Raw genomic sequence first — 141,110 nt, forward strand, 5'->3', positions numbered from 1 at the left:
GGTGTGAACATTTTACTCCCCCAGAGCCACATGAAGCATTGCCATTTTCGTGGGGCGTCCAGAAGGGGCAGCAGGAAACCAAACACAGCAACGTAGTCTATAAGCTACGACGGATTTCCCAGCTAGAACCCGGGACATTGTGCCTGAAGGTACAGACACAAGTCACGGCAGGCAAGCAGCAGGGCACTGAGATGCCAATGAAATCCTGCAAAGATCCGTCTTGGGAGAAATGTCCGGGTTCCCTCCGAGATATGGCCACACTCTCCTCAGACCCTGCTGCTAAGCCTCCTTCCAAGAATGACAGAAGAATATGCTCAGGACCCTGCACCTGCCTGCAGGAGGGAACTTTGTGGCTATAAATACATCACCCACTTCATGGGGGCACGGCGGGGCAGGGGGAGTGGAGAGGTTCCAAAAGCACAATCACCCTCATGAACTCGTGAAGTAAGTTTCATTCATAAACATTTACATCCAGCAAAAGATTTCAAAACAGACTTTCTTTACATCAAGCATTCCCACAGAGGGAAGGGAAGCCGTGAGAAATTCCTCTACTGGTAGCCAAACGTTTTCCCTCACAACAGGAAATGATGCTCTAACACGTGATGGTTGGGGGGTTATAACATCTGCAGATGTTTTCTGTAGAAGTGTTGTCGCATGAAAAGTTCTCATGTAGCAAACAGAAAGAACATTCAACATTTAAAAACATGTAACAATGTTTGTACACCATAGAGTTGTGCATACACGTGTGTGTGTGTGTGTATGCATGTCTGTGTTTGTGTGTGTCTGTGCTTTACAGAACAGAAATGTGTATTTCTTCTTCTACTTAAAGGCATCAGAAAGACTGAGGTTTCTTAACATTGAGGTGTGCCAGATGCTTTGCATACCTCATGTTCTCGTTTCATCCTCACCACAAGCCCGGGAGGTATGGACTATTACTGTTACCATTTTATACTGAGGAAATGAGGTCCCTGGGGGTTAAACCTGAGGTCACACCAGCAGCAAAGGACAGAGTCAGCCTGACTCCTCCAAAACCCATGTTCTTCCCACTATATGGCTTCACCTTCTCAAGGTCCATCAAATACTTGTACCCTTTCCTGTACACATATGTAAACGTTCCTGCTGGAGTAATTTTTATAGTTCATGGGAAAATGCTGCCAGGAGAGCTGAAGAGGAACAGAAGGAGATTTTTGAAAGCTACAGAAAGGATAGAGTTCCAACACGTATTTAGGCATTTCCAGAAGGTACAGCGCAAGAGTACAGTCTCAGCATTAATTAGCATCTCATGCATATGGGGTAAGGTGTCCTTCTATATCGTATTTAGGAGATATTCAGTTGCATCCCAAGCACAAACTATAGCTCATCTGCGTCCTACTGTTTTTGTCCACAATTTCCTCCACCTGTCAGACGACAGTCTCAGTTTCAGTGGTGGTGGTGTGGTCTTCCGGGCGCCTGGGTTGCATCTCATCTTTGAAAGCTCTGGTCAGAACCACTTTTAAAGACTCCTTGAACCGCTTCTTCCTGCTGCTGCCCACGAAGAAGTAAATAAAAGGGTTGGCGCTGCTACTGATTGTAGAGAAGAGAAGAGAAATGTGGTGCAAGTTCCTGAACGTCGACCAATACTCATAATAGAGCAGGTAGAGGAGCCTCATGGGCATGGCGAAGATGAAGAATATGATGATGGTGACCGAGATGACAAGGTACAGCTTCGAGGAATGGGACGCCCATGCATTCTTCCGAATCTTCACTACCAAGATGGTGCTGGATGCCACCATAAGTGGAGTGAAGACCAGGAAGCTCAGAATGGCTATGAAGATGATCACCGCCCTGCAGTCACTTCGGGAGTGAGTCTGTCCTTCACTGTCAATGCACATGACGTATTCCATGGTGGTCACTAAGCAGGAAAGTGCCCACAGGAGGGCACAGACGAATGCTGACTGGTGCTTGGGGCGATGGCAGCGGTACCAGATGGGGTACAGGACGGACAGGCACCTCTCCACACTGATGGCTGTCAGCAGATACAGACCCGTGTTGTAGCCAAAGAGAAATGTCACCGACAATGTGACAATTGTGTAGTAATAGCCGGAAGAGAGCTCGTAATCTAAAGCATAGTCGACAGACAGAATAAAGATGCAAAAGAGTAAGGAGATGTCCGCAATAGACAAGTGGGTGATGTAGACGGTGAAGGGGTTTCTTCTCATCCGGAAGCAGAGGAACCAGAGGAGAATTCCATTCTCAACAAAGCCCAGTGGGGAGATGCTCATGATCACCCAGTGCACGATGGGAATTTCCCGACGCGGGTCTGCTACTGAGGTGTTCCCGCTGGTTGAGGCGTTCGAGGACTCCTCAGCAACAAATGATGTCCTGTTTGCCTCATCCATGAGGGGACCTCAGCCTGGGCTCTTCAGGTATTCTTCTGTAAATAAGTTTAAGAAAAAATCAAGGTTGATGAATTGCAGTAAAAGGGAGACTTCAGCTACGGATTATAACCTTCAAGTTATACAAAAAGTGTTTATTAGACTGTACAATTCTCTTTCCAACGAAGATAAAATTAGACATTTCACTGAGAGGGAACTGATTTAATAATCTTTTTTGATCCCCCCGATAGCCTTTGATTCTGTATTACTACTTGCTTGTGGTTCAGCACCAAAGGGGATCCGCCAAAACAAGAGGATCAAATTCCTGGTGTCCATATCTGGTCTGCCCGAGCTTTCTGAATGGTGTTTTGAAAACCATCTCATCTTCTGGGCCTTCATCTCCTGGTCTGAGAGACCAGGTTCATCACATTAAAATGGGATGACAAAATACATCTTTGGGCAATGCTGTTGTTGTCACTTTTTAATGCATAAAGTGCCATAAATGATGGGTGATTGAGAGGGTACCAGTATTTTCAAAAAAGTGTGAACAATTAGAAGGTATGTGTTTTATGTGGTTCAATAGGGTACCAATATTCAATATGGGAAAAGTATGTTCAATAGGGTACCAATATTTTCAAAAGTGTGAACAATTAGAAGGTATGTGTTTTACGTGGTCTCAATATCTGTGACGAAGCTGTGCACCTATTCAGACCAGGTATGCCCTGCAAACCATCCCTGGGGAACAGATGGTGCGTTTCAACAAGATGTATTCATATCCTCGTGCTCCATAGTCCAGACCATGTGGCAAAACACTACTGACAGATACCAAACAAAGCACTAACCCAAAACCAATAAAAATGCTAAATATTTGAGACTGCAAAGCAAAGATTATCAGCAACTTTCCCTCACACTTTAGGAATTGCTAAATAAACATATGCACGGCTCCCACCCTCTTCCTATTATATAACAAATATACTTAAGCCACTTCCACCACTGGGGAATGGAAAAGGGAGGTGCCCACAGAGGTCATCTCCTTTGTTCCAACTCATGACGTCCTTGGTTTTTTTTTTTTTTTTTTTTTGGTGGTGGTAAAACATTGTTCTTTGCTTTTGGTCCTTCCAAAACAGGGTCCTATATGTGCAAAATAATTAACCTCTAGAAAGTTAATTTGTAGATAGATGCCTTTTCTGAAAGCGCTCACGTGAGGCAGAACCGTACATAGACGTGATATTGTGTGAGCAGGTGGGCTGGTGAAAAGGCTAGTTTCCTCTCCGGTGTTTGATCCAGGAGCCCACAGAGGTCCCTGGCTGCATGGTCCTGAGACCCCTCTCCCCACTAACCCTTCCCTCAGCTGTTCTGATGACATCCTGGAAATTATTTTTACTGGAGCAGATTCTCCTTTTGTTTCATAATTAGATAAGATATAGACCCCAGTACCCTTAGGAGCCAAACACAAGGACCGAAATTCACAATTCCATGGCATGGCTGACCAAAGAGCTGCTGTACAGACCAGGCTTTATTTGAAGTTTGTAGGTAAGATAGCCATAGTCCCCAAGTTCATCCACCAAATATTTTTCAGTGCCAACTTCAGGCCAGGCACTGTTTCAGGCACTGGGCTACAGCCATGAATGAAACAGACAAAGCATCAACCTCTTGGAGTTTATATTCCAGTGGGGAGGCAGTCAATAACCAATAACTAATAACGACAGCAACAAACAAATAGATGTCAGATCGTAATAAGCACCACAGAGAAAAGTAAAGCACAGAGCACGGCGCAGACCAGAGTGTGGTTTTGGAGACAGTGAGACATGGTTGGATTCTGGATGCAATTTGAATTGCTAACAGGTGAGATATGAGTTATTGAAGGAAAAGGGAAGAGTTTGTAGCCACTTGCTGAATGGATAACGTGCAGGGGGAGCAGTTTGGGAGGGGCCATACGGAGCTTGGGAAGCTCATGCAACAGCCAAACAGAGCTGTCTCAGAGCATGTCGGGAGCTGGAGTGTGGGAGCAGAGGTAGGCTGTGTGCAAACAGGTGAAATGTTACTCAGCCATAAAAAGGAACGAAACGGTGCCATTTGCAGAGATGTGGATGGACCTAGAGACAGTCTTACAGAGTGAAGTAAGTCAGAAAGAGAAAAACAAATATCGTATAATATCGCTTATATGTGGAATCTAGAAAAATGGTACAGGTGACCTTATTTGCGAAGGAGAAATAGAGACACAGATGTAGAGAACAAAAGTATGGGTACCAAGGGGGGAGGGGGGTGGGATGAACTGGGAGATTGGGATTGACATGTATACACTACTATGTATAAAATAGATAACTAATGAGAACCTACTGTATAGCACAGGGAACTCGATGCTCTGTGGTGACCTAAATGGGAAGGAAATCCAAAAAAGAGGGGATATACATATAAGTATAGCTGATTCACTTTGCTGTACAGCAGAAACTAACACAACATTGTAAAGCAACTATACTCCAATAAAAATGTTACAAATAAATAAAGATCATCATGCACAGACACACACACACACAAACGAGGTGAAACGTAAAATCATGAGGCTAGATGAGATAATCTATGAAATATGGGTCATTAAAAAGGAGAAGAAGTCCAAGGACTGAGCCTTGGAGCATTTCAAAGTTTAGAGCTTGGGGGAATGAAGAGAAGGAAGCAAAAGTAACTGAGAAGCTAGGAGCATAATTTATTCATGGGAACAGGAGGGAAGGCAGAGTATGTGGTTTAAGATGCAGCCAGGTGGGTCGAGTGAAGAGGGAGTGTTACAAGTTGGAAGAAGTTCTCTTCTGAATGTGCAGTATCTCTTTTTTCAGCAAAGTCAGGAGCAAGGTCATCCGCTAAGAGTGAGGAGATGTTAAGGGTTTAAGGAGAGAGGGCAAGAAGTGAAGTAATTAGGTGAAAGAGGGAAAGGACTGGGTAAATATACAAAGAGCAAGATTTCCGGGCAAACCTTAGAGCTTGCCTGGATTAGTGCTCATGAATTTAAAGAGAGATGATTGGCATGATGTGTGCTTTTCTCCAGCTGGCTCAGCTGTCCAGGTGTGAGTGTGCAGAAAGAGGAGAGATGGATTTAACCAGGATTGGGGTACTACCAGGCTGGTGCAATGGAAAGTGGGGGACACATTATAGCACATAGAAAGTGGGGGACACACTACAGCACATAGACTACAGAATTCAATAGGGTTAGGAGAAAAGTGAGGCCAGGAGAGAGGTGACAGAGGGTGAACAGGAAATAGGAGCCCTTGACTGTAGATCCCAGCAGTGTCAGAGAACTAACTGCTGAAGTCCAAGTACTAAAGGTAGAGAACTGGAAAATAGGAGGTGGAGGTTGAACAGTCAGATGCTTGAAGCTGAGATTGCAGTGGTGTGGTTTGGGGGTTACTGGTATTGATAAATGTAGCACATGACCATGGGAATGAATGGCTGAGGGAGAGTGGAGGACAAGATCCTTTGAGGTGAGATCAGGACCTGGAGCCAGGGTGTTGGAAGAATTGTCTACATGGACATTGAAATCACTGGGAAATAGGCTAGAATACAGGAATATCATTAGAAAAAACTGGCTGTGAGCCAGGTGCTAAATCCTTAAGGAATTTGGAAGAGCGGCCCAGAGGTCTGTAGACAGTCACAGCAAGGAGGGTGGTAAGTAACATAGGTGGATGGTATGCACTTTAGAGCTGGGTGTTTTGTTGGTGGTGGTGGTGATGGTGTTTCTGGGGGAGAGAAGAAGCAAACAGAAAAACCTGAAACACAAAAATGGTAGAGGGTATGAAGGGTCTAGATCAGTGTTGTCCAACAGAAATGTAATGTGAGCCATGTGTGTAATTTAAGGTTTTCTGCGAGCCACACACAAAAACGTAAAAAGAAACATGTGAAATGAATTTTAATAGCATATTTTATTTAATCCAATGTGTTCAAAATATCATTTCAATGTGTAATCGATATAAAAAATATTAATGAGCTACTTTAGCTTCTTTTTTTCACAGTAAGCCTTCAAAATGCAGTGTGTATTTTATTCTCATAGAGCATCATGCTTCAGACCAGCAACACTTCACATGTGCACTGGCCACACATGGCCAGTGGCTACCATATTGGATGGCGCAGATCTAGGGCCATCACAAAACCAAAATAGCTTACATGAGGGAGTAAAATGTTTTCATCTTTTAATAACAAACCTAAATCAAAGAATAGAAATGTAAAATCAGGACCTAATAAGAATATTTAAGAAAAGGTACAAGAACATCTTTCTGACTCAGTTCACAGTCTGGAATCCCTCACAGACCACAGCATCATTCAGCTTTTAGTTTCTCATTATATGCAAGAGAGCTCTCGTGTGCTCCTCAAAAAAATCAGTCAGGAATTAATACACAGAAATCTCTTGCATTCTTATACACTAATGATGAAAAATCTGAAAGAGAAATTAAGGAAACACTCCCATTTACCACTGCAAGAAAAAGAATAAAATACCTAGGAATAAACCTACCTAAGGAGACAAAAGACCTGTATGCAGAAAACTATAAGACACTGATGAAAGAAATTAAAGACAATACAAACAGATGGAGAGATATACCATGTTCATGGATTGGAAGAATCAACATTGTGAAAATGATTATACTACCCAAAGCAATCTACAGATTCAACACAATCCCTATCAAACTACCAATGGCATTTTTCACAGAACTAGAACAAAAAATTTCACAATTTGTATGGAAACACAAAAGACCCCGAATAGCCAAAGCAATCTTGAGAAAGAAAAACGGAGCTGAAGGAATCAGGCTCCTGGACTTCAGACTATACTACAAAGCTACAGTAATCAAGACAGTATGGTACGGGCACAAAAACAGAAATATAGATCAATGGAACAGGATAGAAAGCCCAGAGATAAACCCATGTACATATGGTCACCTTATCTTTGATAAAGGAGGCAAGAGTATACAATGGAGAAAAGACAGCCTCTTCAATAAGTGGTGCTGGGAAAACTGGACAGCTACATGTAAAAACGAAATTAGAACACTCCCTAACACCATACACAAAAATAAACTCAAAATGGATTAAAGACCTAAATGTAAGGCCAGACACTATAAAACTCTTAGAGGAAAACATAGGCAGAACACTCCAACATCAATCACAGCAAGATCCTTTTTGACCCACCTCCTAGAGGAATGGAAATAAAAACAAAAATAAACAAATGGGACTTAATGAAACTTAAAAGCTTTTGCACAGCAAAGGAAACCATAAACAAGATGAAAAGGCAACCCCGGAATGGGGGAAAATATTTGCAAATGAAACAACTGACAAAGGATTAATTTCCAAAATATACAAGCAGTTCATGCAGCTCAATATCAAAAAAAACAAACAAGCCAATCCAAAAATGGGCAGAATACCTAAACAGACATTTCTCCAAAGAAGATATACAGATTGCCAAAAAACACATGAAAGAATGCTCAACATCACTAATCATTAGAGAAATGCAAATCAAAACTACAATGAGGTGTCACCTCACACCGGTCAGAATGGCCATCATCAAAGAATCTACAAACAATAAATGCTGGAGAGGGTGTGGAGAAAAGGGAACTCTCTTGCACTGTTGGTGGGAATGTAAATTGATACAGCCACTATGGAGAACAGGATGGAGGTTCCTTAAAAAACTAAAAGTAGAACTACCATATGACCCAGCAATCCCACTACTGGGCATATACCTGAGTAAACCATAATTCAAAAAGAGTCATGTACCACAATGTTCATTGCAGCACTATTTACAATACCCAGGACATGGAAGCAACCTAAGTGTCCATCGACAGATGAATGGATAAAGAAGATGGGGCACATATATACAATGGAATATTACTCAGCCATAAAAAGAAACGAAATTGAGTTATTTGTAGTGAGGTGGATGGACCTAGAGTCTGTCATACAGAGTGAAGTAAGTCAGAAAGAGAAAAACAAATACCATATGCTAACACATATATATAGAATCTTAAAAAAAGAGAGAGAGAGAGAGAGAAGGTTCTGATGAACCTAGGGGCAGGACAAGAATAAAGACGCAGACATAGAGAATGGACTTGAGGACACGGGGAGGGGGAAGGGTAAGCTGGGACGAAGTGAGAGAGTGGCATGGACTTATATATACTACCAAATGTAAAATAGGTAGCTAGTGGGAAGCAGCCGCATAGCACAGGGAGATCAGCTCGGTGCTTTGTGACCACCTAGAGGGGTGGGATAGGGAGGGTGGGAGGGAGACGCAGGAGGGAGGGGATATGGGGATATATGTATACATATCACTGATTCACTTTCTTATACAGCAGAAACTAATACAACATTGTAAAGCAATTATACTCCAATAAAGATGTTAAAAAATAAATAAATAAAATGCACTCACATTAAATATAAAAAGAAAATCAGTTAGAAAAGGTGTTTCAACACGTAAGACCAAATTGTATTTTTCTATTATAGTCAAACTCAAGTAACCAAATTCTCTTTCTAAAGAGAGATCATCTTGTTTCCGTTGTTTAACCAACATGTATGTTTCAGTCACTGCACTAGGAGTTAAGGATACAGAAAGAAATAAGACACAGTCATCTGCACAGTTTTACAGGGGAGGCAGACAGAACTAAATCTAATTCAGTATGGGAAATGGAATAAAGGAGACTGACCCCATCAGAGCAAACACGCACCAGGAAGCCTTGTCTCAGAGTTTCAAGGCGGGCTTCACAGGGCTGGGCCTTGAAGGGTCAGTAGGAATTTGTTAGCTGAGGAAGGAAAAGAAAGGCATTTTAAGAAAAAAAAAACAGATGGACAAAGGCATGGAGGCAGGAGGGCACAGAATGTTGGTTGTGGAGTTTGAGGAGACTGGTGGACCCAAGGTGGAGGTATGACTTAACAAGAAATAAACAACTAGACTGAAGCATGAAGGCCTGGCTATGATGCTTCTTTAAATATCAGGCTTATTTTATAGGTTATGCTTATCCAACATTAGTGCTTAAAAATTATATGGGGGGGCTTCCCTGGTGGCGCAGTGGTTGAGAGTCTGCCTGCCAATGCAGGGAACACGGGTTTGAGCCCTGGTCTGGGAGGATCCCACATGCCGCGGAGCAATTAGGCCCATGAGCCACAACTACTGAGCCTGTGCGTCTGGAGCCTGTGCTCCGCAACGAGAGAGGCCGTGATAGTGAGAGGCCCGCGCACCGCGATGAAGAGTGGCCCCTGCTTGCCACAACTAGAGAAAGCCCTCGCACAGAAATGAAGACCCAACACAGTCAAGAATAAATAAATAAATTAATTAATTTAAAAAATATATTATATGGGGTTGCTTATTAAAAATGCAAATTCCAGGGCCCCACTGTTTCAGGAAGCCTGGGGTGGGACCCTGGAATCTAAACTTTCATAACCCAGGGCATTCTGATGCAGATGGGTCCTGGGCCATGATTTGAAAATCACTACCCTACTGTATAGCACAGGGAACTCTACTTAATACTCTGCAATGACCTATATGGGAATAGAATCTGAAAAAGAGTGGAGGTATATATATATATATAACTGATTCACTTTGCTGTACAGCAGAAACTAAGACAACATTGTAAATCAACTATACTCCAATAAAAATTAATTTAAAAAAAAAAAGAAAAATACTACCTTTTGTACTAGGGAGCCATTAAAGTTTCAGTGCAGGGCTGGGATGTGACCTGAACCGTGCTTTAGAAAGGCTACCCTGGTCATAGTCTACAGGCTGAATGGAAGGGAATGGTGGATGAATCAAAGAAACCAGTAGGGGGTTGTTGAAGTAGTCCCAGTGAGAAATCAGAACTAGGATAATGACTGAAGGAAAGAACGGATTCCAGAGACATTTCAGAGAAGACTGGTAAGGCCCCAGTGACCATGAAGGGGAAGAGGAATGGAGGAATCAGTGGACTGAGCTTCCCGTCTGAGGGGGCTGTGCAGACAACTCCTGTTGACTGAGATCAGGAGAGCAGGAGGGGCAGCGGCTGGGAGAACAAAGAATTAGGTTCGTTGTGTGTTGAGAATGAAGCATCAGGAGGACACGCATAAGGGTGGATTCCAGGTGTGCTAGCCTGTGTGTTCTCTGCTCCCAAGGGCCTACATCTTTCAATAAGCATAACTTCACAAAACAAAGAATAATCGACACACGAGATCTTTAGAACATTATTCATTACTGTGCATTTGCCTGATTATAAATTTCAAATGTAGTATGTATATGCATAACTGATTCACTTTGCTGTACACCTGAAACTAACACAACACTGTAAATCAACTATACTCCAACAAATATTTTTTAAAATATAAGTAAAAAAATAAATTTCAAATGCACAAGTCACCTAAGATCACACGCTCCTCTTCTATTCCCATGTCTCTGGCCTGGGCTCCTGGGATCAGTCTCCTCATTTCCTGTTCTTGCTCCCTGCACCAATCTATCCTTCCCAGACCCTCACATTGCCATTCCTTCCTTTTCTAATACTCCCTCCACCACTCTGGTGTTACTCATTAATTACCTCTATAGCCATGACATTCCTCCTAATAGAGTTAAAATTATATCTTCTCCCATTAAACTGCAAACTCTTCCAAGGCAAAACTTTATTATTCACGTCTGAATCTCTAGGACTTGACATAGCCATTCAATAAATACATACTGAATTATTCCAAGAGATAAAGGCCATCACCATGGCCCTGAGAATGCACCCTGGTTACCCATGAAAGAAAACCGCCATCCTGAGCCCAGGCCATCACATGTGTCTTGATCATGATGTGGTTGGAAAGCAAATAAAAATCCCATTGAAACTAACTCTCATTAAAAACTAACAATAAAAAAAAAAAAAAAAAACAAAAAAAAAAACAAAAAAAAAAAAACCAAAAACTAACAACTCTGGGGACTTCCCTGGTGGTGCAGTGGTTAAGACTCCACACTCCCAATGCAGGGGGCCTGGGTTCAAGCCCTGGTCAGGGAACTAGATCCCACGTGCCGCAGCTAAGAGTTCTCATGCCTCAACTAAGGAGCCAGCCTGCCGCAACTAAGACCTGGCTCAACCAAATAAATAAATAAATATTAAAAAAAACCAAACTAACAATAACCCTCCAAATTGATTTGTTATAGCGTGGTTTTATTTAAATGAACACATTGCTAAAAGTTACATTCCCAGTCTTACCAGACCAAACTGAATTTCAGTCCCTCAGGTGAAATAGCGGATGGCAAGAAGTGCCTTGAACGCAGCTGGTCCTACCTGCTCACCACCCCCAGACCCTTTCCTTCCTCCAGGCTCCTAGGTCATTTTGCATACTATTCATCTCCATTGGTGGATGACTAAGATGTTTGAGGTCGGGAAGGGTAAGGAGAGTGGAAGGGTGAGTGCTGCTAGCTGAAAAGACCGTCTAGCTCAGAAAGCAGTGAAGATGAGGGGAAGCAATTGCACTGCAGGATTAACTGCTATGGGTAACCTGTCTCCCTGTCAACCCAGTTCTGGTACCATGGGCTCTCTGTCCAGGCACACACAGCATCTTCTTTGTGCAGGTCTCTTTCTAGGTAGCAATCATCTTTGCAGTGATGCATGTTTATCCAACCGTGACTGTCCCAGATGGAAGGAGAGTATCCTAACAGCACTCTGTGTCCCTGACGTGGTTGGTAACACAGCAACACAGCAGTAGAAACCCCACTATGTAGGAAATGGCATCATTCCGGGAAGCACTATCGGCAGCATCAGAGAAGCGTCTTCCCAGCCTCTCTTCCCTACAAGTCCTAGGGAGACAGCAGTAAGGTGGAGCGTGAGAATGCCATTGCCTAGGACTTCAGGGTTCAAGGCATCTTCCCTCTGTGTTAGCTTTGGATCCTTCAATCAGCTTGGGAGGCTGTTAAGTATGAAGGAAAAATATCGCCTGCCTTATCAGTAAACAAAGCATGTTGCAGCCATCAAGTCATCACATCACAGCCACCCTGATGGTGAGCCCTGAGGGAACTCAGGATGGAGGCAAGATGCTCCCCCCACACCCCCACCCACCCCTCCCCCACCCACCCCAACCCCGCCACCAAGCAGCCAAACCCAAAATGATGCACCCTGAGGAGACTCCGGATGAGAAAGCACAGGATACTGGCCTCAGATAGCTGAGGTGCGTATGAAAGGAAAGATTTCAGTGAGCTCAGAGAGACTGTGAGATACACACATTCTCAACTAATTTGAGGGTTCTTACTCTGAGCTCTTCCCACTCTGCCCTGGGGCTGAATCCTCTTTTTAAGACCTTACCTTTTATAGCCTCTCTGTTATAAATCTAATCTAATCTGCCTCTAATCCTTCCTACTTAAGGAGTTGAAGGCATCACATTTCCTAATGTTACAGGATTTTTTTTTCCTCCAAAGACTCATCTAATTTCTGATTATGACTTTGCCAACTTAGGACTGAAATCACTGTGTTGTCTCCACATTCAAAGTCCACTGTGAAGTAAAGTAGCCGCCAGTACTGTTTAAATGGCCCCCCAGTACCCAAGGGCTCACCCCAACAGGCTCATTTTATAGTCTGTTTAATCTTTATTTATTTATTTATTTATTATTTATTCATTTTTGGCTGCGTTGGGTCTTTGTTGCTGCGCATAGGCTTTCTCTAGTTGCAGCAAGGGGGGCTCTCTTCATGGCATTGAGTGGGCTTCTTATTGCAGTGGCTTCTCTAGCTGCGGAGCACGGGCTGTAGGTACACAGGCTTCAGTAGTTGTGGCACGCGGGCTCAGTAGTTGTGGCTCGCGGGCTCTAGAGCGCAGGCTCAGTAGTTGTGGCGCACGGGCTTAGTTGCTCCACAGCATGTAGGATCTTCCTGGACCAGGGATCGAACCCGTGTCCCCTGCATTGGCAGGTGGATTCTTAACCACCGCACCACCAGGGAAGTCCTATAGTCTGTTTAATCTTAAAACAAAATGAGGGATTTAACTTTTATCATTGCCTTTTTTTTCTAATTATAAAACAATATTTGTGTTCATTGAAGAAAATTTGAAAAATTCAGTAGGAAAAATAAATCACATAAAACCACTACTCAAAATTAACCTGATCTAACATTTTGGGTTGTTTCTTTTTAGTCTTTTTTTCTCCGTCTCACACACATTCTCTTTTAAAACTGAGATTGCTTTTTTTTTTTTTTTTTTGAGATTGCATTTTATAATCTGCTTTGGTTGCCTGCTTTCTTTTTCGCTCAATATCATACTGTAAACATTTTCTCTGTCAGCCTTTACTTTAAAAAACATGACTTTAATCATCGTTATTTGGATGTACCATAATTTATTTTTAATAATCCTCTAGGGCTTCCCTGGTGGCACAGTGGTTGAGAATCTGCCTGCCAATGCAGGAGACACGGGTTCGAGCCCTGGTCTGGGAGTATCCCACATGCCGCGGAGCAACTGAGCCCGTGAGCCACAACTACTGAGCATGCGCGTCTAGAGCCTGTGCTCAGCAACAGGAGAGGCTGCGATAGTGAGAGGCCCGCGCACCGCGATGAAGAGTGGCCCCCACTCGTCGCAACTAGAGAAAGCCCTTGCACAGAAACGAAGACCCAACACAGCCAAAAATAAATATAAATAAATAAATAAATTTAAAAAAAAAAAAAGAGAAAAACTTAAAAAAAAAATAATAATAATCCTCTAACTTTGGACATACCAGTTTCTTCTGATGTTTCACTATTATTTTTTCAAAATAACAAAACACTGTAATGAACTCTCTTGGATGCAAATTTTGTGCACATCTTTCATCATCTTCCTAGGACATATTTCTAAAAGTGGAATTGCTGGATCAAAGGGTATAAATAATTTTCAAGATTTTAAAACATTTTAACAAGTTGTCTTCCAAAAACGGTATCAATTATACTGACATCACGGTATGAGAATTCTTTTTTTCACAGCATATATACTTTTTTGTCCCCATAACATCTTCGTTTTAAAAAATTCCCAACTTTGATAGGTGATTAAAAAGGTATTTTGATTTAATTTGCATTTATTTGATCTCTCATGAGTTTGAATATTTTTCATGATAACAGTCATTTGAATTTCTTCTTCGACATTATTTTTTCATTTCTTTTACTGAGTTGCAAGAATTCTTCGTAAATATAATACTTTGTCAAATATGTTGGAAATTCTTTTCCCCAGAAACTGGGGTATTTGATAGAAGATGTAAGAGGATACAGCTTGGAGTTTTCATAAACACACTTCCTGACTGTTACAAGTCTGCCTGTCCTCTGTTGATAATTGAGGTTTAGAAGTTGAAGGAATCACGCAGATACTGCAAACCACTCTTTATTTTACATGTGAGGAAGCTAGCTCATAACTAGCTCGAGATTACATATTTAGTTAGCAGCCGAGCCAGAACCAGAGCCTAGATTGCCCAGGTCCAAGTGGGCACTATTTCTCCTCCCCACTCCAGTCTTTTGTCAACAGTTCATCTATGTGTGAAGTTCACTCACCCATGCATGTGGCTAGTAGAACTTTGGGGACATTTAACAATGGCCTTAATGTCACCAGAAGTGATTACCACAATCAATTTGACTGTTAGTAAAGATTTTTATTAAAAGCCTCAAGGACTGGACTCTTTGTTTATTAAAGAATGCTATTATTTATTAGAAGATGGATGTTTATTTATTAAAGCACCATCTCATCTACCCAGTGCCAAACACTGAACAACAATAAAAACAGACAGGGATGAGTTGCTTTCAGTTTCTTCTCGTCCGACTTTCTTCTGCAAAGTGGAGTGACCACTTTGGTGATAGTAGTCGTCACCACTATCAACAAACACCTCTATTAGAAAACAATAAAAGTGAGACGGTCCAGACAGCAGCATCACGCTTTTAGACAAGTTCCCCAAAAGGGAGTAAGATGTAATCTCGTTCCCGCATCCCTGCCCACACACAATACACAGTGTGTTATGAGATTCTACTCCATCTCCTCGCTGTGGTCTCAGAGACGACACCATTGCCTAGGCACGCTTTCTCCCCTCTGGCTCTCCTGTCTCTTTGTAGCTTCTTCTCTGTCTCCTCTCCTGGGTCTGTTCTCACCCTCCCTTTGGGCCACCAGGCTCCATTCCTGGCCCTCCTCCCGTCTCACCCTCCCTGGGTGGCTTCATCCAATCCCCTCATTTCAACTGTTACCACATACTAATGAAATCCAAATCTACAGTTCTAAGTCAGACAGCTCTCCGGAATATCAGACCCTATAACTAATAGCCCTGGGTATCTCTTACTGGGCCTCTCGTAACAGCACACCAACCTCAGCTGATCCAAAACAGAAATCAGACCTTCCCTGCTGTTCCGTACTTCCTCTGGTATTTTTAGTCTGCCAAGCCAAAAAACTGGATGTTCTACCAGGCACTACTCATCTCGTATGTCCCTGCACCAGTCCCTAGAATCAGCCATTTCTCCAAGGAGCCCTGGTTCCTTTGAGTAGAGATGAGTATATAGAAGCCAAGATCTGGATGTGGGGTGTACCCGTTGCTATTGAGGCATCACCGCTCCCAGGCCCTCTCAGGGGACAGAGCTAAGGAGTATATGTATATAAATATATATGTACAGGCACACATATATGCACTGACATCCATATTTCCATAACTTTCTACATATGTATTGATTACCAATGACTTCACACCAATATCTCCAATTTTGCTCCAGCATCACTGAGTTCAGTTTAGTGTTCTTCCTCTCCGTATTCGTAATTCCCATCTCTGATGGTAAGAAACCTGACTCCCATTGTCCGCAAGGCATTTACCTGTTTGATCAATCCACGAATAGGGAAACCATCTCCTCTGTCCGCCGCCGCCCGTCCTCCACCCCCACCCGGATGCCCTCTTCATTCTGTTGATGCCCTTTCACCTCATGCCGCTGTCTCCTGCCCTGGGACACACTCCACACCCAGCAGAAGCTCTGAACTTGGCTCCAGGTCCCCTCCCCCGCCACGCAGATGCCCTCCTTGTCCTGCCTTGTCGCTGCTACCTCTCTCGCCCCAGCTGGGCTGCTCAGGCTCCTGCACCTCATGCAAGCCCCAGGCTGTGAGAGAGGGTGTACTTAGCGCCCACCTCCCTCCCCGCAAACATCAAAAGAACTGTAGGCAGTAAGGCATCTGAATGCAAAAGAGATGTTTGAAAGAAGAGGTTGGACATTGTTCAAACTACATTGCAGGGTGACTGTCTATTCTGCCTGTACTTAGCCTGCTTTGCCTCGGAGCCATGCTTTCACTCAAACTGACCATAGATGTGAGTCCTAAACAAAGCAGCTTAGCCCCTCTGAACCTCAGGTCCTTCACATAGTTGGCACATAGTTTACTGTATTTCTGGAAGCCTGGGGTGTAAAAAAAGCTAGAGACTGAAGAGCATTTTGCCAATACGAGTCTCATGGAAACGCCAAACTGAGATCATAAATCAACAAGCAGGGAAAACAAGAATGGTGGTTTCCATAGATGTTTAAGGATGTGGGCTGGCGGGTCTACTCCAAATTGCTACCTGCATTTACTTCTCAATGAAAGTGAGAGGAATAGATGAGCAGCGAAGGTGATACAAAAGCAAGAAGAAGGAAAGAAGGCAGAGTTGTGGGGAGTTTCAGCTTTAACGAGGTATAAGGCAGAGTCTTAAGTGCTCTATGTATAGGCTTGCTGAAGTTTTCTCTAAAGATCTAAGAAGCAGGCATCCTCTTCCACATTCCCATTCAGTTGCCCACAGTGCTCCCATGATCCTGAATTCTCAGTCTACCACGTCAGTCTTAAAAGGAAGGAAGGAAAGAAGGAAGGAAGGAGGGAGGGGGAAAGGAAAGGAAAAGAAAGGAAAGGAAAGGAAAGGAAAGGAAAGGAAAGGAAAAGAAAGGAAAGGAAAGGAAAGGAAAGGAAAGGAAAAGAAAGGAAAGGAAAGGAAAGGAAAGGAGAGAAAAGCCAACCAAATGAGTGTCCAGCGTAGGCCATCTGAAACCTTGTATGTTCCTAGGCAACAAAAAGGAGAGGCCTGACCCTAGGCTGGACCTTCCAGGTGTGCAGCTCCAGAGGAAAAGGCAAATTCTCCCCTCTGTGTGTGTGCAGTAACCTGGACAAACAGAAACCCATCTGTGAGATGGAATTTCCATGGCAGGTATGGGATCTGATGGGAATGTGCCGGCAGGAACATCTGTCCTGATATTAAACGCCTCATTCCCAGCTTCCTAACCCTTGAGCCAACTGCACAGAGAAGCAGGAACTCCTTGCTCCCTTTCCAAGTGTACAGCAGGATCGACTTAGACCACTCGTCTCAGAAGTGGGGGGACTGGGGGTAACTTTCTCTCCTGGGGGACGTTTGGCATCTTGATGGTCCCCCTGAGAGGAGAAGCCTACTGGCATCTAGTGGGCCGAGGCCAGCGGTGCTACTAAACATCCTACAGGGCACAGAAGAGCTTCCCACAGCAAAGAATTTCTGGCCTCACGTGTCGCGGTGCCAAGGCTGAGGCAGCTAGAGGCAGGCTTGCTTCACTCTCTCACTGCTGCCTACATAGCGATCGGACAAAATCCCGCACGTTCTCTCCCCAGTTTCCCCTCCCCACCTTGCCTGGGAAATATTGCCAAGATACTCACATCAAAGAGCAGGAGATTCTTTTCAACGCAACCTCGCCGCCTGTGGGCCGCACACCTGTCTTTAGAAGCCACAGAAACCAATACTAATGCTGGTGCCCCCTGAGGAAAGGCAGAGGAACATCAATCCAGCCACCAGCCAAGAGATTTCCCCGGAGGAATCAAATGCACTAACAATCCCTTCATACCCCAACCCCTTTATCGTTTATCACATCCCATTAAACAACCTTGAGCACCTCCAAGTCCACCATCAGATTCGTGAATGGATCCTAAGACTCTGGTCCCCTGTCACGAGTCAAAAAGAAAAAGTTAACACAGAAGTTTCAACCCCGAAGTTGAAAAACGACGTCTGGAGACAGCTAACGCAGCAAAGAAGCAAATTTTCCAAAACAAAGGCAGGAGGAGACAGGTTTTTGCCAACAAACACCAAACATCTAACACACTATGAAAACAACCAGCACAGAAAGAGTGGCCCGGGCAATAGCTTTTTGAAGAGGGAAAATCTTACTCTGGTTGTCAAGGGTAGCTACACCATTAGAAACTGGGGTGCAGACTCACTAGGTCCACTTGCTCGGGGAGAGTCAGAGGTGGCAGCAGGAAGGCTGGTCATTCGCATCCTGGGGCACTGCTGTCCCACCAGCCTGCAGGGTCTCCGGTCCCAGCATGTCCTCCAAGGATGGCTGCAGCCTCCCTTCTCCGAAGAAATCAGAGCTGCTCTCCCACTGCTGAAAATATTTGAGAAGTGCAAAGCAGATGGTCCCACGCTTATCAGCAGAAGCTGTGCTTCAAACGGCATCGTTCAGTGACACACGCAAGTGAAAATCTTCACGCTGATCCGCGATGGGAAGAAGCTGGTGATCATGTGAGGTGGTTGACCCCCTTGAACGACCAGCGCCAGCCAGGGCTGAGGAGGCAGATGGTCCAGAGACACGCTGCACGGAAGGGCAGCATCGCGTGTGCAGCAGAAAGACGAACCCAGCTCGAATTCCTGACTCAGCCTGTAACTAACCAAGCGATGTCTGCCAAGCTCTGGAAGACTCAGTTTTGTCCCCTGTAAAATGGAGCTAATCATGACCACCCAAAGTTGCAATGGTTAGGGACTTCCCTGGCGGTCCAGTGGCTAAGACTTTGCCTTCCAATTCAGGGGGTGCAGGTTCGATCCCTGGTCGGGGAGCTAAGATCCCACACACAGTTAAGATCCCACATGCCTGGCGGCCAAAAACACAAAACATAAAACAGAAGCAATATTGTAACAAATTCAATAAAGACTTTAAAAATGGTCCACATCAAAAAAATCTTAAAAACAAACAAAAAAAAGTTGCAATGGTTAAATGAGGCATGGGTAGACACCTGCACAGTGAGGGACATTTTGTTAAATAATTAAATATTCGTTCCCTTCCTACAACCCATTTTCAGAGAGTCTCATGCCCACATGAGAGTGTAAGTGTGATGTAGTGGAGGAGAGAGAGAGAGCGAGCCCAGAAGCTACGTCCCAGGGCTGGACAAGCATCAATGCCCAGCTTGCTTCTCAGCCCGGTTCACAGACAATGCCTGGGAGCAGCTGCTTCTGTTAGGTGCAGATTCGCACCCAGGCGGTCAAGTTCCTTCCCTCCCGCCACCCCCGTTCCCTTTGTCAACAGACCCGAGGTGAAGGCGCAAAGGCCAAGCCGAGGCTTCTGCATGGTCTGAGTAGCCAAGCCCTGTGGTGAAGACCCTTCCCCGCTTCATGGCAGCATTTATTTCTTTTTTTTCAAAAGTATTCCTTCATGCTTATTGTGTCAAAGTAGTCATGGACTCCCGGGACTGATTACATCAAAAGAGGGCAAGGATGCAATTTCAGATTCTGTGGGAAAGCAGACTTAGGAACCCACAGATGAAGCTTTCCTCGGACTATTTTCATAAGCAGGAAGACGAAAGGCGAGCCAAACTGGTCTTGTGGGAAACCTGACTTGGGGCTCTGTCCTCCGTTGGGAAGAGGAGAGGGGTGACCAGGGCAGGTCCCCGAAGACCCTCAAGCCACAGGCAAAACAAGGTGAGGTCAGGGCATTTACTAGGTAGGCAGGTGCTGAGCAGCAAATCAAAAATCGGGTGAACTCAGTGCGTTTTCATTACCTGGATTTGATGTTCCAAGGGAGGAAAGGTCAGCCTCCTGAAGACCTTTATATTTCCCAGAGGATCATCAGAAACTGCAGGGAAAACCAGGACAGCCTAAGGCAAATGGCCAGGCCGAGAGGAAGGAGCAGTCAGAGGAGAGGGGATCAGACACGGGGAAGCAAATACAGGTCGGGAGAGAAGGAACAGGCTGGCTGAGAAAGTGCCAAGGGCACGGGCAGGAAGGAAGAGACCGGAAGGGGAAGAGGAGTGAGTGCAGGAGAGTGGCGTGCTCTGCTCCTGGGCTCCACGTTGGCCGCTTCTCAGAAGCTCAGGGACCGTCCAGATCTTATGAACGTTTCACCCTGTTCCTTCGGGGGCTATGAAACCCTGAGCCGAGGGACCAACGGGAAGGAAGCCTCCAACGTCATGATTTAAGTCAACAGAACAGAGGGCCTAACCGATCTGCTTCTCCCAGCTCCTAACAGAACAGAGGATTCCGTCCATCCTGCAGAGAACGACAAGTTGCCCCATTAGGAAACTGGTAATGGTCAGCAGGTAAACGAGGAGCAAGGCAGCAGGGAGTGGTGCCTGGAGGGGTCGGATGCAGTCCAGGCAGGGGGAGAGGACCCGGGGTGGGGGGCGGCCCCTCGGGGGGGAGCCTGGAAGAGATGGCGCTCTCTGCCCCCAGATCGAGTGGGCAGTGTAAGGCACCGATTGTTTTGTGAGTACTTGGCACCACTAACGCAAGCAGGAACCCTTGCAGATGGAGCCGGAATTTCACTGTGGTAGCTAATGAGTTATACTTAGAGAAAATACGGCAACTCTGTAAAAATAAAACTGCTTGCATTTAAGCCACAAATAGGTTGGCTATTTCTGTGCCTGGCTTGTCTTTGTGAGTAAACATCCTCCTCTTGAGAGGTAGGGAGAGTTTGGGCGGAGGGAGGTGTAGAGAGAAGGGGTAACAGAGCCCACGGAGCCCCGGAAAATGAAGAGTCCCAAACGTCCAGGGTGGAAAGAGCTTCCATCTTTCGCCTCCACAAGTTCCCTACAGAAACAAGATCCCAATATCTCCCATCAAACAGGGAAACATGGTGGAGAAGGCCTGGGGAAGGACCTTATGGGACCAAGGGAGGAGGAAGCTTGGTAACCAAGGAGGCCCAGAGTGGATCCATGAGTGGGAGAACCCATGAGTGGTAGGCCCATTAGGTGGTGGAACCCATAAGTTGACCCCCACGTGGGAGAATTCCTTTCTTCCATCAAGAGTTTACTCTTAAGTTTTAAACCCTCTCAAGGCCACGTATGCTTTGCTCAGGGTCAACCCCAGGGACACCCAGTGAATTCCAGTCACATCCTAGAATGTTCTCCTCATCTGGAAGGACCTCTACTTTACCCTAGATATTGAGCCCTTGGTTATGAGGAGACAGCCATCAAGTGCTCCCCAAAAGCCCAGCGCTCCCCTTAGTGTTAGAAAAACGGAGAGTTAGCATAGCAAGGGGGTAGGCTGCTCAGACTGAGGGAAGGGCAACGGTGGGGCAGTTGCGGGCGCTCATGTCCGTAGGAAAAGGACAGAACTCAGAGTCAGGGCTGGAGACAGCAGGTCCTCAAAATGGTGGGCAAGTCATTTAGCAGCAATTGTCTTGGTTCACCATTTGGCCTCAGAACAGCTTCATGTCTGCTAGAAATTTGGACTAGTGAACTTGACTGGAGTGGTGAGTGAAGCTTTATCCCATCCGTTTGATTGACAGGGTCTCAGAGCAGGGCTGGCCCCGCCCTCTGTCCTCCAGTCCTGCAAAAGGGACTTCAGATCTCACTGGCCAGATAAAAGTCCAAGATAAAACCCTGAGAACAGAGCTCTGATCTGAATCCCATCAGCCTCGGGGACTCTTCGCCCTGCTTCTCCTCGCCTACCCTGGCCCGGCATCGGTTGGGTCTCTCCCAAGTAAGGATCTTTACTTTCAGAGTGCGTTTCTAAAACATCAAATCTTAAAGAGAAATGCATTTTCTACTCCCTGCCCTTTGTTTTCCTCCAACTAGACAGGCCAGCGTGGCAGGGCCCGTGAGAACACCATGGAGCACAGCCCATAGCAGGTGCGCATGGGGGGAAGCAGCCCCACAGGAATCTGTGGAAGCAGCCCTCCTGGGTGGACCTTGGGAGGAGCCTGAACCCAGATTGGACCCGGCTGTGGGAGGCTAGGTCCCCAGCCCTGAGCCCCCCCGGACCTTCCCTCGGTATTTGGAATGTTCCAGAAAGACTCTTCCTGCCCAGCACCTTTGCAGGGAGAATGTAAAGTGACCCACATGGGCTTCCCTGGTGGCGCAGTGGTTGAGAATCTGCCTGCCAATGCAGGGGACACGGGTTCGAGCCCTGGTCTGGGAGGATCCCACATGCCGCGGAGCGACTGGGCCCGTGAGCCACAATTACTGAGCCTGTGCGTCTGGAGCCTCTGCTCCGCAACAAGAGAGGCCGCGATAGTGAGAGGCCCGCGCACCGCGATGAAGAGTGGCCCCCGCTCGCCGCGGCTGGGGAAAGCCCTCGCACAGAAACGAAGACCCAACACAGCCAAAAATAAATAAAATAAATAAATAAATTTATAAAAAAAAAAATCATATAAAGTGACCCACAATGGGGCGAGCGGTCCTCAGGCACCGAGGGGCAGTGGGGACACTCACGGTGCGGTGGTCGCCCGTGTAGACACAGCACTGGGCGGTTTCCTCAACGGTAATAGATGGACCGTCTCCTCCTGCTCTGAGTCAGCACCAAATCGGCAACACAGACACTTTGCCCTCTAGATTCCTTACCTAGATTGTAATCATGCGCTCTCTCTTGTCCAAACATCATGAAAAAATCCACTTGTGAGAAAGAGTATTTTTGGAGCATTGCCTCGGGACATGGAATTTGTCCATCACTCTGGATGTTCTAAATATTACCCTGGGTTCAGCCCTGCATTCTTGGCCAGCATTGTCTCGGCCCTTCATAAAACTGCAATTTCTAAATTACCCTTTGGAGATATTCATCAGCCAGCAGTTAGAGGCTCTATGAGAAAAGAGACATGAAAATATCAAAACCGTGTTCGTGTAGGAACCGGCTAGCACCCTTCCCGCCGTACCTCCAGAGTCTCCTGTTGGAGATTCCTGCGTCAGGAGTAGCTGAGTTTCTTCTGAGCAGCTGCCACTTTGTTTATGTCAATAGAACACAATAAAGAGTGTAATTGGGGGGTTTTCTGTCCCTGCTAGGAAGCCTGAAGACACATCATTGATCTGCCTTTGCGAATGCCCCACATGGCTTAAAAGAAGAACGTTTGAAATTACGAATTTAGTCAAAGGTGAAATTTGGGCACATTAAACTTGTATTCGTTGTCCTTTTTCTGCCAATGACTGCGGATTTTGGCAAACAATGTTTTTCTACCTACAATTTCCTCAAGGAGACTGAAAAAATCAGTCACCTTCAAATGACAGAAACTTAAATATTGGGACTACCACAAGTAGCTAACCTAAGTAGCTGTGACTCTGGACTCATGCAGAAGAGTTCTCTAACTTCTATGACAGTACCTACTAAATTATTTTATTAGAGGTACTTGTTTATGTGTCAGTTTTCCCCCAAACACTTAGCTCCTCAAGGCAGAGGTCATGCCTTTCTCATTTGGTACTGGCTGAGCAAAAGAGTTAGTCGAATAAATCAATTATGTGTAAAGTTGGTACCACAATTTTAAGTATTGGTTGTTTATTGTTTCTTGAGTATTAGTCTAATTTCCCCAGCTGGACAGCACATCATCTGGGGAAGGAACCACATTTACACTTCCTGAGAACACCAGGGGCTGAACACTGCTAGATGGTTAGACAAATATCCGGCTTCACGTAACTGAGAGTGAAACTCCTAACTAAGCCCTCGGGTGAGAGTTTGCTGAACTAATCTGTCTCCATTCATCACAACTAGCACCTAGCAAACCCTTTTGAATATATCACGATATCATGCTGCTGACTTCCGTTTGTTTAGGGTATGAGAGGGTCCTTGGTCATCACTCCTGCCGTGTTTTAGAGGGACTTGCTACTCTCTTTTTAAAACCAGAGTGCCGTATCGTGGCCTACTGTGTACTTGCTAGGTGATTTAGGTGGCAAGTAACAAAGGTGAAAGTGCATCCAACTAGCTTTGCTCCAGTTGTCTGAAAATAACACGTACGACAGGCTCATTATTGGTAAGTCAATCTCCATACGTTGCCCTAATGAAGGACGCTCAGCGTCCGCAGCCGAGAAAACAATAGTTAAATATTTCTGGCAACCGTGGCTCCTTTAGACCTACCCAGTGGCCCTATGCTTGGTTATAAAAATTGTATCAGACAAAAATGAAAACGTCCAGCCTACAACAGTGTAAATTAGGCAAAATAACTAAAATCAACCTTAATTTGTCCCAACCTTAATCACTGTTCTGGGTAAAGAGGAAAGTACAGTCAACTCCCATTCGTTCAGACTTGACCGCTAGGTGTGTGGTTCTCCAAGACCTTGACCTTGTGCTTTCAGTGTTTGCTCCTTCCTCATTTCCGCAGACCGATCACCATGCAAGGGTGAGCCAGGGAAAGAAGATGGGGGGGACGCCCACCGAGCTCATGTTCTTAGCAGAATGTGCCGGAGGAGAAAGAGGTTGTGCTATTGGCCAAAATGAGATTAGGGATTTTCAACATTTTCCTTTGAACATTCTTCCTGTGCTCTGCTGACAAGGATGTGTTAGGTCACCTCTGGTCACCATCCCTGAGTCAGAGAGGTTGGCTTTTATACGCCCTCCGAGCCCCGAGGTGGGTGGTGCAGAAGTGGTCCCTAAGAGCTGAGAGGAAAGCAGTGGGTGATGGAGAAAGCAGAGGCCTCCGTGCACAAGGCAAAAATGAGTGACCCCTGGGACGTGCACTTCCACCCCTCAGAGAATCCCTGGAACCCCCGGGGAGAGGTCGGGGTGATGGGCAGAGACCTATCGATACAGGTCAAGCCAAGCGCAACCTAGGTTAATTTTATCATTAATCTGAGTTGTGTTCCAATCCCTTAAATAGTTCTGATACCCTGGAATTGTAAAAGGAGTAACCTGAGGTGAAAGTTCTAGAAAGTTCTAGAACAGGAACATTCTAGGCTCAAGAGCCTTTCCTGAAAAGAGAAAGAGGGAGAGGGTAAGAAACTCAGGCATATTACCCACTGGGCATTTTTGGTGGATGGCTTTGTAATAGCAAACATGTAGTCCGTGTATCACCTGACCAGTCACAGAGAGGCTCTATTTTGTCCCCCGCAAGCTGGGATCAGGGTTTTCCCTGCGTGCTTTTATCAGTCCAAAGATGTCAAGTGTCCCAATCTGCTCTGGAGGATTGCGGAGCCGAAGGCTGTCCGCTCAGCAAGGGGTTGGCAGAGCAGGGCAGTGCCCCAGGCACAGATGGACAAGCGCCTCGCTGTGCCCTGGACGACAGCTGAGCTCGGGGACAAGCCGAGAGGGACGGCTCGGGGCTGAGTCCCACCCAGGCGGCTCCCGCCTCCCCTGCTGTAAGCCGGCACCTGCCCCCACCTCTCTGGTCCACAGGGTCCTTCTTCCTCCCAGCCTGTTACCATCTATCTAGTCACTGTCAGTGGAAAAAGTGCTCTGCAAATAGGCGCCTGATCTTTCTGTCTTGGGCAGATTGCAGCCTCTTTTTTCCCCCTGTAACTTCAGTCAATGATTGTACTGAGCAATGCAGGCTGGGGGCTGGGGAGGAGCCGTCAGGGCGCAATGGTGAGAAGTTGGATTATCAGAAAACCTGTGGGCCCAGGGTTCCCCCAAGAGAGGAGCTGGGACTCTATCTCCAGTCTCTGCCTCCAGAAATGGACCAGCAAGGGGCTGCTTGCGGCCCCTTCCACTTGACTCCCCAGTGGCAGCAGATAAGCCGAGGTGCACGATGGCTTATTGCATGCCCCCCGAAGTGCTCTTAGCCCTACCCCCTGCCTGCAGGTGCTCTGACTCTACTTCCTGAAGCAAGGGTAGGACGCTCCCTAATGGGCAGCAGGTTTTTCTGTGGATTATGATGTCTTGCCCTCTTTCATCCTCCTCCCCTACTTACGGGTACATTCATTTGCTAGGGAAGCCATTACAAAATACTACAGACTGGGGGGCTGGAACAACAGAAATTTGTTTCTCACAGTCCTGGAGGCTGGAGGTCTGAGGTCAAGGTGCCGGCAGGGTCGGTTCCTCCAGAGACCTCTCTCCTTGGCGTGTAGACGGCCATCTTCTCTCTGTGTCCTCACGTCCCTCTGTGTGTGTCTGTGTCCTAATCTCCTCTTCTTATAAGAACACCAGTCATCTTGGATTAGGGCCCACCCCAAGGGCCTCATTCTAACTTAATCACCTCTTTAAAGAACTTGTCTCCAAATACAGTCACATCCTGAGGTGCTGGGGGCTAGGGTTTCAACACCTGAATTTGGGGCGACACAATTCAGCTCACAACAGTAACCAATTAGGATAAGGTCCTAAACTGTCCCAGGACAGGACACAGAGGGGCTTCAGCAGTTAACCGTCTTGCTCCTATACTGCAGCTGCTGGGTCCCCAGCAACACTCTGTCCCCCGACAGCCCCCAAGCCCTCCCTCCAGCCCCCAGCGGTTGCCTATTCCCATCTGAGCAGCTCCAGGACGCGGCAGCTGCCACTCACGCAGTTCTTGTGCTTGTCCCTAAAATTAGCTGCCACTGGATGAGGTTTCCTGTGTCTTGGCTCTTTCCAGACAGAGACAGGCAGCCTAGGTTCCCCCCACCCCCAAACCTGAGACGTCTGTGGCATCACTGCCACGGATGTTGTGGACAAGCAATCGTCCAACATCTTTAGGAAGTTTAATTAAATCTCCCTAGTTGAGGCCCCCTTGGGAGTGGCTGCTGGACGGTTCTGGATTTCTGCCCTTCCCCAGCTGAGGTCCATGCCGTGTGCATCACCCCCATGTAAGAGGATTCTAGCAGGAGGTCCTTACCCTGAAATGTTGGGATCCTGGCCCAGGGGGGATCCGACTCGTGCATGACGCGTGACCGGGGCAGACATACCAATGCATACCCAGGCTTGTGCTCCGGAGTTCCTAGGACAAGAGGTTTGGACACATTAATACCTGTGACGTGCTGTCTTGAAGAGTCTACACCCAAATGTCCCTGGGGTCAATTGTCCCCCTCTGGATACAGCAAGCTCAAGGTGCTCAAATACAATCACCACATTCTGCCATCTTGAACCAGGAACGTGCCTTCCAGAAGTCCACGATCATCGTTTGATGCCTCCAGAACCATGAACATTTATCAAGAGGAAAGACCACCCTGGAACACGGCGCTGAAGCTCTACTATTCTACTCTAGTTCGCAGTCATACGTTGAGGTCCCCGGAGACAAAAGCTTTACTAACACCCTCAGCTCAGGACCATCCCACCTGCATCCACCTCCATCTCCTGCCCTGGCTGAAGTGGGACAGAGCTGCCTAGTTCCACAGAGTTCTCAGCTTTGGGGATGGGGGCTCTCAGCCATGAATCCTTACCAGACTTCCGGCAGGAAGATCTGCTGACCTCTTTGAGTCCCAAATTTTCTCAAGCCTTTCCTGAGGAGGACATTCAGTGACCTACATACGGGACCTGCAGGAATGGGCATCCATAGTTTCAGGGCTGCAGCTCAGTCCATGCTGAATCCTGAAATAATAGTCAGCTAAGATGACCTCATCTCAGACCGTCTGCGTCTGTTTTGGTTCCAGTGAGCGGTTATGTGAGGGGACCACGGCCAGTCCTTACCACAAAGATGGCCCCCGACACATCCTCCTGCAACCAGTTTCTAAGGGCCAACTTGACTTAGGAAATCTAATTTGATGTAGGGTTCAAGTGTCACTATCAGACAGACTCTGATACACAAAACCTTCCCTGTGGAGGACATCTTTTTTTGTAATTTTTGTGTTAAAATATAGATAACATGAAATTTACCATTTTAACCATCTTTAAGGGTACAGGTCACTGACATTAAGTACATTCACGTTGTTGTGCAACCATCACCACGATCCAGCTCCAGGACGTTTTTCATCTTCCCAAACTGACAACTCTGCCCATTACACAAAGACTCCCCATTTGCCCTTTTCCCCAGGCCCTGGCAACCACCCTTCTACTTTCTGTCTCTATGGGTTTAACTGCTCTAGGGGCCTCATGTAAGTGGAATCATGGAGTATTTGCCCCGCTGTGTCCACACAATGTCCACCTTAGCACGATGTCTTCAAGGGTCATCCACGTTGTAGCACGTGTCAGAACTTCATTCCTTTTATTATTTTTTAAAATATTTATTTATTTATTTGGCTGCCCCAGGTCTTAGTTGCAGCACGTGGGATCTTTTAGTTGCATCATGTGGGATCTAGTTCCCTGACCAGGGATCAAACCCGGGCCCCCTGCATTGGGAGCGCGGAGTCTTAGCCACTGGACCACCAGGGAAGTCCCAGAACTTCATTCCTTTTAAAGGCTGGATAATAGTCTATTGTATGGAATGGAAGGTGTATGTAGCACATTTTGTTTCTCCATTCACCCAATGGTGGACGTTTGGGTTTTTTGGAGGACATCCTTTTTTAAGAGTGCTACATTATAGATCAATGCCCAGATACCCTTCTTTCCATCTAGTTTTCAGGAACGTTTCTGCAATCAATAGCTTGGTATACTTCACTTAAAACTACACAGGAGGTACTTTGCATATACTTCCGGCCCTGGACTCCACATGTGCCGAGGGACCTGTATCAGGGTTCTTAACTGCAAACCACAGAAATAGACTCCAGCTAATTTGAGTAGAAAGGGGATTTATTAAAAGCGCATTTGCTAGCTCACAGAATCTCCGGGAGGACAGAAAAATCCAGGCTAAGTAAGGACGCCCGAAACAACTGCGTGGCGCTGAACTCGGGCAGCGGAATTCGCTCCATCAGGGCGCCGCTGCATCGTTCGCTAAAGCCCCACGCGGTCCAGTTGCTGCCTCACCCTGCAGGCGCCCGGTCCCGCTGCCCTGGGGCCCCCTAAACACCCCCCCCCACCAGAGAGGAGCCTCGGTGTCCCTCCTTCTTCTTCTCACCAGCAGCCAGGCAAAGCCAAGACCAGAAAAATCTGGTTAACTGCACCAAGGTCAAACGCTTCGATTCACAGGAAGGGAGCCTGGGAAAGCGAGACTCTCATGAGGTGCGGAACGCCACCAGGGTGGGCAGGGGTCCGGGTTCTGCGGGTCCAAAAAGAGAAACAAAGGTCCGGGTCAGGCTTAACGGCCTCTCCAGTCTGAACCGCATCCTCCTCACAGGGAGCAGGTGTCCCAGACTGTCCTGTGCTGCCTTAGGCCTGATGAAGTGGGGCCCCCGCCCTGAGCCCCGCACTTTAAAGGCCCCCAGTGACCCTTCCCTATCCAGTCCCACCCACCAAAGTTCACGGACCCAGTCCATGGGTCTGCCTGAAGCCGGAGGTCATCCTCTGGGTACCCAGGACCCTGGAGCACCAGGGCACCAACGGCATTAACTACAATCGCCATACTGTGCAACCATCACCACTATCTAGTTCCAGAATTTTTTCACCTTCCCAAACTGAAACTCTGTACCCATTAAACACTAACTCTCCATCCCTCCGCCCTCCGTCCCCTGTGACCTCTAGTCTGCTCTTTCTCTGAGTTTCACTGCTCTGGGCGCCTCCTGTAAGTGGAGGCATACAGTATTTGTCCATGTCTGGCTGATTTCACTTACCATGATGCTTTCAAGGTCCATCCGGGTTGTACCACGTGTCAGAATGTCCTTTTCAAGGCTGAATCATATTCACGTACAGACAGACCTCATGGTGTTTATCCATGTGGCAGTCGACGGACACTTGGTTGTTTCCACCTTTTGGCTACTGCGAATAATACTGCAAACACGGGTGCAGAGTCCCTGCTTTCAATTTTGGGGGGTATATACCTAGGGGTGGGATTGCTGGATCAAATGGGAATCCCACATTTAAGTATTTGGGGAACTGCCAATTTGTTCTCCACAGCAACTGCACCATTTTACATTCCTACCAGCAAAGTACGAGACTTCCAGTTTCTCCACATCCTCACCAGCACTTGTTATTTTGTAGTTTTCTTTTTTTAATAATAGCTATACTGGGGGCTTCCCTGGTGGTGCAGTGGTTGAGAATCCGCCTGTCAATGCAGGGGACACGGGTTCGAGCCCTGGTCGCAGAAGATCCCACATGGCGCGGAGCAACAAAGCCCGTGCACCACAACTACTGAACCTGCGCTCTAGAGCCCGCGAGCCACAACTACTGAGCCCGCGTGCCACAACTACTGAAGTCCGTGTGCCTAGAGCCCGTGCTCCACAACAAGAGAAGCCACCACAATGAGAAGCCTGTGCACCACAACGAAGAGTAGCCCCCGCTCGCCACAACTAGAGAAAGCTCGCGCGCAGCAACGAAGACGCAATGCAGCCAAAAATTAAATAAATAAATAAATAAATAAATAAAAGCTATCCTAGTGGGTATGGAGGGTAGCTTGTTTTATAACATTTAAATATTTAGATGTAGAGGGTGTGGGCTTCCATTTGTACTGTTATCTGAGCCTCAAAATTGCTAGGGCTGGGCCTGTTCTTACCAGTATAAATTTATTAGAGAGGTGTACTAGTTTCCTGGGGCTGCCATAACAAATTACCACAACGTGGGTGACTTAAACAACAGAAATTTATTTTCTCATCGTTCTGGAGGCCAGAAGTTTGAAATCAAGGTGTCAGCAGGGCCTGCTCCCTCCTAAGGCTCTAAGGAGGAAGCTTCCCGGCCTCTTCCAGCTTCTGGTGGCTCCCAGCACCCCTTGGCTTGTGGCAGCACCACTCCACTCGCTGCCTCTGTCTTCACGGCCTCCTTCCCTGTGTCTGTGTGTCCTTTTCTGTCCCTTATGAGGACACCCCCATGGATTTATTGTTATGCTTTAATCCAGTATAACCTCAGCTCGACCCTCAGTTACATCTGCAAAGACCTTGTTTCCAAATAAGTTCTCATCCTGAGGTTCTGGGTGGTTGTGAATTTGGGAGGCACACTGCTCAATCCACTCTCAGAGGTAATTCCCTTCCCCGTGCTCCATTCCAGCAGCGACCCGGAGCCAGCCCATCGCAACGGTGCCACAGAGGTGAGAGGCAGCTCAGGTGGCCCCAAGTTCACAGTCAAGAGCGGCCCAGCCAGGCTCCGTGTGCAATGACTCAGGCAGAGGTAGAGCCACTCTGACTCAGGTACTGAGAAATACATCCGTCTTTAATCTCCTAGAACCAAGCTTAAACTCCCGTAACCACTTTGTTCTGGAAAAATCCTTAATCTTGGCACCCCAGTGTTACTCATCTCTGCTAGCTTAAATGGCTTCTTTCAGGTAAGCAGGCAATTAAGATGTTCAGTTCAGTCACTTCAGAGTCCCACCCAGTCTTTCTCTCCCTTCCCCTCTGCAGAGTAGAGACAGCGCTGCACGTAAGGGCAGCTTTGGGACCTCGTGGTGTCAGGGGGCTGTGTGAGCCCAGGGCCTCTGAGAGGCAAACAAGAAGGTAGGATTAAGGTACAAGGACAGTATGGGGGACGCCTGTGTGGGGAGGGGAGGGAGCAACGGCTGGGAGACATGCCAGACCACAGGGCAAGTCCGACCCTGAGTGAAGGGACGGGGAGGACAGGCGGTGGACATGCCCTGACCTGCTGCAGAAGGCTCAGCAGGGCCAGCGGGGCATCCCTGAGCCCAAGCTGGCTGCCAGGGGAGTCCCGCTCGCCCCAGCATCCTGCAGCTCAGCCTTGGCTGGGAGCGGCCCCAGGGAAGTGAGGCCTCGGGCGCACACGGAGGGGGGCGTCCCTGCCCCGGACACAGCGCTCCCCACAGCTGTCACCTGAGCTGCTGGTCTGGGGGCCTCCGCAGCACCCTCCTGGCCTGGCTCTGGAGCGTCTCCCTGCTGCATCCCACCTCTAGCCCCAGCGGAAACGCAAGCGCTTGTTCTCACCCTGCGCAATGAAGCAGGGGCTCATCCCAGGCTGCTACGGGACACCCGGCCCACCACAGTCACCCCCGGGTCCGTGCAGGGCGCCCAAGGGGCCCTCCAGCCAGGAGGAAGCAGCAGCGTGGGGCCACCTCTCCTGCAGGTCCCACACCCTCTGGGCTACCCTCCTCTTGGGGTCCGTGTCAAGCGTCCCCCTCTCTGGTGCCCCTCGCCTCCCCAGGCCCCGTGCCAGCTCTGCTAGGACTTCCTGACCAGCACTAGCCCCTGAGTGTCTGCAGTCTGTCTTCAAATCGACACTCCAGGCTGTAGTTCTCCAGACCAGACCTACTGACATTCACAGCCCTGCCTTCAAGTACCCAGAAAACCTCCTCCTCCCTGTCTGAGCCATCATTTTCTAAACTGTTTTAAACTCCAGCCTGGGCAGTGATGTCCGTCCCCGGCAGGGGAAGAGAGAGTCACAGGTGACAAGCTCTTCCGAGAACAAAAATACACCAAAACTGGGGCTTCCCTGGTGGCGCAGTGGTTGAGAGTCTGCTGCCAGTGCAGGGGACACGGGTTCGAGCCCTGGTCTGGGAAGATCCCACGTGCCGCGGAGCAACTGGGCCTGTGAGCCACAACTACTGAGCCTGCACGTCTGGAGCCTGTGCTCCGCAACAAGAGAGGCCGCGATAGTGAGAGGCCCGCGCACCGTGATGAAGAGCGGCCCCCGCTCTCCGCAACTAGAGAAAGCCCTCGCATAGAAACGAAGACCCAACACAGACAAAAATAAAATAAATAAATTTTTAAAAATTAAAAAAAAAAAAAGAAAGAACAATGTGGCCCTTTCTTTAAAAAAAAAAAAAAAAACACACCTCAAAACATATTTCAAAGAAAAGCATCCCTCCCTCACACTAGGGAAAAATGCAGTTTTAAATGACTCTACCGGTAGGCAGTGAGAAGCCCTTTGGGGTTTCTTATTTTTTGGTGCCATCAAGTGGTGGTTTAGGTTTTTACAAAATGGAAGTCATCTAATGAATATTTTTATTCTTCTGTTTCCCTGCTTCTGTAGGACACTGGATTTTTCTCTCTTCAACGGTTACTTTAGGGAAAATTTTCCCAAAAGACAAGAGAAGGTCCCTTTACCTTGGCAAACCCCAAATTAGTTAAATAGGCTATTTTTAAAAGTCGGTGACTGAGATATTCTGAATTTCTAAGAGGCAGCACTCAAAAGGGATTTTTAGTGAAGTTCCTTCGTTTTCTGCTCAGGATAACATCCCGATATTCAGCTATCACCCACACTTCTCCTACACCCTAGCTGATGTTTGTCCTTGAACTGTTCCAAAGGTCAAGTAGAGATTGGGAGTGCTGCCCCACCTTGCAAGCGTGGGCGCTCAATAAATATCTGTCGAATGGAATAAATGGATGAGTGGAGGAATAGGATGATGTGGAGATTAAACAAATAATCTCTGTAGAGCAACGTACACCTAAGTATTTAACGAGTAGTAGCTATTATTATCATTACGATTATGCGCTCAATATGAAAATTCAAAGCATCCTTGGACAACATAACATCCTTAAAAGCATTTAAAAGATCCTGAAATGACCTTATTCTTCTGAATCTCCTTATGTCGTCCTGGGTAGGGATGAATAGTAGGTCTTGTACGACAAGAGTTGGGATGAGAAAAAAATGTTCTCTTCCAGAAAGTCTAGAGTATCCATCTGAATAAAGAGCATGGAAAGGATACAAATATATTATAATCTAAACAGGTCCCAAATTCAGAAATAAAAGTGGAATTTCACCCATATTTGTCCCACAGGCAGCCCAAGTTTCTCCCATGAGTCACTGTGGTGAGAAGTTCTCGGTTTGGTGACATTGGTCCAGCGCAATCTCCCCTCCCATCCTCCGGGGTCCAGCGCTTCTGTCACTCAGATCTGCAGGGTGAATCTTCCTGACCAGGATGCATAGGTAAGTAAAAGCTAAAGGGATGCAGGAATGTGATCAAACCTCTAAACAAGTCGTGTGAACCTCAGCAGGAAGGATGGACCATTGGAGGCCACTACATCTAGACTGTTCGAGAGATAAACCAGGGCGGTGGGAATGGGTCCTTGTCCTAAGCGTCAGGAGACACAGTACTAGTTCTTCTGGAGTGACAAGTAGTGGGCTAAGGGGGCTGTGACAGAAATGGCTGCAGGGGGCCTCCCGACAAAGCGAGGTGCGGTGGGGATGTAAGAGATCAGCCAGCGTTTCCATCTGCCCCCCAGGAAGCAGGGTGGGGAAGAGAGAGAGAGAGTGAGCAGGCCCGGGGGCCCCGCCTGGGGTCTTTCTGAGCAGGGGTTGGGGGGCCCATCCCGACAGAGACCAGATAGGGGTGCACCTGCTTCCCCCCCTACACGGGAGGGGGTGTATGAGGACATCGAAATAACTCTCTAGGCCCAAGAGGAAGCCACTCCTGCCCTGGGTTCCAAGTCAGCAAACCAGAACTTAGGTCACTTTCGTGTCCCTGTAAATGCCCTGCTTGACCAGAAACGCAGGAAATTCACCCAATTTGCCAATCCGCAAATGGCAGCCCAGCTCTGGGCTCTCCACTTATGTCCTTGTTCCTTCTCATCCCAAACAACATTAGCTCAAATTCCCAGAGGTGTGGCTTCTCCCCAGTCATTTATAGAAAGAAAAGTTTTGGCCACACACAAAGGATTTATCGTTGATAATATTTACAGAATTTCACATTCAACACATAACAAAATTCCTCGTAAGGACCGCGCAGATCCATATGCAAGTAGGATGTGATCTGAACAAACAGAAGCCGGGACAGCAGCCCCGGGATCGCGCGGAGACAGGACGGGACTGCAGGTGGCCTTGCTGCGCTCAGGGGCGAGCTCGTCCCAGGAGAAACGCGATAAAGGCCCAGGTGGTGACTACGCCACAGACCCTGCAAGACAATGACACGGGTCAGCGGCCTGGATGGCGCGGGAGGCCCCGCGCGCGCCCAGCAGGCGTGAGAGCGCCGGCGCAGGCTGGCCCCTCTTCCTTCCCGACTACGTTCGCCCGGATGTTATTTTATCTCCATCCCTCTCCCGGCACCAACATTCTCTCGAGGCTAGAATGGCTCTGGGACACAGAGGGCACCTTCCCTAGTGATTTACGTTGGAGGCTGAGGAGGAAGCAGACTGCCTGGCAGCCAAGCTTTCTTCTTCAACGATGCGGTTTTCCACGGGTCTGGCTCCTAACGGGAAACCCAAATCCTTCAAGCTCATTTAGCAGCAGCTCTGCCTTCCCAGTTGCGCAGACCAAAAACCCTGGGTTTCAACTTGACCCTGCTCCCGTCTGTCCGATCCCACCTTCACCACCCCCGACTCCCCCGCTCTGCCACCAAGCAGTCCAAGCCGCAGCCCAACAGTGTGACCAGGTGACCTGGCTTCCTGACGTCCCCCTGCCCTGTGTCCTCCAACGTCTCGACGCAGAGCCCTGCGCCACCGAACCTCCGGCGGACGACCCAGCTTCTCCCGCAGTCCTGAGCCGCGCCCTCTGCTGGTCGCAACCCGCCGACTTCCGCAGCCTTGCCTGCTACTCCTTGTTCCCATCTAGTAGCTTTCTCACCGCCCCTCCTCACACCAGGAGCACCGCGCCCCCAAGAGGGCCCCTCCCGCTGCCTCCTCGGCCTGGACACCGTCCCCCACCCGCATCGCCCTGCCTGGCTCACTCCCCACCAGCGACACCCACCCCAGCCTTCTATGAGGGCCCCGATCTTCTCCTTTAAAGACCAACCTCCCCCCAGGCCTCCCGCCTCCCGACCCCTAACAGACCATGCAGGTCACTCGTTTATTACCCCCCCCCCCCCCACTCCAGTGCGAGCTCCACGAGAACAGGGGGTTTTGTTTCAACCACAGATGAAGCCCTGGAACCTAGGACGGTGCCGAAGACAGCACATGCTCGAGCAACGTCTGCTGAGTGCTACTGAATGACGTTTGGTCCAGCGTGCTGGTCAACGAGCCCTCCCCCAGCACACGCCGGCTAGTGAGCTGTGCTCGACTCACACCCAGCTGGGACCACTGGCAAGTCCGAAGCGGCCTCAGTCCTGGTCACTTACTGTAACAGGCAGCTGACGTTCGGGGAGTGTCTCCAGTAGCGGTACACGGAGACCTGCAGGGTGGGGTGGCACCTGTACTCCTTCAGGATGCTCCGGGTGCTGCCGGAAGAAGGGCTCGGTCAGGCGCGCAAGCACCACACCTGCTCCGAGCGGCTGGAGTGGCCGCGGGTGGGAGAGCGGGGGGCTGAGAGCCGAGGCACCTACTCCTTAAACTTATTGGTCAGGAGCAGGAACTGGCTCCCCACCAGTCTCCTGACGTCAAACTTGCCGAGGTTCTGAAACTCGCGGTAGACTTGCTGCTCGCTGACCCCGGGCCACCTCCTGACAGTGACGACGAGGATGGGAGGGCGGATACTGGGGCAATCTGGACCCGAAAAATTCTAGAAGACAGGCAGGAGAACAGATTTTCCACAGTTCCTACTGACTACCTACCCAGCTGGAAAATCCTGAGAGAGAAACTAGGACAGGCCCTGTGTGCAGTGGGGAGGGGGAGGGGGAGGGGGAGGGGGAGGGGGAGGGGGAGGAGAGGAGGAAGGAATGAGCGAGCTCACCTTGGTTCAGGCGGGAAAACACAGGAGACAGTAACAGGCTTAGCGGGGTGTGCGCACCCTCTCTGGCCGCGTTTGGTGGCCGTCAGAAGCCCTTGATAGACCCCAGAGCCCCAAGCTGCCTCCAGCCTCCGAATGGGGGGAGCGAAATGAAGTCTACTTACGATCGTGGGGACCCCGGCTCGGATAAGATTCACCCGGTTCACATAGGGAGCCAGCACGTCGAGGTACAGCGGGAAGGAGGGCTCGGAGATGGGAAGAGCCCTACGAGGACAGAAAGCCCCAAAGCCTTCAGGCCCACGGGGGGCTGTCCCACGTCCTCGGCCGCAGCTACGGCGCTGGTGACAACAGGCGAGGCGCTGCCCGAGACGCCCCTCCCTCCTCCCCTCACAGGTTCTGGGACTTCTGTTGGGGGGCCTCCCCCAAACGACCCGCGAGCTCTCACCACGGCCTGAGCCAAGGTAGAACTTCCAGGGGTCACCACCTGTTGGTGGCCGTCTGGTAAAGGTCCATGGCTCACAAACATCAGCCCCAGGCTCAGAGGATGACCGAGGGCCCTGTTCAGAGGAAGGTCCACTCCATCGCCCCTCGACGAGACTCCCAACGCCGTCCCTCGCCCCACAGCCTTGTCCGGCCTCAGCCTCGCCTCCACCCAGACACCACCTCACACCTGAGCACAGGCCCGCGAGAAAGCACAGCCCTCGGCACCAGGCAGGCCTGGCTGCTACGGAGCTTCTCTAAACCTGGGAGGGTTTCTAGGTTTTGAGGATTAAAAGAAATTGGGGCTTCCCTGGTGGCGCAGTGGTTAAGAATCCGCCGGCCAGGGCTTCCCTGGTGGTGCAGTGGTTGAGAGTCTGCCTGCCAATGCAGGGGACACGGGTTCGAGCCCTGGTCTGGGAAGATCCCACATGCCGCGGAGCAACTAGGCCCGTGAGCCACAATTACTGAGCCTGCGCGTCTGGAGCCTGTGCTCCGCAGCAAGAGAGGCCGCGATAGTGAGAGGCCCGCGCACCGCGATGAAGAGTGGCCCCCGCTCGCCGCAACTAGAGAAAGACCTCGCACAGAAACGAAGACCCAACACAGCCATAAATAAATAAATAAATAAATAAATAAATAAATAAATAAATAAATAAAATTTAAAAAAAAAAAAAAGAATCCGCTGGCCAATGCAGGGGACACGGGTTCGAGACCTGGTCCGGGAAGATCCCACATGCCGCGGAGCAACTAAGCCCGTGCACCACAGCTACTGAGCCTGCGCTCTAGAGCCCGTGAGCCCCAACTACTGAAGCCCGCGAGCCTAGAGCCCGTGCTCTGCCACAAGGGAAGCCACTGCAATGAGAGGCCCGCGCACCACAATGAAGAGCAGCCCCCGCTCGCTGCAACTAGAGAAAGCCCGTGAGCAGCAACGAAAACCCAACGCAGCCAAAAATAAATAAATAAATAAATTTTAAAATTTTAAAAATTAAAAAATAAATAAATTAAGGACACAAGGTCCAGGTACCAAGGCACCGATAAGCTCCAGTGCTCTTAGCTGCCCTCACAGCCAGAGCACAGGGAAGAAGGAGACGGGGGCGGGGGTTTCTTACTGAAGCTATAAGCCTCACATCAATGCGTCACAGGCTATTTCTATGTATAATACCCTTTACCAAAACAGACAAGTTAGGCAGTACCCACATTAACAGGGTACAGCCTGAAAATGTTTAGGTCAGTCCCAAACAACACAGTTTTGGTCAGCTCCTTCCCCTGGCCTGCTAAATCCTACTTTTTTTTTTTTTGTTTTTTAAAAATACCCTCTTGAATTTATGGCACGAGGTGTCTCATGTTGCGTTTTTTTGTTTGTTTCTGTTACTTTATTTCGGCCGTGCTGCGCAGCATGTGGGATCTTAGTTCTCCAACCAGGGATCGAACCCGGGCCCCCTGCATTGGACGCACAGAGTCTCAACCACTGGACCGCCAGGGAAGTCCCTAAATCCGACTTAACACGTGTGCGCAGCAAGGATGGTACCACAGAACGCACAGTCCACGTGAGGGGCTGGTGCCCGCGAGGCCAGCACTGCCGGCATCAGGATGACGCCGCCCCGAGAAAACGCACTTCAGATTCCAATTTGAGGTTTTAAGAGCCCTTCCCCTGTGCGCCTTATTCCAAGTCACTGCCCTTCTCCCCAGCCTGTGTGAACCCCGAGGATGGATCATGTGTTGGCCTATATGCTTTGCCCTCCTACCTCACCACGGTTTACACGATACGAGGAAACGGGAGGGCAACAGACGAAGCAAGCACACTGCCCCGGGAGCACTGGGGCGGGTGCGGAGCCCAAGCCTGACCCACTGCCTCGGCGTCCTGACCGTGACTTTTCCCAAGGCCGACACAGGAGGTGGGGGGGGGGGGCCGGGACCAGCCCCAGGGCGGGGAGGAAGGCTGGGAAAGGCCGCCTATGGAAAAGGGCTGCTTCCATAAATGTGTCATTTACACAATGACACTTGCATCCTCCTTCTTTGGGAGTGTGTGGGAGCCCCGAGGTCTTGGTTTACAGTGAGGGCTCAACAAGTCCTGACCACTGATGAGATCACAGGATGAAGGGAACACTCACCCGTGCACTCTCCACAGGAGCAAGTGGGCCACTTTCAAAAGAACTGGAAAAAAAGAAGCTAGAAATGTGACAGACATCAAGGCACAACCTGATCACCTTATCAAAATATGCAAACTCAGGCCTTATTTCCACATGTGCCACCCACCTGGAAGTAAACGGGGGGGGACCCAGGGATGGCGGAGAATGATTGAAAACAAGACAGGGGTCTCCCCTTAAAAGGGCAGCAACTCTCACCTGATCCGCACAGGAAGGCATCGTACGCTGCTTCATGGGGACACTTGGTCTCAGCTGAAGTGTTTTTCCAGAAGCAGGAGAGACAGTCAAGCAGCGATTAGAACACAGCCCGGGAAAGGACTCTCCCCCAACCCCGCCCCGGTTCCACACCCACGTCGGCTGTGCACACACAGCCAGCTAACGGTTGTTCCTGCAGAGACCACGCACCCTTCTCTCAGCCATACCCCACTGTGACCTAGGACCTCCCCACGGCAGCAAGAGCGCCCACGGGAGGCGGAAGCACAGGGCTTCCGGACAGACGGACGCCCCCGGGACCTCCGACGCCGTCTGGCATGGCTCCTTTCGATCGGGCAGTTATAACATGGACACGGCGCGGGAAAAGCCCCTCCCGGCCCTCCCACACCTGCCACGTGGAGACCCGGCTTGAGGTCCAGCACCTCAAAGCCGTGCCAACCTCGGAGGAGCACGGCTCAGGCGAACATACGTACCGTATTTTTCACATCTGCTCGCGTGAATAATCACTGGCCCAGAATTCTTGGTGGGATTCAAGTCACTATTCGAGAAGAAAAATAGATAAAAAACGTTCACTGACAACAATCCTTTCTGTTCTCCCCTCATCCTCTCAACAAATAAAAATGTCCTCAGTACTGGGACTCCTTGAAAATCACAACAAAACACAGCTCTAGGGACTTCCCTGGTGGTGCAGTGGTTAAGAATCCGCCTGCCAATGCAGAGGACATGGGTTCGAGCCCTGGTCTGGGAAGATCCCACATGCCGCGGAGCAACTAAGCCCGTGCTCCACAACTACTGAGCCTGCGCTCTAGAGCCCGCGAGCCACAACTACTGAAGCCCACGTGCCACAACTACTGAAGCCCGCGCACCTAGAGCCCGTGCTCCACAACAAGAGAAGCCAGCGAGATGAGAAGCCCACACACCGCAACGAAGAGTAGCCCCGTTTGCCGTAACTAGAGAAAGCCTGGGCAAAGCAACGAAGTCTCAACGCAGCCAAAAGTAAATAAATAAAAAAAAAAAAACAAAAAAAAAAACACAGCTCTAATATAAAATAAAACAAACAAACAAAACAAAACACGGATCCAGGCATGGGCAGACAGGTCTTGGTAACCAGGCGACGGGACAGATGAAAGAACAGCAGAGCCAGAGGCTCCAACCGGGTCATTCTGAGCATTTACCAGACGCGGGACCCCAGCCTGGGCATCAGGATAAACCCTATGTTGGCTCTGCCCCCGGGAGCTTGCTGTCCAGCGCGTCCTAGAAATGCGACGCCCGAGGTGTGAGCAGTGCACGCCTGGCTATCGAGGGACAGGCCTTCGGGAGGGAAGGCTTCCTGAAGTTGGTGGTCCTACAGGAGAGTCCTGAACCCCCGTGACTCACCTGGTTGAGGAAATGGGGCAGCGCCAGGCACTTCAAGCCAAGAGAAGAGCAGGCAGAGACAGCGAGGGAAAGGGCGAAGCCCGCAGTGAAGGGCAGGGGCCAGGAAAGAGCTCGAACGTTATGGACGGGGCTTCAGGAACCACAGGAAGACGCTGACCAGAAAAATGGTCAAGTTCACATTTTAAAAGATCACTCAAGTGGCAGCATGGCAGATAAAGTAGGTCAGGCCACCAAGCTAACCGGGGAGGGGCTACTACCACCACTGGAATAAAAATAAAGGCCTCAGGGAAGGCAATGATCCTGGGGGTGCGGAAAAAGGAACCGGTTTCCAGGACATTTAGGGAGTAAAAGCAACAGGCCTTGACTAGAGGACACCAGTGGCCCAGCTCTGGGTCCCCTTCCAGGTCTCAGCTCTGGCACGTGGGTGAACGGGGCTGGCATTCGACAGGGAAACCTTCCCTTCATCTGTTTTCCAACAGAATCTATCGGTACCTCTCTATACGCTTCACATCTCTGAAGCCTAATTTCCTCATGTGCTCCTAAGCCGCAAGGCAGCCATCGCTCTGGGGGCCTGCCGGCCACCACCCCAGCGGCTGACGTTTCCCAAGTGTGGACCAAGCGCAGGCACGGCTCGAAGCCCCTCCCACGTGTGAGCCGGTGGAATCCTCACAGCCGGCGTGGGAGCTACGCGCAGTGCTTTCCTCATTTCGGATGGGAGAACCGAGGCATACAGAGGTCAAGTCGCACTCTCAAGGTGACTCACAAAGCTAGTGAGAGGCAAAGCTGGGATTTACACCCAGCAAGTCTCGGTGCAGAGCCTGCGTACTGAAAACAAGACTCTCTCTCACACCTGCACACGAGCCATCGGCACGGCGCCGCCGTCAGGACGTGACAGAAGTTGCTCCAGACACGGGAGCGGCTTTGATGGACAGAGGCGAGGGCCGAGCAGAGGTGTCTGCGGCCACGTGGTGCAGGAACAACCAGAAGACGGTCAGGACACGAGGAGCCCGGAGCCGCGGTGGCACAGACGTGGTGGTCACCGAGGCTGGGGGCGGGTGGATTCAGTCACCCAGGGGCACGGTAACGAGGACGAAGAGGGCAGTGGGGACCCTGGAAAGATGTAAGGGACGCGTGGAAGAACGAGAGCCCGCAAGGAAGAGATTAAAACACTCACCAGAAAATAAGAGAAAGCCGGGAGAGGGCGCAACAGCAGGGAAGGGGGGCGAGGGGCCCAGGGTGTCAGACGCCAGAGAGAAGTTAACACTGAGCACGACCGCCTGCCGCGCCCTGTTCCAAACGCCTGTGTGCATCTTCCCATCAGCTGGACCCCGACACCCAGATCGGGTTCCGTGGAGGGGAGGCAACCTGACCTCAGTGGGCCCAGGAGAAGACGAGGCTTCTGAAGAGGCTTGTTGTGAAGAGAGGACAAGGACAGTGGTGGCAGGAGGGGAGACCGAGGGGACCTTCATGTTTTCTGAGTTGGAAGAAAAATGCTGATGCAGAGGGAGAGGCTGAGGACACGGCGGGGGTCAGGGGGGCGCGAAGGGCAGGGAGGCTGCTGAGCGGAGGGAAGGTGCAGGGCCGGGAGGATGGACAGGCCGCGGGAGGGCAGCCCTCCGTGCCTTGGCCCCGTACACTGTAGGCGTTCCTGCGTGCGGGCTGACGGGAGAGACAGTGGCGAAGACGACAGCACTGCGCACGTGTCTGCAGTAGGTTGAGAGACTCCCGCCTCTGGCCTCTTGTTTCCTTCTTAGAAATGAGGACCAGGAGGGCCGTCTGAGAAAGGAAGAGATGAAGCACAAGGGGCCAGAGGAGACGAGCATGTCGGAAATAACTGATGCCACGAGTAGAAAAGAGCATCTATTGGAGAGTCAAGAGGCCAGTGAGGCTCTGGCCAGGCATCTGCAGGGGCCCCCGTGCCGGTGGCTGGAGGACAGTGAGCCGCAGAGACACAGCTTCTTTTCAAAAAGGTCTCACCTTCAACTGCCGCCGACGCCACCCTCTCCCCGCTCTGGTTTGCTGGTCCCCCCAGTTGGGGACAAAGGAGCGGGCAGAGCAGCCCCCCGTCCACTCCAGCCCTTCCAGGCAACACGCTCCCGCCAGCACATGCCCGCAGCGTGGCTGGGACATGAGGGAAGACAGGGTCGCTGCTCCTGTAGGAAGGGCAGGAACTCACCAGGTACTAGGACCGTTCACTCACCCGTGTTTAATGTGCACCTACTATGCCTCGCACTGCTGTAGGCCTGAGAGAGACATCAGGGTCCAAAAGAAGAACAAAATCTGTTCCCATGGAGCTTATCACTCCAATAATCAAACAGATCACAGGAAAAATAAAACCCTGGCCAATAGAAAACACCAGATAATTAAACAGCTGTAGGTATTTTACCAGGCCCCTTCCCCTCCAGAAGGGGGTTTCGCAACCTCAGCACCAGTAACATTTGGGGCTGGAGAATTCTTTGGGTTGGGGGTTGTCCTGTGCATCCTGGCCTCTACTCACTAGGTACCAGTAGCACCCCTGATCTGTAACGACGAAAAACATCTCACTGTTGCCAAATGTGTCCTGGGGAGCAAAATCGCCCCAAGTGAGAACCCCTGATCTATAAGCAGCTCTGAAAAACAGCTTCCTTACCTGTTTAGGAATTCATAAACTTCTGAAAGATTTGAAGCCCTTGGGAAATTCAGTTCCTGTAATATGGAAAACAAATTTGGGAGAATAAGACATTTGTGGTTATGTTTATTATCTGCTTCAGGTATTACCAAATGACCATTAAAATGACCTGGAAAATGCAAACTCCTATAAACTCCTCTCTCTTCACACACACCTATCTTTATTCCTTAATTCGGATGTCAGGGTGCCTAGTGTCCTTGGGTTTCCTATAAGGGACCCGGCAACCCAGCCTAAGAAAACTGCCACAAACACAACACAGCAACTTCCTTCAAAGACAGTGTTTTAGGGGTTTGAGGAACACAGGACTCCAAGGCACAAGACCGTGGCCAAGGACACACTATGCAGGGCACTAGGTACTCTAAGACCCTGCCAGGTCACCAAGGCCTAGAGTTCACCTCCTCTCGTGTGCAGAGGAGACTGGTTTGCACTAATTGCCTCAGATCAGCCCCCGCGTCCTTCCCGCTTCGCTCTAGGACTCCGTTCCGTGGAGATGGGCAGCGTCACAGGACACCGTCAGAGCTAGAAATACGTGAGGTACGAGCAATACGTGTGTCTCTGGGCAAAGATGTACCACGTAACCCAGTGCCGTTTTTGTGGTTTCCTTACTGAACAGTTAATTCTGATCAGCTTAAAGCTTTATTTACAACACTGATCTGGTTCCCCTTTCTTGGTTCCTCAGTTTTAACTTCTAAACCAGCTGGGTGCTTCCCTGCTCCACACAACCTCAGCTGCAGAACAGAAGTCACCTGGCAGCTGTAGAAATGCCACTCCCGGCCCCTCCACACCAGAGGAGCTGAAGGTGGGGTCTGAGTGTCAGTATTTACCCTCCCAGGTGATTCTAATGTGTCTGCGTTGAAATCCCACGGCCCTAATGCTCAGTAAAGATAAAATTTTTCAAGTGGGATCCCTGCCCCCAACCCTGACGCTCTTTAAGCACGTTGCAAACGCTCACTGTGTATACACCAAGCTCTAGAGCAAGTTGTTCTGCTGTGTCATCTAAGTAAGCCCGTGAACTACACACCATAAGTCAAACCATGAGAACTTGAATGAAGGAAAGAAAAAAAAAAATCACACATAAGCTAGTATCACTCAGAGGTGGTAGAATAAAAAAAGAAAACCAATACTGGTTGTAAAATACGAGAAAAGGGTTCAAGGAACAATTTTTGAAAAGAACGAGAAAGCTAAGTGTCAGTGGAACAAATGAAGCATTCCTTTCCCCAGAGCAGTTTAACTTATTACCTTCCAGATATCCTTTGTCACATTTTTGGTATCAATGAGAACAGGAAATAGGTTGTGGATATTCAGCTTAAATTCATCATAGCTTTCTGAAGGGAAAGACCCAGATAGTCAGAAGTGAGTTCATTGGTAAAAATGGGAAGAAATTCTCCAATCTAGCTTGTCACCAACACTGGCTAATAAAGCAAATAAAACGAAATAGGAATTGAAAACATCCTTACTCCTAATCCTCAAGGATTTCTGAATCTCAAACCAACCTGACATCACCATTTGTAACAGCAAAAGCTAAACTGTTTTCCTAAATTCAGGCCAACATTAGTTAATGCAATTTGCAAAGCTCTAGCCAATGGAAAAGGGAGAAAGAGGTATTACTGGAAAGACAGATATGAAGTCTGTAAATAACTGTTCAAAGAAGAATCCAGTAAGTTAAAAATTGTAAGTGCCTTGATTAAAATTACCTATTAATTCACGTATTGATCAAAATTATACCTGCATATAGTTGTCTGCAAAACAAACAAACCCAAACCCCTCTGCTAGCCCTCTTCTCACTACCCTCCCATTTCCTATTCCCCAAAGGCAACGACCTTCAATTTTTTCTTTGGGTGTTTATTCCCACGTCTCTAAATAACACGCTTATGCTGCTCGGTGATTTCCCGGTTTGGGGCACTCACTAACTGTTGACTCCCACGAGGTAAGAAAATAATCACCCATTCTACCTCGTACCCCTCACCACTGCCAGCGCCTGTGCCTTGTTAACCAAGGGGCCAGGTGGTCTCCTCCAGTGACTTCCTTTCTGGCACAGCTTTTGTTCCAGCCATTTTTTTGTTTGGTTGTTTGCTTAGTTTTTTGGTGAGTGATTATTTTACCCTTAATTCTCCCCCAGTTCTCTCAAGATGCTCAAACTGAGGTGTCTTTTTTATCAATTCATTTCCTAGAGAAGTCTCTCCTAGAACCTTCTCACCCCTTTCAATCTACACTAGTGTTCTCTGTACATCGTTAGTTCATTTAATCCCCTAACAACTCTGATATCGATACTGTTGATACCATTTCCCCCGTTGTACAGACATGGAAACAGAACAGGCACGTTAAAGTAACTTGCTTGAGAGCGCACCTAACAAGGGTGGGATGAGGCCTCAACATGACGTCTGAATGCACGCTTTTAACTGCTATGTCACATTTCTGTGTGTCCAATGGCATCAGTCATGGAAAAGACTGGGACAGGCATAAGACAGTACCACGTGGCCATTAAATGATTTTAGGTTAATGACATAAATAAATGCTTTTGGCAAGTGAAAAAAAGCCAGAGTCAAAATCATATACGCAGTGTGGTCAAATATGTAAAAAGCCACAACAGAGGGAAAAGCAAAAAGTGTCAGGATTATAGCTGTGATTACACGTCCCCTGCACGTCTGTGATTTTGCTAAGTCTCATGCAATGAGACTGAACAACTTCCGTAACAGGAGGGGGAAGAGTATCAATTCAAATGTAAGTTTTTCTCCCGGAGAAAGTCCCCCAGCTCCAGGAAAATGGTAACAGGCACAGATGTACCCGACCTCTCCGGAAACCTGTGAGGCCCTGGGGACGGCTGTGTGTGTAGGGGCTCCCTCAGGGGCACGATTCTGGGCCAATCCCCTTGCCAGATGGCAAGCTAAGATCACAGGAAGGAGAAGGAGGGTCTGTGCCTACCTGGGAGAGGTCTGAAGAACTTCTCATGGAGATGCAGCAGGTCCATCATCATATTATGTCCCACTAAGGGCTACTTGGAGGAAATCGACGGGTGAGAGAAATGGAATTTTAAAAATCAAACAGACGCCACAGACTAACTGCTGTCTCCGGCAGAGGGTGTAGCTTTAGAACCCACTGCGTTCTGGCAACATGGTAATCCCATCCCCACCTGCATTCCACTCCCATGAAAGGCAGCCTGACTGCTTAAATGCCAGAAAAGCAAAGCAGCGAGTCAGAGGGACTCGAGGCCCGGGCTGCACTGGGAATCTAAGCTGTGAAGCAGACATGTGCAGTCCCCAAGTAGTTTTAGGTCAATTAGTACTGACATGCCCATGTGTCTGAAAGGAGCAAGGAACTAGTAATATTTCATAGGGACAGTCTTTCCCCAAATTAATCTGTCATGATTTTGTGAAAGCAAGGTTAGATCCGTAAAGCCAGTTAACAAAAAGGAAGTCACTTATCTTAAGGAATCTTAGTTTACTGTCGAAGGCCCCATTAGTACCTACAGCCAAAAATACAAAAGACTGCTAAAGACCAAGGAAAGAGATATTTTTTCCCTACCTTCTGGGCTTTCACCAGCATCTGGAAAAACACCGAAAAACCCCTCGCAGAGAGAAGAATCTTCTCCTTCCAACAGCTCTCTCGATCGCAAGAGGTGTTCTCAAGATACCAGCGATGCTGCTTACTCACTTTCTTCACTGTCACCTGCAAGGAGAAGTAGAGACAAGGTCCCTGTATCCTGGGTTCCTGGGAATGGGGCCAAAAAAGTGGTCCTTCATCTCAAAAGGTAGGGGGGGGGGGAGAAGAAGCCTTTCACAGAGGCCAGATTTGGCCAGATGAGAGAGAAATGATAGAGCCACCGAGGCTGCCCCCCTCCAGGTGGGAACTCACCCCCTCGTCTTTCATCACCGTCCAGATGTCAGGGAGGGCCTTCCTCAGCACAAGCTGGACCTCGAAGGCCTGGAAGCCTGCAGCAAGGAAACAAGGCTTGCAGAGAACCACTGCAGATCCTGGAACAGCAGTCCACCTTCCCCTCAAGAGAAGCCCGAGAGGAAAAGCGGCTGAGAGATGGATGGATCAAGTGGAAAGACAGCTCTTAGGTATACCCAAGCCCACGAGGCCAAGCGACAGGGATGGCACGGCATGATCTAGGGCAGCTTTCTTGACGTTTCTGATCTCGGGGCCACTCTTAAATTGAGGACCCCAAAGAGTCTTTGTGTGTGTGGGGTGGGTACAGGTCTTGATATTCATCATGTTAGAAATTAAAACTATACGTGAAATTCAAAATCGCCAAGTTTTAAAAATAATAAACCCATTACACTTTTGCCCATGATTTTGTAACATCCTGCGGTGGTTATTTGGAGAACACTGGTTTCCTGAGTTATACACATCGTCCAAATGTTCACATATCATACAATACCATCAAAAGACACTTGTACATATGGCCACTGATCTCATTAGAAAGGTCTCATAAAGCTGTCAAGCTTACGGTGACAGATGCAAGTTTTCCAAAATTCCAGTCTTTTATTGAAAGCTCAAATTTCATCTCTAGCAAATACTGTTAGTCTCCCTGAAGACAAGGCTTACTTTTTTCACTTGAGGAAGTGATTGAAAATACCCACATTCAAATAAACAGTCAGTCCCTTCAAGTAAAAATTATATTCCTCAGGGGAATTCCCTGGCGGTTCAGTGGTTAGGACTCGGCATTTTCACTGCGGAGGGAGGGCCCAGGGTTCAATCCCTGGTCGGGGAACTAAGATCCCACAAGCCATGCGGCATGGCCCAACAAAAAAAGAAAAAAAAAAATGTGTGTGTGTGTATATATATATATATATATATATATATGCCTTTAAATAAATAAGTAAATAAAAGGGAGCTAATTCAGCTCTCAACACAAAAACCTGCACAAGTGCTTTTGCTCAAGACAACCGCTGTACCTCGGTAAGCAGCAGCAATGTTTCATGAACATTTATTTTTTCTGTACCTATTTTGATACACGGAATATTTTAAAAGATGAGCAATCAAATGTTGAGATTTAACAAAATTAAGAATTATTATTTCACTACAAAGAATTATTATTTCACTAAATTCCAAGTAAAACTGGAATTTTTTAAAACTGGAAGCAGTAACAAAGAATACGACTACCAGCGCGGTCGGACGCGCCTCCCTTCACGTGTGCTGAGGTGTCGGCCGCTTTACCCACCGCTGCTGCGGGGCCGTCAGCGCAAATGGCACAAGGATAATGGCAAGTGACAGCCGAGTGATATTCTGACAAGAGTTTTGACCTTGTGAACCCCTTGGAAAGGGTCTCAGAGACCCCTGGGGTCCACCGACCAGGGCTGAGAACCGCTAATCTAGGGCAGGCCCATCGTGATCCCACATTGTACCGTTGGGGGAAAATTCAGAGAAATTCAGAGATTGACAACAGTAAAGCAAGAGTCCATAGGGCACCAAGGATTGGGATGAGAAGGATGGCTCTGAATGGAACTTTACTCCCTCAACCTTAAAATTCAGGATCGGTGGAAAACCCTTCAACCTCCGAATTGAGGTCGGGGCTCTACCGAACCACAAGGACCATGTGCCTGCTGAGCTGCCGCCCAGGATCCACCGGGGGAGAAGGGACGCGCCCCCATCCTGCAGCACGTGACAGCGGCCGGTTCCACGGCTCCCAGGCCGGGGAGCCGCCTGCTGCCTACCGGTGACACCGGGGAGCGTCGTCCAGTCGCCTTCCTCTGCCAGGACCAGCCAGCGCGTCACCTCGTCAATCACCGCCTTGATTTGGTCTTTATCCAGAGAACTGAAAATGGGCACAGTGAAGTGGGGATGCTGGGGAAGACCACAGAACCATGAGACAACGCCAACGTGGGAGAGGCTTCTGAAGGCTCCCGTTTTAACACCGTGATCTCGGCAAGAAAATGGACCCCCAAAAGACCATTTCTTTTCCGAGTCTTGTTTTGCAACAGGAAGCCAATCGCTTGGCCTCTACCCTCCGGTCTGTCCTCAGGAGCCCTTCCGTCCCTCCCTCGGACGGGCCTACGGGCGGGAGGGCACTGGGATGCAGCCAGCACTGCGCGACACTATCAGGCCTGTCTTCTCAATTCTGCTCTCAGAGGTGAAAAAGCACCATCTGGTGAAGCACGGAAAAGACAGGAACTTTGGTAAGTACATCTTCTCCCGCGTTAGACATAGAAGAACACGATGTTATGTTGAGAAAAGGAAAGACTTTTCTCCAACACTTGAAAATAACAGAAGATTAAAAATTCAAGTTGTTTTTCCCTTCCAAAAGGTATTTTTATATAAAACCACAAACGGAGATAAAAAAAAAAAATCCCACATTACATAATTATCTGGACCAGATAATCATAACATTCCAGAACTAAAAGCTGTCTAATTTAACCCCTTCTTGACACAGGCAAAGAGTCTCAAGCTCAAAGGGCTTAGAGGACTGGTTCAAAACCACACAACTAGCGGACAGCAGGGCCTGTGTGGGCCCGGGGGACCTGCTCCTTCCAGCACACAGCGCGGCTGTGCAGGCCTGGCCCCAGCTCTCCAGCACGACCGGGTTTCAAGTACAACAACAGGTACTGGAGGCCAAAGGAAAAAGGCAGAGATCCTGCCCCGGGGAACACAGCCGCGTCAAGCACGTGGGGCAACACGCCCAAGCCAAGGCATGGGACTACCTGGTCAAGGCTACCTGTGATTTACCTTGAAAAATCCCTAAGATCACGTGGGAGGCCAACACAACATCTCACAGGGAGGCCAACGGAGCCATTTTCCCCTCTAGCGCTGGAATGGAGTTCCTGCCTCTTTGAGTACCAAATTCACAGTCAGTTCCTTCTCCCCTTCATTGTTAAACACTAAAATCACACGCTAAACAGTGAGAGGTTTCTTATCTCAGGCCTAAGAACGGCATCACCAGCACTTCGGGCTGTTGTGTTCGACTGAGCGCAGGTCGAGGAAGCCACGCCAGCTAAAGGTGATGGAGTGAGGTCACCCTGTCCTGGAGAAGGCATGTCTACGCACAGGAAAGCCAGAAACACACCAGCAGCAAAGAAACCCGCAAAGCACCCGGAGAAGCAGGCTTTACCTGCGAACTCTCCAGTTCCCAGTCAGGATGCTGTGTTTAATTTTCTTCTCCTGTTCTTCGTTCATATACGGGATTCCATTTTTGAGAAACTAAAGATAGGAACAGACAAGGAAACTAGTCAGCGGCACCCTCCGTGCGGGCAGCAGAGTGGAAAGAAACCTTCCTTGTCCGCTTTTCGAGGACAAGTCAGAAAGGGGACAGGAAATGGATTCAGACCAGGTGGGCTAGATAGCCTTTCAACCCTTCCCGGTCCCCACCTCCGATGCTGTACCTTGTTATAATCGAAGCCATACTGATTCAAAAACTGAACACTAGAAGCCTGGAAAGAGAACTCTGAATCCAAAATCCCAAACGTTGTAGGGAAGAGAAAGAAGTTACACGAATGGGCTACATACCTAGAAAAAAAATACACATAAGGAGAAAAAGAAGAAAACCAGTTTTAGAACTCTGGCTCACACAGCAGGCTTCAGGGTGGGCTCTTCCCTCCACTTGAGAAGTACCGTTGACCCCTGAACAACACGGGGGTTAGGGGCGCCAACCGTTCATGCAGTCAAAATCTGCAGATAATTTACAGTCTGCCCTGTGTCTACACATGGGTACCGTCATTTTAGTGAAAAAAAATCTGAGTATAAGTGGACCCATGCAGCTCAAACCCTGTGTTGTTCAAGGGTCCACTGTATTTGAATGTCAGCTATATTTCAAGCACTGTTACTGGCACGGGGGCGGCCAATGAAAAAAGGCAGAGATCCTGCCCTTGGGGAACAAAGTCTGACGCCCTATTTGAGACAGTAGGGCTGCCATTCAGCATCCTTTCTGACTGCTGGTGTCTGGGAGGTACATCACCCTCATTATAACGCTGTTAATTGCAATCCTGAAGGCACACACAGGAGACAAGGAAATGGGAAAGGAGCACCAAAGGTACAGGGGTGTTGGGAAAGGCCCCCAGAGATGGTGCTGCTTTGAGAGACTTGAAGGACCAGCCGGCATCGGCAGGGGAGGAGGGGTGGAGGACACAGAAGCAGGAGAGTCTACAGAGCACCCGGGGCCAAAGCGCTTCAGAGCCTGACACAGAATTTGAAGGGGGAGGCAGGTGGAGAAGATAAATGGGCAAGAGCCATGTGTTTTGCCAAAGGTCTTTATACATACTTGTTTGACTCGCCTTCAATACTGGAAAACACAGACAATCCTAGAAGAATGATGGTAAAGGGAATGAATACCAAAAGAAAAGCTACCAGAAGTTAACTACAGAAAAACTTCTGAACAGTACTTTGCACCCAAAGTTATTGTACAAGCTTTAGGATAACTTCTAAAAAAGAAAGAAATGAAGAAAAGAGTCAAAACATGAGAACTGTCAAATTGCATTCACACGGAAATTACTGAAATATAATTGTGAATGGTTGTTCAAAGACAGAATATTAAATTGACACTTTTATGGTTTTAAAACTAGTAAGAGGAAACACTAAGAAAAAAAAAGAGAAAAAAGGGATAATAAAAGAAAAAAAAGAGGAAACACTAAAATCTATGAAGATTTATACATTTAATTGCTTTAAAATGTCTGTACTGCTAAAAAGACCACAAAGTGAAAAAGACTTCGAAGTAGGGGGAAAACAATACAAATGCATCGAAGTGCTGTTTCCCTTACTTTCAAAGAGGTCTCACAATTAAGAAAAACAATCACAATAGAAAAATAGCAAAGGACAAGGACACAGAGCAAAACACACACACACACGGGTGTTCACCATCATTCACAGGAAAAGAATCACTAAATGTCTCATGACCTGTTTTGTAAATAAAGTTTTATTGAAATACAGCTATGCTCATTCATTTGTGTATTAACTACAGCTGATTTCTCATTAACAAGGGCAGCACTGAGTAGTTGTAACAGAGACAGTACAGCCTGCAAAACCTAAAATACTTAGTTTAGCCCTTTACAGAAAAAGTTTGTTGATCCTGTATTAAAAATGTAAATCAGGACAATAATTTTAGATCATTTTTCCTCTACCAGGTGGGCAAAAAATTAAGACTGGTAATACCCAGTGTGAGTGAGGGAAACAGACACATTCCCTGTTAGTGTTAAGTCTCTGTAAACTTCTCAGATGGTTGGTAGGAAGAGCAATAGTTTGACAACAAATCAATACTTTAATGCACATACTCCACTGCTACAAGTATACCAAACACATACATTCACAAATGCACGGTAATATATAAACACCAAGACAGTCAATGCAACCCTGTTTCATCACATACAAATGGTTATCAAAGTACTCATCATTAGGTGAGAGAGCCAACAGATACATTCAGTTTGGAGTGCTATGCAACTGTTAAAAACAAACAGGAAATCTGTATAAGCTGATATAGAAAGATCTCTAAACCCCAGTAGTGGGGAAGAAAAAAAAAGTTGCAGAACAACAGGTTTATAGTATGATCTTGTATATGATTTTTGTTTAAAGAAAACATACAAATTTTTCCCTGAAAGATGGTACAAGTTCCTTAATGTTGATTTAAGCATGGAGATCACGTTTCTGCTTATTCTGAAGTGTTAGGTCTCGCAGGCATGACACGGCCAAAAACCAAATGAGCATGCAAAACGATAGCCAGTGTCTCACAAAGGCGCCAAAGCTGTTTTACCAGTAGGAAACACAAAGACAATTTAAAAAAAGAAAAAAAGTCTCTATTTCAGTAACTTATAAGAAACAGCTGAAGATTAAACTCACCAATCTGACAGATGGTGAACTGCTGAACACTCTGACGGGTCTTTAGATACCACTCTGATGGCAAGTCAAACAGACTGTGAAAAAATAGGCATCTCAGTGCAGAGGCAAGCAGATGGCATCAAGGCAGCACAGCCTCCATGCCGGATCAGCACCTGTCAACCACGGGCAGCCCTTTCCTTGTTACAACCAGGGAACCAGCGTTTCGTGGACAAGGGCCAGGTCCCCAAACCCCACACAAAATGTTGTCCTGCCCGCCCAATGCCAACAGGGTGCCCGTCGAGAAACAATGCTGGCCGGCCAGGGTGTCATCCAGAAGAGCGCGGCAGAGAACCTCTCCAGTTCAGCTCTAAGGCAGTTTTAGCTTTACCTGATCTGCTGGGGCCCGGACAGGTTAGAACGAAGGCCGGTGAACTCTATGTCTAGACCTGCAGGGGAGGCAAGAAGGACAAGAGTCCCCAGGCGCAGGCCATCGCAAGGCTCTTGGTGCTGTAAACGCTGCAGGCGGCAAAAGTTCTGGCTCACCTTCTTGGTGCTCAAGAGGCCAGGTGAGGTCAAGAAGGGAGAACAGAGGGAGCCAAAGCAAGGACAAGCCAGGCCACCCCGTTCCACCTGGACCACACTGGGGCCAAGGCTGTAACTGCTGCCTAACATCCCAACCCCCAGGCCCGAGAAGGAACCCCCCTGTCCTGCGGAGGGGCCCTGTTTGAGCCCCCTGCAGTCTGGCAACCACCCGGCCGGGCCTCACCTCTCCGCCGTGTCCCGCCCGAGCCACACCCTCCCGCCGGCCAGGGGGCTGCGGCGACGAGGCCCGGAATCCCGGCGCCTTACCCACGAAGTCCGCGCCCAGGACGAGCTCCTGCAACAGAGGGAGGCTCTGCTCGAACTCATCGGCGCCCACGTCCATGGCCACGCAGCTCGGCCGCGGGCGCCCAGCGCGGCCACGTGCTGCCACGCGCTTCCGCCGCGCCGCCGCCTTAAAGGGCTCGCGGCGGGGAAACCGGATGCCCCCGCGCGCCACCACCAGCTCCGGGGGCCTCTGACCGGCGGAGGGCGGTGTCGGCCACCTGCCCGCCCACGGGCGTTTGATCTTACACTTGGCCCCCTAGGGTGAAGGGAAGCTTAGTTAAGACCGCCCTGGCGCTCAAAGGCCATTTACCTTGCTCCGCAGCAATTTCTTCTCAATCCCTGCAAGGGGAGAATAGCATTTAGGTAGAATGTGAAGAGCAATGGTAGGAAAAAGAAGAGCCTGAAACAGTAGGAACGGACCGGTAAACAGCACCTGAAGGAATTGCAGTAGATCAGGTACTGCAGCTACGGTGCGGGGATAGAGGGACCGCATCTTGTCGGTTTTCCAAATCCGCACTTCCTCCCAACTTGGTCATCGCAGCCAACATCGGTCTGTTCCATCTCCTCCCCAACACCCCGCCTTCTCCCTCTCTATTTTGCATCATTGCTGCCTTTGTAATACCTTGCATCAAACTTGCCACACAAAGCCTCAAAAATTGCCCATCAAACTGAAGGAGTTCTTGGTACAGAGATGATCTACATCATAGGCCTTGCAGAAAAAATCCCTACCTATGGCGTCCCTTACAGGTGAACCCTATTTTGGTCACTGTCCATTTCCAAAGCCACACTACTCCAGTCCGTGGTCTTGTTTGCATCCTCCCCTGAATTCTAGACTTGTCTGAACAGCCTTCTAGAACTGTGGTCTTCAAAGTGAGATGCTCCAATCTTTAAGATGAGGGAAGAAAATATTAGAACTATACTATATACTTGTAAATGTCTCCACTGGGGTATCTGTTGATCAAAAGGGGACTACTAAGCCATTGCACTCTGAAGGCCTCTCAGAATGAATCAAAGTTTTAAAAAATGTTGGTGCATACATATTTCTTGTTAAAATAATAATACACTTAATACTCAGATTAACAATAGCGATGTTATTTCACTTCTGTATAAATATACAATTGGGAATACACATTTCAAATGTAGGGGGGAAATGCTCTAGAAGCCACTTTAACTGCTTACCGGTTCTTCGTCTTCGCATTTGTCTTAAATAGCCAGAATCAGTTAACACCTTACTTTGATTTAGTCACTCATTTAAGAGACCCGCCATGATTCCCATCTACCCCACTTCAATTTTAAATTAACCTCAATGCACTTCAAGCTTCCAGTCCTACCTAACAAATTTTCACTTGACGGCAAACTCAGCATACACTAACCCTGTCCATTTCCTTTCCTCATTGCATTCCTTTCTTCTTTCAAAGCTGGTTCTGTTAGGATCCAGGAGCCCAACTGAGGTTAGGATTTGCCCCTTTTATCTTCACACGACTGTTTATAATAAAATGACTGATATGGACTTCTCCTATTAAAAAGACACCTCCACACCCTGAGCGGCAACCCACTGTGACCCAGCCACGGTGATAAGTGCGTAAACCTATGTGTGCCCATGCCACAGTGAGCGCAAAGGCGCAGAAAATGTCATATAACCAGAAAATAAGAGTTCACAATATACCTTTATTCTTTAACTTATGAACAACATTTAATTTGTTCCTCAAAAGTTACTTATAATTGGCAACAGCTCTTCTCAGATACGTCTCACGTCCGAGAGAGAAGAATTTAGCCCTGGATTTAAAACAAACACACAGAAGGGAAGAAGATGACAACCTTAACTACTAATAACATTCCGCTGTTAGGTTATTGTACAAGACGTCCAAGCTGGCAGTTCTTCTAGAGGCTCTCTTCTGATGAATGAATAGCTGACAGCTTTACATTTACAAGTATCAAACAACGCTTCTGCTTCATTCATAGATTCTCCGAGGCTCCTGCAGCACCACACCACCTTCTGTCATGGCACTCTGCAGTCGTTTCATCTGGTTTTGAAGATCAGGAAAAAACGTAAAAGATTAAGTCAACACCACAAGCTGACAATAGTTCACTTCCCAAGAGAAAGAGAAATAAACAACTGATTTGATCCTTGCTAACTTCCCAGCCTACACTGGTTTTTCAGAAAGTGACCTTAATAATGACACAGATAAGAAAAAAGAGGATGTAGAGATGTCAAGGATTAGCGGCGTTTTAAAATATTCTATAGACAAGATGTTACTGTATGAATAGGAAAGCAGAGTGGTCAACATTATGGCTATGGAATCGGTCACGTGGGTTTGAACCCTGCCCCGTGCCACACGGACTGGGCCAGCCAGCCTCAGCTGACCTACAGAACATGAGTCCTGACACGCTATAGGCTGCTGTGAGGTAATGCACATCAGGATACTCACCTCAGGGTCTGACACTTGGAAAGTACTTAATAAATGGAACTATTATTATGTAAGTATCTAGTGTCAAGAATTAACACAATACCTTTTAACTAAGTACATGAAAACAAAAATACCGAGTCTGAGGCTGCCTCCCAAGGAGTTGGCTGGTAGACCATGAAGTTGATTCCTGCTTCCAAGCACCGCTCTGCCAGCACTCGTCCTACACTCTCACAAGCCACCACATTTCTGGTGCTATAAAGGTGCTTTTTAATGGCCCATTCACGAGTGGATGCCGAAACCACAGCCTGGCCATTGCGATGCTCAACAAGCGCGTCTATGTGATGCTGACTCCTTATAACTCGCAACCTAAACGAGGTGAGAGAATAAAATCATAAAAGAATTCTAAAGATAAATGACTTCAGGTGAATAAATGCCAAAATATTTCTCAAGAATGTAATGTCTAGTTCATTTACTTCAGCATACTTAACCTGGCTTTTGCTTGGGAAAGGTGTTTTTCCCTTGCTCTTATGAGAATATCATCAGCAATAAACCAAACATTTCTACTTAGCCTCAAATATCCAGGAGAAATTTGGTATTTCTGACTGCTGAGATTTACACAGCATCTACTTCAAAAAAGGATTTGAAGAGGCAAAGCTAAGTTGCTGACCCTGCACTGGATAAAAATATACTTACTACATGCTATTGTTTTTTTTTTTTTAAAGGAAGGAAATACTTTATTTTTTGGCCACGCCATGCGGCATGCGGGATCTTAGTTCCCTGACCAGGGATTGAACCCGTGCCTCCTGCATTGGGAGTGTAGAGTCTTAACCACTGAACCCCCCAGGGAAGTCACCTTACTATATGCTTTTATTTTCTAGCTAACGATTTAAATATAAAAACAGAAATCATTAAGTGTACTAGAAGACAACATGGGTGAAGTTTTAAGTAATGTCAAAGTAAGATAAGCCTATTTAACTATATCAAGCTATTTAACATGACCTCAAACTACATCATATGGCTTTTGTTTAAAAAAAAAATTAGGGCTTCCCTGGTGGCACAGTGGTTGAGAGTCTGCCTGCCGATGCAGGGGACACGGGTTCGAGCCCTGGTCTGGGAAGATCCCACATGCCACGGAGCGACTAGGCCCGTGAGCCACAACTGCTGAGCCTGCGCGTCCGGAGCCTGTGCTCCGCAACAAGAGAGGCCACGATAGTGAGAGGCCCGCGCACCGCGATGAAGAGTGGCCCCCGCTTGCCGCAACTAGAGAAAGCCCTCGCACAGAAACGAAGACCCAACGCAGCCATAAATAAATAAATAAATAAAATTTAAAAAAAAATTAACGAAGTTTTCTGCATGCTAAGAAAAACAAAAAAAAACAAAACAGTAAAGTGAAGTCAAAAGGCAAGCAATGAAACAAAAAATATTTTTAAATCCTATATTGTTCTAATTTCCATAATATGTAAAAAGCCTCCTATAATCAATAAGAAAATGACCAGTAACTTAATAAGCAGAGGATGTGGACAGACTGTTCACAGAAAAGAAAAATATTAATGACTCTTAAACCCATGAAAATATGCCCAATCTCACTGCTAAATTGCATGGACAAGACAATTCATTTCAACACTGTTTGAAATCATAAAAGATAATCATCAATAGGGAGTCAGTTAATTAAAACAGCCATGCAACGGTATTTTATTTTTATTTGTTTTTAACATCTTTATTGGAGTATGATTACTTTGCAACGTTGTGTTAGTTTCTGCTGTATAGCAAAGTGAATCAGCTATATGTATACATATATCCCCATATGCCCTCCCTCTTGCGTCTCCCTCCTACCCTCCCTATCCCACCCCTCTAGGTGGTCACAAAGCACTGAGCTGATCTCCCTGTGCTATGCAGCTGCTTCCCACTAGCCATCTATTTCACATTTGGCAGTGTATATATGTCCATGCCACTCTCTCACTTCGTCCCAGCTTACCTTTCCCCCTCCCCATGTCCTCAAGTCCATTCTCTATGTCTGCATCTTTATTCCTGTCCTGCCCCTAGGTTCATCAGAACCTTCTTTTTTTTTTAGATTCCATATATATGTGTTAGCATACGATATTTTTTTTCTCTTTCTGACTTACTTCACTCTGTATGACAGAGTCTAGGTCCATCCACCTCACCACAAATAACTCAATTTCATTTCTTTTTATGGCTGAGTAATATTCCATTGTATATATGTGCCACAGCTTCTTTATCCATTCATCTGTTGATGGACACTTAGATTGCTTCCATATCCTGGGTATTGTAAATAGTGCTGCAATGAACACTGTGGTACATGACTCTTTTTGAATTATGGTTTACTCAGGTATATGCTCAGTAGTGGGATTGCTGGGTCATATGGTAGTTCTATTTCTAGTTTTTTAAGGAACCTCCATACTGTTCTCCACAGTGGCTGTATCAATTTACATTCCCACCAACAGTGCAAGAGGGTTCCCTTTTCTCCACATCCTCTCCAGCATTTATCGTTTGTAGCCTTTTTGATGATGGCCATTCTGACCAGTGTGAGGTGAGACCTCATGGTAGTTTTGATTTGCATTTCTCTAATGATTAGTGATGTTGAGCATCCTTTCATGTGTTTGTTAGCAATCTGTATATCTTCTTTGGAGAAATGTCTATTTAGGTCTTCTGCCCATTTTTGGATTGGCTTGTTTTTTTTGATATTGAGCTGCATGAGCTGCTTGTATATTTTGGAAATTAATCCTTTGTCAGTTGCTTCGTTTGCAAATGTTTTCTCCCATTGTGAGGGCTGTCTTTTCTTCTTCTTTATGGTTTCCTTTGCTGTGCAAAAGCTTTTAAGTTTCATTAGGTCCCATTTGTTTATTTTTGGTTTTATTTCCATTTCTCTAGGAGATGGGTCAAAAAGGATCTTACTGTGATTTATGTCATAGAGTGTTCATGCACATATGGTCACCTTAATCTCTGATAAAGGAGGAAAGAATATACAATGGAGAAAAGACAGCCTCTTCAATACGTGGTGCTGGGAAAACTGGACAGCTACATGTAAAAGAATGAAATTAGAACACTTCCTAACACAGTACACAAAAATAAACTCAAAATGGATTAAGACCTAAACGTAAGGCAATGGTATTTTACACAGTTACTTCAGTTATTTTACATAATTAAGAACAAAGTAGCGGGCTTCCCTGGTGGCGCAGTGGTTGAGAATCTGCCTACTAATGCAGGAGACACGGGTTCGAGCCCTGGTCTGGGAAGATCCCACATGCCACGGAGCAGCTGGGCCCGTGAGCCACAACTACTGAGCCTGCGCGTCTGGAGCCTGTGCCCCGCAACGGGAGGGGCCGCGATAGTGAAAGGCCCGCGCACCGTGATGAAGAGCGGTCCCCGCACCGCGATGAAGAGTGGCCCCCACTTGCCGCAACTAGAGAAAGCCCTCGCACGAACCGAAGACCCAGCACAGCCAAAAATAAATAAATAAATTAATTAATTAATTTAAAAAAAAAAAAAAAAAAAGAACAAAGTAGCAATTTATGATACTGCTGCTAACATTTATTGAACACTTACTGTGCCAGGGAGTCCTAATTGTTTACAGGTATAGCTCATGTCTCAAACTAATCCCATTATTCTTTCTTTCTTTCTTTTTTTTTTTCTTTTTTGGGCTGCAGAAACTGACACAGAAAGGTTAAGTAACTTAGCAAGGTTACAACTAATGAATGGTAAGTAATGAAGCTAGGTAGGATTTAAGTCCAGGGGTCTGGCTCCAGAGCCAATGTTCCCAACCAACACAAAATATTTCCAAGATGTATTTTTAAGTGTGTGTGTGTGTGTGTGTGTGTGTGTGTGTGTGTGTGTGTTTTGGGGGGTGATGGTGAAGGAGGTGGGTGGGGGAATGCAGAACAATGTATATGATGTGGTAAGATATATAATGAAAAAATACAAGTTCATACTTATCTGCATAGACTAGCTCTAGAAGGATACACAGAAACCATAGTCCCTTTTGGATTTTACAACATTTGTATACATTACACATTTAGAAATTAAGTTCATGATAAAGAAAACACTGAAATCAAACATTATACTAAAATTCTTAGTGTGAAATAGCATAAAAAGCACTGGATTTAGAAACGTGGGTTCTACTCCTAGTTTCGCTGGTAGCCCTAGTAAAAATCACAATCTCTTAATCCACGGATCAACACACTTTTTCTGTAAGGGATCAGATAGCAAATATTTTATGGTTTGTAGGCCATATTGTAAGCAGAGAGGGTCGTGGGTCCCTGGAAAAAGAGAACTAGGCATGGCTTTCTTCACATAAGAGAAGCCATTTTTGGCCTAAGCCATTTAGTGATCTAAGCTTGGCCACAACGCCTGCTCTTGAACAGGTCTTGGTAATTAATGATCTTAAGGGAAGTAAGGGAATGCAGGGACAAAGGAAAAGCAGTCAAGAAACAAGAGTTCAGCGGTAAAACAGAGTCCTAGTTCCTCCTCAAGGGAAATATATAACAATCTGATACCGTCTTTAAGTTTCTCCATCCTCAGGTGGAGGATGGAAATAACTATGTTGACCCCTGTGACTTCAATCAACTAACGCTAGGACTCTGTGGACCCTGGCCCCAATTCCATGCTGAATTCTCCTCTGCTCAAGCCCCTTCAGGAATATGCTTGTACCCTTAGCTTAAAGCTCCCCCAGTTTTGCTGTTCCGGGTGACCCTGCCTTGGGGAAGATCCCCAGGGTTCTCCTTACTTGCTGCAACTAATAAATCCTTCCTTCTCCTGATCTTTGGCTTGCTTGTGTCTTCTGGCTTGACATCCACCAAGAGGCGAACCTAGTTTTCAGGTAACAACATGGGTCAACTGCTCAACTCAGCCACGGTAATACCAGAACAGCCAGGTAAGAATGAGTGGTGGCTGGGTGCCCATAAGACTTTCTTTGTGGATAATGAACTTTGAATTTTACACAATTTTCACATCACAAAATATTCTTTGCATTTTTAAAAATCTTTTTTAAAAAGTGTAACAGTATTTAGCCTGCAAGCCAGCTTTGGCCCGGGAGCCATAGTTTGCTGATCCTTGTCTTAAACCATTAGTGCAACAAAGGGGTAGGACTCATTATCTCCAAGGTCACTTCCAATTTTACACTGATAATACTGTGAATGGAGAGATAGGGAAAAAAGGGGGGAAACAGATCTCCAATTATTTAAATAATCCAAATATTAAGTAAAAGTGATAGTTTGGGTATTTCAAAAAAAATTCAGGATTCAAAATTCAGATTATTTTGACGATGAACTGCCTGCCCTCTTTCTTTGACCCACCCCCCTCCTGTCTCCCTAAGCCTCAATTCCCCTGCTCCTGTAAAACGGGGGAAATTACTGCACCTGCTTCAAAAAGTACTTTTAAGGATTAAATGAGAAAATGCATATAAAGCACCTAGCACAGTTCCTGGCAAAGAGAAAGCATTCAATAACTAGCCATCTTTATAACAAAGAATAAACTCCTAAATGTTCTTCCTGCCTCTACCACTGCCCCCTTAAAAATTTGTTCTCCTCAAAGGAACCAGAATGACCTTCCATTCGGGCTCAAATTTTAAATCCCCTCATAGTTTCCCACTGCAGTGAGAATAAAGTCTAAAGCGCTTCCTTGATTTACAAAGCTAATGATGTGTCTCCTACCTGCCTCTCCGTTTACCTCTTGGCCCTCTGAGCTCCAGGTACACAGGCCTTTCAGTTCCCCAAACGCGCCAAGCTCATCCCACCCTAGCTGTTTCCTTTGCTGGGAACGCTCTTCTTGGCAGATAGTTTGGCTTCTTCCTATTTTCCGAGGGGTCTTAGTCAACCAGTCCCCCATTCTAACTTTATCCTCTTTCAGTTTCCTCCATGACACCTACGTATTTATTGTTTGCCGCCCCCCTCCACTAACCCCTCCTAGACCCAGCGCAAGTCAGCTTCCTGAGAGGAGAGTCGCCAGCAGTTACCCGGCACGTTCCTTAAATGAACTGATGAAAACAATTTGCAGGGCACCGTGCATGCTCTGTGGTCAATACCTAGCAGAGTTAATTACCTGTGCCAGAACTCGCGGGAGGGCCACACTGTCCCCCAGCCCCGCTCTTTTCTGGCTACAGCTAAGAGCTCCAGATTCCGGGGGTTCCGGTTGGTGAACTCCGGGGCAACAGCTTCATTTCCTTCGGGGTCCGCTTCAGGCTTCACCGCTGGCTTGGAACTGGTCGACAGCGCTGCCACCCGACACCCTAAGAACGTAAACAACCATACGGATCTTTAAAAAATGACGAAACGGACAAAACAAAAATATGATCTAACTTGTCCCCATCCTCTCCCTCTCAGCTTTCGCGCCCTGGAAGGGGGACAAAAGGTATGTTCGGTCACGGGGTGTAGTCATCACAGACCCTGGTTCTTAATTTTGTACTAGTGTCATCACGATGCTGTTAGCTCGTTTACTTTTCGATGGTATATGTTGAATGCAAAAGATAACCTGCATGTGCACGTTGTGCTGACCCTGGGGAGTAATCAGAGACGTGGGAAGATGAATTACCGGGGTTCCTGCAAACCGACAACAGCTCCCAGAACCCCGACCGAAGCGCCATTGCTGAGGGGAATCGTAGCCAAAACCTCGGAAAGACTTTGCCTCCTTTCCTCACCAGCGTCCCAGCGGCTCGCCGGCCGCAGCCATATTAACTTAGGGAAAGGCCTTAAGAGAACGTACGGTCATAGACGCCTCGACCCGCGCTAACAAGCCCCCTGCCGCTGAGTGGCGGATAGGGCAATCCGTCATCTCCGCTCCTCCAATCAGCGCTTAGGCTGGGGCGCACGCAGGCGCCGGATTCAACCAACTACCTCGCAGCAACGCGCTTGGTGGTTGGCTCACGGCCCGTTAATTCGGGCCGAGCTCATCGGGGGCGTTCCGCGTCCAAGGCACGGACGGCATTTTGTTACCTCGTTTGGGCCCTCGGGTCGCAGAGCATAGACCGATCGTTGTCGGACACACACGCACACGCCATTTGGGCTCTGGGAGGACGGGGCAGCGCGAGATGCAGTTTTCAGAAAAGGTGGTTGTCGTTTTCCCACATGACCCATGGAGCTTATACTCGTGAGCCCAGGAACAAAACCTGCTACTTGTCGCGTGCTCTCCTAGCTAGTTCATACATTTAAGGAAAACAAGAACGCCGGCTTATACACCACCAATTAAGACGCTCAGAACCCCGGCTCTCCCATACACGGCCCCACCCCCCCGTTCCGTCACAGAGCTCCGCCCTACCGACCACCTTTTCTAGAAGGCACTAGAACGTGCAAACGCGCACGCGCAACCTGTGCCTAGTAGGGAAAACTTCGGCTCAGCACCCCCTTCTTCCAGCGGTCCGAGATACTGACTTCCGCCCTCCTACCTTCGCGCCCTTCTCATTCGCTCTCTAATTGAGCGGAAGTGCTGGATCCGCCCCCTTCAGGTTCCTCACTTCCTGCGCGTTCACGATTCTCCACCCTCCTCCCCATTTTTTTTTCCCACCCTGCCCCGCGGCCCGGCCCGGAAGCGGGGAGGAGTGTGGTTCCCAGCAGCCCCTGCGGCGTCGCTCGGGCCTGTTCCACGCCGTCGCCGCTGCTGTGGCCGCCGCCCGGCCCAGGGACAAGACGCTTGTTGCCCGCGGTGTGAGTGAAACTCGACGTGTGCCCTGCCGCGAAGATGGAGGGGCCCTTGTCCGTGTTCGGAGACCGCAGCACTGGGGAGGCGATCCGCTCCCAGAACGGTAAGGGCGGGCGAGGCCTGCGGCGGGCCCGCGGCGGTGCGCCACCCTCCCCTGCCTCGCTGGGGCCGTGGCTGCCGTGGTCACGTCTTTCTTTCTCTCCCCACAAAGGGGCCCCCGGGAGGCACGGGCGGCGTCTCCGACCCGCGGCGGGTCTCGGCACTTCAGGGCGGCAGCGCCCTCTCCCCGCAGCGCGGTTTTAACGAGAACTGCCCGGATGCTGCGGTCGTGAGGCTGGCGAGGCGCGCCCCGGTCTGGAGGGCGGGCTCCGCGCACGGACACGTGCCGCCGCGCCTCGAGTCCCAGGGAGCCGGGTGCCCTGCGCCTTCTGTCCTGATGCTCATCAGGAAGGGCGTCCACTGCAACCTCTGGGTCTCCTTTTAGGGCCATTCACCAGGAAAAACTGGCTTTAGTGGCTCGTTTTACTGAGGGGGAATGGCCATCGGCCACTCTTCAGATGACTTGCCCGTTGTCCCCCCGCAGATTCAGTCCGTACCCGACCTGTCGGTGACCACTTCTTGTAACAGAGCTAGCTGACGAAGTTTTTGTTGAATGTTAAATGATAAACTCATTTTATCTAGTAAGCTTTAATCGCTTAAAGCATTGTTGAGATCGTTTACACTTCAGAAGTCACGAATGCCAGTCCATCGTATCGTCATTTGATAGATTCCTATTTTTTGTCATGAACAAATTTGAAGTATAGTCAGAACCTTTGGATTACCGCTTTTTTGATTCACAAAGGCTTGTTAATTTTAATAAAACTTTTTTTTTCTTAAACCTGCCAGAGTCTGAAGGAAAAGGCCGATACGTGTCTTTTCCTGTTCTGTGTGGAGTGGCAGAATCTGAAATGACGACGGGTAGATTATGTTTTAATTCTGTGAGACAATGGAGTGGGTACTCTACAACACTTGGCGTCCCCTTGGCGGTTGAATTCAGACTGTATGTTACTAGCCACTCCCCTCCCCGTATTAGACTTTTAATAGCTGATTTTCAAATTGGGAAGGATTTGTAGTTTTGAAAAATTAAGAGGCTGTTGCGTGTCACTTACTTTTTTTAGGGTGAAATGATTGTTTCTTGGAATCAAGGATTTTTCTAATTTCATTTCTTTCTTTCATTTCTACAGTCATGGCTGCAGCTTCGATTGCCAATATTGTGAAAAGTTCTCTTGGTCCAGTTGGCTTGGATAAAATGTTAGTGGATGATATTGGTGTAAGTGTATTTAAATATTGTGTTAGTCACTTTAAGGAAAAAAGACGGTTCATAAACACCTCGCTTTGTAAATTCTTTGTTTTTATCAGGATGCTAGTGGTGAAAGGTATACCGAAGGTGAATGTATCATAATGGGGTGTTCTAACTTAGGGGATATTCTGTTTCTGTGGGTGAATATGTCATTTTTTCTTCCCCGGGAAATTTCTTAGGATGTAACCATTACTAATGATGGTGCGACCATCCTGAAGTTGCTGGAGGTGGAACACCCTGCAGCCAGAGTTCTTTGCGAGCTCGCTGACTTGCAGGACAAAGAAGTGGGAGACGGAACTACCTCCGTGGTAGGTAAAGACTAATGGACTATTGGCTAAATACTAGTATTCCTCTTAAAATCAAATTTTCAGAAAGTGAAGCCAGAGGTAAGTCATTTGTTTTGAGGGTAGTGGTTCAGAAACAAAATTTGAAGACTTGTGGTTATAGCTAGTTTGTACAATTCAAGTAGAAAAGAAACTTAAGAGATAATTTAATATAATCCTCACTTTAAATGTTTTTGCGAGTTTTACGAATTTTTTCTCAGCTGCTATTCATGCATCCCGCGGAATTTTTTTTAATGGTGTTTTTTTAAAGGAAAAAAAAGTGTCGTTTTTTTTCTCCTCCCCTCACAGCCTGAGGCCCAGGAATTCCTAAAACATTACCAGTTTTTTTAAAAACAACGTGTTTTTATATTTTAAAGGCTGACAAGTGATCTCATGAGTTCAAATGGGAGTTTGAGAAAGTTTGTAAACGCGATCAGTAACATGATTTAAACTCCTCGAAGATCACCCAGCACCCTGATGTAGTAGAAACACTATTATTTGGTGAGGAGCAAATAATAATTTGCTGTAAAGAAACAAGCAATGGTTTGTGGTAGAAAATGGTTGTTTCTAGATTAAACTTTAAGCCATGGAAGAATGGAATCTATCTCTTCTAAAATAACGATAATAGTCTTTGTTAAGTAACTTGTTTATGATAACATAGTTTTTTAAATACAACTATAATTTCCCCCAAAAGATGCAGACAAAATTTTTTCAAAGTTTTTTTTGATTAAAAAATAATTTTTGGTGTCCTTAGAAGGATGATTTTTTAAATAATAACGTAAAATAGTACAGATTAAGAATTCCCTGGCGGTTCAGTGGTTAGGACTCCGCACTTTCACTGCCGAGGGCCTGGGTTCAATCCCTGGTTGGGGAACTAGTATCCTGCAAGCCGTGCACAGCCAAATAAATAAATAAATAGTACAGATAATCTGAGTGGTCAGGCTCTTCATTTAGCTTATGTTGAGCACTTCATCTTGAAGAGTAATGGATGTGTCTCCTGTTGTTGTACTGTAGAACTAATTTATTGGCCAGAACACTTTTCTGACTCTTATCTGGCTTTAGCCATTTGCGTATAAAATACCGTGTAGGGGTGTCTTTTTTTCTGGTTTCTAATAAGCAGTATGCATTTCACCACTGTTACCATTCTGGTTCTTAATATCTGATGCGTGTTAGTGTTGTTTTTACATATGTGTTGCACATAATGTCAGGCTATTATGAGAGTAATGGATGTTTTCTCTGCAGGTTATTATTGCAGCAGAACTTCTAAAAAATGCAGATGAACTAGTCAAACAGAAAATTCATCCCACATCAGTTATTAGTGGCTATCGACTTGCTTGCAAGTAAGATTGTTTACATTCAGAGAAAATTTTATATATTATTTGATGTAATAGTTGCCAACAGTCTGTTCTTTAAATGTTTCAATTCATGGCTAAATTTTACTTTGAAAAAGTTGTATTTTAGCATTTAAGCAGTTAACATTTGAAGTAAGAAGTTGGGTCAGTATCCTTTTCTTCCCATTTGACTACCACATTATCTCCTAATAATAGATTTAGTGGCTATGCTTATGGGATAGATTAAAATTGCCGTGATCTGAAGAGGGAGGATTATTTGTGTCCTCCTCCTATATGAAATGGCTGAACAGAAAATTGATGCCTCTGACATCCTGACACAACGATAAAGCAAAAATTTTGAGTAGTGAATTTATGTTTTCTTCCCAACACTTCAAACAGGGAAGCAGTGCGTTATATCAATGAGAATCTAATTATTAACACTGATGAACTTGGAAAGGATTGCCTGATCAATGCTGCTAAGACATCGATGTCTTCCAAAATCATTGGAATGTATCCTTGTGCTGGTCCAGTAAAGTTTAGGCTTTTTAAAAAGTAAGATGCTGTGTTAGTTTTTGTGCCAGATGATGCTGTATTGAAATTGCCTGTTCCCTTCTTTCCTAGGGGGAAAGGTAATACAAAGTATGTGTAATAGTAGTATGCAGATAGTGATAAATAGTACTCTAACATTTTGGTGGCATATATAATGGCTGTTTCTTTGATGAGATTGCTAAAAGGAAGTGCCTTTGAATTACCCTTGATTTTCATGTGCACCCACTGTCCATCCCGAGTCTCTTGTTCTCCTTAACTGTTGGCTTAGAAGTGGTGATTTCTTTGCTAATATAGTGGTAGATGCTGTACTTGCTGTTAAATACACGGATGTCAGAGGCCAGCCTCGCTATCCAGTCAATTCCATTAATATTCTGAAAGCCCATGGGAGAAGTCAGATGGAAAGTATGCTCATCAATGGCTATGCACTCAACTGTGTGGTGGGATCCCAGGGTAAGGCTTATGGTTTGATTTGGTCATGTAATGAGAATACTGAAGGATAAAGTTAGCTGTTTGTGGACTGTATAACTACATTTTCAGGTGAACTATCCAGGATGTGCATTTACTGTTCTTTAGTGAAGCCCAGAGAAAAAGGAAATGGTACATAATGTTGCCATTTCCTCTTTTGTAGTTTAATTACATATAACTTAAGAAAAACGCAAATTAAAAGAGCACGTGTGTTTAATGCCACTTAAGTGTTTGTTTCTAAGGTTAAAAGTAATCTAAATTCGTGTGTTTACATATAACAATTTAAAATATCTTCAGATCTCTAAGGATAGGTGTGTTTTATAAAAGGTAACAATATTATAGTTACTATAAAGGTACTTAATGTTATGTTCAATTTTAGGCATGCCCAAGAGAATAGTTAATGCAAAAATTGCTTGCCTTGACTTCAGCCTGCAGAAAACAAAAATGAAGCTTGGTGTACAAGTGGTTATTACAGACCCTGAAAAACTGGACCAGATTAGACAGAGGTATGTTGAGAGATTCATTTTTGACCTTGGACAGGGGGTGTTTGTAAAGTACCCTTTTCTAGAGCAGGTGACAGTAAACTAAAAAGAATGAGTGGTAGGTCTAATAGGTAGCAGGGTATGATGATTAGGCAAGTAGTTTTTTTTTTCAAGTGTGAGTGTCTTGGAGGACTTTAAAAATTAACATTTTTAACCAAAGTTTTAACCGAAGTCAAACTATATTTTACCTAAACTGCCCGGAAAATTAGAAAACATGGTGATGATTTAAGAGAGATTTGGGTGATACATGAAAATCAACATTTTATGGAATTTTGGTTTTATGAGTATATTGATATTAAGGCTTTGAAGATACATCCAGGAATGTATTTCCTCAAGTGGTACAAGAACCAAACAGTATAGTGTTGACTCTGCCAGTTACCAGGTAGTTCATACGGCCGTATCTATCGACTGGCATGCTAGAGAGCTAGTTGGGAAGATGTACTCCCTTTTTTTTTCCTTCTTTGATTTTTGGTCGCACCATGCGGCACACGGGATCTTAGTTCACCAACCAGGGATCGCATCCCCTGCTGTGGAAGCACGAAGTCTTAACTGCTGGACCACCAGGGAAGTCCCAAGATGTAGTCTTAAATTTATCTGCATGTGTACTCTTTCCATCAAAGGTCAGCCCCTCTAAAATAAGTGTTCCAGATCCTGTTGCCTTCTGCTTTTAGAGTCTTGCTTCCTCTATTATTCTTTCTCAACTGCATCTTCAACTGTTAATTCTACTCTTCGTTCCGTTCTGGATTCCACTTGTACCTCTCATCCCTAAATAAAAGCCTCTTGTGCCCCCACCTGTTCCAGTTACTCTCTATCCTTCCTCAGTTCTTTATAGCCAGATGTCACAAGAGTGATTCACACAAAAACCTTCCTGGTGTTCTATTTCTCATACCCTTTTCAACTGTGTTCTCCACTGGAGGACCGCTTGCTCGGGTCACTAGTGATCACTGCTGTGAAATTCATTAGACATGTTCAGTTTCCACTTGACTTTTATCAAGTCTTTGACTGCTTGAAAGACTTTCGGAGGATAGAGCAGCTTTGTGATACTACCTCATCTGTATTCCTGTGCCTGGGTGGCCAACGTCTCTATGCGGGAGACTCCCAAATCTATTTCTCTGAGCTTTAATTGATTGAATGCCTCTTAAGCACCTCAAAGTCATTATGTCTAAAATTGAACTTGTGATGATACCTCCAAATCTGCTCTTTGCCATTTTAGTTAGGGACCCCTCTATTCAGGCAGAAGACTGGGAAGTGTCTGTAACTCCTTTTTACTTAATACTCTTTCCCTTTCTCATCTGTCATCAAGACCGCTTGATTTCTATCTATAAATTAAATCTCAAATTCACCTGCTTTCCATTTCCATTTTCTTGCCCAGACTATTGCAGAGGTACCCAAGCTGGTCGTCTTGGTTTCAGTCTTGTTCCTGCCCAGGCGATTCTCCTCATAGCAGCCAAGTGGATCTCGTTAGAACCTTTTGGAGGCTTCCCATCACTCTAGGATAGGTTTTTAAATTCCTTATGTAACTCTTTTTACTGTGCTCTAGCACGGCTGAAACTAGAATCCACCAAAGCTCTACTTCCACAGGCCCCTAAGAGTGTTCCTTCGTCTGCCCAAAATATATTCTGTGCCTACTTGTTTTGGCTGGTTAATTTTTTTTTAATTTGTTAATAAATTTATTTATTTTTGGCTGTGTTGGGTCTTCGTTTCTGTGCGAGGGCTTTCTCCAGTTGTGGCGAGCGGGGGCCACTCTTCATCGCGGTGCACGGGCCTCTCACTGTCGCGGCCTCTCGTTGCGGAGCACAAGGCTCCAGACGCGCAGGCTCAGTAGTTGTGGCACACGGGCTTAGTTGCTCCGTGGCATGTGGGATCCTCCCGGGCCAGGGCTCGAACCCATGTCCCCTGCATCGGCAGGCAGACTCTCAACCACTGCGCCACCAGGGAAGCCCTGGCTGGTTAATTTTTGTTTATTTTTTAGTTGATAAATCTCTCAAAGAAGCTTTTCTTTCCCCCTCAATCTGAATTATTCTCTACTGTGAGCTCCTGTACTTTGTCTTCCTGGGGCTTAACCACAGTTTCTAACTATGTATTTGTCTTAAATTGTAAGCTCGATGAAGGTAGAGGTTGAATGATTTCCTTTGCTTTATAGCCCCCATCCTTAGTATCATGTTTGACATACAGTATTTGTTTAGTGTATATACAGAGAGTTTTATTTTGAGGTTCACCTTTAACTCATTTCACTTTAAAGATCCTTTTATCTCATCTACTATTCTTTGAATAAGTAAAATGGTTTCAACTGTCTATAGATTGGCTATTTTTCAAATCTGTTTATGTTTCTCATAGTTTGTGATTTCCATTTCCTTCTGGCAGTTTCACCTGAGTATCCCAGGGGCTTCAGACTCATCTTGTTGAAACAGGAACTCTTTTGTCATCTTGCACCCCAACCTTTTAGTATTTATTTCACTCCAGGAGTCAGTGGCTGAACCTCCCAGTTACCCAAGCCATAAACTTTGACTACTCTGCTCAAGCCATCTATTCTCAGATAGACTCACCTCCAATTATCGCCTTGTTGTCTTCATTCCTTCATCTTTTGAACACACCGATTGATAACGTTAGTGTCACTTAAAAATATTAAACAACTTCTCAGTTCAGACTCTAACATCCCTACAAGGTTCTTCATTTTTTGATCCCACCTGCAGTTTCAACTCTGGACCCCTCTATTAACTCCAGACCTTCAACTTTCCTTGTCCCACCTGCCAGGCTGGATACATGGCTCTCATGCACTTGTAATCTCTGTACTGCACTGAGTAACATTAGCCCTGGAGTTTGGTTGTCCCAGATCCTTGAAGGCAGGGACACTGCTTCCTTTCTAACCACAGTTCTTGGTTAAGAACTCAGATTGGGGTGGGGGAGAGCTAACTGGTAGTTTTTAATCCCTTTTCTGTAAATTGGACTGATTTAAATTCTGGTCATAGAAGGGAGAGAATAGTTTTTTTTTTTTTGGCTGCATTGGGTCTTTGTTGCTGTGCGCGGGCTTTCTCTAGTTGCGGTAAGCAGGGGCTACTCTTCGTTGCATTGCGCGGGCTTCTTATTGCGGTGGCTTCTCTTGTTGCAGAGCGCGGGCTCTAGGTGCGCGGGCTTCAGTAGTTGCGGCTCGCGGGCTGTAGAGCGCAGGCTTAGTAGTTGTGGCGCACAGGCTTAGTTGCTCTGCGGCATATGGGATCTTCCCAGACCAGGGGTTGAACCCGTGTGCACTGGCAGGTGGATTTTTTTTTTTTTTTTTTTTTTAATTTATTTTTGGCTGTGTTGGGTCTTCGTTGCTGCATGCAGGCTTTTCTCTAGTTGTGGCGGGCGCGGGCTACTCTTCGTTGCAGTGCTCGGACTTCTCATTGCGGTGGCTTCTCTTGTTGAGGAGCACGGGCTCTAGGCACGTGGGCTTCAGTAGTTGTGGCTCGTGGGCTCTAGAGTGCAGGCTCAGTAGTTGTGGCGCACGGGCTTAGTTGCTCCGCGGCATGTGGGATCTTCCTGGACCGGGGCTCGAACCTGTGTCCTCTGCATTGGCAGGCGGATTCTCAACCACTGCGCCACCAGGAACGTCCCGGCAGGTGGATTCTTAACCACTGCGTCACCAGGGAAGTCCCTAGTTAATATAATTTAATCTGCAATTATTTTGTGAAAAATACTTAATGGAAGTTCGAGCTATATTTAACATAAAAAAACACAGCAGATAAGTTTGGGTTACTACTCAAATACTTCATCTTTGTAGAGAATCAGATATCGCCAAGGAGCGAATCCAGAAGATCCTGGCAACTGGTGCCAATGTTATTCTAACCACTGGTGGAATTGATGACATGTGTCTGAAGTATTTTGTGGAGACTGGTGCTATGGCAGTTCGAAGAGTTTTAAAAAGGGACCTTAAACGCGTTGCTAAAGCTTCCGGAGGTGAGTGTCCTGCCGGCTCTCGGATACTGTTACTACACGGGACCATGTCTCTTTACATTGGATGTTAACAATAAGCAGTTCCAGAAACGTAATAGTTTTTACTTTTTACTCCCTTAATGCTTTGTGCTACAAATACATGTATAGAGGCGTGTTTTTATGTAACTGGGCAAGTTCTTCTACTTGCTCCACCTCAGTGGCATGGTTCCATCTTAGGATAAAAGGACAGTTGCTTGCCTGATGCTTAACTGTAAACCTTAACCTTAAACTGACCTTTATATGTCACCTCTATCATAAATACATGTGTCTGAATCTAAGGCAGGATTTGAAAATATTCATGAAAGAACAGTGTTTACAGATCTTTGTAATTACTTTAATAGCAACTATTCTGTCGACCCTGGCCAATTTGGAAGGTGAAGAAACTTTTGAAGCTTCAATGTTGGGACAAGCAGAAGAGGTGGTACAGGAGAGAATCTGCGATGATGAACTGATCTTGATTAAAAAGTAAGAGCTACTTTCTAAATTATAAAGCTCTACAGATTTTATTTATTAATAAGTGCAAATAGGTCACCTTCCCATTTATTTGCTGCTGTAGTCTTTCAGTGATATAAGCAGTTATACGCATGGGATAAAATAATGTTGGGCCATTGTAAATTGAGGTGAAGTAACCATTTCATCTCTTCTCCGTGGTCTAGACATTGCTTCCATGTCTAAATGTCCTGTGTAAGCAGGATTTAATCAAGGCACTTAGATTGCATTTATGCACAGATTTATTAAAGCATTGATTTGAGAATTTCACTTTTTTAAATAGCACTAAGGCTCGTACCTCTGCGTCGGTCATCTTACGCGGAGCAAATGATTTCATGTGTGACGAGATGGAGCGCTCTTTACATGATGCGCTTTGTGTGGTGAAGAGAGTTCTGGAGTCGAAATCTGTGGTTCCTGGTGGCGGCGCCGTAGAAGCGGCCCTGTCCATATACCTCGAAAACTACGCAACCAGCATGGTAAGAACGTCCGGAAGCCCGTTTTCGTTTCTAGAAGGGCATGGCACTTCGTTCATGTGAATACGTCTCTTCTGAGACCTTAGCTGCTGCTGTGGGTTTTTATTTTCTTCCTTTTGTGAAGACACCTCATTGTCTTTCTTCTTAGGGTTCCCGGGAACAGCTTGCTATTGCCGAGTTTGCAAGATCTCTTCTTGTTATTCCCAATACTCTGGCAGTTAATGCTGCCCAAGACTCCATAGATCTGGTTGCAAAATTAAGAGCTTTTCATAATGAGGCTCAAGTTAACCCCGAACGCAAAAATCTAAAATGGTAAGCATGCTTAACATTTTTCATTGTCATCTGTATATCAGATATGGTTGTTTGGTTTTTGTTTTAAACTCATGAAGGGTGATGACTAGTGATTATTAGCAATGGTGTGTCTTAGTTATCAAATCGGATTCTTCACCTCTCCCTGCTGCTCTGGGTAGAGTCATTTACCTACAATAGGAAGGTTCCAGAGAGAAAATTATTTTTGGGTGGTCCACACCTGTTTTTAAGCAACTTCCTTTTAAATGATGTTTAGATAAAATTTACTATCATCTAGGCTTTCTACACCTCTTTCAGTGCTGAATTTGTTTATCCATAATCAATTACTTTAGACTTAAAGGGATCTACTGTAAGGTCCCAACGTTTCCCAAGGTTAACATTTGAATGGAATAGCTGGCACTAATGAGATTACCACCTAGTCAACTTTTTAAATATTTATTTGGCTGCGCCGGGCCTTAGTTGCGACGTGTGGGATTTTCAGTTGCAGCGTGCGGGCTCTTAGTTGTGGCGTGTGGGATCTAGTTCCCTGGCCAGGGATTGAACCCGGGCCCCCTGCATTGGGAATGTGGAGTCTTAACCACTGGACCACCAGGGAAGTCCCCCTAGTCAACTTTTAAAGGGGTGGAATAGGATGGGTGTGAATTATGAAAGAGGCCATTTAATAGGTTTTTTTTCTAAATTGCAGGATCGGTCTTGACTTGGTCAATGGTAAACCCCGAGACAACAAACAAGCAGGGGTGTTTGAACCAACCATAGTTAAAGTTAAAAGTTTGAAATTTGCAACTGAAGCTGCAATTACCATTCTTCGAATTGATGATCTTATTAAATTACACCCAGAAAGCAAAGATGATAAGCATGGAGGTTACGAAGATGCTGTTCACTCTGGAGCCCTTGATGACTGATCTCTTTTATTTATGACAATGTTAGACGCAGTTATCTTGTTGTACCTCGAGTATTACACATTAAAGTGCAAAAAGCTGTCAAGTCTTGGGATTCTTGTGAAGTGGGAGATAGTTTCCATCCTCACTTTGGTCCTCTGATTTCACTAACTTAGTATTTTATTAGTTTAAAAGAAACGAGGTTCAAGTTTAGTTTAAGCATAATTAATTGTTAAGCAGTTTCATCCTCTCAGAACACACATTGCTATTCCCATCCCACCCCCAATGCATAGGGCAGCAACACCACGATGTCCACCCTTGCGCTCCATTGTGTGTAACAGGGTAACAAGAATCCGGCAGCCAGATGCTCCAAGAGGATGGCCCAGGGCTATAGCTCCTCCTTCAGTGTTGACCTAAGAGGTAAATTAGATTTGTATCATTTATTTTTCTCTGGACATAAAGTTAGAATCCCAAACTTGTCTTTTTCCTCTTAATGTCATACCGGTAAACTACCCTTTCAAATTCAATTTTTAGTTCAAGTTGCTTAGGAAGTGATTTGTACCCTTGTGACATCCATTCTAACTACCTTAGTTTAAGACTTAAAATATCCTCTTCCTGTGGGAAGTGAACTAATGCACACAAGTTTTTTTGCCTTAGGAAGCAATAAAATAAGTGAACTGCGGAGTCCCAACAGGAACTTACCTAGTATCCACCCATTACTGTATGGCCAATACCTGGGACACATCCTGTGTTTTGCTGTTTACAATATTAAGATTGCATTGTGAATGTTCATTTGCAAGCTCTCTTCAGGACTACTTGCTCATGTTTACCTTCTCTGGGTTTAATCCAAGTTCTTTAGCTATTGCAACAGAGACGGCTGCAAAGGCTTCATTGATTTCAAATACGTCAACATCCTCCAGCGACCAACCTGCTTTTGCAACCTAAAGGAAAGGTTAATGGAAGAGAGGTCTAAAAACTCAAGTGGAACCATTCTTCATTGTAGATGTAGAAGCAGAATATACTGTGTGATATTGAAGGATCTCTTGAAAATGCCACTTTGAGTTCCAAGTGGTAACACATTTTGCCTTGGTGACACCAATTCTAAAAGGTTTAAGGATAAAACACCCCTTGGAAATTCTATACTGTCTTCACATTTGAACCACTTAACACCTGTTACGTGTACGTGAGGTAAGAGAGCAGAACTAGTTGCCCTATAAAGCACATGATCCAAATGCTGGCTGCTCTTTGTGGCAAGGAAAGAACACTATAGATACAGTTAAATGAATAAGCTCATTTAAGGCCAATGGGAGGATGTCTCCTTTTGAGACAATGCAAATGAAGCCTGATTGATAGGAATAAATACGAAAATAAAATCAAGCTCAGTCTTGGCATTTTGGAGTGGGAAGGATCTGAGCGAAGGTTTGAAGGAGGTAAAAGTTGATAAGCATTTACAAGTTAGTGGTCTGGTCCCAAAGAGGCTTTAGCAACAAAACAAAGGACAGGTGCTAACATTGGAAATTAAACTCACAGCTTGCTTTATTGCTGGAATTGGTCCTATTCCCATAATGGAAGGCTCCACACCTGCTTGTGACCAGGAAACTATCTTTGCTAGGGGTGTAAGCCCACGGTTATCAGCTTCTGACTTCTTCATAAGAACCACAGCTGCAGCACCATCATTTATTCCTGTAAAATATGAATGTCTTAATTTCCAAAACGGTGCTCACTAAGTTACATACCTGTGTCTACTTTCTCCAACACCTGAAGACATGGGTTAAGTTAATACCTCTTGACAAGATGATATAACACCACAGAACATTCCAATGGGATAAAGAGTGGAAAGATTAAAGCAGTGGGGCGGGGGGGAGATTAATGAAAAGAAATGGAAGAAATAGCCCAGACCTCACAGGAGGTAATGGGAGTTCCTGGTTTTGGAAAAGGACAGGGGTGGTAGATAAAATCTGGAGTTCCCTAATTTGCTTTTTCACTTGTGTGTCTCGTTAGGATACTGCAAGGAAACCAAATCCATTCTTCAGTATATTGTACAGGTTAAGTCATAAATCTAAATATGAAGAAACAAATGATCAAAACTACATTTTTTTCCTAAAGCAACTGAAACAAGGTTTTAGAATAATTTGTATATAAATAATTGATGAAATTAAAAAGGTATTAACTTAGTAGACCTAGCAGAAGATAATATTCCCACAACTGCCCTTCAGAAAATCTAACCTGAAGCATTAGCTGGGGTGACAGTTCCTGTTCCATCTGTAAGAAAGCAAGGCTTTAGCTTAGACATGGCTTCCATGTTGCTCCCGTGGCGAGGAAACTCATCTGTTTTAACTTCAGTGAGACCTGAGAAAAGGGAAAATCATTGCCCGAGATTAGTACAGTTCCTCAGACATGATATAGAAGGATTCACATTTGGAAGAAAAGGTTTATTATAAAATACTTTCATTCCAATAGGAAAGTACACACTACTAGTACAAATTACTGTATGTTAAGACATTTTATTAGCACTGTCTTCATGAGTGTTTTCCATATCCAGACAGCCCTTTCTGAGGAAGGCAGTTACAGGGACTTCTTTGTATAAAAGGTTGCTAAGATTTGGGGTATATAGGTCTTTGCTGGTTACGACTGACTGGATCTATGGTGTCAAAGCCAATCTCATAAAGGCTGGGCATAATCGATGTCAGTTATCAGTAACAACTTGACTAGAGCGTTGCATATTAGAGAATAGCTAAGTGACCCCAAAAGATCCACCCTCAAGTATGAAACGCACACAGAAGCAACAGGAAGTAATGGACATTTGCTTCAGAGGAGATTGAGCCTGTAGGCGTAGAAAGGTCGGCTGCTTTCTCCAGTTTCTCCTAAAACGCTCCATCTACACAGCCATGTGGAGACCCTGGGCGAAAAGTGTCTGGATGCTGACACAGCCTCCCATGTCTCCTCCCCCACCTCACATTCAGATCTATCCTGAATATATCTTTTCTTTGTAACCTGAAAGACATAACTGAGACACGATGTGTAAACATTCCTATATGTTATTCTTTTGAATATTAATAATTTACTTATAAATAGCCCCGTTGATGTTTAAATCATTATGACTGGGCTTCCCTGGTGGCGCTGTGGTTAAGAATCCGCCTGCCAGTGCAGGGGACACGGGTTCGAGCCCTAGTCCGGGAAGATACCACGTGCCATGGAGCAACAAAGCCCGTGCGCCACAACCACTGAGCCTGCGCTCTAGAGCCTGCGAGCCACAACTACTGAAGCCCGCCTGCCTAGAGCCCGTGCTCCGCAACAAGAGAAGCCACCGCAATGAGAAGCCCGTGCACCACAAGGAAGAGTAGCCCCCGATCGCAGCAACGAAGACCCAACGTAGCCAAAAATATAAATAAATTTATATATATTAAAAAACCTTTATGACTTATATACCCACCTTTTTTAGAAGATACAAAAACTGGTACAATCTCTTTGTCAAAATGGCCAGCTTTCTGTGCACTCTCTGTCCTGTTCTGGGACAGAACTGCAACCTTGTCCTGATCTTCTCTACTCACTTGCCATTTGTTGGCTACATTTTCAGCTGTGAAAGAAAAAAAATAAAAGCAAAAACCAAACCTTTTCAGGAACTGGCTTTCGGTAGCTCAAGTTTTTCACCTTTAAGCAAGCACTGAGGCCCAATGGCAGGCTCGCTGGTGGCCTGAGAGTGCTCTGCGGCAATCCTTCACAGTGTCTGTGAAGCGCAACAGAAGCTTGTTTGAAATTTGTTTCTAAGACAATTAGTTTGGGTCTAGAGTAGCCCTTACCCTGGGCCCTACCCTAAGCTGTGGCCTTTCTTAGATGTCAATGGAGTGTCCAGTGCATTCAGTAAAGTCTCTACTCTTGTTGATCAAAACTTCTATGTCCCCCAGCCATCTAAAATCTGCATTCAGGGACTTCCCTGGTGGTCCAGTGGTTAAGACTCCAGGTTTCCACTGCAGGGGGCGCGGGTTCGATCCCCGGTCGGGGAACTAAGATCCTGCATGCCACGTGGAGCCGCCAAAAAAAAAAATCTCCATTCAATTTCCTAGAAGCTGTTTCTGCTAGGCCTCGTAGAGTGTTGCCCTGAACATACATAGCTAAACATTTGGCCAAAGCCTTAAGGGGACCCTTAGGCAGATTTCTGGAGCTCCTTTTCTTTATGGCTCCCTTCTCTCCAGTGCTCTGCCCCACAGACTTAGCCATCTGAGCAGCCCCAAACTCTGATCTCTACTTCTCCAGTTCTTTGAAGCCACTTTTCCCCAGATAAAAAGTTTGGAAAGCACCCCCAGGTAGAAATCTAGTTATAGTGGGTCTTTCCCTTCTTTCAAGAAGCTCAGTTTTGCATGATTGTTGGCCAACATTTGAAAACAGTTGGTTGATATATTCTGACCAGTCTTATACTTGTTTATAGTAGGAGGTCTAGTCTTTACCAATTACTACATCATGGCCTGAGCCATTATCCTTTTTTTTAAGCAACAGAAATTTATTTTCCCACAATTCAGGAGGATAGGCGTCCAAGATCAAGGCACCAGCAGCCTTGTTTTCTCCTGAGGGCTCTCTCCTTGGAAACCTTCTCACTATATCCTCACATGGTCTTTCTTCTGCGCCCACATCTCTGGTATTTCTTCCTCTTTTGATAAGGATACAAGTCAGATTGAATTAGGGCCCATGCTAAAAGCCTCATTTTGGGCTTCCCTGGTGGCGCAGTGGTTGAGAGTCTGCCTGCCAATGCAGGGGACGTGGGTTCGAGCCCTGGTCTGGGAAGATCCCACATGCCACAGAGCAACTGGGCCCGTGAGCCACAATTACTGAGCCTGCGCGTCTGGAGCCTGTGCTCCGCAACAAGAGAGGCCGCGATGGTGAGGGGCCCGCGCGCCGCGATGAAGAGTGGTCCCCACTTGCCGCAACTGGAGAAAGCCCTCGCACAGAAACGAAGACTCAACACAGTCATAACTAACTAACTAAATAAATAAATAAATAACAAGAACGTGAATTTCTTAAAAAAAAAAAAAAAAAAGCCTCATTTCAACTTAATTACCCCGGAAAAGGCCCCACCTCCAAGTACAGGTCACATTCTGAGGTCCTAGGGGTTAGGGTTTCAACATAGGAATTTTGGAAGAACACAATTCAGTCCATGACACCTCGGAAAGGGCTTGGGAGCTGAATTTTTAATGGCCATCTCCGGTGATGCTGAGGCAGTTAGCTGGACTACGGCACTTTGAGCAACTGTGACACGTTAGGCCCTAGCACAGCACACATCGCCCGCGATGCCCAGCCGTCTCTGCTGCGGCGCTCAGCCCCACGGCGACAGAGGTGCCCTGAACTTCTCGCTGTCCCCACGCGCCCACGCCCTCCCTCCCTTCCAGGCACTCGCACACACTGTTCCCTCTGCTTGGAACCGCGCCCTTTCCCTCCTTATCTTTCTCACAAGAATTCTTCCCACAGAACCAGAGCCACTGCCATACATTTGAGCAAGATGCTTAACCTGTCAGGGTTGGTTTCTTTAACTCAAAACTTAAAATGTTCTTAAGTTTTACATTTATATGCAGTAAAGACAGGAGTTCTTTTTATCTTCCAGTTGCTTTGCCAGTACACCTAGACCACAGGAGCCTTCTAGATGGATGAAGACCTGACTGCGTAGTGCAACAAAGACAGAGTTAGGTACCAGAAGTACTAGTTTATCTCTGATATTGCCTTTGCCACAAAGCCACTATTTGTGAGCTCTGTTCTGTCATATGGTAAAGTGAGAGTTTGATCCAGAAGAACTCTGAGGAACCTCCCAATACTAACATTCCCTGACAATCAAGGAGTCACAAAGGACAGAGGGAATACGTCCCCACTTCGGTTCATCAAATGGGAACTATCCCTGTCATCAGGGATACAAAATGATTAGGACACGGTCCCCGCCCTGAAAGAGGAAAGCACCTGCAAAGCCGATTATTATAGGATCTTTTTTAAACTTTTTACAGTTAGTATGTTTTCAGCCATGTTTGCCTTACCTGTAATGCCCATATGATAGTTGTGAAATGCATCTGTAAGCCCATCACAGAGCATGCTGTCAGTTAGTGGTGTATCCCCCATCCGGACTCCCGTCCTCAAGTGAACCAAGTGAGGAGCCTGGAAACAATAAATACAAATGGATTAGGCTTGGTTGTAACTAGTCCTCTCCTTAGGATCCCACTCAAAACTATCCAGTGGGACTTCCTCGGTGGCGCAGTGGTTAAGAATCTGCCTGCCAATGGAGGGGACACGGGTTCGAGCCCTGGTCCGGGAAGATCCCACATGCTGTGGAGCAACTAAGTCCATGCGCCACAACTACTGAGCCTGCGCTCTAGAGCCCGCGAGCCACAACTACTGAGCCCGCGAGCCACAACTACTGCAGCCTGCACGCCTAGAGCCTGTGCTCTGCAACAAGAGAAGCCACCGCAATGAGAGGCCCACGTACTGCAACGAAGAGTAGCCCCCGCTCGCCACAACTAGAGAAAGCCTGTGAGAAGCAGCAAAGACCCGACGCAGCCAAAAATAAATAAATAAATATATTTATTTAAAAAAAACAAAAAACCTCTCCAGTGATTCCTCAGTCTTCACCTAGTCCCCCTTGTGACCTGTCTCCCCGGTTCCAGTCCCTGTTCCTCCTCACCCAGCGCCCAGGGCCTGAAGACCCCTGGAATCAACAGGCTGCTCCACCCTTCCTACTCCTGGAAACCCATTACTCTCCTCCCTACCCATTTCCAGTCTTCCATCAAACAAACCTCTGCATTCTGTGTCCTATTTCCTTAAAAAGCTCACTTATTCTTTCCAAAGAAGCAATTAGTTATCCATTAAATGAAGAGCTCATCAAAGGGCTTAAGTGATGGTAACAATGTGTTACTTATTTTGATGGGACACATAATGCCTACAGTGAGAAAAATCAGGTTGCTTAATTAACTGATAGGGGGAGATTTCTCAGTAGGGGATCCTCCGAACTCCTACCAACTCAATAGCAGGTATCACAGAATGGAAAGACTTAAGGGTCAGAAGATCTCTATTGGAGTCCAGGCTCTGGGCCTCAGTCTCCTTACCTGTAAATTGGGAATAATACCAAGACTAAGGGCTGTTATGTCTGCATGTTTAAAAGCACAGCTGTTAGTACGGTCCCATCAGAATCACTCTGATTATGTTTGCTACTTTCACCCTGCCTCCTCCTGAGCCTCAGCAAAGGTGGGGCTGAGTCGACCTCTGCCTGCGGGATCCCCAGGTGAGACCCTGAACTCCTGCAGGAAGCAGGGGATGTATTTTTTCCTTTTCACCACTGTGCCGATTTGAGGGATGGAACTTGTGAAACCAATCCCACGTGGCAAGCCTATTGGAGAAAGGCACTACTCAGTGGTCCTCTTTTCCATGTTCTGTGCTTACCAAAGGTCAACAAAATGTGGTCCCTGGAATACTCCTTGTCCTGTGCAGGAAGGTAAGTGGCAACATCTGTTTTCAACTTTTCCTCACAATGAGAAAGAAACTTAAAGCGAAGGATATCAACTGACTAATGTTATAGGTTTAACTCAGAAAATATTTTACGCTTCAGTAACATTTAATTTTATTTATTTATTTTATTTATTTATTTTTGGCTGCATTGGGTCTTCATTGCTGGGTGCGGGCTTTCTCTAGTTGCGGTGAGCGGGGGCTACTCTTCGTTGCAGTGCGTGGGCTTCAGTAGTTGTGGTGCACGGGCTCTGCAGTTGTGGCTCGTGGGCTCTGTAGTTGTGGCTCGCGGGCTCTAGAGCACAGGCTCAGTAGTTGTGGCTCACGGGCTTAGTTGCTCTGTGGCATGTGGGATCTTCCCGGACCAGGGCTCGAACCCGTGTCCCCTGCATTGGCAGGCGGATTCTCAACCACTGCGCCACCAGGGAAGCTCCAGTAACATTTTAGAAAAAAATATATTGTTCCAGTCACACTGGTTGATAGGCTTTTTCTTCAACCTGGATTTCCTATCCAATTTGAAGAATAATTAATAATCAGGCAGGGATCAAGGTTCAATGCGTTTTTTACTTGTTCCCTGTTTGGTTCCAGCTCTGATACCATCGGTCTAGCCTGCTATGGCCGTGGACGAGAGTTTATCAGTGAGAGGTCAGCGAGAGCCATCCCTTCAGAGGCCTTACCTTGCTCATGTTTTCCATGCCTCCCGCAACCACAATGCTGGCGTCTCCTACCACGATGGACTGGGCTGCAAGGCACACGGCTTTCAGGCCCGACCCACAGATCATCTGGCAGCTCCACGCTGGAACGGTGTAGGGGATTCCGGCACCCACACTGGCTTGTCGAACAGGATTCTGCCCACAACCTGGAGGAAGGAACACAGAGGCCTCCCAGCAATCAAAGGGAAAGATAAAATGTTGGGATGAAAGTGAATGCAAAATCAGGAGATTGCCAAGTGGGTCTCCTAACGCTTCCCAGCCAAGCCAAGTCAAGTTCCCGGCAGAGGCAAAGACCTGTGTGGACCTCACACCCATCCCAGTCTGACCCTTGAATACATATTATCTTGTGCTGTTCTACAGATATTTTATTAATATAAGCTTTCAGGGCTTCCCTAGAGGTCCAGTGGTTAAGACTCCACGCTTCCAATGCAGGGGGCGCAGGTTCGATCCCTGGTCGGGGAACTAAGATCCCACATGCCGTGTGCCAAAAAATAAAGTGAAACAAAAAATTAAAAAATTTATGAACATAAGCCTTCTTCTCCACAAAGAAGTTATTAATACTGTAAGAAGGAACTGTCTTCCTGATCTTTCTCTAGGGCTTGAAAAAGCACACAGTCCCTTATAAACAAGAGGGCAGAACTTGGGCATTATTCCTGTTTCTAACTACGGACGGCTGTTTGCTTCCTTGATCATGGCTTAAGACACCTGGGAGGATAAGAGGGTTACTTAAAAGAGGAAACCTCTGCTAAGAAGCACTTCTTTCCTTGCTTAATATTCATCACACCATGATTAACTGGTTACGTAACGAGATATGTACAAAATCAGAACTGACAATACCTTTCTATAATTCAGCTGTGGGCACTTCCTTCAGGGAATGGGAAGAAATACATCACATACTTAAGTTAATCAAAGTGGCAGAGAAGGGGATGGAGTGGAAAGTTTCAAATATCTTCAGTCGCCATCATCTGTTATCAACAGGTCAGTGTTTATACAGTGGCCGCTCTATTGCAAATTTCAGGTATACCTGTACCGAACACCTCTCCTCGGTGAGTTTGTTGGAAAAGAACTAGCAAATGGGTCACTGAGAAAAACTTAGAGATTATATTCATCACGGTGTTATTAATCTGGGATTAGGCTGGAAGCCTAAAATTTGAGATTGAAAATAGACACAGGAAAAATTATTATTATTTTAAAATACTTATTTATTTATTTGGCTGTGTCGGGTCTTAGTTGCAGCATGCGGGATCTTCGTTATGGTATGCGGCATCTTTAGTTGCGGCATGGGAACTCTTAGTTGCGGTGTGTGGGATCTAGTTCCCTGACCAGGGATCAAACCCAGGCCCCCTGCACTGGGAGCGTGGAGTCTCAGCCACTGGACCACCAGGGAAGTCCCAGGAAAAATTATTAAGAAAACAGTATCAAAATGTTCTCTGGGACTTCCCTCGTGGCGCAGTGGTTAAGAATCCGCCTGCCAATGCAGGGGACATGGGTTTGAGCCCTGGTCCGGGAAGATCCCACATGCCGCGGAGCAACTAAGCCCGTGCTCCGCAATGAGAGAAACCACCGCAATGAGAAGCCCGCGCACCGCAACGAAGAGTAGCCCCCACTCACCGCAACTAGAGAAAGCCTGTGCGCAGCAACGAAGACCCAACGCAGCCAAAAATAAATAAATAAATAAATAAATGTTCTCTGAATTAAATTCATAGGATACTAGTTAATAAAGAAGACATTAACATTATTTAAGGTTCCTGCTTTTTAAGCTACAATGAATTACATCTGTATTTAAGTAAATAACTCCTTCATAAAAATTTTATATATTTATTCATAATCCTCATCTTCAGGTACTTAGAGTAGTGCTGAACATAATTAACTAATGGTCTAGCATTTAGCAGAAAGTGAGGTCCATGAGACTGCGGATTCCTATCTGATATGAACACTGTTTACCCCCAGCTGATAGAACAGTGCCTGGAGCACAGCAGGTGCTCAGTAAACACTAGTTACATGATCCTGGAGGGTACCTGCGTAGGAGGTAGGACAGATGTGGGTTAAGGAGTAGGACAGATGTGGGTTGAAGGCTGTGATCCTGGATAAGTTACTCAATCTCTCAAACTTTCATTTACTCCTTCGTAAAATGGAGAGAATATGATCCAATAGACTTCCTGAGAGGATTAATGAAAGCACTAAACACAGGGCTTTTAAAGGCCCAGCACTTAGCAGGCCCTCAATAAACATAGCTATTATTTTTATTATAATTGTGCGGCGATACCACAGAGGTGAGATACGTAAGAGAAAACAGAAACCAGGAGTGAAGGACCCTATGGCAACAGAGTACGTCTAAGTCGTGGGTCTGGGAAGAAGAAAGGAGGGAGTGGCCCACAGGCAGCCACCTTTGGGCCACCAGTAAAGTTACTCATATGCTTTAAAGTCCTGGAGAGTCAGGAGAAAGTGGCGTGCTTCGACTTTTAAGGCCGCGCCCAAAAGGACAAGGTGAGAAAGGAGAATTAGGAAGAAGAACTACAAAACTACAAAGTAAATGCACACAAAAATGGGCCGGGTCTCAGATAAGGTAAGGACAAAAGTTGGCCGTAAGTGAGCGTGACCAATTATCACTAGGAGTAGTTAGAATTTATGCTACTGAATGAGCGTGATACTAGGTAAGAATAACTAATTAGGCACTCTCAGTGGTCGTGGGTCGGTGAACCTAGCGGGAATCAGAAGTGAGCTGGACCACTGGTGATTCACCTACGCCAGCCCTCCGGGGTGATGCGCCCGCGTCTGGGAGCAACCCACCTTGCCGGCTCGGAAGCGAGCCCTGTGCGGGCAAGGACCGCCCTGTGTTGGTGGCGCTCTATCCCCAGCACCTAGCACAGTGCAGGGCACAGAGGAACTCAATACATCTTTATTGAATGTGTGACACTTCAGGGAAATACGGAAGGCCCTGCATACTCTCCCACGTGTCAGGCTGACCCTGCTTCTAAAGAAAGAAAAGGCAGTGGAGGACGGTGATCTAGGGTCATGTAGGAAAAGTATATTAAAGACGCTTAGTGTTAAGCTGGAGAGAAGCTACTGAGGGGGCTTGACAGAGGGGCGACAGGAGGTATTCTAACAGAGGGAACTCCGTAAGCAAATGTACGGAGGCAAGAACACAAGCTTCTGCGTGTTGGTGGGGGGCCGTGGGAGGGGAGGGTTAATGGGCTGCTTCCAACAACCTGACCTCTCTGCTGGGGTCACTGTGGAGTTACCTGCTGCCAAAACGTGTCCAAATATGACCTCTGATACCTCTTCGGGAGCCACAGCGGCCCTTTTCAGGACCTCTCTGATGACAGTTGAGCCCAGGTCATAGACAGGAACGGTGGATAAGGCACCATTGAAGGAGCCTAGAACAGAAGGGAACGCGAGGGCGATGGAGAGCGCGCCCAGGGCGGCGGGGGACCGGCGGCCCGGTGCTTTCCCCCTGCGCAGGCGCCCACCGCATCTCGTCTGGGCACAGAGAGGAGCGTGGGTGCCTCGCAGCAGCCGAACCCCGGGGAGGCGGCGCCCAGGGCGTGCGGGGAAGCCGCGGACCCGCGAGAAACCTATACATCCACTCCCCAAATCCGGGCGGATGGGCACGGCCCACGCTTTCCTAACAAGAGGGGTCCACAGTCCCCCGAGTCCAGCGCCTTTGAAATCTATACAGCACTAAGGACATTTGGGCAATTCTCTGTAATCCTCCTTTGACTAACGCGACCTCTACCCAGCGCCCCGGCACCCACCACCCAGCGGCCCCGCCCCTGAGGCCACAGGGCTGAGGTGGCGTCTCCAGAGGCTGGCCAATCAGGGGCCTCCCCAGCCAATGGGAGAGGCGGGAGGCGCAGTGGCCCTACCCAAGAATCCAATCAGAACACTCGGAGTAGAGCGGACCTCACCGCGCGAGGAGTGGGCGGGGAAGGCGGGCGGGGAAGGCAGGCAGGCGGGCCAAGGAAGGCGCGAGGCGCCGGGTGCCGAGGGTCCCGGAGGTCCCGGGGGTCCACGCGACCGGGCCGGGCCGGGCCGAGCTCGCGGCTCAAACCCCACGCCGGGTCCGCCGACCACTCACCTATGATGGTCCGCGCCGCCGAGACGATAACCACGGGGTCTGAGTCTGCACTCATCCTGCCGCACTACTGCCTGTCGAGCTACGGTTGGCCCAGTGCAGCCGGCTAGTGAGCAAGATCCAGCCCCGCCTCTGACATGCCGCGCTGGGGGCGGAGCCTCAGGCCGCCCCGCCCACCGCCTCCGCTGGCGCCGGTGCGCAGGCGCGAGGGCGGGGCGGAGCTGGCCCGGGCAGGGGGTGGGACTGTGGAGTCTGAACTCACAAGCACGCATCCCGCCAGCGGTTCAGACGTGTATCTGAACACCCCGGTGTTGTAGTTTCTGTCTTGACGTTTTTGTTTTGGGGGGATAAGGTTGTCTTTTTTGAATTTAATGTTTTTGGAGTCAGTGAAAAGTGGGGTGACCAGAGTATCCCGCGTTCAGCCCGGGCTCTCGATCTCGGCAGCGAGAATTTGGTGCGAATCCTCCCAACTGCAGGCCCGCGGGCCATTCTGTTTGTGTGCTTTTGCTCTCGTGGCTTCTAAAGTTCCCCTTTGTTTTGCCTGGGCACCAATAATCAATCATTCGTTTACTTGGGGGTTAACTTGGTTCTCTGTGCAAACAGTGGAAGGAGTCCGTACCCTTCCGTGGGGCTGGCCACACTTGCCAAGTTCTTGTACTGGAAGATCAGCTGTAGCGATGAGTGTGTGAGAGCCAGAGAGTCCCAGTGTCTCACAGATCAAAAGGATTTCCTCCGGTTGACTGCGGACAATCTGGAAGGCGAGGAGCATGTAATCACAGGTTGGATGACTCTTCTGCTTAAAATTTTTTCCAACTTCCTATCCCCTACTGGGCAAAGTTCAAAATCTTTCAGAGTTCTATATAGGAAGCTCAGTACCTGGCCCACTTTGCAGCCTCAGCTCTGGCTGTTTCCCCCTGGACACACCCCACGATCTAGTCTTCCAGAGAGAGGTCTTGCTTTGTCTGATTCTCTCTAGCCCCTGAGACAGTGTTGGACACACAGTAGGGGCTTAATGCTTATCAAATAGATGTTAATGCATTTTCATGATATTATCCAAGAGCTTTAACCATCCCCAAGGGCTGCATATAGAGAGGTTGGAGTTTGCCATAGATACGGAGTTTTACAAATATTTGAGTAATAATTAAGATTGAACAATCATTAATTGTCAATATTGACAAGATGTATTTGAGTAAAGGGTAAGTACTTGGGTGGGGTAATCAGAGATGGCTGGAATTTCAAAGCTGAATAGACTTATTCTGTTTAAACCATTAAAAATAATAGACTTGATATTTTTCACCTCTTTCCATGAACCCAGTTATAGTACTTGATTCCTAATATTCATTTTACTCCAAATAATTAGTCTTAGCCGTGGCCAGTGGTTTCAGAATGTCCACGTGACCTCATCTTGGCCACAAAAATGTGAAGGGAAACTTGCTGGGTGGCTCTAGGAAAGGTATTCTCACTTCTAAGAGATACAAAGATGGATCCTTCTTCCCTCTGGACATTGTGGTGTCTGGGTGTGATACCTGGAACTGCTGCACCCACCTTTTGAGCCAGCATGATTGCAAGGCCAACACACTGAGGACAGCAGAACAGAGATGGAAAGAACTCTGGCCTTTTGAGGACATCTTCGAGACCAATCTAGAATCGACTCAACCTCTGATCTTCCAACTATGTGAGACAAATTTTCCTTATTGCTTAAGCCAGCCTGAGTTAGGTATTGTTCTGTTAAATGTAACTGAAAGCATCCTCATTCATCCAGGCTGACTTTCTGGTAGAAAGCTGAGATTTTCAGATGTCTGGTAAATCAAAGAGAATAGCCTAATATGCTAGGAAGGAAAGAGTTTCTAGGCGGGCGGTGCAGCTTGTTGAGAACACTGGAGCAAGAGAACTTACTTACAGGGTTGTGGAGAGGAGACTGTTGACAAGACTGGGGAATCCTTCTGAAGAGCTTTCAAGTAGATTGAAAACTCATTAGGGCCAGGGAACCCCCATTAAGACTTTGCAGAGATACGCGGACGGGCCAAATAAACCAGAGAAGATAACTAGAGCATAGCCCCTGTGGTGAAGGAAATGCTTGGATAATGGTGGTCAGGAGAAATCCTTAGGGTCTGGAGTAGTGATAGAATCAGCAGTCTTCTGTCTGGAATGTGTTCCCTGTTCCGGAACATGAGTCTCCAAGGAACTTAAGGAACTTGTCCCTCGACTTCATGCTCTATCTCAGTGTCCCCTTACATCTCTGGCCACTCTTCAGCCTCCTTTGTGGGCTTACTTTGCCCCTTAATATATTCCCCATGGTTCTTCCTCTGCACGGGCATCCTGGGTAACACCAGTCTCTCCCATGGCTTCAGTGATCACCTCTATGCTGACAGCTCCAAAGTCTCTCTCTCCTGTCTCCCGAGCACACAGACCCTCTCCAATAAAACTTTCACATCGAAACCAAACCCATCGTATCCACCTCTCCAAGCCTTTGTTTTTTCTCTATTCAAATCTCAGTGAGTTTCTTCTGTTAACCAACCTACCATGTGGCACTCTACTTGGACCTCTCTTCCTCCAGGAAGCCTTCCTATCTCCTGCATTTGATGCCTCTTGGCATGTTCTACATATCTTTCTACTTACCATGTTAAAATTCCTAGTTTCATCTGTCTCGTCTACTAGACTCTATAAGCTTTGCAAAGTGATCTTGTTCTACTGCCTTATGCAGAGCTCCTAGCACATTATAATTACATAGGAATGAATACTAATATATTCTTTATGCCCAGTGCCTTACACATCTGAATGACTATGACTGTATTCTTCTGGATGCAAGGAATGTATTCACTTGTTTCTTTTCTGGAGGCTCCATTCAGAACCAACCTAACAGCAAAAACTGAAAAGACAATTGCTTGCTTTTGGTGAGTGGCTGCTCAGCACCTGGCCTCGAGGGAGTCCTCGTACCTGTTCCAAGCTACATATGGGCCAGATAGGGACTCAGAATAAAGAAGAGGTGAAAGAGGGGGACAGTCCTTTTAAAAATTACATCTCCCTCATGATCCAGCTTCAAAGGGAATGAAGTGACATTACCCAGCGTTGTAAGAAGTGTTCACTATAATCACGGAATAAATGAACTCCCAAGGAAGTGTCATCAGAGAAGAGCAGTAGGCAATGATTGGGTACAGGGGACAAACCACTATTAGTGAGAAATCAGGAACATCTGAGAGAAAATTGTCAGAAAGATGGCTTTGCATTATGTTTGCAAAAGTGTCCCAGAAACTAGAGTGCTCAGTTGCATCCAATACAGCTGAGAGGCCAAGAGAACTGAAGTCTAGTGAGCCCTATGTAACAAGCACTTGTACGTATTTTTCTCATTAAAATGGTCCCAGCAGTTAAGTATCCACTGAATCTTATGTGAAGAGATGGGAACTGGTACATCCTCTAATAGTGCCAGACATTATTAGAATTAGTCTCAATCCTTTTGTCCACCAACTGGTATCATTTCCTTCAAGGGCTCAATTAACCACTTCCGAGAGGTTATGCTTACCTAAACCCTCTTACCTTGGCGAGCTAGCATCTGAGCTACGTACTTGGAATCTTTGTAATCTGCGTTTTTTCCATCACTGCACCACCATTTCGTGATTGTTTCTTATTTAATTTAGCACAGCAACCGTCCAGACGGCTTGTGAGATGTCATCCTTAGAAGCTCACGTACGTTTTTCCCTCCTGCTCAAGATGAAGGGAGGCAGAATGGCGCGGCGTCCAGTCAGCTCTTGGCACCTGGCCTGGTTCAGCTGCCAGCTTTAAGGTTGGTATTGTCCAGGGAGCTTTAATGACGGCACCCTGGAGGGCAGCTCCAACGTTTACCAACCGTTTGCTTTTTATGTAACCCTTTTAAGTGCATTTCCTATTCTGTATGTGGGGATAACAAGTGCCTGTTTCATGGGGTGATGATAAAAATGATAATGCATATAAAATACCTGTCAGTTTCCGCCATGTAAGTACTCGATAGATGTCAAAAAACGTTAAGGCATTTTTTTGCTACCTTCACAGTAAACTCTCTCTGAAATAATGCTCAAGTAGAGACAGTGGAACTTTCTTATAATCTTGGGCTTTATCCAAGTTGACTGCCCATAAAATTACCCCTTTGGCAGTACTCAGCAAGCTTTTTGCCAAAAGCTGCATTTCTCCATTTCCAGGATTCATCAAAAGAATGCTTAGGCACTTGCACTTGTCCAGCGTTAAGGAGTTAACAAACACACTTGTAACTAAGGAATGCAAGTAAATACAGGCAGCTTTTCACTCTTTCATCAAAGATATTACAATCCATTCAATTAAAGCCATCATCTTTTATCCTTCGGTGGGAACTACCCAAACAATAAAAATTTATATTTGGAGTAGTGTGACCTAGGCAGAGTTCGTCATCAGGACTGGAACGTCAAGACAACAGTACTGGCGAACATCTACTAGCAGTCACTGCATGCTTGGCACTGCTGAGGCTTCACATGTATTAACTTATTTATTGCTCTTTACAGGGCAAAACTTGAGCCACAGAGAAAGCAGTTGGCCCAAGCCATGAAGTAGACACACGGTAAAGCCAGGATCCAAACCCATTCAAATCTAGGTCACTCTCTCAACCTAGGTTACGATTTACCACCTCTTTTATCATAGTCATACCAGCAAATAAAGCATCCAATTCCAGAAATGAAGAATACTGACTCTGCACAGTCTCAAGTCCTCTCTGCCCAAGTCTTTCATCCATTAATGCAGATTCAACAGAAATCTGAAAATTGGTAATGACACATAACAGGCCTATTAAATTTAGTCATAAAATTTTATCACCAGTTGAATAATTTTTTTGCACACACCAATGATTACGTAACACCAAAAGGAAGAGAAATTCCATCTTTGTTTAAACTGAGCAAGTTAAAAGGATATACATAAAAACTAAAGCTAAAGCCCACAGTACTTAATAAAACCAAGGGAATATTTAGTATTTTAGTACACACCAAAATGTTTATAAGCAAATTTATTTAAAATTGTGTAGGATCTTTTTATTTGAAGACTGCACAAAAGGTTAATCAAAAGGTAAGAAGTGCAGTATTTTACATACACCATGAAGACCAGATACACTTGTATGCCAGTTAAACAAGCAGAAACATAGGAGTTATTTTCAAGTAAGTTGTACCTCAGTTTCAAATGTCATTATCTCCACTTTTGAGGTTCCTTGATTATATTACAAGTAATATCTAAAATGAGAAAATATTTTGCTTTCAGCAAAAATCGTATTTCATCTCAACCACATATGTGAAAAGTTATTCTAAAGCCATTCAATTCCATAGACCTTGATACTTAATATTTAACATGACAGGAAATGAAGCAAACTTTGTCTTATCTCTTTAAAACATTTCACCTTCATTCTAACACCCTACACCCTTACTATGTAATATGAGCAGATATTATTAGTACAAATCAGTAGAAGTGGCCAATATTTTAACACAAACATCACTGATTAGAGATGCCTAATTACCTGAAATCATTTCACAAAAACAAAGTCTACTTTTTCAATTAAAACCTAATAAATACTTAGGTGACTATTTTCTTCTTTATATTTTTTGTATTTTCAAGTATTTTAACAATTATTTTTACAAGTCAGGAAAAAACATTAAAGTGTAGTCCTAAACTCCAAGTTCATTTTCCAAAACAAAAGTTCACAATTAAATTTATGCATGGACTTAAGTTTCACCTTTGTGGTATGTTGAAGAATAATGAGTAGACATTCAGCAAACCAATGAAAAGAAATGACAAATGCTAAACACACATAAAGAAACAAAAAACAACTAATGTAAGGAGTTACAATAAAAATCTTTATTTAAGTTTGGTCAGTACAGGTAAGATATACTGGAGTCACAGAGCAATATGCATTAACAGGATACAACGGTTCATAAAAACTGAGTAACTATGCACACATATTTCTTAAACATTCAGTCACCTAAAGAGGAAATGCACAGATGTATGGTGGAAAAAACTGTATCTAACACTGAAACTACTATAGGACTCCTTCAACAAGTCCAACTTTCAGTGATAAAACTACTGTACTGGGCAGACCTGGCAGTCATAAACCCACATCTACGCTAACAAGTCTGAATGGTGCCTAAGTACAATAACAGCATGAAGAAGAACGCCCTTACACAGCACAGGTTCTAGGAGAGAGACAGATTCAAACAGACATCGTTGTGTTACACTTTAAGGAAAGATTTCCATTTACAACTTCACATTAACTCATATAAAAATAACCTGACCCTACACAAAATGTCCTTTTAGCAACATTCAAAGTAATTAACTGTTACAATTTCCAAAGTGGCAGAGGTATTGAAGCAAAAAAAAAAAAAAAAAAAAAAAGGAAAAAAAGAAAAAGGGAAAGGAAAAAAGAAAAAAAAACACCCACAAAAAAGGCAAATTGTGACAAAAGTATGAATTAATTTTCCGGACAGTATCCTCTCCCAAATTAAATGACACTGTATAAAAATTCGCTGGAAAAAATTTTACAAAACTGAACCCTGTACATTTACACTTGAGTCCAAGCCATTCTGAACGTGGCGGGAACCCGCAGTTCGGTTACCTTTCCCACTCACTGTTTTCTCCTCTTGAGGGTCATGATTGGAGTCTGTGTCATTTGAGTGGTGTGTGAGAGAGTTTTCACTGCCCGTGGGAGAGTCTACACTTTCATACCCCGCACTGAGTTGGTTTACGTAACTACTACCTCCTCTGCCAGTTCTCTCCTCCGAGCTGTTGGAGGCCTTATTACCATTCCCTGGTGAAGAAGGGAAGTCATCTTCGGCTGTGTCCCCCTCCCTATGAAATCCAGACCCAGACGTCCTCTGCCGGGAGGAACTGCCATTACTTGGTCCGTTGGCCAGACGACTGCAGTCTTTACCTGTGGCCTCTGCCTGTCCTACAGGCTCAGAAGATGTAGTCCTGCTGGTACTCGGGCCTGGGGCTTGAGACTGCTGCTGTTGGTACTGAGCCAACTGCTGGCGCGTCTCCTTCAGTTGCTGCTGAAGAACTAGAATGGTACTCTGCATACCCTCTACTTCTTCGTCAAGTTGAATGATGAAGTCATTCAGTTCTGTGCAAAGGAGAGTCAAACCTACTTTAATCTCTTTTAACATTTAAAAATATTTCTTAGTGCCTGCACAAAGCCAGGCAATCAGTAAATGTTTAAGTAAACAAAGAAAATTATAAAATCACAAAAGAGTACTTTAAAATTTTGCTTGGAATTTTAAAATAGCCATTCAACAATGAGTTTGTTTTGGGGAGGAAGGCAAAAGCTTAAAATAAATATATTAAAGCAACCAAATTGAAATTTATTCAAACTATCCAGCCACATAAAACTGGTCACAACCCACAAAATCTGTTCCACGTTTGCTGACCTACGGGCCCCTACGTCCAGCCCCTTACGCCTCATCCTCCTAGCCAATGCCTCAGCTCCACAGCAGGTTAGCCCCTGGGGAAGTGCGGTCCTCTACTCTAACACGCCAAAGAAGCCTATGCAGTCACCAAGGATTATCCCTCATCCAAGAACAAAATTCAGAGAAAATAACTCTTGAAAACTGATAAAAATACAGATGTCTATTAAGTTCTAAAAAGGCCTTGGGGGTGGGGTGGGGGGGAGTTCCTTTACTACTATACAAAACCTCCTATTTACTATATTTACAAATAGTGAGAGCTAAGAACCATCACTTTGAAAAGGCAGTTTTAAAGATAATTGCTTGACTAGCGACCTTCTTTGCAATTAACTACAAATTTGCAATTTATTTAATCTCCGGAGCTTGGGTATTTTTCTTACTACTAATTTTCCTCACAAAGGAGAAACAGCATGGACGAAACTATACTTGCCCAACAAAAAGAGATGGCAGCTGACAATTAAGTTCCATTTGTCTTAGCAAAGAACTATTACATCTTATTCACTAAATAGGATCTTAAAAGGTAAAATCAACTATATACTTTTATTTATTTTTTTCTATTTTTGGCCATGTGGTGCGGCTTGCAGGGACTTAAGTTACCTGACCAGGGATCGAACCCGGCCCCAGCAGTGAAAGCGCCGAGCCCTAACCACTGGACTGCCAGGGAATTTCCACAATCAATTATATATATTTTCAGATCCCTGGAAATAGCCAAATACTTTCAAGATTTACACTTACAGAAATTGGTTAAATGAAGATATTCCCTCTTTTAAGCACTGAATATAAATTTATATAGCTACATAATGCCTTAGTAATACAACAGCCTTTCTATCTTTTGCCAAATCCCACCCCTAAAAAACAAAAACTTATTATGAAATTTGCACAGTAAACAATTCAGGGGGTGAGGGGACCGCTAAGATTAAATGGCTTTGTTTGCTGACTCAACTGGAAATATTTCACTTATAATTTTATAGAACCATTGGCAGAGATGAGCATATACACAGACTCTAATCTATAATACTCATGCCTGGCAGTATTTTAGAGCCAGTGCAAAGTTAACCAAACTTTTCAAAAAACCCCTTACCATCCTGACTGCTTTTAAGCTCCTCACTATATTTCTTCTGTAAAGCCAATTCTGCTTCAAGTTGTGCAATACGTCCCTGGGACAGCTGCCTTCCAAGCTCTTGATTCTCCTGGATAAGCATTCGACACTTCGCCATTAACTTTTTGCCTGTTTGGCTGTAAAGGAAAGAGCCATTCATCACACAATGAAGACAAAACTCTCTACAACCTTCTTTGCTTGCGACTACGACGACGATAGGTGTAACACGTACAGAACAGGACACTATGTCACAGCAGATGCTTCCCTACAATTACCGTCTTCTTTTTGGAGCACGTCCATCTTGTACATTGCAGTATTTTGCCAATAGAGCAGCAAAAATTTAAAAAACCTAAAGAAAAAGTACCTAAATGGCCACTTTTTGTTTCTATTAATAACTGATTCTGAAATCTATTTTTATCCCAAATTATAATTTGAAATAGAAACAGGCCAATTAATTAACACACATTTTAGATATACCAGTATTAGTAAAACACTAAGGTACTTAGCTTTATGGAACAGAAAAGTTCTTGAAAGGGTAAACGCAACACCAACCACAATGTAAACTTCTTTAAAATACCTAATATATAAAAATCAGCACCTATAAATATATAAATGAATGAGAATATATTTATTCCTGCTAGATCAGCATTTTTAAGGATGCCTCTTAATAGGCAGTTCTCACAAGAATGAATGTTTATTTATTGCATTAAGTGAGGCCTGTTCAGTAACTGTTTTTAAAAAGCCTTAAGACTATTCCTATTCACCAATCCCTCATTTAATTTCATATGATATATATACTTTTGAGCTGTCTTAAACTGAAAGTTTTTGAAATTTTAATATTGGTATGTGGTGAAGATTTTATCCATGTTGAAAAGATTACCCTTAGGACACAAAAATAAGGTTGGCGTTACTTATCATAAATAATGCAAATATGTAAGTGTCTGCCAAATTAGGAGTGCCGTACTTTCAACAAATTAGTTACCAAGTGCTAGTGCAATGTACTATAGACCTACGTGCATATACACAGCAATTGCAAAAATGCATTCAATGTTCATCCTCTATATTACTATTAAGGATGAGATGAATTCGAAGTAGTATATCAGGCAAATGAAAGCCCTATTAAAGGAATTAAAAGAAGAAAATAGAAAGGGTCAGCAAAAAAATTTTTTAACCAATAAGGTCATTCTGAACTTTACTCCATCACAAGGATATCAAACTGTCCCTATCCAAGTTTCAAAGGTAACATCACAATTATATACTTAAATTAGAAACTCTTTAAAATTCATTATTTCTGTTATTAATGAGGCTGAAGAAAAGCAGTGAAGTTTTATTGAGACACTGTTACTGGGGCTTTTGATTGCATTTTTGCAATTGCTGTACACACACTTTTTAAATGTTTTAAAATGGGAGCACTTTGTAAATGATTCTCATTCTTTGGCTCAGTGTTGCAAGGTTCTTTTATCAATAGCACATGTTCTTACCCAATATGATTCAAGCAAAAGTTTTTAATACATTTTCCTTACACAAATCTCTGGTAAAACCTGGGGTACCACTGCGCAAAGGAGCCTCAGATGAAAACCATGAGTTAGCATGTGGTAAGGGTTTTTTCTCTACACTGCAACTTTATTAGCTGATATTTCTGTTCATTGTTATTATAGCTCCAGATATCCCCCATTTCCTATAAGCACCCTCAGACTTTAGCCTCTACTGAACAAGAGTTTAGAAATCAAATGAGGAATAAGAAACACACACCATCATCTAAGACGGGGGCATTCCTTCCACTTTACTGCCTATGCTCCCACAACACTGCTTTCTTGCAAAGTATATGGCATCGGTGTTTACCAACCTGAGAAATCTTTTATATGAATTTTTAAAAACACAGACAATTGTAAAATCAATACATTAATTTGTGACCTGACTTAACCTCATATAAGGTATCACAAATTCTAATGCAAAAAATATTTCATTTATGAAGTCATGCCTTTTTATAAATGCCTGACTAAAATAATCCTACCACTTCTAAAATTAGTGATCACTTTAAAACAAAACTTCACAAAACTGCTGTTCTTTAAACATTCTGTAACTTTACGTCATTTTACTATGTCATGTAAAATTTGTGTTGTGTTCATCATATCACAAAAGATGGTAAGAATCCAATTACAAGTAACTTGTCTTTGGAATAATTTTACAAAAAAAATCTAACAACCCACAAAGAAAATATAATAGGAAATAACTTAAGAGAATGATTTATAAAAAAGAATGGACACTGTACACTGCTTTGTTATCAAGGGGAAGGGAGACAGGGTATTCTGAAGAGGTGTACGCACAAGTACCTAAATGTTTAAATGCAAACTGAAAACTGTCAAAACACTGCAATATATCCCTCTAACTACTCTAGATATACGCACTGTCACATGTATGAAATATTTTAACTAAAGTGGACAACATAATTCATGAGATCTTTCTCTCTTAAAATTAAAACAGAATAAAAAAGTAGAAAACAAAACAAAACCCACACAACCCATTCTATTTGAATTATTCCAGACAGAGTATTGATTGAGGACTATTTGTTTCAAATTAATGATGTATTTATACCACCCGATGAACTCTGGGCTTATAGCCTACTTTTTACAAAATAAAAACCCATTTATAGGTAATTAAAATAAATTATGATCCACTAATACAAAGAAAATATTATATAACCATTAAAAATGGTAAGTAATTTAAATATAGTAAAAAATGGAAAATGCCCAAGGATAAAGTGGGGTGGGGTTGGGAAAGCCCTGGCACAAATCATCTGTATGTATGTATACATGTATGTCACCTTTGTTTAAAATCAATATATATATATATAATTACTGTATATGCATACAAATTATCTTGATGATACCCAAGAAATTTAAAAGTGGTTACTACTCCTGGGGAATACAACAGGGAAGGGCAAGGTCACACCCAGGAGTAAAACTCACTTTTCACCTCCACTTTTCTTTACACTGTTTCAATTTTATACATTAGCATGTGTTACCTTATTAATTAAAAAAAATTTTTTAACAGTAAGAAGGAAAAACCCACGTCAAGGTGACTGTTACCTAAGTGGCAAAGAAAGATGCTTGGCTAAATTTCAGTACATGTTAATGATACCTTTTACGAATTATTTCCTGACCTACTAAGAATACATAGGCCTTCTCTACTGTGATCTTAAATGGCATAACATAGACACAAAAGCCTTAATTCGGGCACAATAAGCCAATTTCAAACAGACTTGGTTACTTACCCTCCAACCCCCACAAGCAGTGAGAATTTTAGAAGCGACTTCTTGCCGTGAAGTCACACAAACCACTTCTCCAGCCCACCCTCTGCCCCACAACCAGTTCCCTAAAGCACACACATACAAGATACTTACAATTGATTTGAATGATTAAGAGAGAACTTAAGTCACCCTTGTTAAAACTGCACTTAAACGTTGGGGCAATCTGGAACATTTATCTTCCACTCATCTTAGACTCCATTATCACCAAGTGAAAATTCGAATTGGTGACTTATAGAATGATCTGACGAAAAAATTCACCTCCAGGATTGGATGGAAGCATGAAGAAAATAATGCCTCTTTTATCTAAATGATCAAATGAATTTGCTAGAAATGATCACTATATATATATATATATTTTTTCTCCAATTCACAAAATGTCTCACTTAGGCCAGCCCACAGTTCCAATACATTCTGTCCCCAATCTTCTGGCAGGCACCCTGTGAAGCTGTCCCACATTAATGTCTACTGCAATATCCTGGGACAAGGTGTCAAAAAGCAACAAGTGTCAAGTCTCCTTGTCTTTTATGATACCAGCTGGAAAAAAAGTAGGTCTTTAAAAAATGAGACACAGAGCCTTTTCCTTCACTTTGAAGAGCACAGCAACAATTTTTTCGAAATCAATCTGCTCTCACAGCCCCCCCAAACCCAAAACGTTAGAAGTACAACAAAATCATCATAGTAATCCTTGAACTTAAAAAACAAAACAAAACCAAAACAAAAAAAAAAACCAACTATTTCAAGGCACATTTAATTTAATATCAAGAGTGCAATACAAAAGGCCCAAATACAATGAAGGAACACATTCCCCCATTAACACCAACGACAATGCTCTTTCAACATGTGCCTGTTGAATGGAATGGGGATTTAATAAATTTCACTACTGAAAAAAATAACGCAGTGAGTCTCATCACAGCTAATACCCTTATACAATCTAGTTGTGAAATGAATGTTTATAATGCTTCAAACAGTTTAGACCTGAAGTTTGATACCACACCTTCATTATTTGTACAGTCCTCAATAAGATTATCTACAGTATTAGCAACCATTCAAAGAACAAACCATTGAGTAAAACCACATTGATTTAAGGCTCAATCAAGTAATATGGTGCCCCAAACTAAATGGTTAAATATATGAACTACTTGTACTGACATCTATTATTTGATTCTCTCATGACTATTAAGTTGGTTCTTAGCAAATAAACCCTTTAAAGGCAAAAATTCACCTCATTTGAGTTTGACCCAGAAGTTCAACAACAATCACGAAGTCCACAGTCTTATTGGCAAAACTGATATACAGTGTCTCTAAGTCACTATGCTCAAGGTTAAGAGCGATGCATATTCCATCTTTACATTTACTGGAATTTTACATGTTCAATTCATGATTTTAAATCTCTAGGTTTTCATTCCTCCAAACTGTCTGAAGACACAGTGTGCCACAGACTTAAGACTTCTGTTTCTCCCTCTATTTTCTTCAAACAGAAACATTTCTCAAGTGTCTACATGTTCTAGAAGGGGAATTTTTCGGAGGTGGCCACTTCTTCGGAATAGTCCGACGCCATCAGGCCTCTGAAGCAAGGGGAGGGGGAAGAGAAAAAAGCTGAAACACAAGGTTCATCTGGTAAGTTTTACATTAACCATTACAAGCTGGACAGTATAAGAATGTGGCTTTTTGGCTCAAGAAGTCTGAGTCTTGGTGTGGAAACGAGTACTCGGCTGTCCCACCACAGCTTTCTCGTAGTGGGACTGTCAGGGAAGTCTTGACTGGGGAGTATGATTTGTTTACCTATCAGGCGTAAACTTCCAGGCACTCAGTTCATTTTGGGCTTGTTCCAGTTTGTCTTTAGTCTGTTCCAGTTCACCTTTCATTTTTAGGAAAAACAAGTTGATCGCTGGGTCTACCATTGTTGATCTCAGTTGGGCAACGCTAGGCTGCTGGACTTGCTTGAGGTACTGGATTTGAGTCTGTGCAAAGCAAAAAAAACCCCCAATTACTACCAAATCAAAAGAAACATACCTAAGAAGATGAGATAAAATCCCTTTCATTCACTGGATTTACCAACTTGCTTGTTAAGTCCTTTCCCCCCTTGATCATAAAATCCTCTAAAAAAATTACAAATTAAAAACAACTATTTGGGAATTCCCTGGTTAGGAGGGTCTAGTGGTTAAGAGTCAGTGCTCTCACTGCCAGGGCCTGGCTTCGATCCCTGGTCAGGGAACTAAGATCCCTCAAGCTGCGCAGCCAAAAAAGAAGAAAAAAAAAAAAACCCCATGAAACTATTTAAGGTTATCCATGTAGGAGGTAAAGGCCATTTGATTGCACTCCATGTTTGGAAACTTCAAATATAAGGAGACTAACACGTTGGCAACCAAAACAGTACAAAATCAATCAATCAATCAATCAATCACTGTTATATTTACTAAAAATGCTGATGCCCACTGGGGGAAAAAAGCAAAGTTTAAAATATTACTTATGTAAAGTAAATCTGTGCTTATGGGAAATTAGTCTGTGTACAAGTTCCCTAAAAATACACCAGGTACAAGATTATAATTTAAAACATATTTGCATTTCTAAATTTAAAAATGTATAGTACTTACATATTTACATGAGTTGGCATTACAGCTTTATAAACAGCACCATAACCCCAAATTACGCACATATTCATTTTTTTTCCCTCCAAGTAGATTTGAATCACAGCATTGTAAGGCTGGAAGGTGACTGACCTGGTCCAAACTGCTTATTTTTGAGAGATTAAATAAGCCAACTGTCCAAGGATAGTTAGTTCAGTGCCAGTACTAAAACTAGAATTCTTGTTCTCAAGCCTCCTGACTCCCAATCTAGGGCTTTTTCCACCATACCAAATCCCTCTACTTACATATGAAACCTTCAACGTCAACTCTGGTTGTATTATTTACTAGCACACTAAAAATACATTTCTAAAATATGAGATACAGTTTATCAGCATTAAATGCATCACTTTCTTCACACCCAAAGTAGATCTGGTTCAAGATCCTGCTCCACACTAAACCTTAAATAGGATTGAAACTAACCTTTCCTAAGCAGCTAATTTCTACCATAAAAGATACAAATATACTAGGATATATTTAGTTAGTATTTCACTGAGCAAACAGAACTATTTTTTCCTCTTTCAGCTTGAGGAATTTTAAAAGTAACTCATTTTAAACCAAAAAGTACACCTATTTATTCAATATAATGCCAGCTGCTGAGGTAATCTAACAAGAATAAAGCATGCCATGTAACATATACCACGTACCGCTATCACTAAAGAAAACACTGCCTCTCTCACACTAACATAGTTACTAGTATTTAGATTACAAAGTGAACGGCCCTCATCTGCTACACATAAGCTTGCCATTTCCTTGTGTTTGCTCCTGCTGCCCTCTCTGCAAAACTTCACTGTGTTCTAACTGAAAGAGCAGTGAGTTCTTCGGCTGGCCTGTGCAGAGAAGAGCTGTAAAAAAATGTGGCTGGAAAAAGTTAGGTTCTACTTGAAAAAAATCTTAAATATAGGTTGAGATGACAAAAGGGTGATGAGGCATCACCAAAGGCCCTGATTAGGCATAATATGACCAAAACTGCTAGTGTATATGGGATGGCTGTAGAATCACTGAGGTGAGTCAACAGCACATACTATCTAGGCAACTGTTAAGGAGTATCTGGATTAGGATGTCAAGAATCGGATTCAAGAGATTGAAAGAAATCAAGATGCACTGGTTTTATGAGACATTATCATCAGCACCATCTAGTCACACTCTACCAGGTGCTAGCACTCTGAAGGTAGATTCATCCTGTGCGTGTGTAAGCATCTGGCACAGTGCCATGTTAACAGGGAAACCTAAAACTATTAATGAGTAAATGGTAGAACCCAGAGTCCTAAATATCACAAAAAAAAGGATTAAATGGTTTTGAGACTAGGCACTTGAGAAGCAGTACTCATGCCATTAGATGTGAAAATCCTAAGAGAAAAAAAAAATTGAATGGGATGGGTGGGTGTTACAGAAAGGAAAACAAAAACAAAAACCCTATATTCAAAATGTCGGTAAGACTTCTTGGAACCAAGTATCTAGGTTAAAAAAAAAAAAAAAGCCAAAGGTGGGAATGGTCAATAGTTGAAGTTAGGGAAAGTAAAGGCATATGAGTGCTGAGAAAGAGAAATTTCTTAATACATTCATTAGTGACTACAGAAAAAATATCAGTGGCAGTGCAGATGGAAACTAAATTGGCAGAAACAAAAGGAGTGGTGAGAAGATAGAGAAAATAACAGAAGCTACTCTTCAACAGGTAAAGAAGTCATTCTGAAAAAGTGAAGGGGACTTCCCTGGAAGGCCAGTGGTTAAGACCCCGCACTCCCAACGCAGGGCACAGGGGGCCCGGGTTCGATCCCTGGTCGGGGAACTAAGGTTCCACATGCCGCACAGCGAAGAAAAAGTGAAGGAAAAGGGACTAAAGACTTTTGTGGAAATGTGGACAACAGACAGCGTCTGCACAAGCAGAATAAGGGTTGTGATTAAGCCTGAAAGAACATCTTACTGGTGAGAGAAGAAACAGAACTGTGCCCCACAGATGACTGGTCTCCAGTGACCAGAATATTGCCTTATGCATTAGATTTTAGTAACTATCAAATGGAGATTACACAAAAAAATTCAGGAAAATTTCAGCTTTTCAGATGAGAAACAACAGGGAATACCCTGGCGGTCCAGAGGTTAGGACTCAGCACTTTCACGGCAGGGGCCTGGGTTTGATTCCTGGTCAGGAAACTAAGATCTCGCAAGCTGCACAGTGCAGCCCAAAAACAAAAAAACAAAAAAAAGAAAGGAAAAAAAAAAAAAGATTAGAAACAACAGGAATAGAGCTGCCCCTATTTTATATAACTGACATATACAAACACTAAAAGAAAGGGCTAAGACTGTCAAAGACAGCATAAAACTGACTCTAAATTCAATCCCAGAGCTAAAGGATCAAATATACCATTAGATTTCAGATCTATGTAGACATGGCAAATAGTACAAATGAAAGATTAAGAATTAAAGACACGGTAGAAGTTGATGATACTAAGAAAAATAACTTTATGCAGAAAGGGGTAAAGACAGCAGAGGAGAAACTAATCAGACGGCTTGCTTAGTAAAGAGTAAATGCTGCTTATACCCTCAGATATCACTTAAAGATATCTGAACCAATATACTAATTCTTATAAATCATGGAGATTTCAGAGAATAACTTAAGATTTTTGACTTCTTGGCCACAGAAAAATTACTTTAAATCCAATGATGAAAGGTTATCTATCAAAATTTTACATTTAGCACATTTAAGCTCAAAGCATTTCTACCTTAACAAAATGTGCATCTATAATTCGTATTAAGTATACAAAATTAGCTTAATGTGAATGAATACATGTCATAATGTGATCCAAACCCCAATTCCTCAAAAAGACTTTAAAACATTTGAAATACTTACAGTACACTCTTGCATCTCTTGCTCCTTGGTTGCTAGTCGCATTACAAGAATGTTTTCCCTGCGTGCAGACTCTTGCTGTTGTTGCTTTAGTTTTTCTTCAGATTCCCTTAAGCCAGTTACATCATTAGCTGATGATTAAAAGGAAAAAAACCCCCAACATCATGAAATATAATTTCAAGATCAAACTGAACTAACCAAAAGAAAGTTCTGATTGCCTTTGAACAATGATAAAAACCAAGGTAAAAAGTTTAAGTCTTTACTTTCTATTCTATCAATGCTTTTGTAACAATGAAATTTGTTCCTGATCATGAGTGCTTTTTTAGGAGTTAGTGCTGTTATACGGGTCCACAGCCACTTAATGCTAGACGGGATTACGTTGTTATAGTCTAATCTGTTACCAACAAACACCAGGAAACTTCATTTATTTGCATTTGTTTATACTATGAAGTATTCACAAAGTCCTGATTAGTACCGTTTTTAACCTATTCAATATAAACATGCCCATAACTGCAGAGACAATTATTACTTTAAGCTTTCATAATGTTCACAACTTCTATGGATTATACTATAATCATACAATAATTGAGATTTTAGGATATTAAGCTTTCTGAACTTGGAAAAGCGTACTGGTTTTTATACTCACAAATAGTATGTTACTCTAACTCAGTGAAAAGTGACAAAGACTAAATTAGTCTGAAATGATAAACTTTGTTGTATTATTTTTAGCAGATGTTGAAAAATCCATAAATCCATAGCTATATCCTATTGTTACAATTTAAGCTATCATAAATTTAATACTGGTTGCTTCTCTCTTCTAGAGTAATAACTCATGCTTCACTTGAAATTTCTCTGTGGAAGGGACACATCAAGGAAAGTTTCAAGTAGTTGTGAATTTCCCTATCTATGCTCTCTTAGAACTTTGTAGTTCAGTTAAAAGAGAGGTGCTATTATAAGATTATTGCAGGTTGGTCTTCTCCAATGACTGCGAACTCTTCAAGAAGAGAGAGCATGTCTCATTCACCTATTTCTTAGCACCCAACACAGTGCCTGGACAGAGTTCCTCAATAAAATGCTTGAATAAAAATTACTTAGTAAAACCAGTTATCCTGTGCTTATAACAACAATCTAAAAGGCAATAGTCACATAGTCTTTAGGAAGCTAAAACTCAAACTTACAGTTAAGATCTGTGTACTTGCCCTCCAAAGCTTGCACATATGCTTCATATTGTTTCCACCTAGTACAAAAATAAATCCATATTAGTTGTTATGTTTAAATTGCTTTTATTAAATATACTAGAAAACCACATCCATAAGCTTTAAGTAATACTGAGAATTCCACTGCATGAATTTTAATGTCTCTTCCATTTTGAGATAACTATAAATCTAGTTTAACCCATAATAAATAAGTCACTTCAAAATTATTCCTTCTCAACTTACAAGAGTTAGGTAAATGGAAACACAGAGAAAAGTGTTCCCTGCTGAGACTATACCAAGCAGTGTTCCCGTGGGTCAGATCACACACCATACAGGACTTTGTATCACTGATGTTCAGCATGTTGCCTGGATTACGGAAGCTGACTGAAAAACTTAACACTACTTTTCAGATCTGCTGTCCACCTCAAACAAAAGGCATTTTAAAAACATTCCTAGGGACTTCCCTGGTGGTGCAGTGGTTAAGAATCCGAATGCAGGGGACATGGGTTTGAGCCCTGCTCCGGGAAGATCCCACATGCTGCGGAGCAACTAAGCCCGTGTGCCACAACTACTGAGCCCACACTCCAGAGCCCGCGTGCCACAATTACGGAAGCCTCCGTGCCTAGAGCCCGTGCTCTGCAACAAGAGAAGCCATTGCAATGAGAAGCCTGCCCACCGCAACCAAGAGCAGCCGCTGCTCGCCGCAACTAGAAAAAAGCCCATGCACAGCAACGAAGACCCAACGCAGCCAAAAATCAATAAAATTAAATAAAATTAAAAAAACATTAAAAAACATTTTTTTTAAGTGCCTGATTTTAAGGGACTGAAGGTTATCTCGGCTCTTAAGTGAAAATACCATGTGACTCTCTCAAAGTAAAAAAAAAAAGGGGAGGGGGAAGAGAACATACTATTTTTCAAAAGCATATCTAATTAGCAGAAACAACTTCCATACGTGCCGTATGCCATCAGGACCTTTCTTCATTATATTCCTCTACCCTCAAAATACAGGCCATATTAGCTGCTCTTGGTAATTACTGCAGATAACGAACTTCCCCCAGTCTTATGTGTAAGCAACTGCTCCTGGAAAGTAAGCTGTCTGCCACCTTGCTTACTGAAGAGCTGTTTTCAAAGTGCTCTTCAGTTACAGCTCATTAAAATTTACTTTGCTTTTAGAAAATATTTTTATAATCTTAAAACCTTAGACAAGTTTGCTATGAGATTTATTAACATTACAACACAATGAACAAAAATATTCCATAATATCAAGCTAATCCGTTCTACATAAAGACTAGGCCAAGGGCATGCTCATTTTTACGGCCTCTACAACCTAGGACACAAAAAGGAGTTCATTCAACCTTTTGGGATGAATAAAGATGTTTTGTGGAGATTATATAAGAACTATTTATTTTAGAGGAAATGAGAAATATAAAAGCTCAGGGACTTCCCTGGTGACGCACTGGTTAAGAATCCACCTGCCAATGCAGGGGACGTGCGTTCGAGCCCTGGTCCGGGAAGATCCCACATGCCGCAGAGCAACTAAGCCTGTGCACCACAACTACTGAGCCTGCGCTCTAGAGCCCGCGAGCCACAACTACTGAAGCCCGAGTGCCTAAAGCCCGTGCTCCACAACAAGAGAAGTCACTGCAATGAGAAGGCCACACACCCCAATGAAGAGTAGGCCCCGCTCGCCACAACTAGAGAAAGCCCAGGTGCAGCAACAAAGACCCAACACAGCCTTAAATAAATTAAAAAAAAAAAAAAAAATATATATATATATATAAAAGCTCAAACCAAACATCCTCATCAAGTAGGAAAAAAAAGACTAAGTAGCAGTTAATTTAAAATCACAAAGAGAATTAATGAGGAAAAAACCTACTTAAAAATCATAAATGAGAAGTCCCTAAAGAAAGAAATTAAACTGACCTCAAGAATATAAATTGCACGATTTTAAAAACCTTAAAGGTAACTTAACATAAAAAATTGTTCCTGATTTTTAAATTAAGATTATAGTACCGATTTCTCCCCCAACAGTTAAATCAAGAAACGACACCTATTAACCAGAGGAATTATCTAAGAAAGGATAAAAGGCAAGGAGTGTACCATATCAGAGGTACAAAGAGAACATCAACACGAGCGTTAGTATATCACAAGCGTCTACATCAGCAGGGAAGGGCAAGAGTATTTTAAAATACTAAGTATTTAAATTTTATGTACAGGAAAATGAAGGTATGCAATAGAAAAACTGTTCTATGCATGAGATTACGGTAAAGGAAAATAAAGAGCATGTCTGCAATAGAGTAGCTAGTTAAGTCAACAAGGGTGGGAAATGATCAGGCTCTAGGAAACAATGGAGCATGTCATCTGTGTTTCCCTCTCATAAAACCACCTTTTCTCTCCCCAACTTCCACTCTGTTAAATTTACTCAGTTCCTCAAGTAAAAATTCCTTGAAATTTCTAGAGGAAAAAGTTCAGTGAACTTGCAGGTTGCCCTGAAAAACATTCATTTTATTTTGATCTAAAAGTTACCTCGTAAAAAACTTACCATAGTGATAAAATGCAAAAAGAATATATTTAAGTTATAAAATACAAAACATGCGTGATCCCATTTTCTGATTTCTTACATTTGAAAAATGAATAATATAATGCTGTACTTGACAATCTGCTTTAGTAAGACATTTTAAGATAACCACAGAAATTCAGAGCTGGACGTCATCTTTAAAATTTAATCCAACTGCTTTAACTTGCAGATAATAAAATGAAAGATATAAAGTTAAATGAGTTGACCAAGGTCACAGTTATGAGAAAGAGTAACTGCTTCACCAGTAAATAACATATTTCTTCCACAACGAGAAGAATATCCTTAAGGAGTACAACTTTTCCATATGTTATGCAGAAAAGTAAAAAAATTAACCACATCAAAACAAGTCTATTCATTTGGTAAACTGAAAGCTTCCTGAGAGCAGGGTCTTTCCCCATAGCAAGTTATACATATGAAGTACAAATGCTTTTCAAGTTAAAGTTCTGAATATTTGCCCTCTACAAGAAAAAAATTCAGGTTACCTATCAGTCTAGAAGTTACCCAAGCTAGTGCTTTAGTTCTTTAAAGTGTTATGCTTTCCCCAATGTTTATATAATGAAGAAACAGGCCGTAGGAAAGAGGTTCAAAAAATATATTAAATGATTTGAGGATGTATTAACATTAAAAACAAAATCTCACATAAAGATAAACACTATAGTACAGAATCACAACATAATGTTCTATAGAAAGATTTTTATTTGGTAAAAGAACATTTTACCTGAGAATTAATTCATCTCGTGCCATAACTTTGAAGTCTGTTTCACTCAGTCGAACCTATAAAGAGAATTATGATACAAACTAAGTGCTCTTTCTAAAAGTTTTAAATATTAAACACCACTGGCACTTACATTCCTATTTTTATGAAGATAGGATCAAACTTTTAATCCCTCAACTGCTAGTTTATTAGGAATCCCCTCTTTTTACCAAAGACACACAAAGCTCCTCCCAAAAGGAAGCCTATACTGAAATGTCTGAAACTTAAATGGCTCAGTACATACTAAGATGTTTTTTAAAAAAAAATCTTATTTTTTGGAACGAAGTTTTTAAAAGGTGGACTGTTTGTTATCTTTAAAACAGGTATCATTATTAGGAAAATGCAAATTAAAACGCAATGAGCCATCATTACACCCTATTAGAATGGCTAAATAAAAAAATAGTGGTAACACCAAATACTGAGTGAAGATGCAGAAAAACTGAGCCTTCATACATTGCTGGTGAGAAAGTAAAATGGTATAGCTGCTCTGGCAAACAGTTTGGCGAATCCTTTTAAAACTAAAAATGGATGTTCCATACAACTCAACAGTTGCACTCTTAAGCACATATTCCAAAGAAATGAAAATTTTCACACAGAAACTTGTACACAAATGCTCAGAGCAGCTTTATTTGTAATAGCCAAAAACTGGAAACTACCCAGATGTCTTTCAACAGGTGAATAGTAAACCATGATACTATGAAATACAGCAATACAAGAAACAGACAACTGACATATGCAACAACTTGGATAAAGCTGAAGGAAATTATGCTGTGTGAAAAAACTCAAAGGATACGTAATACAGCATAATTTCACATATACGACATTTGTGAAATAGCATAATTTTAGAAATGAAGAACTGATTAGTGGTTGCCAGGTATTAAGAATGGAGTGGGAGAGGATGGATGTGGCTATAAAAAATGGCGTAAGAAAGACTTGTGGTAATGGTTCAGGTAACTATTTTGGTTGTGGTGCTGTTTACATTAAGCTACAAGTGATAACACTGCATAGAGCCACACACAGCGAATGCACACATAACCAGGGAAATCTGAATATGCTCTGTGGATTGTACCAATGTCAAGTTCCTGGTTTTGATATTCTTATGCAAGATGTCTGACAGTTATGCAAGATGTTAACGCTGAAGGAGGCTGGGTGAAGAGTGCACAGAACCTCCCTATACATTTCTTTTTTTATAAAGTTTTTTTAAAATTTATTTATTTTATTTTTGGCTGCGTTGGGTCTTCGTTGCTGCGCATGGGCTTTCTCTAGTTGCAGCGAGCGGGGGCTACTCTTCGTTTCGGTGTGCTGGCTTCTCATTGTGGTGGCTTCTCTTGTTGCAGAGCACAGGCTGTAGGCGTGCAGGCTTCAGTAGTGGCACGAGGGCTCAGTAGTTGTGGCTCGTGGGCCCTGGAGCGCAGGTTCAGTAGTTGTGGTGCATGGGCTTAGTTGCTCTGCAGCACGTGGGATCTTCCTGGACCAGGGCTTGAACCCATGTCCTCTGCACTGACAGACGGATTCTTAACCACTGCGCTACCAGGGAAGCCCTTTTTTGTTGGCTGCATTGGGTTTTCGTTGCAGCGCGTGGGCTTTCTCTAGTTGCGGTGAGCGGGGGCTACTCTTCCTTGTGGTGCGCGGGCTTATTGCGGTGGCTTCTCTTGTTGCAGAGCATGGGCTCTAGGTGCACAGGCTTCAGTAGCTGTGGCACACGGGCTCAGTACTTGTGGCTCACGAGCTCTAGAGCGCAGGCTCAGTAGCTGTGGCGCATGGGCTTAGTTGCTCCGCGGCATGTGGGATCTTCCCGGACCAGGGCTCGAACCCGTGTCCCCTGCATTGGCAGGCAGATTCTTAACCACTGCACCACCAGGGAAGCCCCCTCCCTGTACATTTCTTTACAACTTCCTATGAATCAGTAATTATTTCAAAATAAAAAGTTCTTTAAAATGGGCATAATATTCTAATGAGATGAAATTGCTTTGCAAATTGAGAAATATGAAATGTTTTCTCTATACCAAAAGAAGATTGTAAAGCTGAGGTACCTCTCCTACTTTAATATAAAATTAAGTCTTATTAATTTCCCTTAAAAGATATTAAAACATTTTTCTTTATAAAAATGTTTCAAATTCTAGCATTTACCAGTAACGTTACTATCAGAAAACAGAAAATGGAAAATCGTTATACCAGAATATATTAAAAGCCTAACAGAAAGCACCCAGTAATTCTCAAGATTGTTAAAGCACTTGACCCCAAAACTTAGAACAGAAATTTCTGTAACATTTACTATTTAAATTGTCCACTTAAATATTCACTGGTTAATAAGCACATAACCCTACTCTCCCAACTGGATTATAAATACCTCTTAGAAACTGTTATTCTTTTGTAACCTCTTTTGTGTGTGTGTCATAGTGACTAAACTGAAGATGAAATGGGGAAAATGAGACTAGAAAATAAAACTTCAGAGGAAATGGTAGAATCTAAGAACCAACTAGCTGTAACATTTTTTGAAAAATATGGAAGTGGTTCTGCATTACAACCAAATGGACTTAAGTTAGGAAAAAAAAGAAAATAAGTAACTTATAGGATCTTGTAAAATAATCTCTTAGTTTGACATTATTTGTAGTTATATAGCTGGGAATATTCATATGATAAAGGCTACAAAAGTTGACCATGGGGATGTCATTATTACAAAAGTTTTCCAAAGGCTGAAAATATTCTAAAAATATATTACGTATTAGATACAATTTCTCACACATTATACACCCATGATGCTATTATTAATATAAGACAAGGGAGTAAACAAGCAAACAATACGGATAGTCCCTTCAACTCTGTTAGTCAAAAAAAGTGCTTAGAAACTGCTGAAAAAACAAACCTTTTTAGGAAGAGGTTCCTCGTTGGTCATCTTGAATCCTAGAAAAAGGAGTAAAGAGAGGAAAGTCAACTGATTTTCTTCCAGTTAAGGTAGAAAGAAAAAAATACTGGCTTTTTCAAACGAATTTATTACTGAACTCAGTTATGACCAAATCATTAGGTTATTCTTTTAAATTAAACCTTTTAGGAACGAAATTGAGTTATTTGCAGTGAAGTGGATGGACCTAGAATCTGTCATACAGAGTGAAGTAAGTCAGAAAGAAAAACAAATACCGTATGCTAACGCATATATATGGAATTTAAAAAAGTGGTACTGATGAACCTAGTGGCAGGGCAGGAATAAAGACGCAGACGTAGGGAACAGACTTGAGAGCACGAGGTGGGGTGGGGGGGAGCTGGGATGAAGTAAGAAAGTAGCACTGATATATATACACTACCAAATGTAAAATGGATGGCTAGCAGGAAGCTGCTGCATAGCACAGGGAGATCATCTCGGTGCTTTGTGACCACCTAGAGGGATGCTCAAGAGGGAGGGTGGGAGGGACGCTCAAGAGGGAGGGGATATGGGGATAAAATGTATACATATAGCTGATTCACTCTGTTGTACAGCAGAAACTAACAACATTGTAAAGCATTTATACTCTGATAAAGATGTGAAAAAATATATATATACCTCTTAAACTAGTTTTAGATTTACAGAAAGGCTGCAAAGATATTACAGGGTTCCAATACACTCTGCACCCAGTTTCTCCTTTGTTAACATCTTACATTACTATTGTTATTAGGTTATTTTTTAAAACTCTCTTAAAAAAAAGTTGATCATTCTTTGTAATGTTGCCACAAAGGATTGAAAGAAATATAATTAACCATTGGACCACCAGGGAAGTCCCGAAGAAATACAATTTTTCAATGCATTCTTACAACTGCCCTGTGAAAGACAAATCTGGCAGCAGAAGTAATAGGTTTGTGCTGAAGTCCGATACTGGCCTCAGGCAGTATCCCAGGCATCTTGTTGAAAGGATAGAGGAAGGGTAATACCTGTGGCTAAGCCTTTCCTTTTACAGAATTAACATTGTTATAGTAAGGTCAGATCTATCATCCTCACGATAATTCATCACTACACAATGCAGGTATGAAGGTATTTATACCTTAATAAAAATATCCCTACATTATTTAACTTCATGTCACAGAATAATTTGTATCTTAAAATTAGCTTCTTTTATAAATTTACATAAAATTCACTTAAACCTGTTGAAAAAGATTAATGACAGAAATACTCTCATTAACTTTATTATGCTTACTGAAAATACTTGTGCTATTTCCTAATATTCAAATTTAACAAAAAGAAGCTAATTTAAAGTTATTCCTAGGTATCCTTTCTAGCAGCAAAGTCATAAATGTTCCCTTACATCTTAAACTTTCTTTTTAGTTTATTTTACCTACCCATACTTACTACAAACTCCAAACAAATAAGTAGCCAGTACATAAGTCACGGAGATATAATGTACAGCACAGTGACTATAGTTAATAATACCATATTATGTAGATTTGAAAGCTGCTGAAAGAGTCAAAATCTTCATCACAAGAAAAAAAGTTTTGTAACTACGTATAGTGACAGATGGTAACTAGATTTATGTGGTGATCCTCTTGCAATGTATATAAACATCAATCACTACGTTGTACACCTGAAAATAACATGTCAATTATACACAAAAATAACTTAATCAAAGAATTTACAGTGTAAAACTGAGTTTTAAAAGCTACTTGACTTCTTAGTGAATATCTGAGATTCCTCAAAAGGAGATGATTTTCAAGACCATTTTTTATATTACATACAATCCCAATTCAAATATTCTAATCATACTGTCATTAAACCCTGATTTTCACATTAGGTACACCGAGTTGAAGAAATCAGTACATTTTAAGGAAAAAAATTATACATTGATCATATCATAAATTAACTGGCTTAATTCTTCCCTCTTTGATAGTCTTATCATTGGATGTAAAACAAAAACCTGAGCATTTATCATTTGTTTCTGGGCTGATGGAGTTGATCAAGTCTCTATGCCCAACCAATACCTATGAAGACACGGCCATATTTCTACGATTTAAAAGTCGGTATTCTTGGGCTTCCCTGGTGGCGCAGTGGTTAAGAATCTGCCTGCCAATGCAGGGGACACGGGTTCGAGCCTTGGTCCGGAAAGATCCCACATGCCACAGAGCAACTAAGCCCATGAGCCGCAACTACTGAGCCTGCGTGTCTGGAGCCTGTGCTCCACAATGGGAGAGGCCGCGGCAGTGAGAGGCCCGCGCACCGCGATGAAGAGTGGCCCCCGCTCTCCACAGCTGGAGAGCGCCCTCGCACAGAAACGAAGACCCAACACAGCCAAAAATAAAATAAATAAATAAATTTATTAAAAAAAAAAAATCGGTATTCTTTTTCTCTGAATTGGCCCCTGCCTACTTTAGGCCCCTTATCACCCAGTTTATAATCTCTGTTGCAAGTTATAGACAGCTGCTTAGTGACTAACTATCCTAACGTGACTCTAGAGTGAATCCAAGCATTTGGAAACAAACCCTCACCATGTTTATCTCCAGAGGGCTAACTACTTCTATTTTAAAATGGTTTTAATGTGTATTCACTCCACTAGACTGCAACCTCTTGGAATCCACAACTCAAGTTTAACATTTCCTTTGAACTTCCCATTTGTCCAATGGTAAATATCAATAACATACTAATAATGTATTAAAAAGGTACAAGAAAATTTGAGCCATTTGAACTCTTAACATACTTAAATAGTATATAAATGTGTACCTATATGTCAGTCTTCTGGTTAAATCCTTCTAAAGGCTTCCCATCTCAAAACTGTGCATGTTGTACATATACACAATGGAATATTACTCAGCCATAAAAAAGAATGAAATAATGCCACATGCAGCATGAGGGCTTCTTAGTTGTGGCATGTGGGATCTAGTTCCCCCGACCAGGGATCGAACCCGGGCCCCCTGCATAGGGAGCCCGGAGTCCTACCCACTGGACCATCAGGGGAGTCCTGCTCCTGTTTTTGTCTCTAAGCCCCACTGCAGAATTCTTGGTGACCCCCAATTTTCAGAATTCTAAACAGCAAGTTATTTACATTTTTAACACTGGCTTATGTTCTCTTTCCTTTTAAAAAGCTTGATGCTGGGTAGATTCTAATTACACATTGCTTAAAGAATATCTACATTTTCTTTATAAAAATAGATGTTTAAATTTGTAATGTAAGTCAGGGATAAACACAGGTTTTGTATATATGTTTGCGTTTCACATGTTGACTCTCAATCACAAGTCACTCCACATGTTATGGAATATGTGACTTGGGAAATCAAAACATAAGCATTTAGTAAGAAATTCCTCCCTTATCTTTTGCTGATGAAAAGTCAATCTTTGCTTGAGATTCCATGATATGCCACAACAGTTAAATGGACAGTGTGGCAAAAGGCAAATTAGAAACAGGCTTAAAATTTGAAAGCATCAACATTCAACTATTTAATCAAAATAGAACCTGGTTCTCAATTCTGACTCTCTCACTGCACATGTGCTGTGAAATTTATTACTCCCCAAGGCAATTTTTTTTTAGCACAACTGACAAGCACAATACCATCTAAAGTTAATTCTACATTCATAAAGACAATGGATATTCCAGGTTCTTAGAACAAGCTATTCTCATATCAGAAAAACAGAATGACTGAAATATCATTTGGAGTTGAACCCTGAGTCTTGAAGGGAAAAAATGAATATATACCCAGTGCTATGAATCACTTACTTAATAACCACAACTTTTAAAGTTGAAGTTTATTTCCATTTTCCAGATGATGAAAAAGGTTATGAATCATTAGGTGATTAACTCAGATTAAAACAGCTACTTACTAAAAAAAATGGGGGGGGGGGGTTAGGACAAAAGTTGGTAACTGATGGAGATAGATAATTCTCCCACTCCTCCATCCTCAATAATGATCAAGCTTAGCTAGAGAATGCAGAAAAGCAAAATAGAAAAAAAGCAAAAATTGACCAATTTGGCTACCTTTTAGCAAGTTTAAGAGGATTGGCTAGAACATGGTTTTATGTAAAGTTTTGTTATCCATGTTGATAATTCAGAGGTAATACAGCTCTTAAGTTTAGACTGTCAGAACCACCATCTACTCTTGATGCCTTTACACTGAGAAACAGCTTATGATGGAGAGTTCAGTTTTGGTTGGCTAGGTGCCTAGCATCCCAGATCCCAGTACTTCCCTGGCTCTTAGCATTATGATCCCAAGTTATGCAACTCAGTTCTCCCTTAACAGAGAAGCAAGTACCAGCCAACACAACTTCAGTAATAAATCATGTACCTTGCTGAAACTAATCACAACTAAACGTAAAAAACTAATAATCTGACACTGCATTAGTCTAGGCACTGTAGTAGAAGTGTACTTGTTAGGAATTGGAAGACCAATTTTTCTTGACTATGTATCAGTCATGTGATCTTGAGTAAGTCACTTTCTCCAGATTGCAGTCTCCAAATCAGCAAAAAGAGGATACCAATTTTGCCTGTCCCACAAAGTGCTACGAAGGTCAATGTTTTAAGTGCCATAAAGATACTATACAAACAAAAGACATTTCAAAGAAAATACTAACATTAACATAAAAGAGAATTTTAATGTGTATTTAGGAAAGATTAAACTCCACCAACTACGTTTTCAAGAGTTGAGAATGTTTATTTATAGCACTGAGTCTAGCCTGATGCACCGCCTTAACATCTAATGGGATATACTGTTACAGGAATATTGAAAAGTTTTGCTCTAATAAGCTTAGTAATAGAAAACACTTGGATGCAGAAAAATGGAAGGTAATAAAAACAAGAATAAAACCAAATACTATCTACGTCTTGCTTTGCAAAAGGATCCAACAGAAAATTTTTAAGAGCAAAAAAAATATTTTTTTTCAAGAGCAAGATAATGTACAATTGAATGAAAATGATCAAGACCTCTAAGCAAAGAATATTTTCAAGGGGATTCTATATCACACCTATACATACATACAAGAGTGTAACGGACTCTGAAAGCTGTAACGTACTGTACAAATACAATTATTACAACTCTCATCTGCATGCCACAAGGCTGCTATGGATTTTCTGTATTATACCAACTCATTTCTGACAAATACTCAAAATTCAATCAGGAAAGCTATATATTATGAAGTTCTATAAATTAGAAGAGCTAAGTAAAAAATAGCAGTGCCTGGGATACACTTTTATCAGTACTTTTGTCCTTTGGGAGTTAGAAATTTAGGTAGTTTGCCTAAGTTCCGCCACTGAGAAGTGAAAATACTGATCTCTTAGCTATAGCTATCTGCTTAAGATAACGTAGAATCTGAACGCACTCTAGGAATACAGCCACCTAAACCCTTGAAATTTAACCTCATCTTTATCACAAGCCCCGATTTCTTTCCCAATTTCTAATGGACCGTAATTTCTTTCCCCAAGTTGCCTAATCAGATGCTACTAAATGGCATGTATACATATATAATACTTAGGCATCTTGAAAAGATTTTCACGGTAGCTTTTTATGGGGTTTTAAGTGTCTACAACATGTTTATCTGTCATAGAAATCTCAATGGTCAAAGTTTTTAAATAAAAAACCCGGTAATCACTTTGTTGTACACCTGAAACTAACAACATTGTAAATCGACTATACTTCAATTAAAAAAAAAAAAAGAAACCCGGTAGAACTTGTAGTGACAGACGCGTGACTTCCACTTACCTTCCTCAGCAATGGAATTAACTAAATTCTGAGAAGGAAAACTAGATAGACAACTCAGGACTGTAACCTGATCATGAAAATATTTTTCTATCTTTTTTAATCCCCGGCAAAAGAATCGTTTCTTGCTTTATAAACACGGTTATTAAGGATTTTAACACGGTCCTCTGGGATCAAATATCCAACTGACTTCATCAAAACAAACTTGGACTTTTCCACTATGTGCTCCCTACTGACTAGTAAAATATGGTTTAAAAAATTAGTAACAGCCTTACAGGGATCCGAGGTGAGACTCGAAAATTTCACGAAAACCTCTAATTCAATAAATAATTTTTCTCTTTTAATTCAGAACGCATGCCATCATTTAAAAATGGAAGTCTACAAGACAACGCAGCTGCAGTATTAAGCTACTGCGCGACGTGAGATGTGATCAACGAACGGTGCTTTCCTTCCCCTGCTGAACTCGTTCGTGCCGCCAGTCCTCGCGCTCCGGCCGAGGTGGGAGCCGGCGACACCGGGGCGGGGACTGGACGCGCACCGAGGGGGCGGCCTCCGGGTGTCGCCCGCCCCGCGGGAGCGCCCACCTCGCCCCCGGGACCCTGAGGACTGAGGTAAAATGGCCTCGGGGTGGCGGAAGTGTCCCTGCAGGCGGAAAGGCGGCGCGGATAACGGAAGGCCGGCGGGCCCGGGAACCGCGAGTCGCCCCCTGTGCTCCGTCCGCCCCTTCCCGGGCCGGGCGGCCGCGCCTCAGCCCTGGGGACCCCGAGGTCCTCGCCGCCGCTCCGGCGGGCGGCCCGCACCTACCTCTCCTGACGGAGGCCGCGCCGGCGCCGCCCAGTCACATAGGCTGACTCCGCGCTGCCCGCTCGCTGCCCTGGCCGCCCGACCCCGCTGCCGCCGGCCCCCGCGCTCCTCCTACCGCCACAGCCCCGGCTCTCCCCTTTATTTGCAGGTCTCGCTGCCACAAAATGGCGCTGAGGGAGGAAGCGAGGTCCCGTCGCCCCACCCCCTTCCCGCTCCTCCCGCCGCCCCGCCCCGCGCCGCCGCCGGCGCCCGCCCGCTTCTCCGCCCCGCCATGTTAGCGCCCGGCCCACTCACCGACCAGTTGTCTCACGGACGCGGCCACAGCTTCCCGCCCGCCGGGCCCAGCCGCGGGGAGGAAAGGCGAAGGGAGGGCGCCCGCTGAGGGCCTCGAGTCGCTAAAGGGGGAGCTGCGCCTGGTGGCACGCCCCGCGGCCGCCGGAGCGCTGCGAGCTCGGCGGGGGCGGGGAGAGAAGCGGGCCGCAGGGAGTGGTGAGCCGCGAGGTCGCAGGTCAGCCGCGGGGCATCACGGGAAGGGCGGCGGGGGTCGCGATTGGCGGCGCCGGGTGGACGCGCTCGCCGGGCCACCTGCGGCTGCGGCGCGGCCTCTGGCGGAGGAATCTGGGCGAAGGCGGCGCGTGATTGGCCATTCCTCGGTACAGCACCCATCTCTGATGCTTCCGCGCGCTGGCGGCAAGGTGCAACCTAAGGAGCGCTGCCGTGGGCGGGGAGTCCGGTCAAGTGAGGCTTCGTGAGCCCTCGCTGTTTGAAGTTTTGAGAATTTGGAAACCGATGCTCTCTCTTCCGTCAGGAAGTGCTGCCTCCTGGACGCTTGGTTCGTCCCCGCCTTGAAATCTCGAGGCGAAATCGGGGAGCTATTGTCTAGTACGTAGAGGTTTTACCTATGTCAGCAGTTCTAGGGGCACCTTGCTAACGGAGAAGCGAGGGGAAGGCGAACCTTGTGAGGTTTTAATGGACCCGATAATATAAGTTTTTTAATTCGAATATACGCCCTTACGCAAGGCTGTGTGTCATCCGGGCCGTCGCATAAGACCGATGGTGTTACCTGGGAGACGTGAAACAAGTCTTATACTTCCTACAGGGGTCAGGTAATCTTTTGATTGGGCTGCCCTTATCCAGTTTTACCAAAACCGTTTATCCCCAAAGGAGTGTTCTGGAATGAGGTGATTTATAGGGATGAGATTAAACTATACTCCAGATGGTCAAAGACCAAAATCCGAAGAGAAAAATGGGCAAGGACATGAACAGACATTTCACACAAAAGACCAGCAATGGTCCGAAACGTAAAAGTCTGTTCGTCATCACTTGTAATGGAAATGCACGTTGAAATTACACGGCTGTGGAGAAACAGTGCTCGTAAATTTTCTGGTGGGAATGGGAAAATGATTCAAGCCCTATGGAGTACCAAAATTATATATGCACTTATTCTTACGTCTTGCAATTCCACTTCAAACCCTAACTTTATTCTGAAAATACACCTTCACTTACAGAAGCAACATGTAGGCAAGGTTACTTGTTGCAGTGTCATAGCAAAAGTTATGAAATAAATGTCCATTAATAGGGAACTGGTTAGACCCCATACATCCATAACATGGAATACAATGCAACCAAAAAAAAAAAAAAAAAAAGAATGAGGATGCTATTTATGTGTTGCTTTGAAATGCGTCCCAGGCTATGTGGAAAACTGGAAGCATATCCTAGAAACAATAAAAATGGTTACCTATAGAGGGTGGTGGGGAAAGGTGGAGGTGAAAGAAATAAAAGCAAGACTTCTCTGACTTTGAACTTTTGAAGTTTTACATAGCCAAAAAGTACATTGAAAAGGAAACAAAGTAAACCCAAAGTTGATAACAAATTAAAATAAACTTAACTGTAAGTCACATTGGTAATGCAACTGTCTTGTTACACAGAGAAAGGAATTCCCCAGGGCTTTTGGACATAGTACTCTAAGAGAATTATCTGTGGTGAGATATATTCTAAGGTTGAGAAAGAACTGCAAAGGAATCTTCAGCTGCACTCAGTGGTTTATAATTAATGGTAATTTTGTTGCTGTGGTTTGAAAGTATGTATATTGTAGGATAATACAAATATTTTCATTTTTAATGTACAAGACTTTCAGTGGAAGAGAAAATGAGGTACAAATATCAGATCAAGGAAGTTCAGAAAAAACCTGTAATACATTTAAATTGGATATATCAATTTGAGCATATGATTTAAAAAGTAAATTTACTAGTTCTGTGCACCGAAAGGGCCTAGAAGCACTAGGGTGATGACCAATTGTCCCAGTTTCCTAGGGACTGAGGGGATTTCCCCAGATGCTGCACTTTGTGTTAAAACTGAAAGTGTCCCAGGCAAACAGGATGGTTGGTCGCCTTACAGTAACAATAAGCACATTTGCCATGCCATGGTTTCTAAATTCCATTTCCACTAAATAGAACCAGAGCTCCTTGGAGAATTGGCTGATTCCTGTTCTTGAGCAGGGAACGTGCAAGATGAGTCAGACATTTTGTTGTGCCTGAATGTAAAGGTAGTGCTTAGGTTAATATAGATATGTCAACAGGACTTAGGAGAATAGGCAAAACTAATCTATAGGGGTAGAAGTCAAATCTAGGCTTGGCTAGGAGTGGAAAACAGCAGGAATCGGTTGGAAAGGAACATGGGGGAACTTTTTGGGGTGACGAAAATATTGTAAATCATGATTAGAATGGTGGTTACCCAGTATATACATTCGTCAGTATTCATGAAACCGTACCACTAAAATGAGTGCATTTGATGTAAATTATACCTCATATAACTTTTACCCTCATGTGTATGTAAATGAACCTCAGTAACGTGTGAAGACCAACCCAATGAGAAAAGCAAAGGCTCTTTCTTCAGAGCTTGCTATAGCAAGAGAGTCAACCATCATCACTTGCATTTTGGCAGAGACTCAAAGGCAAGCAGAGGAGTGGGAAGGCTTCACAGTGGAAAAAAGAAGGGCTTCAGGTGTGCCCTGCTGGAGGCTGTTGGCACAGAGGAGCTGGAGATGGCTAGCAAGAAGCAAGGCGTTCTATGCGGTTGGATAGGGCTGCATATTCGGCTTTCTCTCGTTGGCTCTGAGTTGAAAGTGGGGACAAAAATTAGAGAAGCAGTCAGATCTTGAATCAAGTCCTGGCCGTTTTGAGCTGATTGTTATACGTCATTGTTTATCTTCCTGGATTGTTACTTGTGATAGCGATCTGACTTCCTCCAAGTGTGACTTACAGCAGGCTGGATTCCGGGGCTGGTTATCGGAGCTGGGGGGATTGGTTTCCTGGGCATGCTGTTGCAGGTTGTGGGTCAGAATTCTTGTTTCATTTGTGGTCTGGCCATGTCCTTTTGTATATTCAGTCGTCAGAAGTAAACTTTTATTTTTATTTATTTATTTATTTTGGCCATGCCCCGTGGCATGTGGGATCTTAGTACCACTGGACCGCCCGGGAAGTCCCCAGAAGTAAATTTTTAAAAGACACAGGAACCAGCTTGAAGGGTCTCCCACAGGCCAAATTTAAGGCAAGTTTTAGCATCAAAAAGAAAATGACTACAATTGACTATAAATACTGAATAGATAAAAATGTGTGACTCTATAGTTACACTTGATGAGAGACAAAGGGGGACTGTTTTTCCATCACTGGAAATGGCTATCACACCAGCTTCTTACTCTGAAAATTAGTTATTAAAAGGAAAAATAGTGTTTGCCCTGCCTTTTTTTTAAAAAGGAAAATTGTGGTTCACTCTCGGTGGTTGAGGAAAAACTCTTCTTTACAATAGGGTGCTAGCAAATAAATATAGAAGAAATGATGTAATTAGAAGGTAACTATTATGCAAGTCCTAAAGAAAGAATTGATTCAGGCAAGGATTATTAATGGACTTTAAAAACTTTATGTGGGACTTCCCTGGGGGCACAGTGGTTAAGAATCCGCCTGCCAATGCAGGGGACACGGGTTCCCACATGCCGCGGGGCAGCTAAGCCCGTGCGCCACAACTACTGAGCCTGTGCTCTGGAGCCCGTGAGCCACAACTACTGAGCCCGTGTTCTAGAGCCCGTGCTCCACAACAAGAGAAGCCACTGCAATGAGAAGCCCGTGCACCGCAACGAAGAGTAGCCCCCGCTCGCCGCAACTAGAGAAAGCCTGCGCGCAGCAACAAAGATCCAACACAGCCAAAAATAAAAATAAATAAGATAAATAAATAAATATATTTTTAAAATTATTATTAAAAAAAAAACCCTTACATTTTGACAGGCCGTCCCTTTGTAAATCATGGCTAATTCCTGGCCATATCTCAGTCAGATGGGGCAGGTGCATTCCCACTTTTCACAGGGGACTGTGCTGTAAAGTTATAGCTCAAGTGCCCGGGTCAGGGCCTGCTGCATCGTCGATGCTCAACGTACCTTTGTTGAATGAATGAAACTCTGCACGTCATTAAAACGATCTTTTCTCTTGTTAGTTTTGTGGTGTCACTTAAAGTCTAAATCAAGAACAGAAGGGTCCAAATTAATTTGGAAAAAATCAATTTTTAAAATTCTTATGAAGGTGAATAAGAAAATTCTTCTGAAGGTGTATTCATGGAATAAGAATTTGAATCTTGTTTCTCTAAAACCAGTTGAACAATTTCCTCCCACCCCCAGCTTTAATGAGATATAACTGACAAAACTGTTAAGATGTTAAAAAAATAATAAAACTTTTAGATGACAGATTGCTGGGAAATGGGAGTATTCATGTGGCACCAAAATATCACTCCACAGGTTATTAATCTAATTGTAAAGGGAACACGCTTGTATAGTAGAGCCATCTGGTGGTCACCACCTGCACTGGTCAAATTTAGAGTCTGAAATAGTAGGACAACCTCCAATTTACAGAAAATACGGGAGAAAGGGTAGTAGTGCAAATCTAACGATGCTACCAAGTTAATTATTCCCCCCAAAACTTTGTGAAACTATAAACAATAAATATTTATTGAGCACCTGAGTTAGGCCTAGCACAGTCCTCAGTGTCAGTATCTGCCCAGGTTCAAGCTGCAATTTCAAATGAGGTGTCAAAGGATGAAGAAAGTTACTTACATATTTTTGTTTTAAATGGCACATACTGTTGATTTAGATTGATTTAAGTGAATTGGCCACTTCTCTCCCAGATTGATTTAAGTGAATTGGCCACTTCTCTCCCAGATTGATTTAAGTGAATTGGCCACTTCTCTCCCAGATTGATTTAAGTGAATTGGCCACTTCTCTCCCATCACCTGCTACTTAGCCTACAACCTGCATTCCTACTACTTTGGTTTAGGAGCCACCTAATAAAATGGTAATAGGGAGACCAGAGGAACAAAAGAAAAAAGGTATTTGCAGTAAGTCTAGCTTTTGTCCTTGGCACCCAAGAAGTCTAGGGAGCCTGGAGATGGACAGAATTGGTGCTTGGAGAAGTAGCAGTGATTCACAGCCGCTCTCCTGAGCTTAGAGCTGGTGTGATCATGACCCTGAGCGTATCATGCTCTTCCGTGAGTCAGTACCTTTGCTCCATCCTTTCTTTTCTGTCTGCAGTGCTCTTTCCAGTCTTCCTTACCAGATTATCTGCCATTCCTCACTAGCAATAGCTTTAGAGACATTATTTGTTTAGCTTATTGTGTGTTCAGATGTAGAGATTTGTGGTTTTACGGATAGGGGAGCTAAACCAAGCTTTGTAGACTGATTTTCTAAGCTGGTGGGTTCTACATTGACTTTCTTACAAAGTTTTCTGTGAACAGCAATGCAATATGCCAACCCAATCTACCTAATCTTTCAGACTTAGTTAATACTTATATTTTGTAATCACCATTAAAGCTAATAGTGTTCAGGGGCTTCTCTGGTGGTGCAGTGGTTGGGAATCCGCCTGCCAGTGCAGGGGACATGGGTTCAAGCCCTGGTCCAGGAAGATCCCACATGCCACAGAGCAACTGAGCCCGTGCGTCACAACTACTGAGCCCCTGTGCCACAACTACTGAGGCCCGTGCACCTAGAGCCCATGCTCCACAACAAGAGAAGCGATCGCAATGAGAAGCCCGCACACCGCAAGGAAGAGTAGCCCCCGCTCTCCACAACAAGAGAAAGCCCACACACAGCAACGAAGACCCAACACAGCCAAAAATAAAAATAAATAAGATAAATAAATTTACTAAAAAAGAAAAAGCTAATGGTGTTTAGTCTTCATTGTCTTTGCAGACCACAAAGAACTCCACAGGTACTCTAAAAAATTATATATGATTAGATTTCTATCATAATTTTTACTAGTAGTACTCTTTTATATATTTAAAAATTTTTAAATGTATTTTTTATTTATTACTTAATCAATTTATTTATTTTTGGCTGTGTTGGGTCTTCGTTGCTGTGCATGGGCTTTCTCTAGTTGTGGCAAGCGGGGGTTGCTCTTCGATACAGTGCGCAGGCTTCTCATTGTGGTGGCTTTTGCTGTGGAGCACGGGCTCTAGATGTGCGGGCATCAGTAGTTGCAGCACGTGGGCTCAGTAGTTGTGGTGCATGGGCTTAGTTGTACCGTGGCACGTGGGACCAGGGATTGAACCCGTGTCCCCTGCATTGGCAGGTGGATTCTTAACCACTGTGCCACCAGGGAAGTCCCACTAGTACTGTTTTTAAAATGCTGTTTCATTGTACCTATCTCTTTGAATATAAGGCTGAACACTTTTCCAGGCTTTGCTTCCTTGTATTGTTTTGAATCAATATATTTGTCATACACCCAAGAGATAGTCACTAGATACCTGCCATTATTGTATTAAGTACAGTCTTCAAAGAGATTTTATCTCCCAAATAGTAGCTATACATTTGGGTTTCAATCATTCTGAATCCTTGGTGGGAGCAGGGAGCAGAGATACTAGAGGTGTGGGGAATTCAGACTCACCTGTTCTTGGAAACAGGCTTGTCCAGTTACTAGGAAGTCCTTTCGCTAGGAAAAATAAAGGTGACCCTTGGAGATAATTTCCCTGTCTTGATCTCCATTCATTGTAAATAACAGCGCTCTCTGAGAAGGATTCAGTGTGCCGGCATGACTGAGCAACGCCATCCGCCATCCTCCTTCCACCTCCCACCGGGGTACCATGGCACCACTGCTGGGAGCCGTGTTCTTGCTCTTGGTCCCCTCATTGTGTTTGAGTCATCAGCCCATGAGATGAATTATGGATGCTGTGCGCCAGTGTTTCTCAGTAGGAATGCTATTGGTATTTTGAGTAAGACAAATCTCTGTGTGTGTGTAAAAGTGTACTGTGCATCTTAGGACATTTAACATCCCTAGACTAACTCACTAAATGCCAGTAGCACCTTTCTTTTTGTGTGACAACCAAAAGTGCCCCCTCTATATGTCCAGTCCCTCTGGGGGGGCAGGATGCCCCTGCTGAGAACCCTAGTCAATTGTGGGCATCGCGGTCTTTACCAAATAGTGGCGCCCAGTCTTCCTGCAGGCAGAATTGGCCAGTTGACCAGTTCTGGCCAGGACCAGCGGCTATCTCCTGGGGCTTCTGAGAAAGAGTTTCCTCCTTGACAAGAGAGATGTGCATGAGGAGAAAGTGCTTCCCCCCCCCCCCCCCCTTCTTGTCTCTTAACTGGCTGGGAGGGGCTGTGACGCTTGCATGTGTAGAAACCATCTTATGACCATGACGTACCAGGTGGGAAAACAGAAGCCAGCCTGCTCAGAATGCAGAGTAGAGGGTGGAAAGTCCCTGGGTCCTGGAGGACATTGGTAAGCTTCCAAACCAACCCAGGGACTGCCAGCTGTTGGGCTTTTTATGAAGTAAAATAGGAATGTCCTTATATTTGAAACCACTGTCCATCAGGATTCCTGTTACCCATTGCCAAACACATCCTGACTTACACAGAGAAAAAGCATATTTACATGATAAACAAGTTAAAGAAAATGGAAAATTACCAACAAAGCTAGGTTTTTCTAAGGAATATATATATATATATGTGTATAAAATAAAGGAATTTACCTGCAGAGAGTTGACTGTTCAAAGTCTTAAGATATGAATTGCGTTTCCTTTACTGAACCCACGCATCAAAATAATTATCCTTCCTGCAGCATTTTGCTTTACTGTTGTTTTGACATTACTTTATGACTACAGCCCTCGTTGTTCAGCAGTGCGATAAAGCAGACCTTTCAATTCCATCATTCACTTCCAGAAAATCAGACTTTACAAGACACAGACCTAGGTACATTAAAAATATAAGGAGCTTGGAGAACCTTATATTTAGAACTTTTCAAAATACTATTCTGTTTGCTCTGATGCTCACAAACTGTGTTTAACCTATGGGAGCAACAGGTAAATTCTGTTGGGTCGAACACTCAGTGAAACCTCTTCTAATTTTTAGAAAGGAAAGCTCTATATTCCCCACAAATTAAAGACCTACTAGCTCAGGAGACAGTCCATCTGGAAACCATATGCCCGATTCCCCAAGACAAACTGCAGATCTGTGCTTCTGCCAGAGAAGTGCACTGGACTCTGGGCAGTTGTTCTAATACTGACCGTGCTGACCACCTGCTACAGATGTCTGTTAGGAACAATTGCAGACTTAATTTTCATTGCTCTTTCCTGCCTTTATTAACCTCCTAACTGTTTTCCTCTATCCCACTCATCTGTGTCTGGTGCTGCCAGCCAAGTCCAGGCCTTCATCTTTTGTCCTAGTTGGTTCCCTGCCGCCCATCAAAACCATCTTGCACACAGGAAGCAAGCCCTTTTCTAATGTAACTGAGCAAGGGCTCGTGTGGCCGTAGTGCAGAAAGCCCAACTCTGATAGTGGGTGTTTGCAGCAAAGTAAGGGCTTATTTGCAAGGTATCAGGCAAGGGAGTGGGAGACAAGCCTCAGGTCCACTCTGTCTTGGACTTTGAGTTAGGGATGTTTTAAAGGGGAAGAACAAAGAAACTGGGATTAATCATTGTTTTGTGACATTTCTGATGAGACGTGACCGGGCGCATTCAGGGTGGTATGGCTGTAGACTTGTGACATTTCCTAATCGTGGTTTTAGGAGCCAGGATGTCTGCGGTTTACCATTCCCTGGCCAGGTGGTCCGTGGCTCCGGGTTCTGTGAGCTCATCTTGCCCCAGAGAAACAACCCGAGTTTGTACGTTGATGATAAGATCTACTACAACTTTAGTACATTAACGACATCGATACAGCAATGTCAGGCATCTGACTCTGGTTGGTTAGTGTTCAGTTAGCGCAGGATGGAGATTGGAGGAGACAAGAAAGGAATTGAGGTCAGAGGAGACAAGCAAGGCAATAAAGTTTGGGATAGAGAGATTAATCATGAACTCAGCAGGGGAACTCAGTTTTAGGGGGAGACTCGGTTTCACTAATACAATTCCGGGAGAGTTCCACCTCTGGAGAAATGGAGTAGACAGACTTTTCCATGTTACTCTGTCTAAGCACAACTTAAGATCCCAGACATTACATGTGAAACAACCACAACCAAGCACATTGGCTGGGGACCTTAGGACCCTGGGCTTTGTTTTTGCTTCATAAACCCCAGAAGCAGGCAATCTGGGAAAAACAACAGGTACAGACAAAACATGCTGCCCCAACAAAAGCCTGCTCCCTATAACCAAGGGACCAGGGAAGGGGCAGCCCAGCAAGACAGAACCTTCAGACAGCAGCCACTGTCTCCACCATTTACCCCTGCAAAGGCTTCTGATCTAAACCCCAGTGAGCCTGGATGTGATTAATTGGAGAAGACACCAGGGCTGGATTACCCAACCACCTTGGCACTGGAATCAGTCATTTGGTACAACTTTTCAACAAATTGCAAAAGAGGAAGTGCTTTATAGTACTCTGGGAAAGAGCACCACCTAGTGATGAACCAAAAGCAAAAGATGTAAACGTAAGTACTGTGCTTCCAAGCCCTCGGTCAAAGCCAACTCAATGTGGGTTGTTAAATCACTACCCAAGCCCAACCTGGGGAGGCAGGCGGGGATGTGCAGTCAGGAGAAGGGACTGATGAAGCCCAGATGGAATGTGCTAGAATGTTCCAGTTCAAAGCTGGGCTCGTCCCTCTTGGGATGGGAAAAGTCTGTATGAGATGTGTCACCCAGTGGGGGGCTCAGGGAAATCCAAGGTCTGGCTGGGTTTCCGGAGAGGAAAAAAAATACGGGGGAAAGTATAGGCAGAAAGAGAGGTGGGAAACTATGGCCAACATTTTGCTGGATGTTTCCATACATTGTTTCATTAGTCCTCACAACCAGACATCTAGAGGAGTAAGGGCTTGTATTTGTCCCGTTTGACAGATGGGACAGCTGAGGCACAGAGATTCAATAACAGCACAGATAAGAAGGGGTAATCAACTCGGATGAAGTTAAGCTGATTTCAGAGTCCACTCAAATGTACACAGCAGGCTTCCCTTAGGGACATATGCAAAAATAGAAACCTTTAGCAAAATAATGGCCCAACTACAGCGAAGCGTGTGACCTAGAGTATGTTTAATTTCATCAGACTGATATTTAGATAAAATGTCCTCTATTTGGGACATCCTTATTTTCTGCCCGCAGACCCTTGAACTGAATAATAAGTCTCCCTCTCAGCAGAAGAAACCTTAGATACAGAGGAAGGGGATTTTGTTTTTGTTCCTGGGAAATAAATGCTGAATATAGCCAAACAATCCAATAAGTTTGAGTAGTGCTTCTGCCCCAGACAGAGGAATAGCCAAACGGTAATGAGGGCAGGTTTGGGTAGGAGGCAAGGTAAGAGGGGCTGCAGTGTCCCCAGAGTCTTTCCTAATAAGGAAAACCAGGCTGTCCAAGGCCATGTCCAGAAGGCATGGAAAAGTTAGATGTGTCTAGGCAAACGAGTGTTTTCAGAGGCCCATCCTGGGAGCAGGGCTCCTCAGTGATGCAGGACTGGGGGGGAGCCATGTGGCGGTACCTGCTAGTTACATCCCCAGTAAGACCCCAGGCAGAAGCCCCGATGCAGAGAAGGGGACCACGCTGCTAGAAGAAGGGACAGGTGAGGGCCAGGAAGTGTTTGCAGGCCTCAGACATTGGAAAAAGGGAATGAGTAATACATACAGGATCAAAGCCAGCAGACACATGTACTTGTCCTGGATAGGAATCTTACCAGAAGGCATTAAAAAGAGGTAAGTATTTAATAAGTTTTTAAAGGATAAACCACGGTATCGCATTGACCAAGGTATTTTTCTAAGCTCCACTACGTACTTGGCTTCAGCCTTGGCCTTTGGAAAACTGGAGACAAGTGCTATCTTCACTGTCATTTGGGCCATCCCTGACCTCGTGCTGGAGAAGTGATTGTGTAACAGCTTAGGTTACCACCATATTCAACTGGGGTAATGACGTCAGCCATATAATCAAGGCGTGTTGTTCAGATTAATTTGAAACTCTAGAGAGTTCCTAGACGTAGCATGGGGTGACAGTCTTCCTATGTTCTGTGTTCACTGAAATTCTATCAGTTAGTTGTATAAATGCATATTCATTATACAAGAACTTTAAAGGAGCTAAATACACCTCCCTTATTAAATATCATTATTTAAATTCTTATAAACATTTATTGACTCAAAAGAATACAACAGTCTTCCTAAAGTTACCTACTTAATATTTAATATTCTTACAACTTTCAACCTATCTTCAAATGTATTTAACCTTTTAAAAGTTCTTAATAATTATCTTTGTACATAAGATGCATGATTAAAATTAACTTTCACAATCACCATTAAATATTATGGTATTTAACCCTTGCAATAATAAGTACACACTTATACTTCAGTTGACAATGACAATTGTCATGAGGTATAGCAATGACCTCATTGGTAATCTAGCAGCTGACATGCTGAGAAATTATTATAATATCAAGTATTTAAAATTACTTTAAATTTAAATTTGAACAACTACTGAATGTTTTAATAAGAGAATAGTTTTATTTATTTTGAATAAAACTTCAGATTTATTCTTTTTTTTTAAAGGAATTCCTTTATTTTTATTATTTATTTATTTATGTATTTATTTTTGGCTGTGTTGGGTCTTCGTTTCTGTGCAAGGGCTTTCTCTAGTTGAGGCAAGCAGGGGCCACCCCTCATCGCGGTGCGCGGGCCTCTCACTATCGCGGCCTCTCCTGTTGCGGAGCACAAGCTCCAGACCCGCAGGCTCAGCAGCTGTGGCTCACGGGCCCAGCTGCTCCGCGGCATGTGGGATCCTCCCAGACCAGGGCTCGAACCCGTGTCCCCTGCATTGGCAGGCAGACTCCCAACCACTGCGCCACCAGGGAAACCCCAGATTTATTCTTGAATTTCAAAGGTTCCTTCTGTGATGGTGCTATTTGTTGTTGTCCGAGCATTGATCATAACAATTGGCTATTAGGCATTCAACTCAAGTGTGCATTGATTGCATAGTTAAAGTCTTTAGAAAGTGACTAATAGAATTATCATCATATTTCTTGGTATCCTGTGAATATTGACATCTTAACACTTATTACAATTACCAGTTATAGAATGCTTAATATATGTATTTGTGTGTGTGACAGACACCTGTTAAATACCCACCAAGCCCATTTCCTCCTCTTCCTTGTCACGGAGGTCAGTTACGTGGCCCTGCTTCTCTTACAGTCAGATGCGGCGTGTGGCTGAGCAGAGAATGGTATGTGGGCAGAGGGGATGTATGGGACTTCCAGGCTGGGCCCATTACAACCTTCCTCATGCTCTTTCCCATCTGCCCGCTGATGGAGAGGAAGGCAGGAACATGCACACTGGACTGTGTAATGGAAACCCTGGAGAAGTGGGAGTTTGTCTGTCAGAACAGCTAGTGCTACCCTTACTAATAGTCTTCTAAAGGAATTTCAAGAAATGTTTGAAAACAACTCAGGAAGCCATTAAATGTCTAGAAGAATCTAAGTTATAACTTTGCATACTCCTTTATAAATTTAAAGGTCACATTTGGGCTGACTGGGGATGGGTACTCTTAGGCAAGATGCTGGCATGAGCAAAGTTTCTCCTCTAAAATTGCACCAAAATGACTCATGGGACAGACTCATGGGGAAAAAAATCCAGATTAGTGCTGGAAATCTGAAGGCCACTCAAAGGCCAGAAATACGGGAGGATTTCTGGTAGATGTAGCATTGATCTGTTACCATCACATTGAGTAACAATGACTCATAGTATGTGGTCATAAAGTGACTTTCTTTTTGTCCCCAACTGTGTCATTATATTGGCCTGGTGGACTTGTTTTTTTCCTTGCCCCTGGACCAAAGTGCTGGCCCCATGACCATTTTAAAAAAAATTCTTAGGTAAGAAAAGTCATAAAATCACTTAAAGTCAGAACATAGGCACTACTGAAAATGTCCAGTCCTGTGTCATAAAACTCTGATTTAAAGTTGGGACTTTGCCTCCTTCAGCACAAGCCTGTAGGAAGCCAGCAGCCCGCAGTGAAAGAAAGAGGTGGGAAGCTGGTGGGTGTTAAGTTTCCCTCCTTGTTCTTGCGCTTCTCCCCTTCTAGCAAGCGCATTGTGGCTTCAGACTTCTCCAGAGACCGAGCTGCAGGAATGTGGAGGTTCTGGTACTGTTCGTGGTGGTGGAGTGGGGGGGTTTGTGTGTGGGGGGGTCTTCCCTGACTACCACTGTCTTGCCTGGCAGTTGTTTAAAGTGGACTCTCTCTCTCCTGGTTTTGGAGACCAATCCTGATGCTGAGGATTTCTCACTTGGAGTTCAGTCTGAAAACTGAGGGACTGCGTCGTGATCCAGGGAAACAAGAAAAGAAACCCAAGTCTCTGCCTTGGACTTGAAAAGTTTAGGCTGAATCTAAAAGAAAACCAGGCCAATGGAAACTCAAATTTTAACAAAATGGACATTACGTCCCAAAGACCAGACCTTTAAACACAACTTCCAAAGTGCGATCACAGAGATATTTGTTCTTCATTTAGCACTAATAGATGAAAGTCTTCTTCCGTGTGATCCAAAAAGTTGGAGTCACACAGACATAGAAAAAAAACTTATGGTTACTAAAGGGAAAGGGTGGGGAGGATAAATTAGGAGTTCGGGATTAACAGATACACACTACTATATATAAAATAGGTAAACAACAAGGACCTATTGTATAGCACAGGAAACTATACTCAATATCTTGTAATAACCTATAATGGAAAAGAATCTGAAAAAGATATATTTGTGTATGTATATATATATATATATTTTCATATGTAACTGAATCACTTTGCTGTATACCTGAAACAAACACAATATTGTAAATCAGTTATACTTCTGGGGACTTCCCTGGTGGTCCAGTGGTTAAGAATCTGCCTTCCAGTGCAGGGGATGCACGTTCGATCCCTGTTTGGGGAACCAAGATCCCACATGCCGCGGGGCAACTAAGCCTGTGTGCCGCAACTACCGAGCCCGTGCGCTCTGGAGCCCACGCACCACAACTAGAGAGAAGCCTGCGTGCTGCAATGAATATCCCGTGTCCCGCAACTAAGACCCGACGCAGCTAAATAAATTAATTAACTTAAAAAAAAGTTGGAGTCAGAATAAAATGTCACACAGTTACCTTAATGCATTTTATTTATTATTATTTTATTAATTTATTTATTTTTGGCTGTGTTGGGTCTTTGTTGCTGTGCGCGGGCTTTCTCTAGTTGCGGCGAGCGGGGGCTACTCTTCGTTGTGGTGCGCAGGCTTCTCATTGCGGTGGCTTCTCTTGTTGCGGAGCACGGGCTCTAGGCACGCGGGCTCAGTAGTTGTGGCTCGCGGGCTTTAGAGCGCAGGCTCAGTAGATGTGGCGCACGGGCTTAGTTGCTCCCAGGCATGTAGGATCTTCCCAGACCAGGGCTCGAACCCGTGTCCCCTGCCTTGGCAGGCGGATTCTCAACCACTGCGCCACCAGGGAAGTCCCAACGATGCATTTTAATTTAAACAAGCAAATGCATATTCATTCAATACTTTTCGAATGAAGAGACAGAATTGATGCATGGCCTGTGATTTCCATTTTCAGTTCTCTGAAGTGGAGTGGGAACTTAGGCACCTAAACAGCAATCTGATCCTTTAACTGTTTCATGATTTTCCCAATGTTGTATACTTGTTTTGCCCACATCTAAGTGAACAGCGATTATTTTTAGTGGCTCACCTTTATTATCTTCTCAAAGCATTCAATTTAGTTTTCATTAAAATAACTTCCTTTCTTTTCACACTCATATTTTATCAGTTTACAGAGTACTTAATTAAATTACATAATTTCAGTAACTAGTAAATAAGACTAGACGTGAATCTGTTTTGGGAGCAAATACACCTGACTCTTGGTAAGGTGACTCAAACTGTTGGGGGCAGTGGCGAATGCTCTGGCCCTGATAATTCGTGGGCCATGGGCATCTGTCCGAATGCTCTACAGAGGAACAGGAGAATGTCTGTTAATCTGGAAAGTTGTTGAAATGGACTGTCTATTAAAAAGCTTCTACTATATTTATTCTGCCTGAACCAGCATGGTATAGTGGAAAAAGCATGGATCTTGTGGTCAAACAGACCTAGGTTTAAATCTTGTATTGTTTCTAGTTCAGTGACTTTGGGAAAATTACTTAATGTCTCTGAATCTCAATTTCTTTATTTGTAACAATTGGTAAACTGTTCATGAGAGTTAAACAAAATCAATTAGGGGGATTCCCTAGTGGCGCAGTGGTTAAGAATCCGCCTGCCAATGCAGGGGGCACGGGTTTGATCCCTGGTCCGGTAAGTAAGAGCCCACATGCCACCTGGTGTGGCAAAAAAAAACAACCATAAACAAAACCAATTAGTAAAGATTCTGGTATGTAGGTGCTCAGTAAACAATAGCTGTTGTTGTTATTATTATTTTATTATTATTATGTGTGGTTGTTTTCCTGTTGGTCTTCGCCTAATTGAAAATCTGGTTTTGTTGTGCCAGTTAGATGTCTTACATTTCATCCCTAGCTGGGCTGGCCTCACTGCGGAATGAGTCTCATTCCTGGGTCCTCAGCCAGCTGGCACTGTCGTCCTCCTCTGGACTCCATGACTCAGCCACTGTGACTGACTGTGTGGAGACTGCAGGCAGTGGGGGAGAAAGACTCTCACCGTCTTCCCGTCCCGCGTGCCAGTACGTCAGAAGGACCCCCGCTGGTAAATGTTGCTGTACCGCTGACTGCCCGTGAGCCCCCCGAGGATATGCTGTGTGGAGTGGATGGAATAGGCTGGCTTCTGGACACGCAAGTCCAACTAGTGGGATTAACTGTTTTTTTGGTCTGGAAAGACCTAATGGGTCCACCCCTAATGGCACTCAACATAGCATGGGGTGACAGATCTGTACTGTGACTGCTGACCCCTGGCTAGGCCACCAGAATGTTTCTTTTATTTACTTGTTTATTTTCTTGGCTGTGCCACGCAGCAGAACGTTTCTTTTGAAGCCAGGCCTTCGCCTCCCCATGGAGGTGGCTCTGGGTTTGGGGAAACCAGGGGTGGCCTTACCTTCCTTATAACTGGACAGGATACTGCTGCCATTGACTCCCTTTCCATTGACCCAGTAAGCGCTTGGCTCCAAAATTTGCCCACATCCTGGCAAGTGACTGTTCTGAGCATACTAGGTCTCTTACCCTTGATACTCCTTGGCTGCTGCTGTCTGTATTGTATTGTGGTGTCTGGTTGCAGTGTCCCCTACGCACCTGACCCCAGGGATGTGGCGGAAGGGGAGTGGACCAAGACCATAAGGGCCGTGCAGGGTACGTAGGGGTGGAGCGTGTGGCCAGGCCACTCAGGATGGCTGTGCTCTTGCTCTCGTCCATCCCCTGCTCGACCAGGGCCTGCTTCACCTACACCTACTCCCATGACTGACCTTCCTACTACTAGCCCCAGGCCCCAGCTGGTGATTATTCTTATCAAAGGGGTGGTGAGGGGCTTGCCCCTCTGCTGGTTTCCCTGGTAACTAATGAGCCCACCTGAAGTCAGTTCCCCTATAACTGGTAATCTCCCCTTTCTCCTGGGAGTGAGGGCTGCTTCCATGTCCTGCCGAACACCGTGGGGTGTTGCTCCAGGACCTTGCTTCCCTCCCCCTTCCATTAAACCATTGATGTCAAGAAAGAAAGAAAGAGAGAGGGAGGGAGGGGGAGAGAGAGAGAGGGAGAGAGAGAGAGAAAGAAAAAGAAAGGAAGGAAAGAAGGAGAAAGAAAGGAAAGAAAGAACGAAAGGGAAAGAAAAAGAAAATCTGGTTCACTGTCCTGTTTTCCCACTTTGCCCAATGCCCCAATGTTTTGCTCACAGCTGCTCAAATAATGCCTCCCAAAGGACATTAGTAATTTTTCACAACTGTCTTTACCCTGTTGATTGAGAAGCTTGTGGGTGATGATGTATGTTTTTCTTTTTTTGCAGGTACACACATTCTTTCCCAGATTGTTGTCATCATTCAGCCTAACTTTGCTCCAATTTATAGGTTTTCTCCAACCATGTTTTCCTTAGTAACAGTTACTAAAAACTTCTTTAATCTCCCTTAGAAGTTATTTGTCTTGCTACTAATTGTAAGCTCATCAGACCAAGCTTCAGGCCAGGACTGTACTGAGGCTGAGAAGACTTGAACACGGAAGGGCTGGGGTAGCATCCCATGCAAAGGGCCAGCTGTGCCCAGTGCATCACCCACCTGGCGCCTGGACCTCTCTCATCTCCTTCTGAGCCTTTCTTGGTCCCTCATTCTATTCCTCAACCTTGCTTTCCGTGATCTGGCATCTCTTTGGTTACTAACTCACTTGGTTTGACGTTCTTGTTAATAGTTTTACCTCTAGGACAGTGGTTCTCAACTGGGATGACTTGGCACCCAAGAAACATTTGGCGACGCTTGAGGCATTTTTGTTGTCACGAGTGGAGGTGGGTGAGGGCTACCGGCATCTAGTGTGCAGTGGCCGGGCGGCAGGTGAATAGCCTACAATACGCAGGACAGCCCTCACAGCGGGAGAGTTATCTGGTCCAAAGTGTCAGCAGCGCTGAGGTTGAGGTTGAACCCCCTGCTCTCTAGGTTCTGGCCTTTGACCCCAGTCTCCAGTCTGTGAGTGGCCTCAGGCCTTCCTGTCAGCACCCCCAGACACCACTGTCCTTCCTGGGTGACGGGCTCCGCAGGACTGACAGAGCTCCCGAGGGTGAGGACGATGGCTCGTTCCACACCCGAGCTCGTAGCAGGCTTAGCGCCCAGAGGGCAGTCCACGCAGGGTTGTTTAGTGAGCAGCAGTAGAACATCAAGTTGAAAGCACTGATTGAAATCCATTCTCAGCTGCCCTCCAGCTCAGTTCATAGCGGCAGCTGCTACTGAAAGCAAGATTATGAAATCCCCGAAGCCTGGACCAGAGGTGGAGAGGCTCTTGTTCTGGGCGGGCTGGGCAGATTTGGCAGCTTTTCCCATCAGGAAATACAGAAGAGGGACTGAGGAGAAATAAGAGCTGCCTCGGGCTTTAACAGAGTGTTGGGCTTGACCCTTCCCAGTTTTGCTCCCCCCTCACGCCCTTGGAGAAAGGGGGTCAGGGGGTGTATGCAGCTTGTTCATTGAGGGTGAACTTGGACACCAGAGCCCACTTTTCTTTCTTTCTTTTTTGGCCATGCCGCTTGGCATGTGGGATCTTAGTTCCCCGACCAGCAATTGAACCATGCCCCCTGCAGTGGAAGCCTGGAGTCCTAACCACTGGACCGCCAGGGAAGTCCGCAGAGCCCACTCTTCGTCACCACGTTTCTGAAGGTGTGGGCACCAGCTGGTCTTAAAGGGAGCGTGGTGAGGAAGCATGAACCAGACTGCCCTGGGCGCTGCACGACTGGTCAAGGGAGCATTCGCCTGGAACAGGGGCCGGGGGCCAAACAGAGGCATGGTCCAGCCCGGGCAGGGGCAGGGGGTCTGTGGCAGAGAGCCAGTCGGGGTGAGGCTGAAACAGACATGTCTCCTTTACGAAAACTCGCCATACGTGGGGACCGTTAAAATGCAGTTGAGTCAGGCCAAGAGAGACCGCACTTCTCCTTCAGCCCCTTGTGTCTGGAGCTGGCGTCGCTAGGACCTGGGGCCAGATGACACCTAGGTGGGAGCCCGCTGAGAAGGGCTATCCCTCCGGAGTGCAGACTCCCCTTCCTCCCCCTGCAGGTGGGTGCAGCCAGCCTCTGAAGGAGAGGGGAGGGCCAGCGGGAGTCCCAGGTGGGAAGGAGACCCTGTGATTGCCATGATAAACTCCACAGTGGCTGACATTTTGAGAACCAGATTGGATTACAGAAACTACTGACCTGCTGTATTAGTTTGCTTGGGTTGCCGTAGCAAAACACCACAGACCGGGTGGCTTAAACAACAGAGGTTTATTTCCTCACAATTCTGGAGGCTGGGAGTCTGAGATCAAGGTGTTGGCAGAGTTGGTTTCTTCTCAGGTCTCTCGCCTTGGCTTGTAGATGGCCTCCTGCTTGCTGTGTCTTCACGTGGCCTGTGTGTGTCTGTGTCCTTATCCCCTTTTTGTAAGGACACCAGTCACACTAGTTTAGGGCTCACGCCAGTGCTCTCATTTTACCTTAAAAGGTAGTTACCTTTTTAAAGGCTCTGTCTCCATAAGTTTGTTTTCTAAGCCTGTGAGTCTGTTTCTGTTTTGTAAGTTCATTTGTATCATTTTTTTTAGATTCCACATATAAGTGATATCATATGATATTTGTCTTTCTCTGTCTGACTTACTTCACTTAGTATGGTGGGGCAGGGAGGGATAGACTGGGAGTTTGGGGTTAACATAAACACACTACTATATATAAAATAGATAACCGACAAGGACCTACTGTGTAGCACAGGGAACTCTATTCGATATTCTGTAATAACTTATATGGGAAAAGAATCTGAAAAAGAATGGATAAATGTATATGTATAACTGAATCACTTTGCTGTACACGTGAAAGTAACACAACATTGTACATCAACTATACTCCAATATAAAATAAAAATTAAATTAAAAATAAATTTAAAAAAATTAAAAAGTGCCTGATACAAAAAAAAAGGCTCTGTCTCCAAATACGGCCACATTCTAAGGTACTGGAGGTTAGGACTTCAACACATGAATATGGGGGGGGGACACAATACAGCCCATGATAACTGAATTAAGTTCTAAACTGGTCTGGGATACAACTAAGATATCTGCTCAAGGGGGACCGGAGTGTTCGGGGCGAATGTGGAGAGCAGGAGATCTGCTGGTCTGTGCGTCACTGAGGGGCTACTCTTCAAACGCAATAAAAGAGTAACTGATCAGCCTTCTTTCATAATCAGCCAGAGCACCTTATACCAACGAAAAGCTGACTAGTTCCTTAAACTACATTAATACTCTTAAGGTTAAAAATACCTATAGGCTTATTGTACATGATTTTATCCAATTACCCACCAAAGGGCCAGTGCAGATGTAAGCCAGCAGCAGAGTAAGGTGATGCAGGCCAGGATGGGGAGAGTGCTGGGACAGGCCTGAGATGGGACCCAGTGTCCATACTGTTCTCCGTGGACCAAGTTCTGGCATGAACCTCCGTGGTACGTGAGGCCATGCCTCCTGCATACCTCCTCTGGTCCCTCAGAGTGGACCTCAGGGTGGGGATGCAGCCCCTGGCATATGCCGGCCAGAAGACGTAGCTGGCCTGAGCTCCTTACGCTTGGTCGTTGCCCTCAGTGGTCAGTGTCAGTTCATCTTGGGTAGCTCTTGAGAGTTAGTCTTAGAACTGTGCCCATGAATACAACCTCACTCCATGATAAATCCTGGGCTATTAATTGGAATTCTGTGGTATAATGACTAACAGATCTCCCCACCCCTTACACACAATGCATTGCCCATGTTGTGTTTTACCTGGTGTGATGGTTAATTTAAGGTGTCAACTTGGAGGATGTTTTGGATGAGATTAACATTTAAGTCAGTCAATTTCTGGGTAAAGTAGATTGTCCTCTCAAATGTGGGTGGGCCTCATCCAATCAGTTGAAGGCCTAAAGAGAACAAAAACTGACCTCCCTCAAGCGAGAGGGATTCTCCATCAGATTGCCTTCACACTGGCTGCACCACTGGCTCTCCTGAGTCTCCAGCCTGCCAGGCCTCACTACAGATTTTGGACGTGCCAGCCTCCATACTTGCATGAGCCAATTCCTTATGATACATCTTTCTCTTGATATATATACACCCAACCTAGTCGTTCTGTTTCTCTGGAGAACCCTGACTGACACGCCTGGAGTGGTGATGATGGTGTGCTGTTCATTCCCCTAAAGGGGCAGACATTGCCTCGTTTTTATGGAGGGATCTTATGGAGGCATTTCCTGGACTCTAAGTATGAGACCATCTTTCTTTTCACCCTTCCTCCATTCTGTTCTGGTTTCTCAGGTTCATGGCCAGCCAGTCTAATTCTCTCCATAGACGAGGGTGGGAAAGTCAGTCAGGTGGGATGGTGCCAAGGGAAGCTCCAGGAAGCAGGGTCTTCCCTGAGGCTAAGAAGCAAATGTGATTGAAGGGGCAAATGACCCAAGGGAGAACAGAGGACCAGTTCAAGCCTCAGGGCCAAGAGCTAGGACCTGAATCATTTGCAAGAGATGAGGCCGGAGGTCAATCAGGAGTTGAGAAGACAGGAATAAGCTGGGAAACAGCATAGGAGGGGGAAGTTTCAAACACTGAGCTGCAAACAAGACAGGGTTGAGTTCAACTTTATTGGGTGCAAGGGATGTGGCAGAGGGTGTGGCAGCTGTTTAAAGGCACAGTGACGTCAGTGTTAATAGAGCAGTCCATTCGAGGCCCAGCTCTACTACCTACTGGCTCTGTGTGTGACCTTGGTCAAGTCACCATCTTTGTGCAAAAGAGGAATAATGAGCCACTCTACAGAGATGCTGTGTGAATTAAGAGATGATGTGGAGCATTAGAGCCGGTACCCAGCACACACTGAGGATCTACTCAGTTACGTCAGTTCCCTTCGCCCTTTGTGGATACGATCAACTGACCACCCGTCTTGTTCAATAAAACACTTCTACTCTGAGCCAAGCTTCCCCTTTCCGTTCTAGTAGTTAATGTGTTCTTTGAGGATGCAATCTAATTATAATTAGCCCGATGATGTGGGGAAAAAGCTCACTTTGAAACCTTTGTTAATGATACTATATCTCTACCATCATTTTCTCTTTTAGCCTAGATCACTGAGTTCATTTTAGCAATTTAAGTACTACTCTTGGTCCTATTAGCAATCCCAGTTACGCAAAGGGAAAGTTGGTATGGCAGTTCTCACTTAGATTCCTGCCTGGATAAGATTTGTGATACAAGGGGTGAAAAGGAAAAGAGAGAGAGAAAAAAGGGAGAATGTAGCTAAAGTCATTCCATGAGTGGTCAGAGTTCATAACCAAGCATGTGAAAATATGTCGTGTAGAAGGATATGTGGCAGAGACTGTTTTTCAATCCACTATTCATTTTCCCTTTAGTTAAGAAATTCCACATTTTTTTTTCTTTTTTTAAAAAATTAATTATTTTTTGGCTGCGTTGGGTCTTTGTAGCTGCGCACAGGCTTTCTCTAGTTGCGGCGAGCGGGGACTACTCTTCGTTGCAGTGCGCGGGCTTCTCATTGCGGTGGCTTCTCTTGTTGCGGAGCAGGGGCTCTAGGCACGCGGGCTTCAGTAGTTGTGGCTCGCAGGCTCTAGAGCACAGGCTCAGTAGTTGTGGTGCACGGGCTTAGCTGCTCCACAGCATGTGGGATCTTCCCGGACCAGGGCTTGAACCCATGTCCCCTGCATTGGCAGGCGGATTCTGCTACCAG

The 141,110-nt window shown here is 44.8% G+C and overlaps 7 protein-coding genes and 2 non-coding genes across 13 annotated transcripts in view; 4 read left to right on the forward strand and 5 right to left on the reverse strand.

Annotated features, from left to right (window-relative positions):
• Window positions 1-450: 450 nt before the first annotated feature.
• MAS1 (MAS1 proto-oncogene, G protein-coupled receptor) lies at window positions 451-18,641 on the reverse strand. Of its 2 annotated transcripts, XM_057528067.1 has the most exons (3): window positions 9,044-9,119; window positions 4,695-4,729; window positions 451-2,413 (listed from the first exon to the last, which is right to left on the reverse strand). In XM_057528067.1, exon 3 carries the CDS (start codon window positions 2,376-2,378, stop codon window positions 1,401-1,403), a length of 978 nt encoding a protein of 325 aa, XP_057384050.1. In that variant the 5' UTR covers window positions 2,379-2,413; window positions 4,695-4,729; window positions 9,044-9,119; the 3' UTR covers window positions 451-1,400. The 2 variants fall into 2 exon arrangements, with proteins under 2 accessions (XP_057384050.1, XP_007186159.1); XM_007186097.2 differs by lacking the exons at window positions 4,695-4,729; window positions 9,044-9,119 and adding an exon at window positions 18,480-18,641.
• Window positions 18,642-34,702: 16,061 nt separating this feature from the next.
• On the reverse strand, window positions 34,703-54,133 carry PNLDC1 (PARN like ribonuclease domain containing exonuclease 1). The gene is made up of 19 exons (XM_007186098.2): window positions 54,058-54,133; window positions 53,597-53,654; window positions 53,230-53,303; window positions 51,662-51,701; window positions 50,787-50,910; window positions 50,516-50,604; window positions 49,125-49,225; window positions 47,320-47,396; window positions 46,990-47,133; window positions 46,390-46,459; window positions 44,707-44,792; window positions 43,429-43,484; window positions 39,896-39,960; window positions 39,408-39,461; window positions 39,174-39,216; window positions 36,750-36,849; window positions 36,242-36,417; window positions 36,038-36,136; window positions 34,703-34,879 (listed from the first exon to the last, which is right to left on the reverse strand). The coding sequence occupies exons 1-19, from the start codon at window positions 54,131-54,133 to the stop codon at window positions 34,816-34,818; spliced, it is 1,596 nt and encodes a 531-aa protein (XP_007186160.2). The 3' UTR covers window positions 34,703-34,815.
• A 1,590-nt stretch (window positions 54,134-55,723) lies between these two features.
• Window positions 55,724-63,194, reverse strand: MRPL18 (mitochondrial ribosomal protein L18). Of its 2 annotated transcripts, none has more exons than XM_028167456.2 (4): window positions 63,027-63,194; window positions 62,538-62,724; window positions 56,767-56,849; window positions 55,724-56,099 (listed from the first exon to the last, which is right to left on the reverse strand). In XM_028167456.2, exons 1-4 carry the CDS (start codon window positions 63,076-63,078, stop codon window positions 56,032-56,034), a joined length of 390 nt encoding a protein of 129 aa, XP_028023257.2. In that variant the 5' UTR covers window positions 63,079-63,194; the 3' UTR covers window positions 55,724-56,031. The 2 variants fall into 2 exon arrangements, with proteins under 2 accessions (XP_028023257.2, XP_007186161.2); XM_007186099.2 differs by having other exon boundaries at window positions 56,618-56,849; window positions 63,027-63,187.
• An 817-nt stretch (window positions 63,195-64,011) lies between these two features.
• Window positions 64,012-74,902, forward strand: TCP1 (t-complex 1). Its single transcript, XM_007186101.2, has 12 exons — window positions 64,012-64,233; window positions 65,354-65,439; window positions 65,649-65,777; window positions 67,035-67,132; window positions 67,523-67,633; window positions 67,941-68,122; window positions 68,517-68,643; window positions 72,440-72,615; window positions 72,993-73,116; window positions 73,424-73,616; window positions 73,762-73,925; window positions 74,608-74,902. Exons 1-12 carry the CDS (start codon window positions 64,170-64,172, stop codon window positions 74,822-74,824), a joined length of 1,671 nt encoding a protein of 556 aa, XP_007186163.1. The 5' UTR covers window positions 64,012-64,169; the 3' UTR covers window positions 74,825-74,902.
• Window positions 67,303-67,440, forward strand: LOC114238354 (small nucleolar RNA SNORA29). Its single transcript, XR_003623747.1, has one exon. It is a non-coding gene; the product is annotated as a small nucleolar RNA SNORA29 (small nucleolar RNA).
• LOC114238353 (small nucleolar RNA SNORA20) lies at window positions 73,184-73,313 on the forward strand. Its single transcript, XR_003623746.1, has one exon. It is a non-coding gene; the product is annotated as a small nucleolar RNA SNORA20 (small nucleolar RNA).
• An 87-nt stretch (window positions 74,903-74,989) lies between the features above and the next one.
• ACAT2 (acetyl-CoA acetyltransferase 2) lies at window positions 74,990-87,212 on the reverse strand. Its single transcript, XM_007186100.2, has 9 exons — window positions 87,065-87,212; window positions 86,229-86,363; window positions 82,951-83,132; window positions 80,815-80,932; window positions 78,234-78,377; window positions 77,027-77,149; window positions 76,329-76,483; window positions 75,631-75,741; window positions 74,990-75,213 (listed from the first exon to the last, which is right to left on the reverse strand). The coding sequence occupies exons 1-9, from the start codon at window positions 87,117-87,119 to the stop codon at window positions 75,043-75,045; spliced, it is 1,194 nt and encodes a 397-aa protein (XP_007186162.1). The 5' UTR covers window positions 87,120-87,212; the 3' UTR covers window positions 74,990-75,042.
• A 5,668-nt stretch (window positions 87,213-92,880) lies between these two features.
• WTAP (WT1 associated protein) lies at window positions 92,881-118,783 on the reverse strand. 3 transcript variants are annotated; one of them, XM_057528218.1, is made up of 8 exons: window positions 118,651-118,783; window positions 111,776-111,813; window positions 108,874-108,929; window positions 105,560-105,618; window positions 104,385-104,512; window positions 100,695-100,873; window positions 95,585-95,739; window positions 92,881-94,163 (listed from the first exon to the last, which is right to left on the reverse strand). In XM_057528218.1, exons 2-8 carry the CDS (start codon window positions 111,803-111,805, stop codon window positions 93,580-93,582), a joined length of 1,191 nt encoding a protein of 396 aa, XP_057384201.1. In that variant the 5' UTR covers window positions 111,806-111,813; window positions 118,651-118,783; the 3' UTR covers window positions 92,881-93,579. The 3 variants fall into 3 exon arrangements, with proteins under 3 accessions (XP_057384201.1, XP_057384200.1, XP_057384202.1); XM_057528217.1 differs by lacking the exon at window positions 118,651-118,783 and adding an exon at window positions 118,357-118,541; XM_057528219.1 differs by lacking the exons at window positions 92,881-94,163; window positions 95,585-95,739; window positions 118,651-118,783 and adding exons at window positions 99,645-100,477; window positions 118,357-118,539.
• Window positions 118,734-141,110, forward strand: part of SOD2 (superoxide dismutase 2) — a 36,021-nt gene continuing 13,644 nt past the window's right edge. The window contains exon 1 of the mRNA XM_057528216.1: window positions 118,734-118,864. The gene's annotated coding sequence lies outside the window, so the exon portion shown is untranslated. The remainder of the gene's footprint in view (window positions 118,865-141,110) is intronic.

Source organism: Balaenoptera acutorostrata, chromosome 14, assembly GCF_949987535.1.
Source record: "Balaenoptera acutorostrata chromosome 14, mBalAcu1.1, whole genome shotgun sequence".
Classification (NCBI taxonomy): Eukaryota; Metazoa; Chordata; class Mammalia; order Artiodactyla; family Balaenopteridae; genus Balaenoptera; species Balaenoptera acutorostrata.

What these genes read in the sequence shown, in the direction of transcription:
- MAS1 (XM_007186097.2), bottom strand. Translation starts at nt 2,378, where the DNA reads ATGGATGAGGCAAACAGGACATCATTTGTTGCTGAGGAGTCCTCGAAC.
- PNLDC1 (XM_007186098.2), bottom strand. Translation starts at nt 54,133, where the DNA reads ATGGACGTGGGCGCCGATGAGTTCGAGCAGAGCCTCCCTCTGTTGCAG. An exon ending in GTTCACCATCTGTCAGATTG is followed by an intron (nt 51,702 to 53,229) that starts GTGAGTTTAATC and finishes TCATTCTTCTAG; the next exon opens with GATTGTCTGTGTTTTCCAGT. An exon ending in CTGACCAATAAGTTTAAGGA is followed by an intron (nt 36,137 to 36,241) that starts GTAGGTGCCTCG and finishes TTCTTCCGGCAG; the next exon opens with CACCCGGAGCATCCTGAAGG.
- MRPL18 (XM_007186099.2), bottom strand. Translation starts at nt 63,078, where the DNA reads ATGGCGCTTCGGTCGGGGTTCTGGGAGCTGTTGTCGGTTTGCAGGAAC. An exon ending in GTCGGTTTGCAGGAACCCCG is followed by an intron (nt 62,725 to 63,026) that starts GTAATTCATCTT and finishes TTACGTTCTTAG; the next exon opens with GGTGTCGGGTGGCAGCGCTG. An exon ending in TCCCGCGAGTTCTGGCACAG is followed by an intron (nt 56,850 to 62,537) that starts GTAATTAACTCT and finishes CACCTCGTTTAG; the next exon opens with GTTGCGAGTTATAAGGAGTC.
- TCP1 (XM_007186101.2), top strand. Translation starts at nt 64,170, where the DNA reads ATGGAGGGGCCCTTGTCCGTGTTCGGAGACCGCAGCACTGGGGAGGCG. An exon ending in CTGTGTGGTGGGATCCCAGG is followed by an intron (nt 68,123 to 68,516) that starts GTAAGGCTTATG and finishes GTTCAATTTTAG; the next exon opens with GCATGCCCAAGAGAATAGTT. An exon ending in GAACGCAAAAATCTAAAATG is followed by an intron (nt 73,926 to 74,607) that starts GTAAGCATGCTT and finishes TCTAAATTGCAG; the next exon opens with GATCGGTCTTGACTTGGTCA.
- ACAT2 (XM_007186100.2), bottom strand. Translation starts at nt 87,119, where the DNA reads ATGAGTGCAGACTCAGACCCCGTGGTTATCGTCTCGGCGGCGCGGACC. An exon ending in CTATCATATGGGCATTACAG is followed by an intron (nt 78,378 to 80,814) that starts GTAAGGCAAACA and finishes TTTCTTTCACAG; the next exon opens with CTGAAAATGTAGCCAACAAA. An exon ending in TTTTGTATCTTCTAAAAAAG is followed by an intron (nt 77,150 to 78,233) that starts GTGGGTATATAA and finishes CCCTTTTCTCAG; the next exon opens with GTCTCACTGAAGTTAAAACA.
- WTAP (XM_057528218.1), bottom strand. Translation starts at nt 111,805, where the DNA reads ATGACCAACGAGGAACCTCTTCCTAAAAAG. An exon ending in CGAGATGAATTAATTCTCAG is followed by an intron (nt 105,619 to 108,873) that starts GTAAAATGTTCT and finishes TTTTTGTACTAG; the next exon opens with GTGGAAACAATATGAAGCAT. An exon ending in CAAGTACACAGATCTTAACT is followed by an intron (nt 104,513 to 105,559) that starts GTAAGTTTGAGT and finishes TTTAATCATCAG; the next exon opens with CTAATGATGTAACTGGCTTA.